The sequence below is a fragment of the Tasmannia lanceolata genome, unplaced genomic scaffold (genome assembly GCF_043159265.1).
Source record: "Tasmannia lanceolata isolate RefF3 unplaced genomic scaffold, GAP_Taslan_0.1 ptg000005l, whole genome shotgun sequence".
Taxonomy (NCBI): Eukaryota; Viridiplantae; Streptophyta; class Magnoliopsida; order Canellales; family Winteraceae; genus Tasmannia; species Tasmannia lanceolata.
Genome location: NW_027518682.1, coordinates 16,249,249 through 16,353,722, shown reverse-complemented (window position 1 = coordinate 16,353,722; position 104,474 = coordinate 16,249,249). Strand labels below are relative to the sequence as shown.

The 104,474-nt window shown below is 38.2% G+C and overlaps 5 protein-coding genes, 1 non-coding gene and 2 pseudogenes across 10 annotated transcripts; 3 read left to right on the top strand and 5 right to left on the bottom strand.

Moving 5' to 3' along the window:
- Positions 1-1,082: 1,082 nt before the first annotated feature.
- On the bottom strand, positions 1,083-20,163 carry LOC143877716 (protein VAC14 homolog). Of its 3 annotated transcripts, none has more exons than XM_077379917.1 (20): positions 19,704-20,157; positions 19,273-19,386; positions 19,065-19,130; positions 16,539-16,628; positions 16,303-16,422; positions 16,163-16,191; positions 15,915-16,057; positions 15,724-15,818; positions 15,351-15,437; positions 15,014-15,121; positions 14,722-14,813; positions 14,409-14,490; positions 11,414-11,479; positions 4,797-4,912; positions 4,575-4,689; positions 4,322-4,483; positions 4,104-4,232; positions 3,508-3,576; positions 2,203-2,508; positions 1,083-1,599 (listed from the first exon to the last, which is right to left on the bottom strand). In XM_077379917.1, the coding sequence occupies exons 1-20, from the start codon at positions 19,791-19,793 to the stop codon at positions 1,519-1,521; spliced, it is 2,160 nt and encodes a 719-aa protein (XP_077236032.1). In that variant the 5' UTR covers positions 19,794-20,157; the 3' UTR covers positions 1,083-1,518. The 3 variants fall into 3 exon arrangements, 2 of the variants coding, with proteins under 2 accessions (XP_077236032.1, XP_077236031.1); XM_077379916.1 differs by having other exon boundaries at positions 4,569-4,689; positions 19,704-20,156; XR_013250728.1 differs by lacking the exon at positions 1,083-1,599 and adding an exon at positions 2,583-2,722 and having other exon boundaries at positions 2,371-2,508; positions 4,569-4,689; positions 19,704-20,163.
- Positions 20,164-22,732: 2,569 nt separating this feature from the next.
- On the top strand, positions 22,733-55,220 carry LOC143877715 (Tetratricopeptide repeat (TPR)-like superfamily protein). 2 transcript variants are annotated; one of them, XM_077379915.1, is made up of 18 exons: positions 22,733-22,920; positions 24,798-24,896; positions 25,539-25,693; positions 25,865-25,969; positions 28,286-28,386; positions 29,250-29,328; positions 30,714-30,725; positions 31,010-31,075; positions 43,992-44,060; positions 44,174-44,230; positions 46,260-46,337; positions 47,632-47,729; positions 47,841-47,886; positions 49,699-49,826; positions 50,887-50,995; positions 52,077-52,139; positions 53,184-53,249; positions 54,837-55,220. In XM_077379915.1, exons 1-18 carry the CDS (start codon positions 22,815-22,817, stop codon positions 55,032-55,034), a joined length of 1,635 nt encoding a protein of 544 aa, XP_077236030.1. In that variant the 5' UTR covers positions 22,733-22,814; the 3' UTR covers positions 55,035-55,220. The 2 variants fall into 2 exon arrangements, with proteins under 2 accessions (XP_077236030.1, XP_077236029.1); XM_077379914.1 differs by having other exon boundaries at positions 22,735-22,920; positions 25,500-25,693.
- A 5,226-nt stretch (positions 55,221-60,446) lies between these two features.
- Positions 60,447-61,649, bottom strand: LOC143876711 (small ribosomal subunit protein cS23-like). 2 transcript variants are annotated; one of them, XM_077378403.1, is made up of 2 exons: positions 61,187-61,649; positions 60,447-60,942 (listed from the first exon to the last, which is right to left on the bottom strand). In XM_077378403.1, the coding sequence occupies exons 1-2, from the start codon at positions 61,469-61,471 to the stop codon at positions 60,664-60,666; spliced, it is 564 nt and encodes a 187-aa protein (XP_077234518.1). In that variant the 5' UTR covers positions 61,472-61,649; the 3' UTR covers positions 60,447-60,663. The 2 variants fall into 2 exon arrangements, with proteins under 2 accessions (XP_077234518.1, XP_077234517.1); XM_077378402.1 differs by having other exon boundaries at positions 60,447-60,945; positions 61,187-61,648.
- An 852-nt stretch (positions 61,650-62,501) lies between these two features.
- Positions 62,502-66,598, top strand: LOC143877714 (putative pentatricopeptide repeat-containing protein At3g13770, mitochondrial pseudogene; annotated as a pseudogene).
- Positions 66,599-67,210: 612 nt separating this feature from the next.
- LOC143877713 (nuclear pore complex protein NUP155-like) lies at positions 67,211-81,846 on the bottom strand. The gene is made up of 13 exons (XM_077379913.1): positions 81,339-81,846; positions 80,293-80,462; positions 75,431-75,557; positions 74,298-74,560; positions 72,308-73,973; positions 71,962-72,174; positions 71,553-71,800; positions 70,981-71,407; positions 70,309-70,496; positions 69,790-70,147; positions 68,377-68,595; positions 67,827-68,155; positions 67,211-67,564 (listed from the first exon to the last, which is right to left on the bottom strand). The coding sequence occupies exons 1-13, from the start codon at positions 81,495-81,497 to the stop codon at positions 67,447-67,449; spliced, it is 4,485 nt and encodes a 1,494-aa protein (XP_077236028.1). The 5' UTR covers positions 81,498-81,846; the 3' UTR covers positions 67,211-67,446.
- A 2,405-nt stretch (positions 81,847-84,251) lies between these two features.
- LOC143877709 (pentatricopeptide repeat-containing protein At5g48910 pseudogene) lies at positions 84,252-86,403 on the top strand (annotated as a pseudogene).
- Positions 86,404-90,863: 4,460 nt separating this feature from the next.
- LOC143877712 (E3 ubiquitin protein ligase RIE1-like) lies at positions 90,864-100,731 on the bottom strand. Its single transcript, XM_077379912.1, has 5 exons — positions 100,009-100,731; positions 97,650-97,769; positions 96,543-96,675; positions 96,266-96,427; positions 90,864-91,555 (listed from the first exon to the last, which is right to left on the bottom strand). Exons 1-5 carry the CDS (start codon positions 100,521-100,523, stop codon positions 91,394-91,396), a joined length of 1,092 nt encoding a protein of 363 aa, XP_077236027.1. The 5' UTR covers positions 100,524-100,731; the 3' UTR covers positions 90,864-91,393.
- On the bottom strand, positions 95,904-96,022 carry LOC143878017 (5S ribosomal RNA). Its single transcript, XR_013250848.1, has one exon. It is a non-coding gene; the product is annotated as a 5S ribosomal RNA (ribosomal RNA).
- Positions 100,732-104,474: the final 3,743 nt, after the last annotated feature.

The window sequence follows — 104,474 nt, the reverse complement described above, 5'->3', positions numbered from 1 at the left end:
GTAAGGAAGCAAATAGAAAATAGTTCTGACAATAATGTTCATGGAAGAATCTCAAAGAATAAGTGATCAGAACATTTCAAATGGTAGAAATAGAGGAAATCAGCCTGTCCAAAACCCGAAGATGAAAATTGATAAAATCATTAAAAGAAGAAATCCTAGACTAACCATGATCCATATATATCACATACTGATAGACAGAACCAGACCAAAAGGGGGTGGTGTTTGTGTAGCATAGAGTTATAAGTGAAGTCGAGGGCATTCTCAATGTGAAAAGGATAATTAGTTCTATTAATCATTTGCAAAAAGGGAGTGCTTTCTGCACACAGCATGGCTCATCACCCAATCTAAACAGCACCTTTACGGTGATCTTGATTTTAAGTGTGTAAACATGACTGTAGGACAAAAATTATCTCACTGATTAGATGGTCCTAGCTATATGATAATATGATCAGAGGAGGACTTGTTCCACTCATGGTGGATTGGCTATTGGAAATACTATTCTAGAAATTAGTAATTGCTTATTTTAAGGGAGAGATTTTACTTTTCTATTTAGGAAAAAGGAGAGATTGAGATCGAGTTTTGTTGCTTTTGGAAAGGGTCGTAGGATTGAACGCTGGATGGTGGAGCTGTCCACGTGGGCGTGGACAGTGAAACCCCCATCCTGCTATATTATAATAGATAACCAAACTAGACTATGTCGAAATTCTACTAAAAAACAGCTTTATCTAGTTAAAACTTTGTTAGAGTTTCTACAAATATTGTCTAAAGAAAATCCCATTTAATCCCAAAAAAAGGAATATTATATTGTTACAAAATTCAATTAAGGATCATCCCAAAAAAAGAATATTATATTTTTATAAAATTCAATTAAGGATCATCTTTTACAAGTAACGTCAGTGCAACATTTGGTTCCTTCCCAAAGATAGTTGGCAAATCTAAACAGGGTTTCCCGTTCATCACAGAATATTTCTAAGGCCCCAATAGACTAGATGGAAGTCATCAATCAATATTGAGTGATCCGAAAGTTGAATCAAACCCAACATAACAAATATGGGTACATAAGAAATGAATGGGAAACAGGGTAGAAACAAAAGCAATCACAATAAATATGCAAAAAAATATTTCCAAAGATTACAATGTACTGTTTTATTGAGATTGTAGAAACAGCTGAACTACAATATAACCAACAGGATCCCCTCATCAAAGTTCCCCTTTTGCTCATGTGGTTTCAGTGAAAAAAAAGATCAATCATATAAGCAGACCCTGTTTGACAAAGAAAAGGAATGGCCCAGCAACTACTCAAGCTTTATCTCATTCCACCCCAATTCCCACCATCCCAAACCTCTACAAAATTCAAATCAAACCAACCACTATGATATACATTTTTTACAGTCGCCAAATCCCTTTGCACATGAAAATAACAGATTTGCCAACGCTTCGGAGATGCTGAGATCAGTAGAGTGTGGCCCAAGAGCCAAGAATAAGCAAACAAGGTCAATGTTGTGATTGTACTGAGCCTCACGATGACGTTCTTGAAGGGATGCGGTTGAGGTCTGGCATTGTTGAAGGATGACGGGGTTCTTCTGGCCTCGGTGCCTCCTGCACATTAATATGCAAACCCCTCCGGTTTCATTAAGGTAACAAACAAGCAGTTATAGCCATGAAGAAATTATTTCAGTTGAAAGATCAGATGGTTAAAAAGTTTTTTTTTTTTTTTTTTTTGAAAGGCTCAGATGGTTAAAAAGTAGTAAAGAAAAAATGATAAATAAAATTATTTAAAATTATATAAATTAAAAAAATTAAAAAATCTTAAAACTAAAGCAAAAATATATAGATACTATCTTGATATTATTGCGGTAAATGAAAATATCGCTACATCTTTTAAATTCTCCGGATTTTTGGGATTTTGTCGTTTAATCAAAATATTACGATAAAATCTCTATATATTGAAAATAGAGGGAGTCTAGACTCACAGGCCCTTGCAAAAAAGAGGTCAAAGGGCGCCCTAATTGGTCTAATCCCATTTAAGATGGCACAAAAAATTAAAATCTTAAATGCCTTTAGTGGAATTTGACCAATAGGGGCGCCTTTGCTCCCTTTTGTACAAGGGCTCCTTTGAATCTAGCATTCTTCTTAAAAATATCGGAGATATTTGTTACATGGGACATGATAGTTGGGAAATAACATAGATTTTCACCAAACCTGTGATAAGTTAGAAGATGTAGAGTTACGGGACTGCGACAATGACTGTGATCTTGAATGCATTCGGTGTTGACGCTGCATGTGTTCAAACTGTTGAAGTCTCGAAGCAAAGTTGATGCCATTCTGTGCACTCCCCAAATCCTGATTCCTATCTCCATCCTCGGCAATGGGTGTTCCAGTTGGCAAGTGATGCAACATCTGTGAGTATGGGTTTCCTGAAGATGTTTTTTTCAATTGTTCCCCACTGAAAGTATATGAAGGTACGGTCCTCAAACGTGTTCGCAATATCTTGAAGGCCGCACTTTGCTGCAAAGTACATATGCAAATGAGAATATATGAAAAATAGAGAAAGTGGAGCAAATGTAAACAAGAATGACGACCAGTATTTCAGTTGGTTCACCGCACTCCAATGGGTCCCATCATTGGATGAGCCACTGGATGAGCCACTGCATGAAAGTCACTCTAAATGGACAATCTTAGCGCCGCAAGTAGTATGGAGTCTGGATGGTTCAAGCAAAAACTGGCCAAAAAATCACATTCAAGTATTCAAGCAGTAAAAATGCATTGATCAATTGGTTGCATACGTAGGCTTTGACAATATGTGCAAATTCAGGCCATGGTCTCTATCTAAAGTGGAGGAAATCAAATTGGGGCAAACCACCTGAAATTGTAGTAGGCTGGGCAAAGAATGCACTCCTCAACAAGAATTGTGCTAAATACATTTCTCAAAAACTTTAATATCAGGTTGACTCAAAAATGCAAAAATCATATATTAAGTAACCAATAAGCAGTTGCCTACGTGCATTTTCATCATTGGGATCATTTGGACAAAATGCCCTCATTATTCCTTCAAATACAGACGTGTGTTTGTATTTGCATCCAAGACATCTATTACATTCTATTTTATCAAGTTCATATTTGAACTAAGAATCATTGTCTTCTGTTGTCTTCTCATAAGATTCTTCCAAAGTTCACTTATATTGGGAATGTTGGGCAATGGAACATAGCAGAAATCATAATAATCCCTTCCATATATATCTGAGAAAAAAAATACTCCACAAACTGCATGTCCAAATTAGTGTACAATAGTTCTCATCAAATGTACCAAGTTTAATCACAACTCTAGGACCCTTTAAGTTGCTAGAATCCCTAATAAAGAGCTCTTAAAATCCTCCGGCACCATTCCCTTTATGAAGGGCCTTTAGAATCCTCCAGAAGATTAGAAACACAGACACTAGATGAACAAACCAATTAGTGAGAATATGGTAGGGAAGCAGCACTCTCAAGGCGACTCTCCAAACATACCTGGGGCAGCAACATCAGAAGACCATACAAAGACTTCAGCAACCATATATACTTTCCCGGTTCAAGAAGCTGCGATGTCCAAACGACAAATTAGATAGGAAATCAATATAATTTTGTTTGCATCAATGATCTGATTTTGTAGAAATGGACAGCGCAGCTGCCATGGTTTCAAATTTCGACCGATATACCGAAATTTCGGATTTCGGTTGGGACCGAAACCAAAATCACCCAAACCCGAAATTGCGGCCAGAGTACCAAATTTCGGCCGAAATTTACTCTGGCCGAAATTTCTGAAAAAGCCAAAATGGTGATTTTTTAAGTCTGTTTACAAAAATTTGCTTTGATTTTTTATTTTTTTTAACGATACGGTATTTCGGCTGAAATTTCGGTTTCGGGTATGTTCGAAACCAAAACCGAAATTTAAATCCATGGCGGCTGCTCAACATACAGCAATGAAGTTATCTAAAGATATTGAAACTTATAACAAAGAAAAACTTGTTAAAAACTGCCTACAATGCGACTTGCCTAGATGGGAGCAAGTCCAACTCAGAATCATGAGTTCCAGAAGTACAGATAAACTAGCAAAGAGTATGCACCTGCAACCTTAGGTAAGCAAAGATGGGAGTTTCCAACAGACGGATCAACTTGTCCAGCTGGACCAAGAATTTCACGTTTATGTCATCCTCTACCAATGACTGAATCACAGAACTTGCATGTTGGTATGCCTGTCAGCAAAGATCGCAAACCATCATATAAATGAAATAAAGTAAAAATTCATGCAGGATGCAACAGATGTCCATGAAAATACACCCACCTGAGCTAGTAGGCAAAGACTTATTGTGGCCATTGGTGAATGACACCAAGAAGCATATAAAGAAACAAACAAGTCCTTGCCAGCAGCAGTTAACAGTGATTGCTTTAGAAGTACTCGCAGCTCAGTTAATTCAGACGAAGTAAGTAAAATCAAATTCAGAGCCTAGAACAAAAAAAAGAACAATAAAAACCATGCTTCCACTTCAACGAAGATGTTATAATATATAAATAATAAAAATGGTGAAAACCTGAACCATGATGGATGCAAAATCAAGATCTGCTTCTCCCTCTAGGATTGTAGAAAGTTCCCGGTAAACCCTTTCAGCATCCAAAAGGACACAAAGTCTACGAATAATCAGCGCACCGCGCCTGAAGAAAACAAAAGCAAATTTATCACTTGAAGAAGTTCCAAGCTGCACATTTTCAATTTCTAAAACTGAAGAGTAGTGTTGCTCAAGTTTTCAAAGAAAACCCACTTCTCAAGAAGCGAGGGCTCAATACGGAAGTTGTGCACTAGAAAAACAACAAGATGGCGAAAGTTCGATGCATCTCTCGCTATGCATGCATGCACATCAAGCACCAACAGCACCACCTGAGAACATATCACAAGTGACAATATGTTTTGATAGTACAAAAGCATATCAGTACGATTAAAAAAAAAGGCAGATCAGTGGTCAACGCACAAAAATTTAGCATCATATACAGAGTAGTGCAAGTTTTTAAAAAAAGCTGAATGTGTTGTTAAATCCACTAGATGCAAGACATTTTGGGCACAACACCAACAAGAAAAATAAAAAATAGGCATGGAACATTTGAGCCGGCTATAATTGCAGTTCATGGAAGCCCTAAAAATAATGGCGAGCAACAACATAAGTACTAAGGAGAAAGGCAGAATGAACTATTCATATTTTGATCATCTCAAGCATTGACTCCACAGGCACACGAGAAGAAGAGATACTGAGGACTCATTAACTATCATTGAATTGGGCTAGCAGAACACCTCAGCCTGCAAACCGAGAGTTAGTTAGGCATTACAGGCTCACGCCTCTAGAACCCATTAAAGCGCTTTGCTTATAGATTCATGATACTCTCAGAAGTTCCAAAGCTTTATTTTACAGTGAGGTCCAACCTCGCATACAAGATTGGAAATTAGATCAAGACAAATAAGGCACTCTAAACAAACATTACATCATTCAATTGTGGAATCTAAAAAATAGAAGTGAGCTATTCAAATTTTATAATGAAAACGCTTTACAACATCTTTCTAAATGTCAGCTGATACCAACACGAAAATGTCAGCAGGTTTCTTTCCGTCTACTTCCCTCAACTCAACTCAACTAAGCCTCTGTCCCAAACTAGTTGGGCTCGGCAGGTTTCCGTCTACTTCCCTACCGAAACGAAAAATTCTGGGTTAACATGTATAGATTTTGGTAATGTTTCGGTCATGTCGACCGAAACACTACCACTTTAGTATGTAAATTACAGAACTTCGGTTGAAATGTTGAAATTTCGACCAAAGTGGATAAAGAAGCTTGGGTTTTCACATTTTTGCTTGGAAAGTACTTGTTTTATATTTTTTCATGTTTTGTTCCTTATGACACAAATTTATTAATTATTGGTTGATTTCATGCATTTGGATATGAATTAATGCATGAATTTTTATTTTTCATGGATTTATGGCTTTGAACTTCGGAAAAAATATCTTTTCAAATAAAAACTAATCATATAAACATGTTAGCTTTTAATTTTATTATTATGTGAGGTCTTTCCTGATCTACCGATTGACGGGACCCGAATTTTTATTTTAAAAAATAATTATTTTACTTATTTTTGTTAAAATCCTTTAAAATAGGAAAAACTAGATTTAAAAAAAAAAAAAAACTTTAAATATATGCATGTTAGCCTCTAATTTTTTTTATGTGAGTTATTATTTCTCAAACTACCGATTATAGGAGTTAGATTTTTTTCCAAAAAAATTATTTTATTATTTTTGTTAGAAAATCCTATAAATTTCCACCATTATATTGTACTCCTACTTTATGAAATTAATGAATGGAGTGGCTTTCTCTTGAATGGAGTGACTTTCTCTAATAATTTTTTAACGATTCCAGACATTAGCAACAACGCATGTAATTAGGTGTTTGGTCTTGTTAAACCGTTATGGATAGTTGTCTTGCTTGTGTGATGTATGTATTTGTGCTTAGTCTAACAATTCCTGCAGTTTCAGGAAAAAATTCCATTATTTACATGCATTTCCATAAAGTTCTGTGATTTTAAAGGATTTCCACTGCATCGCCAAGTATTTTTCTTCCACGGCTTGAATATAACCCTCTCGAGCAACAATCTCAGGAACAATGACAAATGAAGCATCGATACTCCTGTCAAAACATGATCCACGGCAAAGAACTCCATGAAATAGCCCAAGCATCAACACTGGCCACCTCCGTGCACCTAAACAAAAGCCAAGCAGAAGCCATCCGGCCCAAGAGCCCGATCCCCCTTGAGAAAACTAAGATACTCTTCTGGACTTCCTTAATAGTGAATGTCTTCTCTATATTCTCAGTACTCCTATCATCCAACAAATCGAACAAAATCCCCTCCATCTTAGGTTTAATGGCTCCCTTTGCCAAATAAAGATACATATAGAAGCAAACAACCTCAACATAAATAGAGGCAGGATTAGCACATCAAGATCCATAAATAAGCATGCCCTAGATTCGGGTAGCTCTTCCTCTAGCAGCGGCAATGGTCTGAAAGTATGACATGTTCTTTTGCCCATCTTGCAACCATTCAGTCCTAGCACATTAGCGCCACTTACTCTAATCATCAGGGTGCCTCCTGCCACTCGAACTCAAAATCGCATATAGGAGCATCCCGTTCTTTTTGTGTAGAAGAAAGATTTTCTCAAGGATCTCATCCTTCTTGTAACACGACAAGCTGAACAACTTCATTGACCACCCCTTCAACTTAGACTTCATGAAACAAAGCATTTGAGCAAGATATTGATTTCCTTCGTAACGAAGAATCTCACAAGGCAATCTTTGCCCCTTTCGTAATTTGTTTGTTCTTAATAAAATAACTCTTTGCCTCAAAAAAAAGGAAAGAAAAAGAAAAACCACACCTTCGTTTCGTATGCATTATGCCACTTCATAGAGAGCATCTGTGAATCTACAGAGCAAGGCCGCAATCATGTTACGAGAATCACCTTCTACAATCAACAACTTATAGGCACAACAACAATCATAACTTATACCAGCCTTAAAAGGCTGGACCTCCGCCTCATTGTAGAGTTTAAATCCAATTGCCCTAGAGAGAGATACTTCAACCATCAAAGTTGAGCTTGAAAGAACATGATGTGGGAGGTATCCAACGAGGCATCGGAGTATCATCACCAACAATATTTAGCCAATAAATATGACACAGCTGCCTGAAGTCGGAACTTAAGATGTGGGAAATAAAACTTAGAGGAAATTGGCCGCTGTAGAATATGACTAAACATCGTCGCACAACTCGATCTAACAGACTTAAAAGGACAATTGGAAAAATCTTCAATTCCATTCAGGGGTGCTCATTATTCGGTTATAACCTAAATAACCGACCGAACCGAATGTGTTCAGTTATTTCGATTCGGTTATTCGGTGCGGTTACGGTTCCGTTTTAACATACCTCAGTTCTTGGGTTTCAGGTTCGGTTTTGGTAAAAAAATGAATTGGTGTAACCGAAAAATTGAATAAACCGAATTTTGAGGGAGAAAATACCAAATAATTCCATAATAATGGTAAAAGTGCGTCTAAAAATTAAGCTTATTCGCTTTTCGGTTTAAAACAGTGTTGATCAGGCAAATCCTCATTTAATTCGGTTTTAACCGAAATAACCGAATAACCAAAATCATTATTCGGTTTCAATTTTTCCGGTTTTTAGAGAGTTTGGTTTTGGTTTCAGCTGCTTAAAATAGGTAACCGAAATGGGATCAGTTAGTTCGGTTCGGTTATAACCGAATGAACACCCCTAATGCTATCTTGGTCCATTCCCTTGGTAGTGAATCTCATGGATAGATATGATGCTTCATGTATTAGTTAGTTTTGAATGGACAGATGTTCATGGAAGTGGTGCTCCATGGGATCGTTCTTTGTTAGATCCTTTTAATTTCATCTCCACAACTGTCGCCTCCCCCCCCCCCGAATATGTCCCCAACCCCTATTGTGTCTAGGCCTTCTAATGGACGAGTTGGTTGGCTAAGATGTTGGTGCCAGATCATCTAATTCAGTGTTGGTAGTTTATCATCAACAGGGGCTCTGAATCTATTAATCGTCTTCTGATCTATGATCAGATTTCTTTGAGACTATGGAGCTTCATCCAATCCCTTTTTTATATCCCTTGGGTCTTTCCTAGATCGCTGCCTGATGTAGCAGTTTCATGGGCTCTCTTTCTGGGTACAACTAGGGGAAGATTTTTTATTTTTTATTTTTGAAATTCTGCCTCCTTGCTACACTATGAATTTTGGGGAAAAAAAATGAAATTAGGGGTATTCATTCGGCTATAACCAAACCGAATTAACCGATCCCATTTCAGTTTCCTATTTTAAGCAACTGAACTCTCTAAAAACCGAAAAAACCGAAACCGAATAATGATTTCGGTTATTCGGATATTTCGGTTAAAACCGAATTAAATGGGGATTTGCGTGATCAATACTGTTTTAAATTGAAAACCGAATAAGCCGAATTTCTAAATACACTTTCATCATTATTAAGAAATTATTTGGTATGTTCTCCTTCAAATTTTGGTTTAGTCGGTTTTTCAATTACACCGATTTTTTTTTACCAAAACCGAACCCGAAACTAGGGGTGTAAACGAGCCGAGCTGAGCCGAGCTTGGCTAGGCTCGGCTCGTTAAGCTCAAAGCTCGGCTCGGGCTCGAACCAGGCTCGGCTCGGCTCGGTCAGGCTCGGCCAGGCTCGCGAGCCTTACCGAGCTCGGGTTATATTAAGTTCACACCCCTCATCTTCCCTGGACAACCCTATCTAGTGTAATTTGAATACTTTTTTTACACTATGGGGGGTGGTCCAAGTAACAAATGGGGTTCCAAAAATGAAGTGACATATTTTGCCTCCCCCTTTCACTCCATGGACAACCCTTTTAGTGTATATATTAATATATAATATATATATATATATATTTAAATATATTAAATTCTTAACGAGCCGAGCCGAGCCGAGCCGAGCCTGGCCTAAATCGGGCTCGGCTCGTTAAGCTTAACGAGCCTGGCGAGCCGGCTCGGCTCGGCTCGTTAAGGATTCGAGCCGAGCTCGAGCGAGCTTCCGAGCCCGAGCCAAAATTGACACCCTTACCCGAAACCAAATAACACGAAGTTTGTAAAAAAAAACACAACCGAAACCGCACTGAATAACCGAACCGAAATAACCGAATGATAACTGAATGAATTCGGTTCAGTTGGTTATTTCGGTTATAACTAAACATCGTCGATGTTTAGGCTATGATGGAATTGAAGAATTTTGGAATTGAACCTAAACTATGACTAAACATCGTCGCACAACCGAAATAACCGGCTAATATCATAGCCTACCATCACTAGAAGGTAATAGAGTCAATAAACCAAGATAGCCTATTGTCACTGACAGCATAGGAGTCCATGATGCTTGCCTATTTATATATAGCGACTCTAAACAAACAATGGAGTGTATCTCTAAGAAGCGATCATACACCAAATGTTGTGGGCAAAGCCTCACTCTATCATGCACACAAATACTGAATCTGATAAGCTTCTTGAATTCTTCTGCAGTATGAACACTCCTGATAAAGAAGGCACTGAGGAGGCAGCTTTGACATTTGGTAAAGCATTGCCTCTTGGTGATGTTATACAAGTCTATGCCAAAAATTGCCAATAGAGAGGTATGTGTGTTTTTTTACCAGGTTTTCCTTCTCTGTTTCTGTAGTTGCTGCCCCTGTGTGGGGTCATCTAGTCTCCTTGCAATTTTTTCTGGTTTCTTTAACAATTTACTGTTACCATTCAAAGAAAACATATCTCCAATTCTTCATCAAGAAAAACGCCAAACTATTCAAGGAGTTTCATACTCAAAGTAGTTGTGAAGCACTGAAGCTTATGATTTATGAACTAATGAGCCCTAGTGAACAGAAAATGCAAAATCAGTCCATACATGTGATCAACATTCAAAATGCCAACCTTTGTGCATTAAAGCTAGATTCTGGGAAAAAGAAGACCTAATCACACCAACCTATTTCCTTTTTTCTTTAATCATGTGCTACTTAATTACAAAAGAAACAGAAGTTCCAAACATTGGATTCTTGATCATAAATCTACACTGACCGGATTTCAAGAATTAAAATTCTGTCTATTCAACCACAAAATGCCGTGATATTTTCACTAAATATTCATATTCACACTATGGTTTATTATCAAGATCGGTTCCATTGGCTGCATACGCAAGTAAAAGAAAACCCAAATTTTATGTGCAGATTGGATTCTTGTAGTCTAGGGACATAACTCAATCTCTTGATATAGAAAGTTCCATTAAAAACTAGCCAATTGGAGATCAGTTATCAAAGAACTAGCTGCTGCTGCATGTGCACATTAGCACATAGGTCATATACAAACTTCAAATAAATCATTGGACCAAATGCACAAATTGTGTAGGTGTTTTGTTCCAGGACACGCAAAAGAACTTGCCCGAGCAGAAGTTGCTCGGTTTTTACTGAAGTGTTCCCTAACTTAACATGTAAAAGAAAGGCAGAGCACAAGACAATCTTGAATTTTCAAAAAATAAAAGAGGCTCACAAAGAACAACGGCAGACTTCACTGAGATTTAAGGTTTTTTTTTTTTTTTTGAATGGTGAGATTTAAGTATTTCTACCAGAAATTGCAAATGATAAAACAATAAAACATGACAACAACTAAGCAATATTGAGCATTCTAGGTAATGAACACCAATTTTTTTGAAGCCAATAGCAAGCATCATGCTTAGTAGAGCTAAGAAAATACATTAAATGAAAGACAATATGAGAAGGGTTTGTGATGGAACTATCAATAAAGAAGAAAGCTTAGGGAAAGGAATTACATCATCAGAAGGATCAGATAGTGCTTTAAGAAGGGTGTCAAAGATGTCGTCCAAGAATGATATGACCTGTTCCAAACACAAGCATAACTTTAAAACATTCTACATAAAAAAAAAAAAACAGTAGCAGATTCAGAAAGGAATAATTACAACAATAACATAAAGAATAGTTAGTGGTCTTTATGAAGAACTCTCTTCAAAAACCAATGCCTCAATATGAATCTATAGTCGAGCTTTGGCCAAATGACTGCGTTTAGGAAATTTTCGAGCAACATTTTTTGTGAAGATGCAATACATTTTTCAATGGAATAATATAGCGTACATCAATATAATTTGAACCATGCGCAAGATACAAATTACAACAAGAAAAAGATCAACCAGGTAACATATGCCCAAATACCCTCTCTAGAGGTCACCACATGCAGTTGAGAACATTTGAGTGATATATTGATGGATGACCATATACGATCTGAAGAAGTCCGAATTGTTCACAATCAAGTGCGCCACGGCACCAGCCCCCAGGCCCCAGCGTGGCGAGGGGTGATCATGACAGACGGTGAGGTGGATGGTAGCTTTCAAAACTGGCTGGTTTAGTAGGATCTAGAATGACGGTGGCAGTTAGAGATGAAAGATGGCCTTCAGTATGGCTGACTTCTTATTAGACGTAGGTCCAGCAAATGGAAGAAGTTTGCCGTGGCATCTTCGGCCTAGAAAGATGGCACTGGGGAACAGAAGGAAAATTACACACTTCGATATTCAAAAATCCAATATGATCATCATCATAGCTGAAAAGGAAACTTCCACCCAAAATGACTTCTATTCCAGAATCTTGTTGCTGGTTCCACTTCTGAAGCTTTTTTTTTTTTTTTTGAAATGGACCACTTCTGAAGCTTTATTTCCTCCAACCAGCTAGGCAATTACCACAACCAAGACTCCCTCAACACATTTGTAACTAGATCAATCTTGTTGTTTTGTAATTTTCAAAAATGTAAAATCACAAGTTCTTATAAATAAAATCATTAAATAAGTTAATTTTAAATTTATCAAATATAAGTATACATTTTAAATTTGTCAACATAAATTTTCAATCCCTTCGTAGACACTTCCATTTCCTCATTTTTTGGAGGATAGTTGCTTCCAACCTTCCCACACAGCCCAACCATCCCCATGCAACTACGGTTAAGATGAAGCACCTGCCTATAAACTTCCAACCCCCCCCCCCCCCCCCAACCCACCACAAAAAGAAAAAGAAAAAGAAAATAAAAGAATCAAACCCTAGCAGCAATTAAGATTCCAAAATGTAGATAAAGGCATAATCAAATGTTTCAAGAATACATTCTTCCACAAGAGTAAGTATTAACTGATCAATATAAACCATTGATTAAACCAACCTCCGAACCAAGTTACAAATAGTATATAACTATTATAATGAGCCGTTTATTTTTCCAACCACCCAAATTCAAGCTGTTTATGGCTGGATTTGGAAGTGCATATGCATTGACCGACTAGTGTCCATTTGGAGCTGTCATTGCAACAATGGCTTCAACAAGATTAACAGTTAAATCAGATATTTCCATCCTCGGAAAATGAGAACAACTCTTTCCTAGAACACAATCAGGTTTGCGCATGAGTAATAATGTCCATAGTTCAATAAATACTCACACAAATGGTACCCTGTTTCATTGAGCTAAATTATCTAAATAAAGCAGAATAGGTTTCTATAATTGAAAAAGAAAGGTAGCAAGGGACGTGTGGAGTGGCATTTTGGATAGATTTGGAATGTCATGGGTGTATCCTGGACACCTAATCGAAGTGTTGGATTGTTAGCAATCAGTTCCAGGGAGGAAAAAGGGCAAAATTCTTTGGCAAACTTCTCTCTTAGCGATTTTATGGGTACTATGGAAAGAAAGGAATGCTAGGGTTTTCAAAGGATATGCCAAGAGTCCTTCCTACCTTTTGAACAAGGCAATCGCCCTCACAATCTTTTGGGTGAAATCCATCCCAAGCTTTAAGTTTGTTTCTGCATATGATCTTTGGTGTGGATGGAAAGAAGTGTGCGTAAGCTCAGAGCAAAGACCTGTAATAGTGCAAACTTGGAAACCGCCAAGCCCAAGGTTCTTCAAATTAAATTTTGATGGAGCTAGCTTGGAAAACCCGAGACCGGACGGAATAGGTGGGATTTTAAGAGATGATGTGGGCTCGGTCAAGTGGGCTTTTGCGCGCCCAATAGGAGAGACCGACTCTAATGAGGCGGAGATTCGCGCGGCTTACCAGGTAATCAAGTTGCTAGATGCGGAGGTTTTGGACAGAGTGGCGGTTGAAGGAGATTCCCTTAATGTCGTCCGGTGGCTTAGCGGTTCTCATGTATTTCCTTGGAGATTCGCCGAGCTTTTTGAGGTACAAGGTCCTCAAATATCTCCTTTCGCCATATAAGGAGATCAGCTAATGTGGAAGCGGATAAGTTAGCCAAGGAAGGGGTGTTTTTATCGTCGTTTGAACAATTTGACTTCTTACAACCGTGATTTTTTCTCCTCGTTGTTCTTTATTTTCTATTTTCTGTTCGTTCTTGTATCTTGACCATCTCGGTCTTTTTTCTTAATGAATCTCTTGACCATTAAAAAAAGATTTGAAAAAGAAACTCATGAATCAGCAGAGTGACGTACAGATCAAAGAACATCCCAAAGAAAGGGTTGTGTCCCACAAAAGGGAAAGCTAGCATATACAAACCCATCCACTCTGAATAGCAACCTCATCAACAGCAACAATTATCTCTTTCTTTCTTTCTTTCTTTTTTGAAGGGTAGCAACAACATTTTTCTTAACTACCAAAACATTTACCATTGTTCCATTATAAACTATAAAACCTCAAAAATGATATTAGCAAGCAGTGAACACAATACTAAAGACTAATTCTGAAAACTAATACGAAAGATCAACATGTATGCTACAACATGCGCATACATTAACATGATATGAAAAAAGAAATAAAAAATGATTACCTCAGTACGATGTCTCGCCAAAAGCGTAGCAATCCAATGCAAAGCCTCAATTCGAGTAGCTTCCCACTCACTAGATAATTGTCTGACAGAAAAAAAAACAACTACATAATCACCATCTAATCATATTATAAATGTTGCTAATTCATCCAGGATGAACAGTGTCTCATGCACCTAATTATGACATGAAATAAGGAACCTCTTATGTACAGTTTCCTATTGCTGCTCTTTTCGAAGCACGCAAGAGGTATACTAAGTTCTGGGGACACCAGTACCCTTTAAACCTAGCTGTTTTTCTAGGTGACAAAAACTATACCTCCTTGCAATTGAGAGGATGGCCCCCACATCAAATCCCTCAGCTGGATCAGCCCTAATTGCACGAAGCTCTTCATTGGTTTCACGGGCAACCTGAACAAATAAATAGGATAAAGTGTGCGGGACGGTCAATGCTCCAAAAAAAAAAAGCATGCAATTACATGTATTGTGATTACAATTTGAGATAAACAAATTCGAAATCAATTTACCACCCTTTTTTATTTTTTATTTTTTTTGGCTGATTGGTTATGTGCATGTGGTCGGACGTATGGGAAAAGGAAAAAAGAACTTACAACTCTTATTTTCTCTTCTTTATCAGATATGCAGGGCAAAATGGCTCCCAAAATGTCAGCATAATAAGGAACAAGCTGGTCTCCCCCGAGTTTTACAAATTCGTTTATCTGCACAGCAGAGTAAATGAGTTGTACTCGGTTACTGACTGAAATACAACATCCAATGGATATTCATTCTCTTCTAGAATAACTAGCAGTAGAACCAGTGAGAACACCCATCCTTTTCCAAGAGAAAGTCACTTCGACTGATAAGCTTGGAGAATGGAATGAAGAAAGAGGCATAAATATGAGAGAAATAGCTTCATGACTTCCTGTTGCAATGAGCTTATATCCTTACCCATGTGATAGCTGTCAGCCGGGTAAATTCATCAGAAGAAGCAGCCCTCTGTACCAATATTTCTGCCATGCGACCATAATCTACAGACTTCATAGTAGCACTGTTTGGGTCAGAAGATTAAAAGACAAATGAACCATTATAAACTTTTAAATTTGCTATTTTTAAAAATACTTGATCAAAACAGATACTGATTATTATCAGTAATTTCTTGTCAAAGCTATAAAATAAATATAAATCCATAATGCAAATTCCAAGGGAAAAAATGTGAATATTTGATAATATTCTTCTGGGAAACAAAGAAGAAGAAAATGGGCACAAACAATATTGTAAAAAGAGTCCAAAACGCTTTCACACCTAGAGAATAAAGTCTTACTGGAGAATTCTTTATCTCTTGGAGAAATTCAGAAAGTGCAGAATCAGCCTGTTGTCGTATTTCATGGCTGGAGTCACTTAGCATGTTGAATAAACCTGAAAGTGAGTCCATGTCAGCTAGAATGTATTTCCAGTAAAACAAAAATCCATGCAGCTCCAAGGAGGTGTAATTTGTAATCGGGGCATATTTACCATCAAGAAAATCTGGGAGAAAACCAAGCATATCAATATCAGGAACACTATCCAATACGGTGATCCATCCCACCAAAAATTGCCGGACATAAGGACTAAGAACATTCATGCGCTCCCTTAGCAGAGGTATAAATTCTTCAATGCTGAAAAAATAAATCATACCAACCATATCTTCCAATTTTATAATTTGTATACAAAATTTTGACATCTAAACCCAAAAAAAGATTGAACGAGGCAAGAAAAGGTACCTGAATTGATCACTTTCCGTCACAATATCCTGGCCTCAAATTTGAAAACAATTAAAATTTGCATGTATATTTCCATATGATGATTGACATTTGACACAACCCAACAGACGAGTCAACAAAAGATCAAGGTAACAGCTAACCTTTACAAGCCGGTCTAGAAGATGAGCAGCACTCTGAACATTGGAATCTGAGTCTGCTGAAAGCTTACAGAGTGCATCAAATATCTGATTAAAGAATACAATGAAATCTCCTCGTACAACCTGCTCAACAGCTAAAGAATACGTTAGGCCCCATATCATATTAAATAAACGGCATTAGTAACATCCAGGAAAATCAAAGGCATAAAATAAAATCCAAGTGATTACTTCACTCTTACCTTTGCTATGTTATACAGTGCTTCGCAAGCATAATAGCGAACCCTACTATCTTGGTCAGAAAATGAATTAAGCACGGGTGGTACGATTTGCTGAGAGATTACATCCAAAGGAAATAAATTATTTAAAGAATGTCTAGGAAAAGAAAGGAAGATAATAATCCAGCATAAAAAAACTACATGCGAAGATCGAAATTAGAAGAACGCTAAACATAAAAGCATGGATACTACTGTGGCTTTATCCATGCAATAACAATTTTAAATGGTTTTCAACCGATATGGACACTATAAATCCTAAATGCTCGAATCATGATCACATAATCAAGTCAAATTTACCCACACATGCAGTTCATGTATTGACCCCACTCAGACTCATCTAGGACACCTTTTTACAACAGATGGATTACATTAAAGCAACAGGTTCATCTAAGACCAACCAACCAATCTGAAATTCAGATGCACAAGCAAAGCATTAGCAGTTCTAAAATTTACACCGTCCCCTTTTTGTCCTTTTTCTTTGTTCTTTATGGCAACAAATCTTATTGATAAAGTCCTGTTTTTTCTTTTAAGTGAATCGGAGAAGTTAATAATAAGTTCAGTTATTGCCGCACAACCAGCTGAATCCAAGTTCTAAACAATTATATGAAATAGTTTCATGAAAAATAAGAAAAATGAAAAAGAGAAAGAAAGCAGTGTGCAACCTATGTTCCTCACTTAGAGTGAGGTGTTTAGATCTACAGGACAGGGAGGATTGCGTCTCCAGTCTCAGGTAGTTCAATAAGGCATGGACAATGTATGACATTCAAATTCATCTCAAAAAGCTATTAGACATGGGGGTCTTTAAGCCAGTTTCATTAGAGCTGATTCACTGCAGTTAGCATAGAGTGAGTTTGAAGATTATATCTGGTGTATTTTGATTTGTGACTCTACATTGGGAATAGACAAGAACCCTTTTCAGACACACTATGCTCCAGCGATGTCTACAAAACTAGGTGGTTCCTAAACTGCTCGACCTTGCAGCCAACCACAACACACAAGGATAGAGTTGCAAGCGGTTTAACATGAAGGAACAGAGATATAGACCCTGCACAGGAAGGCCACCACCAAGAGATGAGAACTGACATATTAGTTTGAGATGAAGGACCTATTGTATGCAATTTACATGGCAAGGCACAGGGCAATGGATGTTGCCTATAGGAATGAAAGAGCTATTAGAAGCATAGAGATCACAAGATAGATATTGTTCTCTGATTTTAAAAGGGAACTTTGGATATGGAAGTCCTTACCACGTAAGGCATATCATGGAGTAACAACAAGAATAAATCCCACATTTTGGCCTCGTGGAGGATAAAGGAGCTATGGAAAACATAGCTGACAGCCCGACACAAAGAAAAGTACGTTAAAATTGTCTCACGCGAAGAAGACAGAATGGTCAGTGTTTGAAATGGAAAGGGAAAATATGTAACCAAACCAGAGCAAAAAATTACAAAAAATAATAACAAAAGATAAAGATATCTAGGATTATTAGCCTTGAGCTATTCATTCTTTTTTTTTTTTGAAAGCACGCCTTGACCTATTCGTAAACAAAAGTATGAAAAAAAAAATGCAAAACGTCATCCATTGGGCCTCCAAATAACAGTCTAATTGTTTCATGGATGATTTTAGGGTTTAAGAATATAATATTGAGCCAAGAGTAGCTAAGAATACAAGGCTGAAGCATTCAGCAACATGATACGTTTCTAGCTTTTAATTTGGAAAAAACATTAATGAGCTGATATAGGTTCGATTTATAGCATCCAACTATCCAAGAACCAAAAGTAGCTGCATATTCATCATAGATAGAAGTTAGAGAGTGGAACTTTTTTTTTTTTTTGAATGGTGTTAGAGAGTAGAACTTTACAGACCAAGAAAAGTACGGGATCACTACAAAGCTGGTTTCAGCACGCAGCCCAAACATCCCATGGAGTCTGTGAAACAACCAGTTACTCCAAAATCTTAGGGGCCGTTTGGATACGCGGATTTTAGAAACCTGGTTTTTAGTTTGGAAACAATGGAAAAGAGGGTTCATGATCAAGCTGTTGTATGTTGTCCTGACAGCGTTTCTTGGATTTTAAGTGAGAAATTCAGGTTTTAAAAATCTCTGCCGCATCCTGCGATTTCTAAAACTTGGAAATATGGGAGGATCTGCTACCCTCTTGCTGACGGAAAGAAGGGCGAGAAGTCAAAAACGACGGTTGGTCCTCTTCTTCTCTTGTCTCTTAGCTACAATTTTGAAGAAATCCCGGATTCTAAAATCCGGATATCCAAACGGCCCCTTAAGCTATTGGAGAAGGCGTTATTTAATCTTTTATACATTAACAGAGTAAAAAGTACTAGTTTGATTGTGGGCCAATTCTAAGTTGCGAAACTAATGGATCTTCAGCTATACTTGGCTGTGTTATATTAATTGTAAGTTGCAAAACTAAGAGCAAATAAAAATCTACAGAGTGGAAAACTAAAAAAGCATAATTCGTTTCTTAAATTCCTTACCTCAAGATGCTGGGCAGCTCCTGATGTCAAACCAACCGTTGCTGCAGCAAGCCCTATCAATCCACCCTACCAAAAAAATAAATAAACACAAAACATTTTCATTGTTAAATTCAAATTCAAATTCAAATAGTAAATTTCTCTGCCTCAAGCAAAAATATATAATTCATATATTGCAAAAAGATGAGAGAAATTTAAAAGAACTATAAACCTTCCGATGATTCACTTGAGAGGAGTATGTGAACTCTGTAGTTAAGAGATTGATCACCGCTGTTATCTTGTCATGATCTCCTGCCGCCGCAAGCTGCTTCACAATCCCTTCAACCTGAGAGAAAAAAAAAGTAGAAATAACAAAACAAATTCAAAAGTTGAATAAGGCCAATTTGAATGCCCTAAGCCATTTCAAACCCTAGAAAAAGATAGGTGCATACCTCTAGGGCGGGAAATGGCCAATTTTAACGCCCTAAGCCATTTCAAACCCCAGATAAAGACAGGTGGATAACTCTAGGGCAGAAAATGGCCAATTTGAACGGTCAAAGCCATTTCAAACCCTAGATAAAGATAGGTGCATACCTCTAAGCGGAAAATGGCCAATTTGAACGCCCTAGCCATTTCAAACCCTAGATAAAGATAGGAGCATACCTCTAGGGCGGCATTCTTCCTCTTCTCGTAGAGCTTGTCGGCGAGATTACGAAGAACAGCTGCCGGAGTTATCGAAAGAGCTTCGGCCATGGATTTCGAGAATCGGAGAAGAATCAAAGGGCGAGGATCAGGAGTCGTTTTCGCAACTTCTTCTCTTCTTCGAATCGAAACATCGCACGAATCTCTTTCAGATCGAGCTTCGTGAATAGATTTAACGTGCCCTGATCGGCATTCTCCAGAGCTAGATGGCAAATTATGAACAGATCGAGAGGGACTGAGAGATGAAACCCTAACCCTAGGTTTTTAGAAATATAGATCAGACTGAGTGAGAGTCGTTCGAGGGTTTTGGGCACTCAACGCCTCTCCGTTCACCGTTGGTCGTCACGGCAAACGCGGTTAAAACGGTGGAGGAGCCAAACTTGGTAAATTTTCGGAAATACCACTGCACTATAAAATGAATGACGAATATATCCCTACACGACGAGGCGTATTTGGATATATAGATACGAAACGTTTTTGGATAGAAATTTCGAATACAGGGAAGGGGAACTTAGGGCTGCAACAGGGTCGGGTTTTTCAAAACCCTACCCCAACCTTGGAACCCATTATCTCGGCCCTGACCCGCCCTGACCCTGAGTCAGGGCAGAAAAACCTCAACCCATTGCCTGCCCTACAAGGCTCAGTGCTGGCCCTGGCCCACCCTGATTAGCCCTGATTGGGCCGGGCCTAATTGACCCTAGTGCAAATACCTGTTAAGAGTGCCAAAAAATGAAGCAACTACTTATCATATAGAACAAAATGATCAATATACAGAGAAAGGGAACAAAATAAGACAATATGAATTCAACAACATGACAGGCAACAGAGACAATTAATAATAATAATCTAAAAAAAACATCAATCCAAGATAATAGAAAACATTAGCAAAAGAAACATGCACAGATGGTTCAGTTCTATAATATATAAAACTGAGAACCGAGGCATTAACCGAGAACCCGACCCGACCCGACCTGAGTCAGGGTCTAAAAAAATGAACCCTGACCCGCTAATTGCCTGTATTTCCGCTTTGATATATTAAATTATAGAAGACTCCCTATTTAAGATTTGACTGACAAGGGGTCCCTGCACTTTTCGCAAGAAAAAGGATTCCCGATAAGCTCCAAAAAGGAGGCCCGGTGAGCTGAGCATCTGCCAATGTATGTTGTACACGTGGACGGTATCAAAGACTGTTGATTTGATGGGCCCACATGAGAATGGGACATAACTCATAATCAAGTGGTCAAATGATCTTAGTAATCCATTTAAAGTCCCTAAAAATAGAGGGTTATAAAATGGTTCATAAATAATAGTGAGCAACCATCCAATTCAATGAGACCAGACAATTGTGGATTTTCTAAAAATTGCCAACGGGGAACATACAAACATGTCCAAGTAATTCTCTCTATCACACCATAATGAAAATATGGTCAAACTATTAGAAATAAATCCATTGGAATTGATGGAAACCATAAAAGGCTCCTCTGACGATAAATAAATGTTAATTTTCTCAGCTAATGCCTTGTTGTTAGGTGAAATATCCCAAAGAAAGGCATATTTTCTACACTTGATATTATTTGGTTCAAACAAACAATTTGATGGGGTATAAAAACGGCAGCCTATTAGCTGTCGACACGTGGCCCAAGGATGGCCCACCGCAGACCCCGCGTCAGTAGGGGTAGTTTGGTAATTACAGCAGAGTAGGTGAGCTCGAACCTATAGCTGGCCGACACCTGTCCTGGAGTAATAACTCCCCAACTACCCCAGTTTTTCCTCTATAAAAGGGCTTCCAAAGCTCATAAAAAGGGTATGCAATAACTTCTCACCCACCACTCTTAAACTCGCTCTGCACTCCTGCTCATACTGACTTGAGTGTCGAAGGGCCTGTCCGGAGTAACACTCCGGGTTGGTCATTCTGACCTCGTTTGCTCTTTACGCAGGACTCAGCTACTCAGCTCTCTCACCTCGGTCTCTCAGGTCCTCCAGCTCGGCTCTTACGTCACTGTCATATCTGTTATCGATTTTAGGCCAAAGATAAGATAATGTAAATTTATACAGTGGCAAAGGCTTAACATTGTAAAACTTTACAAATCCATTAGTTTTAAGCCAATTTTATAGTGAAACAAGTGGGTCCGTACATACATTTTTTTCTCATTGTAGTCGAATGAAGCAAAGACATTAAAAAAGACCAAAACAGAAGGCTCACCTTGAAGGGTGCAACTACCACAAACTCAAGTGGGGATGACTTCACCTAGAGGAGGGCCCCATTTGAAAATTAATCATTGATCTACATGTTCGACTCATCTGAACTGATAGGATGCAACAGAACCTTGCTAAGTTTATACTGGATAAGTTAATAACCTCTTGATCTTAATAATAAATCACCAGTCACAACTTCGGACTTCATATTAAATTATTAACACTCTGCTTGATCTCGTTCTCTATTTATCATGTACGTGCTCAATATAAGCACACCTTGAGCTCTATTGTAAATTATCCAATAATTAGTGAAATTTTCTCCTAATTTAACATTCATCGTAGATAGGTCGTGCCCACAAAATGAGGACCCAGGATGGTATTAGATCCTTCGAGTTGTGGGGTTTTCATTATGTGTTGTGAAAAAATGGGGCCCCCAAATTGAAAGATCATCATCCATTCCGATAAAAATGGAACAGTGTATCAGCGTTTGTAGTCTTTTTGGTTTGGAAATTTTCCTCCTAGTTTGCTCTTTGAGCCGCATGTACTCTCCCCATTCTATCACTGATAGTCTGGTTGTTTAATATATCTGGTGGGGTCTTGCCTAACCCCAGCTTACTCATAAAAAAAAAAAAATGGGGCCCCCAAATCGAAAGTTTAGGATCATCCTATTGGCCCTATTTTTAAGCACAACCTATCTACTAAGGGGACCAAAAAATGAAAGGTTTAGATCATCCATTCTTGTGGGCCAACCATATAAAACTCCAAAGTTTAGAGGGTAGTGATAAAATCGCCCCCTAGGAGGATAAAATCGCCCCTCTTCGTGCGTCCTAAATTCTTCCTAGTTTGATTTTCAAGCAAGCTTTCCAGGGTTTTGCGATGTTTCTCCGGCAAGCAGTTTCTCTACTCAGCCGAGTTAGGTTTCCTTCTCGAACCCTCGCTAATCTCAGACAATCTACAATTTCCTCGTCTATCCCTTTATCTTGTAAGCTCTCTTTCCCTTTTCTCTAAGTATTTCTGGAATTCATGAATGATTTTTCTGTACGTTTCTATCTTCGGTTGTAAGATCTGAAACAATAAACGAAGGAATGATTTACCATAACTTTGGCAGCCTAAGGCTTTGGATGTTGAATTTTTTATCCTTCCTTCAAGTTCTCTATGCAATCAGATATTTTACGCATCCTTAGGCCATGTTTGTATTGGATTTTGAGTCCAAAACTGATTATTGAACTCAAATTTACATTTAGTTTTGAGTTTTATAAGCAGTTTTGGTCTCACATCAGTTCTTAAAATCCAGAACAAACATGGTGTTAGGGTTTCGAGAGCCCACTTGTCATTTATTGGGACGTTCGCAACACACAAAACAATAACAATCTCTGCAGCTCTTAAATTGAAACCCCAAGCAATCTCTTTTTACGACATTACCATGACACCATCTATATAGTGTCTAGACTTTGTATTTTGAACTGTCGATTACCTAGAAATGCTTCCTTCAAGTTCTCCATTTACTGGGAGTGTTGGCAACCCACTTCAATAACAATTTCATCAGCTCTTAAATTAAAGACCCAATAAAAAATGAACAAATTTTCTTTGAGAAGGCGAAATGAATCAATAAATGAGCTGATCTGTCCATAATCCAGACTCCAGACACAACTGCAAATAACGGGAAATGACTTGTGGAATTAGGGTCTTGTTGCAAAGACCAACAGATAACAGGCTAATATGCTTCTCTGAGTCTACTTTAAGTAACGCGAGGAATACCATGCGTAATTGAAGAAGAGAGGATGTAGAATAGATAAATCAGGAGAAGAATAAAGAAAGATAAATAGGGTTTTTACTCTAATTAATAATAGATTTGAAGCACTACACCCTTTATGGGGGTTCCAATGAAAATATGGTCAAATGCCTACAATATTTAGAGACCCGCCCCACTAATTTTTGGCAAGAGCTTTAGCTCTAAAAGTAGCTCCTAAGCTTAAACTTTCCACATTCTGAACTAGTTTCTAGACCCTTCCTAAAGATAATTTACTGTAAGAAACTTAAGATCTTTTTTTTTTTTGGAATGGAAGAAACTTAAGATCTTCAAATCGTAGTAACAAGCAAACTCTATTAAGACTTTCTTGAAGACTCTCAAATGCAAAAATAAACTAGCCTAAACTCCTCGTAGTCTTACTTCAAATCAAGAGGCTTCAATTTAAGAGGCCCCGAATTATGCGAGTAAAAAAAGAAGGGAAATGATATATCCACCCCTGTTGATCACCAGGAACACCCCCTGTCAGTGTATCAATGACTAAAGAGGGGCTGTTGTACTTTTGTCAGAAGAATTCAATGCCCCTGATTGCCACAAACACTGACAGGGGGTGTTCTTGGTGATCAAAAGGGGCGGATATATCACTTCCCAAAAAGAAGCAACATTCTATATTCACAGCCACAAATTGGAGCATGGAATCATCTGATGGGAGTGGATTTTGATGCATGAATCACCCATCCATCACAAGGTTTAAAAGATAAACGGTTTGGATTGTTGAACAAGTGGACCCCCCCCACCTTACTTCCATGTTCTACCCAAAACATTTGCATCCATCATATAAGAACCCTCCTGTCTCAAGTGCAAAGATACCGTGTTTACCTGCAACATAAGTTGCTTTTGGAATGTGATATCTAATGGTGGAGAAAACATCTTAAAATCTCCCATGAATGATTTTCATGCTTCTTCTGTTCTGTATAATATCATGCATGCCTGTAACATAAGTTTGTTTTTGAAATTTGACATCCAATTTCTCTGATGGAAAAAGCATCTTAAAATCTCTGTTAAATGATCTTCACGGTTCTTCTGTTATATACTGTCCATTGTCTATGTAGGTAACACAGAGTTTCACTATGAATGTGGATCTCGATTTTCCACATGGAGGAAGTATCGTGGGGACCTTGCTCTATGGATTATACTGTCTGGGCAAGCTGGTAAGAAACTAAGAATTGCCTTTCCTACAGTGATTCTCTTGTTGCTAGCATTACTGTCAGCTCATATTGATGCTTTCAAGTTTCCATCAAAAGTAGAAGTTATATAGTTCAGTTTTTCTTGATCAACTAAAAGGGAATTACATGGAAACGGAAAAGCTAAAGATACAAAAAGTTATACAGTTAATTGGGAAATGATCCCAAATCAATGAATAATTATAGTTTAATTCCAAAATTTGCTAATTTATCAGCTTAATGATTAACTTCACAGTGGATGTGAGACATCTGTCCCACTGTTAGTAGCGACATCAATTGATGGACATCCAGAAATATTGAGAAATGGCATGAGGAATTTTTTTTTTTTTTTTGGATGTTTCCTTGTCACCTGGTGCTTGTGTCAGGGAACTGGTGCACACTAACATCAGCACTTGTTTTTTCAATCCCATCTTATCTACCAAAAAAAAATAAAAAATAGCACTCGTGACTAAGATAGTTTACAATTCTTTTTTGAATGATAATAGATTTAAAATAACACCAGTAACATTCATTCATGAACATGTATCTGGTCAGTGTACATGGTTTAATCTTGGTTGTATGGTTTTGCAGCAATTATTCTTGGGATTAATGGAAATCTTGCCATGGCAGAAAGTGTTTCTGTTGAAGAATTTGGCATCCGAAATGATTCCGGAGAGGCTTCTGTAACTGGTTTGCGCAGAATCGAAGATGGATCTGTGATATCAAATGAACATACATCTAAGTGGAGGATTTTCACAGACAATGGGAGGGATCTATTTCTGAAAGCACGTATATTTTCCCTTGTTTTCTTCTTATTTCAACTCTATTTCTCGAACTCCTGTATTTGAAGACATAATTGGTGTAGAATGAATGTGTAATTTTCCTAAGGAGATCTTTTAATCTTGATCTTTTCTATAGATTCTTTCTTGAATAGCTGTCCATTTTTTTCCTTCCAGGGGAAACTAGATGAAGCTGAACGCTTCTTTGTCTCAGCACTACAAGAAGCTAAAGAAGGATTCGGTGAGAGGGATCCACATGTTGCATCCTCATGCAACAATCTGGTATTTTAGACATTAACTTTTTAAAAAATAAAAAATAAAATAATTTCTTTATCCGGATGAAAGTTAGTTGAGTTGAGTTACCCGGATGAATGTTAGATTGGTGAAATTGGTTCTGGAATGCCTGTTGCATAGTATAAATATAACGCGTTCATGTTGGATCATGGCACTTTCAAGGAAGGAGTTTTGGAGTTTTTCATTGTAAGATATTCTTAGAAATTGGAAAGTTATCTCCTTTAGTTGGTCTTCCTTGGAGAGGTCGCAGTTAGAGATGGGTTTCACGACCACAAGCTGCCTTCAAACTTAACTTTGACGGTCGCTTCCAGCCTTCCATGGTAATGTTGGGCCGGTCGATGTTGATGGTCACTTCTATAACACTGTGTTATAGTGAAGGGATTCTTGGGTCCTATCAGTGCAAAGTACTCAAATGAAGTGGAAGTTTCATCTCTTCCTGTTGGTTTTCACATATCAAAGTCGATTTGATTGGGTCTTAAGTGTGAAGGACTACTCTTATGTGTTATAGTATGGACGCTGAGATCAAGATCAGGACCTTGGCAGATATCTAACTTTATAGTGAAGTTTGGAATTTATGTAGAGGCATTTTCTCCTTCACCAACCATATCGCAAGGAGTGCTAATGAGGTGGAGGACTCCCTTGCTAAAGAGGGGGTGGATAAGGCAATCATATTGGCGATGGATACATCCATTAGAATTTGTTTTTGTTCGGCACTGTTTCAAGTGCTTTTAGCTTGCCATTCTGCTTTGTGGGTCACCTATGCCTACAAAATAAGGGGCGAAGGGCGCCCCTGTTGGTCAAAAACCGTTAAAGACAGTTATGATTGCAATTTTCTGTGCCATCGTTAATGGTATTTGACCAATGGGGGTGCCCTTTGCCCCTTATTTTGCAAGGGTGCCTGTGAATCTAGCATTCCTCTTATATTTATATTCATATATTTTGATCCTTAAACAAAACCTGAACTATAAGTACAACACTCGAGATTAGGCTTGCTGTTTGTCGACTCTGTCCTTCCCAACTACACTTCTTTGTCCGTAAACCCTCTCACCAAGTACTCCATGATCTCTCTTTTTTTTCCTGTTATCTCGAATATTGACCGCTATGGGCCTATGGCAGTGGCGGCAACATACCTCTTACTATCATCTTAACTATAATGGTTTGGGAACCCATATCCCGTCATCTAGCATTTCCTACCGCTATGGCACTGCCAACTACATCCTATCAACACCCCGGTAGGGGCATTATTACCTAGAGCTACTCATCTAAGTAAAATAAAAATTGCATTCAATTTACAGTCCCTAATAGGTTTTATTGTGTGGAATTTGTTTTTTTTTTCCCCAGCAGTTCTAGCTGCTTACTTTTGATCATGGTTTTAAATTTCGGTTTCGGTCCCAATTTCAGCCTTGGCCAAAACTGAAATTTCAGCCGAAATCCGGTAATAGAAAAAAGTAATATTTTATTATATCCGAAATTTCCGAAATTTCGGAATAATACTATATTTTTAAAAAAAATTCATTTTCTCGAAATTTAGACCGAAATTTTAAACCATGCGCATGATCAAGGTTTCAGGTTACGCTTTCCGTATGCATTTCGGTCATGATGGAAATGGAAACATGTCGATTTTGGATGGAAATTTCTTTGGAAATTCTTCAAAATTACGGAAACAGATGGAAACATAAGTAATTGAGATTTAAGATGAAATTTCAGGAAGAGCTAGAATAAGCACAAATACACACCACAAAACCATCACATAAGTAAAAAACCACCCATAATGGTTTAACAGCATCGAACACCTAGTGCATACCACATTTCACATGTAATTCATATAAATATTTATACATAATACGTACACCATATTTTTTTCGAATGCTCAATGCATACACTATATTTTACTTGTAATTCATATAAATATAATTATGTAATACATACTATTATAGCATGGGTGGGTTTCACATCTGCTGTGACTAAGTGTGTTGCCCGAAATCAGCCCATTCACTTTCCTGTGAATGACTGAGATTAAAAAACCCGTTTTCAATTAGACGAATCGCAGCCATTCACAGGAAAGTGAATGGGCTGATTTCGGACGACACACTTAGTCGCGTCGGAGGTGAAACAACCTCTAATAGTATACCACTAATACACTTACGGTTTTGGCTTCGATATGCGTTTCAGTTAAGTATGTGTTCAATAGGGATAGAAACGAAAACATTTCTATCATTTTGTGTTTTTCAGTGGAAATTTGTAACTATGCTTTTGATTGTATTGTTCTTGCTCATTCATTATTATATATCATCAAAATTGCAGGCCGAGCTCTACAGGGTAAGAAAGGTATTTGAGAAAGCGGAGCCATTGTATTTAGAGGCTATCAATATCTTGGAGGAATCATATAATCCTGAGGATATACGGTACAACATGATATCTCAATTTTCTTTCCTCAGTTAGAACATTCAGCCCAGTCGTTTTGGTTTTCAGTTTTGACTTCCATACGATTGTTCAACTTTCAGCTGATTCTCAAAAAGTAAGATTTTATTTAGAAGGAAAAAAAGAATACCAGAAATGGTACAATGAATAGAAGACAGGAAACACACACCTTATAATTCGGTCATTAAACCTTTTATTCACGAAAATTTACACTATAGTTAGTCAACGTGTTGACCCAAGTATTTCCTTCATGATGAATATGAGAAGAGGACGCTATATGTCCAAAGGGACATATAGTGTCCAAAGGGACAATTGATGCTTGTAGTTGTAAGCATGGTTTTAAAGTTCGACGAAATTCGAAATTTCCGATTTCGGTCGGGACCGAAACTGAAATTTTATGAAATCTGAAATTTCGGATTTCCTTGATGTTTCGAAATTTCGTTAAATTTTTTCTTTTAAAAAATAAAAATAAAAATTTCCGTAATTTCGGCCAAAATTACCGAAATATTAAAATAATACTTTTTACCGGATTTTGGCCGAAATTTCAGGATTTCAGCCGAAATGTAAATCAATGGCTGTAAGAAGTAGTCATATTTGAACTGCATGTGCATGTATTTATGTGTATTTGTATGCAGGTGCATATTCAGAATTTTATCATTCATTCTTCATACATATCATGTTTTCAACTCATCCGCCCATTTGATTGTGTATATGTGTTCATATTTTTTTGTGTTGGTGTGCCGTTCAAATGAGTGCTTGTTGTGTTGACCTTCTGATATTAGTTACAAACTATTTGACATGGTGAACTATCTGCTGGCCTTAGAAACACTAATGGTGTTGAATGCAGTGTAGGTGCTGCTTTCCACAACCTTGGGCAATTTTATCTTGTACAACGAAAACTCGAACAAGCTCGTAAATGCTATGAGGTAGCACGACCTTATCATTTGGATGCCTTATCATTTGGATCTACTCGTTCTTGTTTCTCATCTACTGAGTTGGTGTAGCACATCAGCGAAACTATGCCATACTAAGCTAATTTAGCAACTAAGGGAGATTTTCATGATATCTTTTTTGGTTATGGTCAACTATGCAAGAGTGTTGAACTATATTTTTTTAGTGTTAGTTATGTTCTTTTGGAGTCAATGAGTCTTGCAATTGAAGAAATACACAAGGAGGGTGATGGGGATCAGCATTCATGAAAAGCTAAATCTGATAGTTGGTCCTATTAGGAGTCCCTTAGGGTTTTATTTTATTCGTAACGGTATAGTTGTCCTTTATTTTTGAGAGGATATTGATGGGGACCATCCTAGGGCCCATATTCTAATTTTAAAGTGTTCTTTAGGTGTCTTTTAAATTTCTTTAGTTATAGGGAGGGGTACTGCAATCTTTTCCCACTAATATCACTTGTTCTTTTTAAGTTGTGTGTGTTTAAAATGTGACTCACTAATTTTTTTTAATAGGGGCATTTAAGTCATTTGTAATCAATCTCTTAAGTTTTTAAGTGATCATAATGGCCCACATTGCAACATAAGGGAGTCCTTGTATTTGTGGGACTTGAAGTGGGTTAGTTTCCATGATGAGTTATGTCTCCTAGTGGGTTTCAAGAATCCTAGTTTACTTGTAGGGAGATTCCATGTAACATGAGTTTTATTTCAATGAGGAGTTAGTAGTTAAGTATAGGACTCCCTAGAGATGCCACTCCAATGGTTTCCTAGACTTTTGGTATGTGTTCATTGTGCTAAACATATCCAAATACCCAGTTTTATTTTCTGATTCTATGTAATGCAAGTTGGGACCTCTGGTCCCCAATGTATCTTTCATAGTATCAATGAAATTATCACTTTTCAAAAAAATAAATAAATTTCCCAACAAGTTGCATTCAGGCCTTTTCAAAGATTTATAGTATTCTTGCATGTTCTAATCACATAAATGAGAAATGTATAGAGAAAGACCCTCAATATTTTTTTTGCCTCAGTTAATTTCTTGATGCACTCATGTGTTAGACTATTGTATAATACATTTTTGTTCCTATTAACAGCCTTTGGTTTCATCCATCGTAGATGTACTCCCCCACATTATAGAATGGGGTGGATCTGAATTCAATGAAGTGGGATCTATTTAATCTATTCTACATTTACCTGATTTCTATATGCATCTTCTGGACACTTGATCTGTGCCTACCAATAATCATTACTCTGTTTCCTTCTCATTTAGTAGGTGCATTTATGATGATATTTTGGTTAAACCTTTAGAACCACTAATTCCTTTTCACTGACAACTTGCTTTTTTGCTGTTTTGCTTTCTTTGGCAGCGGGCTCTAAAGGTATGAAACCTGTACTGCATTTACTACTTTTTTGTACGTAGTTTATATTTGTCATCGGCCCAGGCCCTCATGTGCATGTACCCCATGACGCACCCTTCCTGGTATGGTCACCTTAAGAACTCTTGTTGCCTAAGAGGCGTCCCAACCATGACATTGTCTCCTTTATGTTGTTCCTAGCACCGCATGCCATATCACTTTTCAAACTCAAATATTTAGTTTACTCTTTGTTTCGGATATTATTGCTCAGATACCTCAATTCTGAATTTTTAGCTACAATTTTGTAGATAAAGGGACGCGTTCTGGGTCATGGCCATCCAGACTATGCAAATACAATGTATCATCTTGGAACGGTAATAGCTTAAACCCATACACACACACACACACATATATCAATTGTTTAGTTTGTTTCTTGCTTTTTTCTTAGATATTGTGTTCTATCAGGATGCACCATCCACTGCTTTGAACTAGGGATGTCATTTTGAAGTTATTAATGTCCTAGTTCCTGATGTGATTGGTAGATGGTTCGGACTTTTGACACATCTATCTCAAAGTCAGACATGGATAGGACATAGGACACATCTAACTTGGATTTCCCATGTGGATAGATGAGGTTTACTATAAATGATAAGATAATAAGATATCATTATTAGTTATGGTACACTTCTTGTTGCATTTACTTCATATGTGATGCTACTTTTCTGTGTCTAGGGTATATAGTACTTGTTATGTTGATCTATTACATAATGGATGCTAGACTATGTGAATCATGTAGAACATTGTATTGTATTGTATTACGTGGTATTATGGCATTGTAATTTATGGCAATCTTTTTACATATGATGCAATATAGTCTATTACATACAGGGGCGGAGGGCACATATAGCCTGGGCGTGGCCACGGCCTCCCCAATGACTTGCAAAATCCCTTTTAAGTGTATTGCAAAATCCCTTTTATTACATAAAGTTAGTAAGCGCCGCCACTCTCTCCCCCCCGCCCCCCCCAAACTACAACAACAACACCACACACACACACAAGAAGTATGATGCACTACAAATTGAAGTTTGTTCTCCATTATGCAATTGTTCGTTATTCACATACTATATGTTTCTGCTATTTGTTTGGATTATTATGTGCAAAATGTTATAAATATTCCAGACCTTATCACACCGTATTATATATATAGTAGAGTGCACTATTTATTACTTCCATTATGCTTCTTATATAAAGGCACTGGAAATGATAAAACAGAAAGAAGCCCATAATCCCCTCAAAGTCTGTATGAAATGCTTTCCAGAATTTATTTTTTCACTTCAACGACTTTTTACCTGAGTCTATATGATGGGTCCATGGATTCTGTGGTAATAATCAATGGAACGGATACAGGTTTTTCATTTGGCATGCCTTTACTAGTTTGTTCTCCCTTGAATCTCACCACCACCACCATTTTTCTTACCATGTTCGTAACCATGTAGGATATGTCATGCTATGTTACTAGGACATGGATATGTGTCTCAGTGTCAGATGTGGATTTAAAGTTGCTCTGTTATGTAGTGGTTGGATGGATATACAATAGAGCATTACTTAGTAATTCTTTTTAATGTTATAATGCATATGAACAATGTATTCATTTTTCTGTAAGTCTGTGCAAGTTGTTAATATTCATTTGTAATATGTGCATATTGAGCCACTCCAGAAGTATTTTTTCCATGCCAAAGTAACATAGCCTTTTAAGCTCCTTTTTGTTCATGGAGAGACTCCACTTGAGGGTTTCTATTTCTTTTCTCATTTCTTAACTTTAAAAGATTATGCCGTAGGACTCCACTTAATCAGGCTCTTCAAATAACATTTGTTTGTGCTGGATTTGTTAGATTCGTTCAGTCCAGGACTTTGTTTAGCTGAGGATGTTTATTAGGGCTGCACATGGTTCGGTCCGGTTCGGTTTGGTTTTTTCCCAAACCGTAACCGAACCAATAGGTAGTCTAACCGAACTTAACCAAACCGTTATTGACCGGTTCGGTTTGGTTCGGTTCATGGTTTATCCGTATTTGAGCGGTAACTAGTTAACCAGGGAGACTATTGTATTTTGAATCTGCATGATTTGACCAAACATCATGAGTGTAAAAAATGAAATGGAGGCAACAAACTTGCCCCAAATATATCAGCAGCATACCCTGCATTTTTCTACTTTGCTCAGTGGCAAGAATCGAGGAGACGTAAAGAAAGGTGTCATTGGGTCATAAAACTGAAATTTTGGAGGCTGCATAAAAACTAAAACATTCAGGAGTTTGAAAAAAGTCAGCCCTGTATTCCAGAAGGAAATCCAACCTTGCCCCAAAGAATCATGGAACTAAATACAAGTTAATGGCATTATATGAAAAGTTTTCTCATGCCTTAGATGAAATGTGAAATACCAGTGAGAAAAGGAGTATCTGGATTGATTTCATTGAGATATACACATAAATATCTGGATTGAAAAAAGTCAATTGTTTTCAATTAGAAAAATGGAAATGATATTGATATCAGCAGAACCATACTTTAATAATTGTAAAAATGCAGCTTGTCCAGGCATAATCTGTTCTAAAGACATATACTCCCATAGATGCAATGTAGAGTGGTGTCAACTTTCTGCAAACCATCAATCAAGATTTCTCGTTAGATAAAAAGCAATTCAACAACAGATAGAATTAGACAATAAGAATATTTATTATCCACCACAACAGATAAAACCAAGCTATTGATGATTTACTTGCGTAAGGCAGAAGCCAAGTGACTGACAATAGATTCAACTGAAAATCATGTTTTGAATGGGAAGATCACCTAGGCTCACAAGTCACAAGTCACAAGGATACATTATGGGTACATGCATAATCTGATAGTAAAACTCTATGTAATTATAACACGGCAATATGATAAAATCAGATAGTAAACCATAAAAACTAAAAAGATCTTAATGATGGAACAGTTACATTAAAACAATTATAGTTCAACTCTCTTCAGTCCATGAGATGACAATTAAAACAGTTATAAATAACTAAATCCAAGACCATTGCCCAATCCATTTTAGAACACATCCATTATCCAAAATTCCAAATCAAGTCATCAACAGAAATAAAGTAACTCAATCCAGCCATCCAGCCATCAACTTGCATCCTTTCTCCTCAAATCCAATATCCATAGGTATTTTCTGAAAAATAAACATAAGAGATTAAGAGTAAGTAACTCAATTAATTATTTATCATGAATCAAATCTTGCACCCCTTTTCCTCTAATCTTACAAGAAAATAATTTGTTACCATGAATCAAGTAACTCAAGAGTTATGTTATTCATGAGTCAAGATCAAAAGCTTCAAAATCCGTAGCTATGCCTACAAAAAAGAAAAATAATTATATATGTATTAGAATCGACATCTACACAAATTGGAATTAATTAAAATTGCCAAGAAGAAGTTAAAAAAGAAAACAAAGAAAAAAAATACCTGACTCAAAATCTTCTAAGTCATGTAAGTTCTCTTCAATATCTATAGGAATTGGTGAAGCTCGCAACCAATCCTGTGTACAAATCAAGCATTCTACTAACTTAGGAGTTAGAGAACTACGAAATTTATCAAGTACTCGACCTTCTGTACTAAAAGCTGACTCCGAGGCAACGGTAGAAACATGAATAGCTAGAACATCACTTGCAATGAGTGAGAGAACATGAAACCTAGAACAATTTAACTTCCACCATTATAATATTTCAAATGTCGACCCCCCTCAACATCTTCCTCCAAATATCTATCTAATTCCGTCTTGCATTCCAAACCCTTGTCTTGTCTCAATTTCTTTCTAAAATCCGACATGAAATCTAACTTTGCTTGCTCACATCCCTCAACACTTGGTTGATCAACATCCATGTCACTTGCTACTTTTGGTGTGCTACTTGAAGATGATGAGAGTGAGTCCACCCTTTGGTAATACTCAAAAAGACGATGCAATGTGTTCCTCACTCTCTTTTCAAGTAAATTAACCTTTTCAGAACTATAAAGTCTTGAATAACAAAATGTCACATACTCTAATTTGTAGCGAGGATCCAACATTACCGCCTACCTCAACCAACAACATTATGTTGACTTTTTCTATATCTCCCCAATATTTATCGAACTTCTCCTTCATCTTCATTGCCATTAATTTCAAGGATGGGTCTACATTTTTTGACCAATCAAATAGAATTTTTTCAATTGCACACACTTCATGAAAATATATATTAGAAGTCACATACAAAGTTCCAGACAAAATCTATGCAATAATCGAGCATTATCCCAATCAAATTCAGTAGGAACCGCATCCTTCAAATCAATCAAGTATGATGAATCTTCCTCTTTCATCCGTTCAAACGCTTTTTGGAATTTCAATGCAGCATCTAACATTAGGTATGTTGAGTTCCTTCTTGTTTGAATGTCTAGGCAAAGAAGACTCTTACATGTGATTTTCTCCTTCTCCACACATTCCTTAAATCTTTGGCTTCTAGCAGGAGAACTCCTAATATACCTAACTGCCCCACGAATATTATTGATTGACATCTTCGCCTCATTTAAACCATCCTTCACAATTAAATTCAATATGTGTGCACAACACCTCACGTGCAAAAAATCACCATCCAACATCAAACAATTTTGTGAACTAGCATTTGTCTTAACAATTCTTCTTCTCAAAGATGCAATAGCCGTATCGTTGGAACTAGCATTATCTACAGTTATTGTGCACAATTTTTCAATACCCCAATCAAGCATGCACGACTCTATTGCCCCTCTAATGGCATCACCTTTGTGACTAGCAATTAGACAAAAATTGATTATTCTCTTATGAAGCTTCCAATTTTTATCAATAAAGTGAGCGGTGAGACACATGTAAGACATGTTTTGCAAAGAGGTCCATGTATCCGTAGTGAGGCAAATTCTTTCATTAGACAACAAACCCTTTAATTTTTTCTTCTCCACAGCATACAAAGCTAAGCAATCTCTAGCTACAGTCAAACGAGAGATCAACTTGAACCTGGGTTGCAAAACACTACAAAAATACCTAAAACCTTCATGCTCTACAAATTTAAAGGGCAACTCATCTACTATTATCATCTTCGCAAGTGCATCCCTACATACATCTTGGTCAAATTTCCAAGAGACAAGACTATTATCTCCTTCTTTTTGTGTCACTGATTGCCAGGATAAAAGCTTTTGTCTCTTGTCATTATTGTAAGGATACTTCTCACATTTTTGTAAGTGTGCGCGCATTGTACTAGTCCCATTAGCACTACTATGTACATATTCAACACGACAATAATTGCACTTTCCTTGTCCTTAGAAGACTTTGCTCTTTCCACTTTTGCAATTTTAGTGTAATGATCCCACACATCAGATTTGTAAGGCTTTTTTTTCACCTTTGACTTTGATGCATAGGTTTCTTGTGCAGCATCGAGGCTCAGCTCGACAGTTGGATTAGAGCCGGAGGTATCTTCCATGCTTGACATCTAATAAGAAAATGAAGAATTCCCAAAGATGTTGTTAGGGAATGAGGTTTTGATGAAGGTGATGAGTAACAAATGAATTCAAGAAAATTGACTAGAAAAACATGGGCAATTAGGAATGTAACAACTAATCAGCCGTGAAATTGGCAAGCAAATCCCATTTATGCTATGATCACATCCAATTAAATCAGCTCAAGATAAAAAAAATTGAAAATAAAAGAAGCAGTGAACCCTAGTTGAAAAAAAAGAAGAAAAAGAGAGGTGAAGAATAAAGGTACCTGGTGGGATAAAAATATACAAAGTCTGTTTGGTCCAAAAGAAAACTGAGAAAGTAATCTAGAATTAAAACACAAGAGACAGTGAAATCACCCTTTGATGGCTTTGCAAGGAGATAACCACTATAGCTGATTGGGATTTTGAAATCAAATTTTCATAAAGAAGGCCGTGCTTGAGAAAATGCAAGATCAGATCCTAGAATCGAACAAAATAATCTGTTTTTAACCAAGCCAAATCATGTTCTAAATAAAGATAAAAAAGCCCATGCCATTGAATTAAGCATCATCGAAGAAGAACAACCAATCAAGAAAAATCTGCCGAAATGGAAAGAAAAGAACAGAGTCTAGGTTTGAAAGTCCAACATCTCTTCTTTGGTTTTTCCCAATGCCTCCAGCTCTGACGTTTTGATAAACAAGCCCCCTTTATCGTGTGGAGATCAAGCGAGTGGGCCAAAAGCACTTCAATCAAATTTCTCTCTTCCAGCCTTTTCCCTTGGGCCTTCGTGCTGGGCTGACTCGGAAGTCGATATGGGCCCAGGCTGTCAGCCTCCCTTCCCATTAAGTTCTGAGGGGCTTTTTAACAAGTCTATCCCTTTCTATTTTGAGTGGAAATTGTTAGGTTGTTCTCCTGGACAATTCCCCATTCTCGAAATCTCAGGAAGTGTTAACCATGGATTCCTCTCTGCGTCCTTATGCAGCTACTCTCACTCTCAGGTAAGCTATCGCGATAAGATACTTGCGTGCGGGATCAGTGCCCGCTTGGTTTTTGAACAGGACCGGGCAAAGGAGAAGGTTTTTGAGGATGCTGAAGGGTTAAATGGTGCAAATTTGGTGAAAGGGGACTGGAAAGAAGTTTTGACTGAACAAGGAGATGCAGAGGAAATCGGTTCTTTGATTTCTAAGAAAGAATATTGTCTACCTTGGATCCGTGGACGGAAGATTTTTTTGCTTGACCTCAGTGGGATGAGTGGCTTGGGGAATCGTTTTTTTAGCCTTCAAAGGGAGTCTCCTTTTCGATTCTTAGTTAAGTTTTCTGCTTCAGGAGCCAACTTTGAATTCAACCCAAGCTTCCGTTGGAGTTTCGACTCATCTTCTCTGGTGAGAATACCCTCATACTTTGAAGAGAATTGTGGGATGATCCCTGTGATGAATATTCGAAACGATCTGGTTGAGTATATGGTTGACCACACCTTGACCATTAGTAAGAAATTGGGTTTGGTCTATGCGGGCCCTGAGGATCAGTACCGAGATGCAATTCAGGTAGCAGAACAAAGGGATGAAGGTAGAATTCCTGTCTCTAACGGGTCTACAGTTTTCAGTTCGAGTCGATTGAAAAGGGAATTACTTCGCTTAAAGTCGAACATTAATTATGAATCGGGTTCTAGTGGGAAGAGCTTTCTCTCTCGAAGAAAGGTAGAAATTCAGATGCTCGATTGGGGAAGATGCCTTCTATTTAAGTGATATTATGAAGATTCTATCTTGGAATATTAATGGTTTGGGATCCCAGGAGAAAAGATCTCAGGTTAAAGAACTGCTAAAAGTCTGGAAGCCAGAGGTAGTCTGCATTCAGGAAACTAAAGTGATCTCCCTTAGTCGTTTAGATTTCAAAAGGCTGGGTTTTAATAAGGAGTGGGATTTTGTTTTTTTAGCTTCTAAAGGGGCATTGGGAGGTTTACTGTTAGCATGGGATAGCATCTCTTGGTCTAGTCAGGAGGTGTGGTATGGAGACTTTTCCATTTCAGTTTCTCTCCAAAAGAAAGTGGATAAGTCTGATTGGCTCTTCTCTGGAGTCTATGGTCCATTCACATCTACCGAAAAAGGTCTTTTTTGGGAAGAATTGGTAAAGGTTAGAGAATGTTGCTCTCACCCATGGTGCATTGGGGGTGATTTCAATGAAATCCAGGCAGTAGGGGAGAGGTTGGGGTGTACTAGAATCACTAATAACATGAAGGTATTCTCCGATTTTATAGCAGATAATGAGTTAGTTGATCTTCCCTTGAGTGGTGCTTCTTTCTCTTGGGCCAGAGGGCAGTGTAGAAGTAGACTGGACAGATTCTTGATTTCTGGGAAATGGTTAGAACTCGTTCCCGAGGTTTCTCAGAAAGCGCTTCCTCATTTGGTGTCGGATCATTGTCCAATTCTTTTAGATCCTCGAATGGAATCATGGGGTCCATCTCCTTTTAGGTTTGAAATTGCTTGGTTGGAATTTCCCCAGATGGTGGAGAGGTTAGGGGGCTGGTGGTCTTCTTGTAAGATGGCAGGCCCGGCTGACAAAGTTATTGGAAACAAACTGAGAGTTGTTAAGGCAAACTTGAAGGAGTGGGTTAAGGAGAGAAAGCTATGTGATCACGGGCGAAAGCGGTGGCTGGAGAATAGAATGGTGGAATTAAATGCACTGGGGGAGTGTGGTCTTGATTCGGAAAAAGAGAGGGAGGAGATGGGCAGGGTTAGTATCGAGCATAATCGTTTGCTGCTTCAGGAAGAAATAACCTGGCGTCAAAAATCTAGAGTTAAGTGGATCGTGGAGGGTGACAAAAACACTGCCTATTTCCACGCAATGGCTAGTGTTCATAGGAGAAAGAATAGAATTGAATCTTTGATTGTGGAGAGGGAAAGAGTTTCTAACAAAGAGGTGATTACAGCAGAAATTCTCAGATTCTTCAAGGATCTGTATTCTTCTGATGGTATCCTCCGCCCTATCCCGCAAGAGGTGCAGTTTGACAGCTTATGTTTGGGGGAAGCTGCATCTTTGGAAGTTCCTTTTACTGAAGAAGAAGTAAAGAAATGTTTATTTTCCTTGGCGAAAGATAAAGCTCCTGGCCCGGACGGATTCTGTTTGGCTTTCTTCCAAGTTTGTTGGGATTTTGTTAAATCGGATATGATGAGCTTTTTTCAAGAATTTTTTGACGGGACTGCTCTAGATAAAGGCACTGGGGCAACCTTCATTACCCTCATTCCCAAGATAGAAGGGGCTTCAAAGGTGGCGGATTTTCGTCCGATTAGCTTAGTCGGTTGTTTATATAAAGTATTGGCCAAAGTTTTGGCGGATCGTCTCAAATTAGTTCTTCCCTCCATAATATCAGATAGTCAAAGCGCTTTTGTTAATAAGCGTCAAATTTTGGATTGTTCACTCATTGCAAACGAAGCTATTGACGCATACAGGCGTAGTGGTCAAGGAGGAGTCTTGTGCAAACTTGATATGGAAAAGCCTTATGATCGGGTCGAGTGGGAGTCTCTGGACTATAGTCTTGGAAAAATGGGTTTTGGATCTCGGTGGAGAGGCTGGATTAGAGCCTGTGTATCCTCAGCTTGGTTTTCTGTCCTCATTAATGGTTCTTCCAAAGGCTTTTTCAAATCATCTAGGGGGTTAAGGCAAGGGGATCCTCTCTCCCCCTTTCTCTTTGTGATTGTTGTGGAGTCTCTTAGCCGGCTTTTGAGGAAAGGTAGTGAGTTAAGTCTTTTCGAAGGCTTTTTAATTGGGTCTAATAAAGTGGAGGTTTCGCTTCTTCAATTTGCAGATGATACGCTGCTATTCTGTGCCCCAGTGATCTCTCAGGTATTGAATCTTAAAGCCATCTTAAGGTGTTATGAGATGGTTACAGGCCAAAGAACTAACTTCTCGAAATCTGGGTTATATGTTTTAAATGTTTCTTCTTCCAAAGCTTCAGTTTTTGCTAGGATTCTGGGGTGCTCTTTGAAGCCTTTGCCCGCATCTTATCTCGGCCTTCCTTTGGGGGTGGGAAGACCGAATAAACTATTCTGGAACCCCATCATTCACAGAGTTGAGAGGCGTCTCGACTCCTGGAAGCGTAATCTCATTTCTAAAGGTGGGCGCTTAGTTCTTATCAAAGCAGTTCTATCATGCATCCCCATTTATTTTCTTTCCTTGTTCAAATGCCCAGTGAGTGTCGCCCTAAGAATTGAACAGATCCAAAGAAGGTTTTTGTGGGGGGGCTCTCTTTCCTCTGGTGGAATTCCCTTGGTTAAATGGAGTTCTGTATGCCTCCCTTTGAAAAATGGAGGGTTAGGGATTCGGAGAATAAGAGGCTTTAATATGGCTCTATTGGGTAAATGGCTGTGGAGGTTTGGGTCAGAACCGTCTGCTTTATGGGTAAGAGTAGTAGGAAGCAAATATGGGGTGAGGGAAGGAAATTGGTGCTCTGCGGATAACTATAAGTTCAAAGGTGTCACTGTTTGGCGGGACATTTTGAAGGTTGAGGTTCCTTTCTCCAAAGGTATTCGATTTAAAGTCTATGTAGGGGATAGAATCCGATTCTGGTCAGATCCGTGGTGCTCAGCAGTTCCTCTCAAGGAAATGTTCCCTGATCTGTATCTAGTGTCTACTCAAAAGATAGGATGGGTGGCGGATTTTTTTGAAAGGCTGAACTCAGGAGTGGTTTGGCAGCCACAGTTCAGACGAAATTTTTTTGATCGGGAGTTGAATTCTGTTCTTGAACTAATGGCCTTGATAGAAGGGTGTTACATCAAAAGGAGTGGGAGTGATTCCCGTGTTTGGTTTCAGTGTACATCCGGACTTTTCTCTGTTAAATCTTTCTATCATCAGTTGGTGTATTGCGAAGCGGAGGCTCCTTTTGCGTCGATATGGAAGTCTCATTGCCCGCCGAGGATCTCATTTTTCGCTTGGGCTGTATGTTGTGGTCGAATTCAAACAATAGACTTCCTGCGGAAGAGAGGGATGATTATCGTCAACCATTGTCCTTTATGTTCTTCAGATGGTGAATCGATTGATCATCTTTTCATTCACTGTAAATTTGCCCGAGAAATATGGGGTTATATTCTATCTCGCTTTGGGGTATCTTGGGTTCTCTCAAACACCATCTCTGATTTCATTAAAAGCTGGGATTGGTGCCCCTGGAAAAGAAAGGGTAAGACGCTATGGAAGATGTGTATGGTGGCTTCTTGGTTGTTCATTTGGAAGGAAAGAAACTCCCGAGTTTTTGAAGGTGTGGCAAAATCGTCTTATAGGATTTTTATCAGTATCATTTCCGAGGTGATATTTTGGGCTAGAAGCCTTTCTATGTTTCATTTCGTATCTGCGTATGATCTTTGGGAAGGTTGGGAGACTATTTGCAAGGAGGGGATTAGTAAAGTTAAAATATTACAACCCTGGATCCCTCCTCCTGAGGGAATGATAAAGTTAAACTTCGATGGCTCCTCTCTTGGTAATCCTGGTGACGCAGGGATTGGGGGTCTATGTAGAAATTCAAAGGGGGATGTTCTCTGGGCTTTCTCGGGCCCCATTGGAGTGGCGGATTCAAATGAAGCGGAAGTGAGAGCTGTTCATTGCGGGATTAAATCTTTGGATATGGCTGTGATAGATAAGGTGATAGTGGAAGGGGACTCTTCTAATGTTATTCTATGGCTTCAGGGTGCAGCCTCTCCTCCGTGGCGCTTTTTATCTCTCTTTGAGGAATTAGATGATTTAGTTTCTCTCTCGTCTATATCCGTTAGGCATGTAAGGAGATCAGCTAATTCAGAGGCTGATTCCCTAGCGCGGAGTGGCGTATTTAGGTCTAGTTTGGAGCGATTTGACTATCTCCCTCCTTGATTTTGTATTTTCTCTTTCTTCTTTTATGTACTTTGCTGTGAACTATCTCGGTTCTTAATATATTCCTTTTCTACCGTCTCAAAAAAAAAAGTCCAACATCTGAATTTTTCATTTCCTTTGAAGCTTCGGATTCCTTCGAATGGGAAAACCCTCGATTTTTTCTTTGAATGAAAAAACCCTAAAATGGAAAAACTCGGGCTTTTTTTAATGGAAAAACCCTAGCTTTTTTTAATGGAAAAACCTAAGCTTTTATTTTGAATGGAAAAACCCTAGTCAATATAACTTATTGAATCAGAAAAAAAAATATATTTTCTTCTAGTCTGGAAAAGAAGAATCACTGGTTTTTTAAGGAGCTGAAAAAGAAGAGAATCATCGACTTTTCCGCAGAAATTCTACAACACATTAAATGCTTTATTACCTCTTTCGCTCTTTTCTCTGATACTTGGGAATCACCGGAGCCAAAGGATCGACGTTGGGCGCTTTGAGATGCGAGTCAAGCCTCCATCTTCTTCGTTCAATTGGCTGAGGGGTTTATGGTTCAAAAAAAAATGGTTTAGGTCACTGGAAATGGGCGAAAATGGTGGATATGATGTTTGGTGAAGAACTAAAGAATGAAGATGGAAATCAAGGGCAGAAATGAATGGTGTCTGATGGAGTGATGGTGGTTGATTTGGGCAAAAAATAAAAATGGAAATGGAAACAAAGAGAGGCAGAGAGCTAGGGTTGGCGGAGACAAACAGAGAAGGGAGACTTGCGTTGAAAAATAAAACTTGAAAGAGAGCTAGGGTTTCAACTTTACTTTTCTTATTTTTCTTCCCCCCTTGGGCCCACTTTCATGGACCAATAAGAAATAAAAAACGACCTTTAAGCTTATACCTCCAGCGTGGTTTTTTACGTTTGTAACAATTGCCGGTTCGGTTTGGATTTTTCGGATCAAAATTCTTTGAACCGTAAACCGAACTGATGGGATCGGTTTTGTGAATTTAGAAACTGTAACCGAACCGAGGGGCCAAAAAACCGAACCAAACCGAACCGAAAGGTCCGGTCCGGTTCGGTTTATCGGTTTGAGCGGTTTTTTGTGCAGCCCTAATGTTTATTTCTCTGTTTTGCCCATTATCTTTTAAAAGATGCATGGAGAATTTCCTGGAAATCCTTGGCCGGATGCAAAGTTGGGTTAGGGTTGTGTTTCTATTTATATATTTTGAACATTTTAGGTAATTCTTTTTACCTTTAATTTTTTTTAGGTAACTCTTTTAATTATAGGTGCATTCACAACATGTATCCCGCTTTACTCTGGGATACTGTGCAAATGGCAGATCATGGGGTCCTTCTATCCAATGTAGAAACTTGGCATTTTCTTCAACGCCATTTTGTCAGTAGTCAGTTCTTTGATTCTTTGTATCCTTATTGTCTTAACTCAACTCAACTCAACTCAACTCAACTCAACTAAGCCTTTGTCCCAAACTAGTTGGGGTCGGCTTGTATCCTTATTATCTATAAAATGTAAATAAATATCAAGTAGCTAATATGTACTTCAGATATTTTTTCTTCATTCAATGGGATCAATGGTTACCGTGGGCACTAGGTGCCTCCTTTCACTCAAGTCTCCATGATCACTTTTTTCCTCCAACACTCCTCAATTTCTTCGGCATCCATCTTTTGTATGTTCTTTGTATGATTTTCTTATGTATTCCATGTTGTTTTCTTGACTGTTTCTGGTTCATTTTTGCGCTTCACCATTAACAAAAAAAGGCTCACATGTGACATGTCACTTTTCCAGAAAAAGACAGTTGAGCAGAAGTTCTGGGGATATTTTCTTACTTGTTTCTTACATTGAATTGGATCCCTTTTAGCTTATCCTGTGTTTCCTTTAAACACATAGTTGTTTCATATTTCAAAGGGGCTTGAATGTTCTTTTCTAGGTGCTCAATCTTCAAGGAAAAGAGAAGGATGCTGAGGCTCTTATTCAGGATTCTATCAGGATATTAGAGGTCCTTTCACGTGCTATTAATACATGTAATTCTGAGTGTATCTGCAAAGTTATAGTTGCTACCTTCCTGCATATTATTTTCCTGATTGCTTATGTTCTGTGGGAGCCTATTAGGAAGGTGGCTTGGGGGAATCATTGACATGCATACGGAGAATGAGGTATCTTTGTCAGGTAAATACACTTTTTAATTGTCCTGTTTCACACTTTCTTGCCCATGTTATTGATGGTTTTAGTATTGACCTTTAAATGCCAACATTAGTCAAGTTTGCTGTCAGTTGTACTGTATTTTAAAGCGTGCATGAGACTCGAGGCTCATACAAGTCTCAGTATATTGATTTACTTTACCCAAATAAAGCTCTAGAACAGCAATAAACAAAAGAAGCAGTCAGTTTAGAACTAACCGATACAACTAGAGACGGGGAAAAAAGCTTAGATCAAACCTACATGTTAGAAGGTCCAAACAGATTTGAGATTTGAGTGCTATTAGAGTTCAATGAGCCATCACATATACGATCACTAATCATAAAGACTTATCTTCGGCCCCTAATATGTGATAACCAAGATGCCCGTTGGATTAAAAGAACAGAATCTAAAATGAGACAGACATGTATAGAATATAGAAAGGGAAAAATATATGCATATTTTCCTATCAAGGCTCTCCTCAAACTGATGTTGCATAGGAAAGAATTATAAAGGGGATTCAAGTGTCTAGGGACAGCCAATTGTGTCACATCTTCAATTTGTGAGTGACACAATTGTTCTGAGAGAAGTGTTAGAAACGGAAGTTGGGGATGGTTAATTTCCTATCAGTTTCGCAGAAGAAAAAACAGGTCAGTGCATTATCCCCAACAAGAGTTCTGTCTGTGGCGTAAATATTGAGGGCTCTAGCTTATCAGGTCTAGTTGTAATTATGTACGACGAGGCAGGGAAATTCGTATTAAATACCTAGGTCCCTCTAACAGCAGGGGCACTGTTGGAGCAAGATTGGGATTCTGCGGTGGAAATATTTGGATGTCCACGAGAATCTTGGAATGGAGATGCTCTACTCCAGGTTGCTTTAAATCCTTACCTGCAAATTTGCCATTCTATTTTTTTGGGTAGCAAATATCGACGTTGGTGATGAATAATCTAGATCATAGTTTTAAAACTCTCCAACATCCGCGTCGACTCGGGGAGTCGACCCCCTTTTAACTTGGCCGCGTTCTGCGTTGCGCCGTATCCGCGTTCCACGTTTTGCCCTACATAGTCAATAAAAACTCCTTTGGCTCTCTTGAATTATGACCGCGTCAACCGAGTACTCAACCACATCAACTGAGTATTCGACCGCGTGTGACGAGTCGACTAGGATTTTCTTCGGCCACGTTCTGCGCCGCATCCGTGTTTTTTAAACACTGATCTAGATACACTGCAAACGGTGTTGGTATGGAAATGTGAGAGAGATGGTGGTCATGCAATCCGGGATCTCAGAACTCTCAACTCTTGGCAAAGTATGAGGCAATTCTATGCGACATTTATTTATCTATTTGCAAGTCTTTCTTGGCGGCTCATGATTTGGAGAGAATTGGAGCACTCGGTGACTTTTGATCATATAGGATCAATTTGGTTTATTTAATCTCTTTGTAACATTTTTCTTGTGTATTCTGATGAATTTATTTGTGGATTTACTTCTCAATTTCGCAAATTTGTTGCTTTTGAACTGTTTTGGAAGCGCCAAATCATGTGAAAAAAGGATTTTTCAAAGTGCATTTGACACACTTCTACAGCTAGGTTAAATTCACAAAAAGTACTCAGGCAATTGATTTTTTTTTTTTTTGATTGATAGGCCTTTTTGTGCTAATCTCATAGCACATGTCTCATCTTGACTTCATTAGGTAATTTACAGCTATCTTAAGGTGTTACTTAGTTCCACAGTATTCTTGCGACAGTAAATTCAGACTTAGTTTTGCTTGTTTGAGACAGGATTGTGAGGCTTAAACTCGAAGTCATGATTCTAGCAACCTCTGGTTGTTATTCTTTTTCGGATTCCTGATTTTGGTCTTTGTTTTATACTATAGCAAGCTATAAGTTTACCAAGTCAATGTTTTGGATTTCCCTATATGTGTTTGTTTGAACATATTATGCTTGATAATTGAATTTCATTTTCTGCCGTTGATATACTGACAAGGACTGAGAATCAAGCTCCAATTTTTCTCTCTTGTAGATCTTACTGAATTCCAATAGACTTCCAGAGGCTGAGAATTTGCAAAGAAAGATTCTGCACGTTCTGGAGCTTTCCAAGGTTTACATTTCTACAATTGGATATATTTGTTTTTCGTTATCTGAATCCTCCGTGCATAATTTATTTGTGCTTCTTTGGTGATGCTATGATGTAGTCAGATATGTTGGATAAATTGACTGATAACACTTCATTACATTCTGGAGCACTACTTTCGAAGACAAAACCTGATCCAATTTTTACGTGTTATTGAATTTTAGACTATCAGGAAAACTAGAAAATGTAATTCATCACCCTTTTAACGCGTGGTCTTTATGTTGTCCCCTGTTCTGCAATGGATTTCCTCATATTTTCTAGCTGCTACATAACTCCATTTTTACCTATTGGGATCTAAGTTACTAACCTTTCAAACTTTATGAACACATATCATCCTTCTAGGACTACAGACACTCTCTGAAGCCACCTAAGGAACCTTCTGCTCATTTTCGACCTTTTGTCTCAATCCCTGAGAAAAGTACTCATGGCTTAGATTGCTTGTAAGTAGAAGTTGCTAGCATCTTGAAAGGCAACACCAAACAGATGTGACATTTTTCCAGTGGTAATTGAGAAAATATCATCTTGAAAACATTTTGGCTTGCTTTAGCACTATGAGTGTACGCCAGCTGTATTGGGTGCTGGGCTGGAAATAACTAAACGTAAAAGCTATTCATATTCTATTGATTTATCCTACGTAAAACCAACACAAACTCATTCTTTAAATTCAATTAATATTCAGTAAACTCTTTTGAAATAATAATAACCATCCATAGTTTATTTTTTTATATGTGGGTTTTGGTTGTGTCTCTATATGTGCAACATGTACGTCTTATAAAGCCAATGAGCATATGTTAACTTCAGAAGGTGCACCTAGGTATGACTGTTGCAATGGGAAATCTCTTCCACTTGTATAGTAGCACCATTTAGTGCTCTCAACAGCCACCATATCATTAGCTTGTATATGCTCATATACATGAGGTGTTCAACAACTATCATCTTTTAGCCCTTTTGAGAGCATTTATTAGAAGGATAAAATAAACTTCTTACATCTCGCTGTGAAGGATGATTTGCTTGTTTCTAATCCTAGTGATAAATGTGCACAAATGGATGAGGTGCATATGACTACAGTATCCTTGATTGACTTTTTTTGGGCTTTTATGAGAGCCTTGAGGTGTTTGTGTTGAGCGGTCTAGCCATGAAGGCTTACATTAAATGCGTTTTGTTGCGATGGCATCATGTAATCACAAACTCATTTCCATATTTCTCAGTTGCATATTTTTTTACCAATGTATACCACACCAATATTTTGTGTTTCCCTTAGGGATGGGATTCACTAGACACTGTAATTGCAGCTGAAGGCCTGGCCTTGACTCTCCAATCTGTTGGCAATTTAAGGGAAGCACAGGATCTTCTGGAACGGTAAATCAGTCCTTTGATTCAAGTGCCATTGATGTTTTTCTCTAATATGAATGTTATCGTTGGTTCATGATTGCTTGATGTGGTGGATATTTCTTTTGTATATATCCACAGGTGCCTTGATGTCAGAAAGACCATACTTGGTGAAGACCATATCCAGGTGTTCTATTTTCACTTGCCCTAGTGGTCAGATGCTTTTGTAATCTTGTGCTTCTTTGAAATATGATACTTGAATAGTTCAAGAAAATTTCTCAAAAATATTATCATAATGAAATATTGGCACATCATTCATAGTAAGAATGATATGTGACACTGAAATCCCGTTATTTTCCACATGATTTTTTTTTTGAAATGGCAAATATTATAAAAGAATCAGAAGGGACACCTGAAAGGGAATTCCCGAAGTTACAGAACAAAAAATAAAAAACTAATTACACAATGAATAGAACATCAAATAGGAAATTGATCAGACCAATTCATCGAGTTGCATACCACGCCTCTTCTAGCCAACGCATCCGCCTTCTCGTTAGCAGACCTTCTAACATGGATCAACTCAATATCTAATTCTGCTAATAATGGATCAACTCACCTTTTTTATGCCATTGAAAGCCGCTTGGACTTCCGCCTCCGTAGCGTCAGTCACACCTAAAGGGCCCCCAAAAGTCCAAAGAACCTTCCCCGGCATCATCACGACATAAACCCTGCCGGCATCATCACGACATAAACCTTCTCAAGAAGTGTTAAAATAAACTTTGATTTTCCACGTGACTTCGTTTGTTGTTTTTCTTCATCTCTTTTTTTAATATCAATGCTTTTGGAATGGAATTTGGTAATGTCCATATTTTTGCAGTTTGGCATCCCTTATGTGTGTCTGTGCTTGATGGGGGACAATTTGCAAGATATTCCAGCATGTTGTAGCAGTTTACACAGAAAAATCCTTAAAATGAACGCTTACTGCCCCAATTTGAGGAAAACTAAAAGCATGGTTTTAAATTTCGGCCGAAACATAAGAAATTACATTACTGAGGGAGGTCTTGAGAAGAAAATAAAAAACAAGAAACACCACAACATCACGGCATTTTTAATCTTGGTGTTTTATCAAAATGTTGCAGGAAAAAAATCACATTATTTTTAAGTAGTCAATAATATTGGTTTCTATGCCCCACGGGTGCATACTATCACAAAAACAAGAGAAAGCCCTTCCCTCTCTTTTGTTTCTTGTAGCCCTCATATCATCCTAGAGGAGGTCCTAGTAATGTCCCATCTTTCGGTAATACGGTCAACTTTTAGTCATTGTTTTGATATCTAAAATTTCAACACCATTAAGAAAAAACATCTCAATATTCGAAGAGGACATGGTTTGGGGGCATTATTCGTAAACCGTCATCCATGATGGCAAGTGTTTGATCTTCTGTTGGTACATAAGATTGGAGTAAGTCATGAAGACAGAACCCCCTAAGGATTTTTTGGTGTTACTTCATCATTGGGCAAGTTTCTATGTGCATTTTTTGGTGGGTTGGGGGTTGGGGTCTATGCAAATTGGTTAACTTGGCATTCGGAGCAAGGATCTAGTAGTCGAAATCCGATTTCTTTCATGCTTGCCAAAATATGATAAGCATCTTACCATATCATTCAACACACATTGTTTTGGGCAATACAATCTATTTTTTTGGATCAATAATTTATGTATCGAATGAGGAACTCACTGATTGGGCACTATTAAAAAAAAAATGATACATAAATTATTTTCTTTGTATCACTTACTAGAAAGGCGATGTGTGTCAGTATTAGTTGATGCTCAAAATTTTGATATGGAAGAATGCCTTATACAATGCTACAATGCTTTAGTTTTGTTTTGTGGTTTTTTGTTCTTGGGTTTGGCACAAGTCGTCTTTTCCAATTATTGAATTAATGACTATGGAAATGCTATTTTGCTTGTCCGACAAATAACATTTCCTTTCTTTGAGTGTAGGTGGCTGCCAATATGCTTCATTTGGCAAGAGTAGAGATGTTTAGTTCTAATCGGCTAAGGAAATTTGACATTTCTAAAGCAAATGCTGAACTTGATAAGGCTAAGCTTCTTTTAGATAATTCAATAAGGTTTGATATTGTTCTTGCTATTTATTTTTATCATTATTGGATGCTTGATTGTAACTTTCAAATCTAAAAGAACTTTCCAAAGGAAAACTCTTATCTTTATTGCATGTGCTTTGGATAGAACTGAAAGGAGGCATGACCTAATTGTTGCATATCTTATCTACGACTACATTAGCTTCTCAAAGGTGAAGATTTCCAAAAATAGTGTTGACCTTGTTATGGAAAAAATTTCTTCTAGGCTCTGTTTTGATGTGAAATTATATGAAACTGAAACTACCAATAATTGCAAAAATCCATTTGTACTATCCATAAAATTTGGGATTTTAGAAAATTGTGTCAATGAATTGTTTTGGAAACATTCTATAGAATCGCATAAGTATTTAATTTTTTATTCCTGTCCCTTTTTTATTGGGCTTCTTGTTTTTTTTTTTTTTTTAAAGATATTTGATTGGTCTAATATATGATATATGACAAAACATTAAAAAGAAACATGCTAAGAAGCACTGATTGGCTATGCTAGACGACTGTGGGTCCAACTCATTGACTTTTGTCAAACCGTGATTATATGTTCCTAAGCCATTGATAATAGTTCTAACAAAACGGTATCTTTTATTTCAAAATCATCATTCTCTAATTTGAAGAGTGGCTAGACCTTTCTAATTGAACAATAGTTTTAGTTTAGGAGGAGCTCATATATTGTCTGACGAATAGTTACATAGAAGATCTATGTTAGAATTCATAGTGGGGATTTTTCTTCAAATTCAAATAAATGAATGGCTTGTATTGTTGTGAGTCATAGTAGATTTTTTTCAAATGCACAAAAAAAAAAATAATGTCCTTTTCCACCACCTCTTTTATGATCACCTTCAAAAAAAGCTTAATATGTTCTGCAAAAGTTGGAATCTTCTACTGAATACTTATTTGTAGAACATAACAATTAAACCAATCTGCAGTTGGGGTAACAAACTCTTGAACTTTTGATGGCCAGATGACAGACTCTTTGAACTTTAGAGACAAAATTCCGCCCAAGCAATTATGCCAATTATTTTCTTTTCCTTGACAGGATAGCACGCTTAGTTTTGGACAGTCCAAAAGAAAATATAAGCAACCTCCAGAATGGTGTAGAGGCAAGACACACCGAGAAGGATGGTCATGCAGCACTCCTCATACTGGTTAGTTTATGTTAATTTACAAGTATTTGAAATTCAGGAAAGAGTTATTTCTGGTTGGGTGATGATTTTGCTTTTAACCACTGTTCAAGTTTTCATGTGACACTCGTAGTCTGGTCGATTCTATTCTCATTAAATCATTAACCATCACCAACGCCCATGCTTTATCTTAAGACCAATTATTAGTTAACAATTTGAGTGGTCTTTTAAGTATCAGCACAATGTAAATATAGTGATATTCATAGGAAACTTCCCCAAGCTTTTCTAGTTATTCTCCTTCCCTATTCTGACCTTTAGAAGCTACGTTTTTCAATAAATGTTTATTATACCTGAAATTCGTATAGGTATTATTGTTTCTTCTTTTTCCTAAGTGTGTTTCTTAGCCAGAGCTGTCCCAACTAATATCGTCATTCGCCTTTCTATCCTTCAACGCACAAAATCATCCTTCCATCCTCATGAGACCTTTATTCTATTGGTCTCACATAAATTAAATCTCCAATACTGGTCGAAGAGAAGGCAGCAACACACATTTATAGATTGATTGAATTTTACTCGACCAAGAAGGCGCCTCGAGTTTTCTGGTGAACTTTGTGGGGGGACTAATATTGTTGCTCCTACAAGATTTGTTGGAATTCAATACAATAGACTGGAGCAATAGTAGGGAAATGAAGACACTGAACTGAACACTTCCCCAGAAAATCATCGTGGTTATGTCTGGAAAGGTTTCTTAATTGAAGGAGGATCCTTGGTGAAGATCTCAACATGCATCGACTAAGTGGTTCTTTCTATCGCAGTTAGTACACTAAAATCTGACAAGAGTTCCCCAGATAGAAGCAATGCATCATGCAGAAAGTAACATGTTTTTCCAAGATTTTGCAATTTTTCCATTAGTAATCTATTCTCAAATTATAGAGGTGGAATTATCTAGCTTTATGGGGTATCTAATTGTAGAAGGGAATTAGCTCTCATATTCTTACCATGTTTTCATGTTGTTGCATATGATGATGGGTAAACTGTTATCACTATATTCATGATGATCATAATTCTGCTTTTGAAGTTTGATGGATTACAGTTGTGTACACAGTTGCAATCACTAGATGAGCTTGGACTTTTGGAAATCACAAAACACGAATTGCAAGAATTAAAGGTCAGTTATTTGTACCCTCAAAGTATTTATCTCTAAAAGACCATTCGGATATTTTTAGATGTGCATCTAAACTCCCGTTTGAGATTATATTATTTTATTATCGATCTTATGACTTCTTGCATAGGTTCAGTTCTCAATGGTTGATCCCATTATCTTTATTAAGGTTGGGTATGGTTTCGGAGAAATCGTTGCATGATGCATCTCACTGGCACAATTTATCTTGGTCATTAGTCATTGCTGAAATATCCTGTTGTAACAGCTATGAATATCTTTTCAGCTACCAGATGTCTATTTATAAAGGGAAGGGAGAGAAATGAAGGAGGACGGTGGCAATCATGGGAGAAGGAATGAGAAAGAAATAAAGAAGGGAGGAGGATGGTGACTGCAAGATCGGCCAATTGGGAAAGGAGAAGAAAGGAAGAAAAGAGGGAGAGAGGGGTCTTTACATCGGTCGGGCGGAGAGGGGATGGTTAAGAAGAAAGAAAGGAGGGGGGAGGGAAAGGGCTGTGTCCAAGAGAAGAAGGGAAGGGGTTTCTTTCAATCCATTAACAAAGTTAAGGGGTTTTGGGTTTAATAGAGAGGGGTGTATGGGTTTAAGTGGAGGGCCAAAGAGGGTAGTCAACAGAAAATAAGGAGGGCTTTTAATGTTTTAAGTGGTTGGCCATAGTGGAGGACCAATGAGTTTATGAGGCTAGGTTAGGATTTTTAGTGCTAGCCAGGTAGGGGAACCAATAGGATATAAGGTATCATTAAGTGGGTTTGGGCTTGGGTTTAAGATGGTGTGCCATGGGTGATAGAGTAGTAGGTGGGCCATAGGTTGATGTGTACATCCCCCACATGTACGACTTATAAAACGTGAATTAAAATACAAAATAAAGCTCCAAATAAATTTAAAAAAAGGTCCACATAACTATAAATCTAAGAGTAAATCACATCATATTTTACTGTTAGTGCTCATCTTTGTGTCTTCCCTAGCTTGCTTACTTACTAAACGACTACTGAGGTTATTTGTGTTGGCTAATTCAAGTGATAATTGACAATCAGGAACCGGATGCAACTCCAATTGAAGCTGAGCATGCTCTTCGTCAGTGTATTTCAATCTTCAAAGAGGTATTTACATTGAGATGCACAAAAAATGTATTTGATTCTCAGTTCCATTTTGTGCGTCACCTCTATTATTATTTTTTGTCCAAGTCAACAAAGATCATATGATCACAGACTAGTCGGATTTCAATCTGTTTGCTAAGTTGTTGAGAAGTGTCCTTACAATTTGAGGGCATTTGAGTCATTTTTATTTATGTTATATTAATTGCCTTTCCTTTATACTTTTGTATGTTCATTGCACTATAAAAACACTTAGTCAATTCCTTTAGCAAATTAATGCCCCCCCCCCCCCCTTTCTCTCAATAATGGCACTCTTCCCATTACTAACACTCTCTAATGACTTGCGGGAGGCTGACACAGTTCCCAAGAAGCTATCAACTAATAAAAAAATGTGTTTAATAACGAGAGGAGTGCCATTATCAAAGCAAAGGAACGTGGTTATCATTTCCCATCTTTCTTTTTTTCTGTATCATCAATGTGAAAGACATCTCATGAACTTTCATTTTCTTCATCACTCTTTTTAAGATTGCTAGACAATTACCTACTTGTTTCCTAAAGATTTTTCAGTCGTCTGGTACTTCATGGGTGTTCTCCTAATTTTGGGAAAGAGGCTTTTCGTGTGGCGGTCAAAGGCCACTTGGAAGGAAAGGAAAATCACAACGGCAAATTTTCCATGTGCTCTCACTTGGGGAACTTGGGATGAAAGAAATAAACGAACTTTTGAGAGGGGGGGGACAACCAAATCTGTGCATTCTTAAATTTGGATATCAAGCTCTATATCGTCGAGGTTTTGAAGAAAAGACTCCTATGGGTTTATAAATTATTGATGTATTTCTGGACTGGAAAGTGATTCTAATTAACAGCATTGTGGAGGGGTTTTAGTAACTCATAAAGAAGGGAAGTGGAGTGGTTTTAGGAACCCATAATGTATTACCTTGATCAATTGGTACCATTGATTCTAGTGAACAGGATTGGTCCTACTCATTGGACTGATCATTCTTTCAGAGAACTCCAGCTGCCTTTTAGAGGTGGTGACATCCAATGTGATGGCATGGACGAAATGGTTTGAGTCTGGGACCAAGGAAGTGGGCTGTTTTGGTGCTTCAAATTAATACTAGTACAGGATTGTGTCATACTTTTTAAACACATCCTTACAGGTGCCAACAACATTGCGGATACTTTACCTAGAGAAGAGGGGGATTGAGCTGAGTGTATAATGCGAGACAGATTCACTTTTGTCGTGTTTCACAATGCACTTGTATTATTCATCTCTACTTTTCTTCTTTTTTGTTTCTTTTTTTTTTGCTGCACCTATAGACCATCTCAGTCTTTGGGTTTTGCCTTATCTCTTTTAATAAATGATTTTCCATTAAAAAACAAAGGTTTAAATTCTAGATGCATTTAGAATTTCCCTCGGCAAACTTATAATTTGTTTGGTTACTGTTGACCAGCGATCCTTTGGGATTCAACTCAATTAACATGTTTATTTAGCATGAAATTTCAGTTCCATTTACCAATGGAAGACTTGAACAATGTAAAAGAAATGGTCAATGAATTGGACTGTTATTCTTAATGAAAAGGTTTGCTGTGCAGCCTGGTATTCGGCGCTCTGTATTAAATTCAGCAGAAGTAAAAGCAGAGTATTTGTCATGCTTGAAGCATCTTGTGAGCCTCTTAAGTGGAACCACGAGCAAGGAAGTGCATCAATCAAGGCCAACGCTCCAAGAACTGAAAGATGAAATCCGACTCTTGGAAGCCGAACTCACACCCAACAGGAAGCGCAGAAACTAATGTCCGCACAAACCAGACAAGTTCAGATCATCTTTTGAAAATCATGTTCTACTTTAATCTGTTTCTTTCATTTCTTGGAAGAAACAAACGGCTGGGTTTTCTTTTGTTTAAAATCAATGAAGCAGAGGTGGGGCCTAATAAGTGTCTTTTGGAAATAAATGGTAGGCACTATGGTAATTTATGAAGTTGGCCAAACTCTCTGATGATATTTCATTAACTGTTAGATGAATGGTTGTAAATGATGAGATTGCCGATCCTTGTGTTGCAAGTGACACCCCTATTCAACAAACTCTCTTTATATTTCATGTTTCAAGAGGGTTTTCTTTATATTACATTTGTGTTTGAGAAGAACATAACCTCCCAAAGTTTTTTTTTTTTTTTTTTTATGTTGCCAAAATAAATATTGTTCCAGATACCAATATTATTCTCCCCTTTGTCAAAGAACTTAAGAATTGCTTGCTTCAGAACTAAGAAATATTAGCAATTGATCTGGGATTCGTTAATCTGGGTTTTAAGAAACTCGCATCAGGTGTCATTGCAACGTTGCAGGAATGGATCATAAAACATAGGGGTGATTGTGAAGAAAGATGGATCATAAAACATAGGGGTGTCACTTGAAACACAGCTGTGCGTCGCGGCAATTAGGGATACGCTTCGTCTTTGTTCCATGACAGGGAGAATCTCTTCACACGCAATATTTCAATATCTTTGTTCCATGACAGATTCAGAAATGACATGAGCAGTGTTTGGTCCTATTGCAAACATGGTCAGAGCTGTAATTCACAGTATATTTTTTTCACTTAGGCCTAGGAGTGCTAAAACATGGAACAGAAAGGCACCATTTTCAACACCCAAAAAATACTCTTCAAACTGTACCCATGGAAACTTGCAGCTTCCGATCTCTGAGATCAATAAGTCGATGCATTGACAATGAAAACAAGGAACAAAATTGCAATCAACAAGGTGGGCTACAGGCGTATGGAGATGGTAATTTCCAAAAAAACACATTTGTATTTGAGGAACAATGAGTAAAGTCTGCACATAAATGCCTCCATAACCCATATCGCATCCAGCCTTCGTTATTGTTGTTATCAAAGTATAGCTTGGTGGAGTAAGAAGAGGAAAAACTGAAGTTAGGGCTCACAATACCAGGAAGAATATTATACTACTTGAGTTAATGTTTCATGCTAATTTTTTTTTTTAAAGTGTTTGTTTCATGTTAATTTGATAGTGCCTATCATTAGGATGTTCCTAGTGGCACTTACTCTAATTATGCTTAAGTGAATTTTTTAAAATATAACATTTCATGGTGTTGGAGTGTCATCAATCTGAAAGTGGCATCAGATCTAGATCAAGAGGCGGCATGTTATCAATATGAAATCCTAAACTATCTCCTTCAATTTCTAGACCATAATCTCATTCATTAGTGTATCTTGAAACCCTGGCGTTCTTCCCTCATATTTTTAAAACCATACTTCTCTACTTTCTATCCTCCAACCATACATCTACTTAAAACCCAAGATTTTGCTTGAAGTTTCTAAATCCTAGTTCAAAACCCTAGTCTCCAATCTATTCCAAATTCCAGCCCTATAAAAAACCTTTGTGTGGGCTGGGATACAGCCTTCATGTGGACTGCTCTGTAGTCTTGTGGATCTTCATGCAGTCTTTGTTAACTGTTGAGAAGTGTGATATACTATTGACCTGTAGCTGCTTCGTGTGGACTCCAGTGCAGTATTGGAGTAGATTAGTAACTTTGATTGTTGTGTTCTTATGGGGACATCTGCATATCCATGTGAATTGTTGTGCCACCTTGTCGGATGTTTTGCCTTCTTGTGGGTTGTGCTGCATTTTTGGGGATTGTTTTGTCGTTTGGTCCTATTATTTCATAGGATGATTTCAATGGTTGCCAGAGGAAGCGCCAGTGTGTCAAGGGGAGACCTGGGCAGTGATAGAAGATGTGCATAATTTCATGTGCTGACTCACATGTAAGCGTGGACATGTTTCACTTTTAGTGGAATGTGATCCAAAGGAAGCAAAAGAAATAAAGATGGTGAGTATTACAGCTTCCAGAGATCAAATAAAGATCACGCCGAGTTGCATAATAAACTTCACAAGGTCTTACAACAAAAGTTGGTGGGCTACAAGCAGATGGAAAACATAATTTCCAAAAACACACTTGTACTTGAGGAACAATTAATAAAATATGCTCATAAATGCCTCCATAACCCACATTTCATTTGACTTCCGTTGTTATTGTTATTAAAGTAAAGGTTAGTGGAGTAAGAAGAGGAAGGGCAATAGATACCACACACCCAAAGAAAACGGCTGATGCTCGTGGAATATTTGATGCCAATTAGCACACAGTTACATGAGACAAACCCCACCCCAAAGTCCCAAACCCAAACACCCTAAAGCTCCTTTCGGGCAAGACACCCTAACATTCGAAAAGAAACCGAATATCAAATAGAGCTCGAGGATCCTCTCATTCATTCTCATTTGAGGTATCCACCTTCTCTCCAAAGATCCAAAAGTAATGAAAAGCAATCCAATCATTGATTGATAAGACATTGAAGGACCACACCTGATGGGCACAAGGTCAATTGAGATGACATTGTCACACTGACGGTGATTGCCTAAATCAAGCAGCAACAAATATCTCTTGTGATAAATCTTAAATTGAAAATAAAAGAAATCCATCTAAAGAAAAGTTGTTAGCACTGATGACAGGCACCAAATTCACATCACTTTGCAACTAAATCCCCACCAACCAAGTGCCAACAAAGGGAGATGGCAGAAATGACACTGAATAATTCCATCATCAAATTATGAATCCAAGACACCAAACCACCGTTTATAAACCTGTCTCAATAGCTCCTACAACTAACAAAATTCAAATAGAATCTATCACCAACAGGCCAACAATGTGTGACAGAGAGGCCACCATGATTAGAAATTCCTCTCCTTGTCCAAAACCATAATCACAATGATTAGAGAATCAGCGTGACATCAATGTGAATTAATATGTGTACACTCGTTTCTTCAACAAAGATTCCATGTGGTACACCGCTATGGGACCAGTTAGCATCACAAATTGATAGAGACGAATGTATGTTCCCTAAACCAAATCGAATTCTCTCATGATGCCTTCCTCAAAAAATCCTACTCAAGCTTATTCTTCCCTCGACTAACGAAGACTAACGAAGAGATCTTAGAACAACTTTCCCAAGAAATACCCCACTTGTTTCTTGAGAAGAGATAGGAAACATGGGCAATACCATTTGACTATAGTTGCTTCAGCTCCTTGTTTGAAGAATTTATTACGAAAATAGAGATGAGATAACAAATCAAGTGTTTCACCAAGATTTCGAACAGCTGTAGTGAATTCAAGTTGATTTGTGTTTCGCTTCTTCCTCTGGAAACAAGATCAAAGAATTCTCAATCATGATCCTTGCGGGATGAATAAGCTATATAGGATACAAAAAAGCTATGATTTGTGGACACAGACACGATTGTCGCGTGTCGACACTGACACGGAGTGTTTGACACCGCAAACCCCCAAAATTTAGAAACGGGGACACAGCTAAAATAGAAAGTATACATAATCATAATTTGTCGATATGGATTCGTGTGTCGAGTTTCGACATGGATATGATTTGTCTCACATGGCAACATCTAAAAATCTAGAAATTGTGACATGTGCGTACACATAAAATTATTGATTATTACTCAATTATGTGTCCACACACCCGCATTAACTCTAACACTCCGAGCAATATATTTAAACATGTTCAATGGAGTGTTGACACGTGTGGACACGCTTGTCGTGTCGAACACGGCAGGACACGTGTGTCAGCAATAAAATCAAAGTGTCGGCTAAATCATAGCAAAAAAGAAACTCCAGATATTTGATACTTTTCTCCAAAGGAATTAGGCTCCTTGCTGATATGCTAATCATGGTTATGTGGATCTAGGATTGCTCAAAAAGGAAATCAGGTTGGATATAGGGAGAGTCTCCTCGCTAGCTAACCAAAGTTCTAGTAATTGGATCACTACCTCCATTCAGTCACAGTCAAAAGGATTTCACATGGTCTACAGGGAGACAAATGGCAAATCACAAAATTATATGTATATTTCATTTAAAACTTGACATTTTATGTCAAACATATAGGAGGTGTGCTATTCTCCTTCATAAATGGACAATCATAATGCTTCAGCTTCCATTAATAAAAATTATTACTTCTTTTACAAATAGAAACGTGTTTTGCTACACTCAAGCACGGGCATAATTATCAAATGAGCACAGATATTGATGTGTACATCTTCATTCCCATTTACGTCTCTGCATCTGCTTTTGTTTTTTGTAACACCATCTATATTTGGAGTACCCATTACATGTATAATACCTTCTGGAGCACACACACTGAAATGTAAATATTTGTGTACACCTACTCCCTGAATTTCCATGTTAACAGTTTTACGTCTCTGCATCTGCTTTTGTTTTTTGTAACACCATTTATATTTGGAGTACCCATTACATGTATAATACCTTCTGGAGCACACACACTGAAATGTAAATATTTGTGTACACCTACTCCCTGAATTTCCATGTTAACAGTTTCACAAAAGCAGTTCTAAACATCTACACGAGATCAACCAATGATGATTGTGTACACACAAGGATCGGTCATCTCCAAGGATTCTCTGCTTAATGAAGTCAAAAGAAAAGGAAATACAAAATTAACTTCATCAGCTGTTACTACTATGCTTACAACATTTTTCATGGTCTCATTAACATTGTCATTCATTCATGACAAGTAAAACAGGGTAAGGTCAACATTTATTCAACTAGGCAATGATACCCATGGGTGGAAAGAAACACTAAAACCTAAATATGACTAAATAAAAATATTTATGCTGCATGCAATGCTAGCTTATATTTGCAACAAAAGCAATAATTACACCATACGTTCATATGAATACCAAAACATGAAGTGTTTGGTAATCAGATCAATTTAAGGTTTTGCACAGAAATCTCAAATTAATAAATACAACAATAATCAGCCCCAAGCCTCACCCAGCAGAGAAGGAGAAACAAATAGGCAGTCATAGAAGTAAATACAAAAGGTAACATATGCTAAGATCAAAGGCAAAACTTCCTACATGTACTTGTAGCAAGATGAACAAAAACATAGCAACATCAATCTCAAAACAGTTAACGATAAAATTCAATTGAAACCCAATCAAACTAGCAGAGTAATTTCCTAATACACTTGCTAGTTCCACAAAGCCAATGTAATATGCATCCTTTCTTAAAATAAAATAGAGCAACAAAGCAGCTGCAAATACATTACAGGGACCTGTTCATACTAGATACATAGACACACATGGAGGAAATCGGTAGTCAGTTGAGAATGCATAACAAAAGGTTCTACCCATGGGTGTATCATTGAACCCATAAAATATTACAGAGAAAAACAATGTTCAGCACAACTGGGAAACAAAGAAAATCAAGATTTCATTGAGATAGAAATACAAAAAAGACCTAAAAGCACCCCTACTGTTTACAACATCAACGAGTAAACCATTACTCAAACAAGAAAACTTCTATAAATTAGAACAAAATAATAGTTTACGACAAATTGCCACCACTCTGCTGCCACAAATTGATGATGTCAGTGGCCTGATTTAGAAGGATAATCATTCTCTTCTGAGAAATCCAGGGCTTGCTCTCCAGCTTGGACTTGAGCTCTTCCCAAGCGTCCTTCCTCGGCCAAAAGTAGTAAGGGCTGAGAGGGATAGTGCCATGACCAGGTATGACCTGATCAAGAGCAAGACCAATGTTTTTCTCCAGCCAAATAAATTTCAAAACAAGCCTAGGTTTTTCCACCGGCTTCACAAGTACCCCAATCTTCTGCGAATTCAAAAGGACAAAAACTAAATGAAAAAACCCACATGAACAATGGTGTCAAAACCAACTGAAATGACAGAAAGAACAACCTGTGTAGGACTGAATTATGCAAAGACACAATGAAACTGACAAAAAGGGAATCTGAATGAAAGAACTAAAGGAACCCAGATGGAAAATGATACTCAAAACCAATTAAAATAGAGAAAAAGATGGAATACGTGACAGGTTATAAGAAGACAAAGACCTCTTTCCCTTCTAATTTGGATTCTTGTAAAGCTGATGAATCCTCAGCAGCTTCAACTGTAGCTGCTTCTGCTGCTACTGTTGCTGAAATCACTCCCCTTGTGTTGTTGGGTCTCTTATTTTTAACTCCAACGGTCGAGAAATTCAAATAAGAGGACACCTTGGGGTTGATGGAGGTTGAGGTTCTGAAGGGGGTTTTGAGAATAAGCTTTTGAGAAGGAAAATCGGAGTGCTTCAGAGCGCATACACTGTTTGCAGGGGCAGCCATGGATATCATCATCATCATAATAAAGATGGTTATTGGATAAATATGGAGGATTGAAGGGGGAGTAGGAAGAGGGTAAGGTAGATTGAGAAAAAAAGATTACTCAATTTTCCTTCTCTGATTTGGATAAGGGGGCTGGCTCAATTTTGAAGGTTACTTCCTCCAACTTGATTGATTGTAATGTAGAAGAGAAAAAAGGGTCCATTTTAAGGAGGATTGAAAGTTGTACGGTGATAGGGATAGGGTTGTCAATGGACTCGGAAGGTCCAGTGGATCCGAAGGTAGTGAATAGGATTTCGGTACAACAAGTGGATCGGATGATGTCTATTGGATCCATCCCCTAAATTCCGAAATTGGACCGCGCAACCCAGACATGGTTAACCCCAAGACCCAATGGGCGTCCCTTTTGTATTTATATATGGACTAAAGCATGACTCCCGTCAGTGAGAATAGAAGGTACCAATGTGGAAAAATACCCTTTGTATTTCATTCATTTATGTTTACTTTTGAGGGCATTTTCGTAACATTAAAAATACCCTGACAACCCCCTCTTTAGTTTCTTCCTTCTCCTCTCCTTCCCTATATTAAGCCCCAAATTGTGTACTTGCATAAGTAGGACCTAGATACTCTGATGGACGGTCCTATTCGAATTGAAATGTGACCGAGACTCAAAAAGTAGAGATCCGTGGACCTATTTCTAACCAATTTCATTGCCATTGATTAGGTATAGTTTATCTACAAATGAGAGGATTAGGATCATCCAATGGAGATTATTTTTGGGTTGCACATGGTGGGCCCATCATGGCCACAATTAAAAAATCCACACAAATCCGATGATCCAAATAAAAAATCATACAATTTATGAAGGAGAAAAAACTTTCCAAGGAAAAAAAGCTGGCTGTTAAGATTCTTAATCCCTTGATTTCTGCATGCCGCAATCTAACATTTCAACTTGAACTTACTAGATCAACAGCTGCGATCAACGGCCCACAAACACCAAGCACGGATGTCACTGTGTCCACTGAGTCATGATCCTTTTCATACATGGACTAATAGTCCTATTTGACCTTAAAATCACATCAAAAACATATAAACTCTTTGGAGAAGAACCGAACCCAAAGGGTGTGGCTCAACACTTAAAATCTTAAATGAGCCAACCCATTAAATGCTTCCACCAAACCCTTCCCTTCTTTCAAAACCTCCATGTAAGCAGCCACCACAAAAACACCAGCAACAGTAACCATCAAAGCCTTCCCTCACTCCCTCCAAATCAAAAACCCAAATCCATTTCAGCCAAACTCAGCAAATCACATGGGGAATTCTCTCCAAACACCCTTCAAACTCAACTCCAAATCCCCTCCAAAATCCACCCATCATCTTACTCTTCCCTCATCCAATCCTGCATTGATTCAAACTCCTTCGAAATCGGAAAATCCATCCACACCCAGATGCTATCTGATGGGTTTAGACCAGACACATTCCTTCAGACCAAAATCCTTATGCTCTATACTAAGACCCATGATCCTTTCGATTTATCAACTGCACGCCATTTGTTCGATGAAATGCTTGAACGAAACGCAACTTCTTGGAACATCATGATCCTTGCATACGCACAATCCGATGATCATAAAGAAGTCTTTAAGTTCTTTTCTAAGATGCAAGGATCAGGAATTCTACCAGATAAGTTCACCTTCCCTAGTATAGTCAAGGCTTGTGTAGCTCTAGAAGATAGAACTGGAGTTCAGCAGCTCCATGGTCTAATTCTAAAGAGTGGCTTGAACTATAATATGGTTGTTGGCAGTTCTCTAGTTGATGGGTATGCAAGATTGGGTTCAATGGATGATGCGGTTACTGCTCTTGATGAGCTTGATGGGAAAAATGTGATTGCTTGGAATGCAGTTACCAGTGGATATGTGAGGTTGATGAGGTGGGAAGAGGCTTGGGGAGCTTTTCATAGATTGCAAGGACTTGGTGTGGGCCCTGATCACTTCACTTTCGCGGTCGCAGTAAAGGTCGCTGGTGCGGTTAGATCACTCAGTAAAGGGAAGCAACTGCATGCTAACTTGATCACCTGTGGATTTGAGAGCGACATTTTTGTGAGCAATTCTCTTATTGATATGTATGCAAAATGCGGAGACACAGATGGTTGTTTGCAAGTTTTCGATTTGATGAGAGATAGGGATCAGGTGACATGGAATTCAATGATTTCTGCTCAATCCCAACTTGGGCATTTTGATGAGGCTGTGTTGCTGTTTAAGAGAATGCAGGATTTAGGCTTAAAGAGTGATCACTTCAACTTGGGTAGTGTTCTCATGGCTTGTGCTGGTTTAGCTGATGTTGAAACCGGTAAAGAGTTGCACGGTTACATGATTCGGAATTCACTTGATACAGATGTTGTTCTTGGTAGTGCGTTGGTAGATATGTACTCGAAGAGTGGCCATGTAGAACAAGCTCACAGAGCCTTCAACAAGTTGGTGCAAAAGAATGAGGTGTCTTGGAATGCACTAATTGCAGGGTATGTCCAGGAAGGGCAAGCAGACGAAGCTCTTGATATTTTCTGTAAAATGAAACTAGCAAACATTCGACCTGATCAATTTACACTTGTTAGCCTTCTAAGTCTCTCTGCCGATGAAATGAACGAGGACTGGGGGAAGCAAATTCATGCCCATATTATCAGAACTGTTAGTAGACAACATATAATCCTTGAAACTGAATTGGTTCATATGTACGGTAAATGCAGGAGATTGAACTATGCTCAAGAAGTTTTTGTTAGGATGCCAAAGAGGAATGCCTACACATGGAATTCATTAATTGTAGGATGTGAGCTAAATGAGCAAGCTGAGGAGGCATTAGAATTTTTCAATCAAATGCAGCTCAATGGGACAAAACCAGATTGCTTTTCTCTAGCTAGCGTGCTCTCTGCGTGCACTAGTCTTTCCAGCCCTAAAAAAGGGAAGCAAATTCATGGTTTCATAGTAAGAAATGGGTATGAAGAGGAGGTGGTTCTGAGGAGCACACTTGTTGATATGTACTCCAAGTGTGGACTCATGGACTATGCATGCAAGGCCTACGCAAAGATACATATAAAGGATGTCATCCTCCATAATGTGATGATTTCTGCATTTGTTAGTTGCGGTAGAGTTGATGATGCAAAATTAGTATTCAACCAGATGGAAGAAAGAAGCACAGTCTCATGGAATTCTATGCTTACAGGGTATGTGAAAGGTGGGTTTTTAAAGGAAACATTCAAATTCTTCCAAAGGATGATGGAAGGAAGCATAGAGCCCGATGACTTGACATTGGTCACCATGCTCGATTTATGCACAGACCTACCAGCTTTGGAGCAAGGAAAACAGCTACATGGTTATGTGATTAAGAAGGATTTTACACATAGTTCAGTAGTTTTGGACAGTTCATTAGTTGATATGTATGCAAAAGGGGGTAGCATTGAAGAAGCAAGGATATATTTTGATGGAATGACCGAGAGAAATGTTGTCTCATGGAATGCAATGATCAGTGGTTATGCAAAGCACGGGTATACTGGAGAAGTCCTCTCCCTCTTTGATAAAATGAAGGAGAGGGTAGACCCAAATGAGGTCACCTTTCTTTCTGTACTTTCTGCTTGTAGCCACACAGGACTGATAGAAGAAGGCCTAAAAATATTCATCTCCATGTTAGAAGTTGGGGTTGAGGCGAGAGCTGAGCATTACACCTGCATGGTTGATCTTCTTGGCCGCGCCGGGCATCTGGAAAATGCGGTAGAAGTCATTAAGAAGATGCCAGTCAAGCCAGAGGTGTCAACATGGGGAGCTCTATTAGGGGCCTGCAGAGTTCATCAGAATGTTGATTTGGGAAAATTTGCGGCCGAGCGCCTCTTTGAGTTAGACCCGAAAAATCCTGGACACTATGTTCTGATGTCCAACATTTTTGCTGCTGCAGGTAGATGGCAGGAGGCTGAACAAATGAGGAAATTAATGAAAACAAGGGGCGTAACAAAGGACCCAGGAATTAGCTGGATTGAGATTGATAATGAGATCCAGACTTTCCACGCTGGGGATCAGTCACATTCCCAAACCAAAGAGATCCATGCTATCTTGAAGCGTTTATCTAAACCTATGAAGTTAATGGGTTATGTTCCAGACACTAATTTCATTCTTCGCGACATCAAAAAACACAAGGAGAGTCATTTGCTTCAGCATAGTGAAAGATTAGCACTTGCTTTGGGACTTATTCGCTTGCCAGAGAAAGCCACGATCCGAGTTTTTAAGAACCTCCGCATTTGCGGTGATTGCCACACTGCAGTAAAGCTCATTTCCAAGATCACATGCCGAAAAATTATCATCAGGGATACCAACAGATTCCACCATTTTGAAAATGGGTTGTGTTCTTGTGGCGATTATTGGTAGATGGTGCTGCACTGATGTAACAGTCAACGGGTGACAAACAACATTTGATTAACTTATATAATGTGAGTTTATTCATCATTTTTTATCAAGGAAACAGTTAGCAAAGAAGTGCTTCACCAACAGTGTTTCAATAGCTGGTATGATGTTGAGCTCCTTCAACTCAAAAGCAATGAGATTTATAAACTAGGTGGTAAAAAAGATCCTCAAAAAATGATCAAGCTTAACATTGATGCTGGACTATTTCTAGGAAAGATTTTTGTGGGGGTGAGCAGTCAATGCTTTTTTAGATATTGGAAAGAAATTATCAAGGAATCAAAGATAAAGGCGAAGAAGATAAGTTTTGAGTCCATCTACCCCACCAAGTGATCAAGCTTAACTTTGATGGCTCGTCTTTTGGGAATTCAGGTCCAGTGAGCATTGGAGGTATTTTCAGAGATAGACGAGGTGCGATCCTATTGGCTTATGTGAGCCAGATTGGCATTACAATATCAAATAATGCAAGATTGGACACCTAGTAACAAGGATTATATTATAGAAAAGGTTATTGAGAGGGAAACTTTGTGTGGCAGGTGATTCAAAGAAAGTTATTTTATGGGCCTAAGAAATGGAGGGACGAGGAGACCTTTTCATTTTTTTTAATGCAATTGTTGACAGTGGTAAAGAGGTGGATGTGTCATTCATGTTCCTGAGACATCTACTGATGTAAGGATTGCCAAAGAGGGGCAATTAGTGATAATTTGCATGTGGCGCACGCTCTATCTAGTATATCTTCCTCTTTCTTTTAGCGAGTATTTCATTATTAAAAGAAAAAATCCTACTGAAAAGCCAGACCCAGTTTCGGACTTCTTGCTATATCAATATCACCTAATGTTTTGGAGCTACATTTTGCTGACATAGTTTTCAGGCTCAAAAATACTTACTCAGCAAGACTCAATGGGTTTTAGTCTTTGGTAGTGGCGCCGCAATTAAGACTTGGTGGGTTGTTGACTTTGGTAGCGGCGCCGCTATCAAAGGAGATTGTGTCAAGCTCACTAGATCTATTGGGGATATTCCTGCGGAAAAGGCCACGTTGGCCCGTGTGTGAGGCTCCACGTAGGGGTGCAACACAGGTCATTTTTTGGGAATTTGGTTTGAGCATTTAGCATAAAATCAGGTCAGGTTCGGGTTGATTCAATTTCATTTCTCACAAAAGCTTTAACATTACACGACCAGAATTGAAAGGATTTGGAAAGATATCAAGCGAAGTTTAGATAGATTTAAAAAATTATGCAAAAAAGCTGTTTTTCATATAAATTGCACTTACTAAATATGTTTGCCAAATTTCCAGGAAGGCGTAAGTCAGTAAGACCCTCAATCGCAATGCAATAGAGCTACGTTGCTTTTTTGGCAAATTTGACTGCAAACAAGAAGGTAAATTCACTTTCTTCCCGTACATATTTCCTAAACCCCAAGTGCGAACGAAAGTATGGAATTTAATTGCAGATCCCAAAAGAAAACATAAAAATACAACTTTATTAGTTCATGCAATAGACACTAGCTGAGATAATTTACACGAAAATTTGCACATGATACACTCATGAATTAGAACTGTCAAAATGGCTCAAATGAATTGGGACTCAACAGTGTTTCCTCAAGTTCTCGAAAGCCTCGGCAAACAGGCTCAGTTTGGCTTTGGGGAAGGGACAGCCGCTGCACCTCAGTCATATACCTGACATTGAAAAATCAAACATAAAACTGGCCATGTCAATTAACTTCAATGAAAATAAGAACCAGATGATATGAAACACAACGGCAAAATAAACTAGCCATGTTTTTCAAGTATAATTGGACACTGCAGAAAAACGAAGGAAAAATTCACTTGAAATACCAAATAAACTTTAAGGGTGTCACAAAATCAACGATAATTTGGTCATGTCTTGAATAAAAGGCATAATAAAGTGGAAAAAATAAAAGAAGGGGAAGAAAATGACCTATTTGCCGCACTTGCGATTTTGTCTCGAATCCCTTGGCTCATGACAGCGGGTTCCCCCAGTCTCAATGTTCCACCAAGAATGAGGGAAGTCCCAGTGGCACTCGTACCCATTTTTTGTGCAAGTACAGACATTGCCTGCTCACGAAGGACCATAAGCACTGACCGGAGAAGGCGCAACCTGAGATTTGGCGATGGCAAAATAGCTCCATTTGATAGCATTTGGTTATATGAGCTTGATACAGGTTCCGCTGCGCCCTTGCAAGCTGCAACAAGAGCCCTCACGACATCCTCATCCCCAACAAGTTCGACCCCTGAAACTGATCGTTCCTGCAAAAAGGTAGTCACTTAAAAAAAAAGGAATCCAAAAAGTGGTGGTACCATGGTAGTAGTGGTAGTATTTTTAACAAGAAGCTATAGTAACCTATAACATCAATTTCCATTAAGAGTGTAACTATTTAACAACTATTACTCTTGAAAAGATAGCTAACCTTGCAAAAAAAGAAAAGTAAAAATAAAAAAAGGAGCAGAGATTATATAATATAATGTACCAGTGCTGCTTTCTCAAGATGAAGACATAATGTATCTAAAGGGAAGCAAGCCCCGTCTCCAGGATAAAGCTGAGATCCAACCCTCCTCAGTACAGAACAAGCTTCTGCAACACCACCTTTTGAAAGAGCTTGATCAAGAAGTCTAGTCCAGGTTTCTCGGACAATACTGCTATCAATGTCTCCAGAATAGTTTGCAAAGTGGAGCATTTCCAGGCAAACCTGAGCGGAACAGCAAGTGCATGGAAAATATTACTTTAACATTTTTTTTGGAAAGCAACTAAAATTTTATTAGAAAAACAATAATCTCCAGGATGGGATGACCCCAGAGCCCGAAGTTATAAGACAAAGCAGCTATTTAGGTAATGAGAAGTAACTATTCCATACTGACATCCAGAGTCAAGAAAATTAGAAACGGAATTCTATATCCAAATCTAGTGGCTTAGAAAATTGTGAAGATCTGTTAGAGTTCTGGAAATGTCATAGCTTAAAATTGAAAAATAAAAGATACCCATGCTTAGCGTGGTAGGAAACCAATGATTGATTCTCAAAAGGCATAATGAACTGTTCAAGCTCAATAGTAACCAAAATAATTACTGAACTGCCTGATGTGTGGCTAAGTTGGGTCAATTTACATATTCCTTTTTTCGGAGAATGTGAAATATTGAATTTCTATATGTGATAATTTCTCCCCCTCCCAGGCTCCCAGCACCCCTATGATATTTGGGTCACTCTGCGAAATGAATGGTTAAGTAACATTCTGATGGAAATTTAGATTTTATCCATGGTTAACACCTGCAACAAAAGTTTTGCAAACCTAGGTGAATTCCACTTTCTACTGGACGAAGATCAAGTACTAAAGGATGAGTGTCCTCATTGACGGTGGAGAAATATCTTCAAGGACATAAAAAACTCTTATCCGAATGCTCGGATGCCAATACGGCCCATATCAACCATGTGCCATCTGTGTTTTCAATGATGACCCATGACCTGCAGAAAAAGAATTCAAGACTTCAATGTTCTGCTGCCTGCCTCTTTTGGCAGTTTGTATCTGTTTTTTTCTTTCCTAGTTGGGATTTGGGATGCAGGGATCTATTTATGAGTTTTTTAGCTAACTTTCAGATATGTCCATAGTATCAAACAAGACATATTTGGATCCTTTGCAAAAATCCAAATGTCTTCACTTGATGAATCTCCCTGAACTCTGACACCACGACAAATCCATGGTTTTAAATTTCGGCAGAAACATTTCATTTCAGATGACAATTTTCATTTCCAATAAAATGAATTTATCAAACATAACCGATAAATAGGTTCTAAGTGACAAATTGTCACTGGTGTAAATTCAAAATCCAATTATTCAATGTAAATAATCATATCAATGCTTATCTGGATACCCTATCGTCAAAAACATACCTCCCAAAGCTCAAATGGAACTGCATATTCATTGTATAATTGGGTAATACTCTTCAAATCTATTGATATCTCCTTGGCTTTGTCTTTGGCAGCTTGTGCAAGACTTCCATCAGCAACAAGATCCCTTTGCGGAAGTGGGTTGTTTGGAAGTGATTCACTTGTTCCAGAAGAATCTTCTAACATCGATGCTATAGCTTCCAGCTGTTCTTTAATGTTCATTTGAAATCGAAGAACAGAAAGCTTCCCTTCCACCAAATCCAACAATCCATTATCAAAAGTACCCCCTGTTGAACTTATTGGACCACCACTGTTGCTGGCACTTTTTGCCTGCAGAACTGCACTACTGAGGTACTGACGCCTGGTTCAGCCAAGACAACATATGTCATAAATCATAACAGACACCTAGCATATTTTCAGTTAGAACTTGGAAATCACAAAGTTCAACGAAAGTTTTACAAAATAAAAACGATCCACCACTAGAAAAAAATATATATTAAAAACAGTTTTTCCTCAACATACCTTTGTTCTAGGGTAGGGCCATCCCTTGCATTAGCACAGCGCCTTTCTGCTAACCTTAAGAGGACGTGAGCTGCTAGTATATGCTGTCTCTTCAAGACATAATATTGTGCTAGCAGTTCAAGATACTTCGTATGACTTGGAGTAGATTCCTTCAAATGACCTACCGAAGAAGCAGAAACAGCCCAAACCTACAGGAAAAAAAGAAAAAAAGAACAAAATGATATAAGACTGCGAAGATAGTAAGCCCATCAGATATTATTCACAAAGCTTTGAAAACATTGCAATCTGAGACTTATTTCAGAGGTGTTAATTTTAAGAGCATCGAGAAATTTCAAGGGAACCACAATAAATTCATCTTGGCAAACATGGTTTAAAATTTCAGCAGAAATTTCGGATTTCGGCCAGGCCGACACCAAAAGTACATGACTTCAGGGTTGGCCCAGATTTCGGCCATTTCTATATTTTTTTATTTTTTCTAATATTTTTGGGTTGTTACGAAATGTTGGCCGAAATTACTGAAATTTTGGAACACGGCCAAAAAAAAATTTTAATTACCGAATTTTGACCGAAATTTCAGTTTCGGCCACTGCTGAAACCAACACCGAAACTGAAATTTTAAACATTGTTGACAAACAATCTCAGGGCTTAAAGCTGAAGTACAAGCAGCCCAACCTCTTGTATCGGCTCTCGGCCAGCACTCTGCAGAAAAGGAACCAAATCGGATCCTCCATACTCCAGCAATTCACTTTCAAGGCCCAGTACAATCATTGTCCTGTACAAATGCTCATGAAAAGCTCTGTCGGATGACTGAACACTAAGTTGAACAATCTGACGTATGTATCTGTCCCGAGAAGCCTGGTCAAGGGCAGGTCGCCCGGCAGTAAATTTAACAGGAATGCCAAATTCCCTTTGTGCCCCTCGGTTCACAACTTCACCCTTCAGAGAACGAAGGGCATTGGTGATTATCTCATAGCATTGCTCACGTTGAGCAAGGGCATTTTCACGGCGGCTTACATCAATTTGTTCATTGAGAGAATCACCCATGGGATCAAGAGCATGAGCCTTCTGAAGAGGCAATCGGACCACGGCTTCATAAAATCTACAATACTTGAAACAATTCAGTATTAGTTTGTCGCAATTAACATCTTGATTATAAGGAAAAACAGGCTACAAAAAAATGCCAAATAAAAAATACAGTGATAAACAATACAAATAAAACCCTTGTCATAATAAGCAAAGCTGACCTTAAGTTTTCAAATCGTTTGCATACAGTGCTCAAATCAGCAGATTCTGGGACTTTCGTTAAGAAATTTAAAGCATCTCTAGCGAGCTTTTCCTTCTCCTCAGGGTCGGGAGTGACAACAGCTCTCTCAAGACACTCTACCGCTAGGAAAAATTTGTAGTCAGACTCATTGTAATAACTCGGGCAACCCTCCCTTAGTTTTCCGCTGATATCATCTACTGTCCCCCTGCCATCCGGACCAACATAGTACTGGAAAAAAATGAGAACGGTAAGTTTTATATTTTGTAAATAGCAATCAAGTTCTGAATGCAAATTACAACACATTCGCAGACTGAAATGGCCGATAAATCCAATATTGTAGAGGGGTCTCAGGAATTTGCTATGGAATTTATTTAACTGGTCAGAATTACCTCCATAAGTCCAGCTATAAGCCTCGTCGCAAGCTGGTCACCCTCCTCAGAACATACTAGTTGATGGAAAGTCAATTGAATTAGTTGCTGGCGTAAACTAGTATCGAATGCTTGAACCAAGCGCGTAAGATGATGATGTGAAAGAAGTTGAAGTAAAAAAAGTGCTTCACCGGATCTTCGAAGCAATCGTCTAATACATTCCATTGCCCTCACCTATATGACACACAATAGAAGTTAGTAAAAGAGAGGGAATGGCCTTACACAGGACAATATGGAACCAAGCAACCATTAAAATATATATATATATATATATATATATATATGAACCAAGCAACAATTGATTTACCTCCATGGCAGCCAGTTCTGCAGGACTATATGGAAGTCGTTGCCTTTTATTAGATGGCATCCCATTACCTGATTCAATGTTCCCTGAATAAGTGCCGAACATATTCCTTGCCATGGTTCGTTCACCAGCGACTAAATCTGAAGCAGCTCCATACAGAATAGAACCAGTTAAATCTCCTAGTCCGGCAACACAACCATAGAGCCCCCTTCTCTGATTTCTTCTAAACCGTAAAAACTGCTCTAAGGAGCGAATTTTGTTCTCAGCAATTTGCATTGCACCAACAGAAAGTCTACAAATAATAACCCCTCTTTCAAACCCAACATCAGAACCAACTTCTCCCCTAACGACCATCACGGGAAGCTCCCACATTGGGAGAAGCAACCGGGATGAGCACAAACAAAGTCCTTCATGGGCCCCAGAAAATACCGGCTCGGCTTCCTGAACAACCTGCCCCATGCTGAAGCTTCCAGTAGGAGTTCTAGTGTTTGACAATGCACTACTACCTCCAAGTTGTGGAATTCCAACGACTCTTGGATCCTCAAATACTTCAGCCGCTTTTTCAGCAATTGTGTTACTTATTAGGTTGTCTTCAACATAGACTAGCTTTGCCGCCAACATTAAACACATGGCCGCAGCTTCTCCAGCTCCAAATCGATTGAAGAAGTCCTCTAATATTGATCTTGGAGCATTGGACTCTAACAAACTTTGCAGAATGTCCACCGGCCTATTGAAAACTACTTCGATCATGCCCATGCTGCTCAAGACAACAATCCTCCTTCTAGGTAAGATGTGTTGAGTTGCCAGGTCTCCTCTAGCCCAAAGTTTTCCAGATGCATTCTCATGTGATTCCCCTAAGACTTCGAAACCACAAGAGTCTGCATCTGAGTACAACGACTGGACTGTGGCTGCAGTATCTGGGTGAGGTAAAATATCGGCCACAAAAAGCATTCGACCTTCAATGGCTAGGGATGATACTGATTCACGCAGGGCCCGAGAACTTCTTGCACTCACTCCAAAGTTACCAGAGAGAGATAATTGTGTACTTGAATCCCTGTTCACGATCAGAAGGGAGGACATGGTTGCGGGCGATGAATCAGAAAGGACAAGAGTGCCAGTGGAATAATAAGCCGCTTCTACCTTCAACACAAGATCCTCAGACGGGGCTCTACCAGCTACGGATGTGGTTCCAAAAGTAAGCCCACCACCAACACCCAAAGGAGGTGAAGGCCTGGTTGTCACAACTTTCAAGCAGCATGGTCTCGGACGAGAATTGCTTAATCCGGTTAAACCTCCAACAGAACCACTATGTCCACTAGATGGAGCAGTGGAGAGGTACATTCTTCTACCATCCGACAAAACAGCAACAAGGTGTAGCCATTTTGATTCCACGGTTGATAAAGGAGCAATGCAAACTATAGATGGTTTTGCTGGATGATTTACTCTTGATCCTGCAGACCGACGACCTCCAAACTGTGCATCCCTTCGATCAATCAAGTTCCTCTCTTCTGCAATTTTCTTAAGTGGGCCATCACCATTTACCCCCAGATCAAACACCTGAAGTTTCATCTCTTCCGTTCTTGAATATAGAATATGCCTTTCATTATCAATAACCATATCAACAATTGGATCAATGGATCCAAATTTAAGAACATTTGGTACAACCCATCTGAAGGACAAAATAGCATGTTTGAGCTGAGAAACTTAACTGCAAGGATAACAAGAGTCTGATGATATTGTGAAATAGACACTAGCATATGATGCTATAACATATCTTGAACGCCATGGTACATTATTTTGTTCCCAACAGGTGAAATAAAGATTTTAATATAAACCACTAAAACATAAACTAGGATTACTGTCCATGAAAATAAAAATTGCCAGCAATACCATGACATATATAGAGGAAATGTAACAGCACACAGCATATAAAAAACTACAGAAGAAGAAACCCCTAAAATTTGCCTAAGAGGTTAAGATAAATGTAATGTACCTTGAAATAAGACTACCCACACCTGCTGTGAGACAAACTTTACGACAACGCTTATGCCATCCTGACCCAGTTGTATACTGTATCTCATAAATGTGTCCATCGCGGCCTGCCAAAAAAATATGACCATTATCCGTGCATGTAATGCACGTCATAGTGACTCCATCAGATGATATAGTATACTCAGGTAAAGACTGTAAGGATAGCTCTGCATATGGATCTCCTCCATCACCGCTAGCGGAGCAGCATACTCCTACAAGAATCAACTAACCACAACACAAAAGGGGTGCATGAGTATTCAGTAAACACCACATTCATTACTAAAGAAATCAAATAAACAAGTCTGTGAAGTGACTAATTTTATCAGTGCCAAATACCAATACAATTCCCATATACAAACATAAATAAACATGTATGTATCTATAGCGTATAGTATGCAACAAGAATTGCATCCACATTTCCTTTGATATTGGAATTCTGCTTGTCGGTTGTTGAAAGCTTTTTTTGAATTGCAACAGATAAATAAGTCCTAAATAAAAATAGGACTAGAGGTGTGCCAATATCAAAACATGGGAGTGTTCATATTATAACAAAAAAAATAAAAAAACTACTACTTCAGTGTGAGATTAGAATCTTCATAAACTAAAACGAACCAAAGCGGTCATGCATTTGTGTTTGGGATTAAGAAAAAGATGAATAACTGTTAAAGTATAAAAGATTAAATACTGCCCTTCTCCAACAGCTTAAGCTTTTGGAGAAGTCAGTAAGTTTCTAACATGGTATTAGAGCCAAAGGTCTCAAGTTCAAACCTCCCCGATGTAAAAAAAAAAAAAAATCCACATGTAATGGTCGGTCCAAGGTGGGACCCCATGTGCCACGTGTTTGCCAAGTGGGCCACATGTGAGGAAGAGTGTTAAAGTATAAAAGATTAAATACTGCCCTTCTCCAACAGCTTAAGCTTTTGGAGAAGTCGGTAAGTTTCTAACAATAACTATTCTAACATTAATATCCATCAAGCAAAGGATAGCTGAAACTTTAATCCACTATGGATAACGTAAAGAATAAAACAAGAATAGCTGCCATAGTTGAATTAACTTAATTAAAAAAAGAAGTAAAGAAAATAACAATACTCCTACCTCAACAGGAGTGGCTAACACCAAAAGGTATTTGATGGCTTCCACAAAAATGTTGGGTTTGCATTTGGCAAGTCCAACAGCGCAAATTGCATGTTCCTCGCCACTATATTCAGGGCAATGACCATCCCTAAGCAAAAAGAGACGTTAGAAACAATAAATACCTAAGTAACCTACCATATAAAGTTCACAATCAATCCAACAAACTTTCATTCAGAAAAGTGGCACCAGAAACTAAATGTGCAAGAAAGAAGACCTCAACAAAGTTCCTAGAATAAAGTATCAACACAATTGTCTAGGAAAGCTATTGATATTTCTAGAATTTCCATGAAATGAAATTTCTTCTTTCCTCTTTATCATTCCACAAGAGATTCCTTTGGAGTTGATTGGGTGTCGAAATGAGAGACATGTAGCATGGAGTAAGATTTGCAAGGACAGGTTTGATAAAGGTGATCTGGGCCCTCCGAAAAAGGTACTTTTCTTCTAAGGAAAGAGCCTTCTCTCCACTCTCTCAATGACAGGATCCCAAAGACCTTCCGGAGGCCAACTTGCAATGGAAACCCTAAGTAAGAGTTCGGGATAGGGCCCTCCCTGCAACCAAGGATTATAACAATAGTCTTGGGATACAAGACGAGTCGCATCCCTAACTCTTAATTAGGCCTTTCTCTTTGCGTGGGTAGACCTGCAAAAAGCCTTTGGGATCCAATGGTCAAGTAGGGGGAATGGAAATTATCCCCTTGGAAAAAAAGAGAGTTATTTCTTAGCGGTATAATTACTCTGATTAAAGCAGTATTGGCTAATCTACAGCTACATTATATGTCGCTTTTTCATTGTCCGATGTCTGTCATCAATAGAATCGAACAATATCAAAGAAACTTCTTATGGAATGATAAAGAAGTGTAGAAAATATTATCTAGTAAATTGGAATGATGTTTGTAAGACCTGCAAAGAGGGAGGACTAGGCATTAGAAGGCTAAAAGCTGTGAATAAAGCCCTTTTTGGGAATGGCTCTGGAAATTTTGCAAAGACCAAGAATTTCTATGGAGATCTATGATAAATGCCAAATATGGTTCTACCTTCAGAAAATAAAATGGTCACTGGTGGATGAGCACAGGATCTAGAGTCATTATGAAGCTACAAAGAAGGCTAGTGTGTGTAATCAATCTAGATCTAGTAGACAAAAAACTATGGGACACCCGGATACATATTTAGCAATTGATGTTAAAATAACCAAGACTAAAATTGTATTACAAAAAGAATGGTAAAAAAAGTAGTTACCAGTCTTTCTTTTGAAGTAGAAAATTGTATCAAAACAAAATGAAAAATCTAATATACAAAGATCATGGAGCACAAGGAAAGAGTTCACATAGGGAAAAAACACAAAATCCAAAAAAAAGAAGCAAGAAGAGCCCCCTAAGGAGGTACATTTGTTTTGGACCCCATGTGCAGCATGTTGCATCAATTTTGTTGAATTAAGTGATGTGGCATCAGTGATTGAAAAATGAAAGAGACAGCCTCCTTCATTTACAAACATTTGGATTGGTAGATCTTTTGAAGAAATAGACTAATAATCATGGATTATTACCCATTTCAAAAAAAAAAAACATGGATTACTATAATCGGGAATGCTCAAACAACCCACTATTTGGCTCTTGAGAGCCTATGTAGGTATAAGATGGGATTGAGGTAGATTTATACTTCAAATGCTGGGGCGGGGTCATATTTTGAAACGCAAAGAGCAGTAATGCAGAGGAAGTTGTGAAAATTGTGCTTATAGATGAGGAATTGTGGAGCAAGGCTGACAAGATAATAAAGAGCCTAGAGCCTCTTGTAGGTCTTGAAATTGGATAGATGGTGATAAGAAACCTACCATAGATCATATATATGAGGTGATGGATCAAGCAAAACTTGCAATTCAGCAATATTTAGATATCACAAGAAATTTGAAATGTTACTGAAAAAAATGGGAGAGCAGCTCCACCATGATTTACACTGAGCAAATATTAATACATAATAGTATATTTATTATTTATATTACAAAATGCAAACTTAACATGCTTACTTCGATCAATGCTTTTCATTGTTCATTTAAATGTTGCAGCCTGCCTCTTTAGTCAAGTATTCTAACATAGTTGGAAGTTGGAACTTCTCCGAAGTCCAAAGTTCAAACAACGAGACGTGAAAAAGATTATAGGCAGACTTGGAGCCAGATATGAACTTCTCTGAAGTCCAAAATTTGTGTGCAAGATCTACATCTAAAATCTCAATAACAATTAAATATATTTTACTATTTTTGCATGCGTGGGTTGTGACATGCTTAATTTGGTCAACCCATTTCATTGTTCTTTTAAAATTTGCAGCCTACCTCTTTAATCCAGTATTCTAATATAGTTGGAAGTGGGAACTTCTCCAAAGTCCAAACATCCAGAAGTGATGGCTCAACCCAAAAAGATTATAGGCAGACTTGAGCCAGATATGAACTTGCCTGAAGTCCATGTGTGGGTTGTGACATGTCACAAACTAGGATTTTAAAGAAAGCCTACAAAAACTTGATGCTTTATTTATAAAGATTGCCTGTACAAACAGTGTTTGAAAACTTGTTGACTCGACTCAGAACTCGCCCGAGCCGATTCCCTTTTACCTTGGCCAGGTTCCGAGTTGCACCGCTTCCACATTCCACGATTTGCCCTATAGAATCAATAAAAACTCCTTTGACTCTCCCAATTTATGACCGCGTCAGCCGCATAAACCGCATTCTTGGCAGTGTTTGTAAACACTAGTATGAACTGACTCAAGTATTGATATTTGTTAATTGTTTCTTCTTCTCTCTCTTCTTTTTTTTTTTGAAATGATGAAAAATTTATTGAATGAATGGGAAAGCACCCTGATGACCGAGCTAGTCAATACAAGAAAGAAAAAAGAAAGACAGAAAGTACAACAGAAAAAGCCCTCAATGGGGGAGAAAGTTAAATATCTCTAGCCTTTCCTTGGCAACCAGAGCTCCGGCTAGCCTATGAGCCTCAGAATTTGCAGCTCGTCTGAAATGTTGACAAGAAATAGACAATCCCAGCACTTGATTTTGGATCTCATCGATCCAATGCGTGAATCTCCAAGGATGAGACAGACTACCCTTCAGCAATCTGATCACATTTTGGGAGTCCTCCTATACTATCAAACGGTCTAAGGAGCTGCTATCTGATCTCTGCCTCATTTGAGTCCACCATCCGTCCATCCCTATAGGGACCAAGAAGGCTAATGTTGTCACCCCCTGATAATCTCTATGGAGACCCCCAACTCCAGTTAGGCCAGGGTCAAGCTCGAAGTTCAATTTCAACATAGCCGACTCAAGTGATTCCCACATACTGGAGGATCAACGAGACCTTACTTGTTAGTTAATAGGAAACAAATATTGGATAGCAAGTAGGGTCCTTACTCCTCAGACTTTACTCTTTAGTAAAACTAATATGCCAATGTTTAGCTCTTTAACTAATTGCAGGATGAACCACGGAGGAAGTGCCTCTAAAATACGGAAGTTATAAATTTAGATCCTCAGGCAAGCATGCTCGTTGTCTGGTTGTGAGAGGAACTAGAGAATGTGGACATTTAAACGCATGAAACGAAAATGAAGAATACGATGAAAATATAGAAATTGGAGAAGCTTGTGTATGCATGTTATAATATGTGTTCATGACTTGCAAATAAGAAGAGGCTAAACGAAGTAGAAAGATATTGTGATCCAATTAACTTAATAGTATATTTTTTATGATGGTGATCTGGCAAATCCATTGATAGCAAAAACTGAACCTGCTTCCCTTAGCCAAGAGCACAATAATAATTGGACGGAATGGAGGTTGTGCAAGTTAGTAAAGGGCAAGGAAGACAAGAACACGAGATAGGTATCACAGATGACGATGATAAAGATACTTGTTGGAAGTATAAATGATTAAATAACACCAACTGCAATAGTTTAAGCTTTTGGAGTAATTGGTTGTTTCACATGGTATCAGAGCAACAGGTTCTGGGTTCAAAACTCACAACTCCTCGACATTACAAGTCCACGTGTAAGGCCAACCCCCCCCCCCAAAAAAAAGAAAAAAAAAAAGAGGAGCCACATGTGAGGGGGAGTGTTGAAGTATAAATGATTAAATAACACCAACTCCAACAGCTTAAGCTTTTGGAGTGATTGGTTGTTTCACAATACTCATGGTAGTGGTCATGTTTGTATCAATGAAGGTGGCGACATCGATTTTGGTCGTGCTGAGGAAGTCCACATGGAGGCTTGTTATGATGAGTGTGGTGAGCGTGATACTGACCATATCATGTATATGATCGATTGAATAACTTGGTCTCCCCCGCGACATTGGGGGCAGGGGGTGGATAACTATGAAAACCCAATTATGTACTCAGCCCCAGCCTTCTTGCGATGATGATATTGGGGTGTCGAATATTGTTGATCTACAACCCCACCATGTAAATTTTTATGGACATTTTCCATTAGGGGGTGGGGGTGATGATGCTCATGTATATGGGCAATTTTTTTTCAAGAATGGACAAATTATTACATTTTTCCACATGGATATTACCCTTGTAGAGATGGAGATGATGACAACTTCCACTTGACTCCTAATTATCTTGTGTGGCATTGAGAGGTATGCATTATGTAGTATGCACATCATGTACCATAACTCATAATTCATAGATTATGATATTTTATCTTATATTAATGGTAGGTAGCATGTATTTAGTATGCACGTCATGTGCGCAAATATATGTAGTATGCACATCATGTGCACAAAAATATATATAATCATAAAGTCAAAAAATCAATATTTCCCTGCTATTCTTTTTCTATTAACAAATCTCACCACTTATCAAAGCGCCAAAGAAACAATGAATTGTCCACTGATGCCCAAGCTCGGCGTATCTCTGGAAAAATTCCACACAGAGCAGTTCCTTCTCCACCAGCTTTATTATATCTTTCAACCAGTACAGGAGGCAGATCCCGAGTATCCACCACTTCAGCCAAGGGAGGCCACTGCAACACAGTAGCCAAGGAAATGTAACATCTAATATATCTACCCATGGGTTTCTTATAATTTCTAAACAATTATATCCAGAAATAAAAAGCATTCACCAATGCAGACAAATGTGGATATCATGATATGTATAAAAAGGAATAAAAAAATCAGTTCTGAAAAATAATTGGGATGTACACGCACAGCCTATCCATGTGAGCATGTTCTAATATGCACAGCCTATCCGTGGGAGCATATTCTGACATCAATCCACACTTAAAAGGGTTTGGATAAGGATAGTGTTGCTTAATCCTGGATTTAACAAGCTAAAAGCTGGATTTTATAAGCTAGAACCAGAATATTATAAGCTAAAACCTGGATCGTACATTTTCAAGATTGTAAAATCCAGGTTTTAGCATATAAAAATCATGTTTTAACTTATAAAATCCAGGTTTTAGTTTGTAAATCCTAGAATCCAGGATTTTATAATCCTCATTATATAATCCGTGCATCCAAATGGCTAGAAAAAAGTTCCTAAAGGACTAAATGCTGCATTAAAGCAGCTCCCATTTTTCAATTGTTTTAAGTGGGTGCCCTGTGATCAAATTTGTAAGCTCAACATTTGGATTCAAATGTCCCAATCGCTATAAATCATAGACAATTAGCTAAATCTGTTAAAACCCCATTTTTTCTTAGACCATATCTACCTTCTCAATAGACTGTATCAACAAGATGATAAAGACATAAAAATACATCAAGAAGAAGCCAAAAAAGGCAGACACCTACATCACAAAACTATATATTCAATGCAAAGAATTCCCAAAATTCCATTGCAAGAACAGAAATTAAAGAAAAATGACAGAAATCTGAATTTATTTTTCAGAGATCAAGATTACCTCTTTGGGATGTGACGAGTAGGGGTGACTAGCGTATCTCGAAGCCTCTAGTGATTCTTCCAAATCGATCTGCGTGGCAACATCTCTACCAATACGATCGCTGATGAGACGCCCTGCAATGGCAACATCTGGACCGATTGTCTCGTCTTCCCACGACATTAATTGTATCACAGAAAGATAGAAACCCTAGAACACGAAACTAAAACCTGGAGGCAGAGAAACCCTAGAACAAGAAACTAAAACCTGGAGAGATACAAACCCTAGAACAAGAAGTTAAAATCCTGCAAGTTAGGGTGTGAAATTGTAGATCGGTGGAGAGGGGAGATTCAGCTACAATCAGGTTAGAAAGGAGAGGGTGAGATCCGAAGAGGGTTTTGAGAGGGTTTTGGTGTGGTTGTATTGGCGGGGTTTGGGGTTTTTTTTCAAAAAAAGCAAACCGCGTTATGTGAGGTCTGAGGAGATGAATGTTTAGGGCACGAAATGAAAACGAATGTTAGCGGCACGGATGGGTCAAGTGCTTAGCTCATTTGGCCCACCACCTAAAATTGTACACGTCGGTATGAATGGTTGCTAAACTTGGTCCGATTGTCTGCTCCCTGCCGATTATCTGACTAAAAAATAATTAAAATTATTGCAATTTTGACTCCAAAATTCAGTTGGAGTCTCACAATCGATGATCATAATCTCACACGAACAGGGCCTTAGATTATCTCAATCATACAATCAGTTACCTATGAAGAAGTGATAGAGACATCAACATTGGGCCTGAATTCAAGGTTTACAACGTAAATGTGGACGAGACGGGTGGTGGAGACTCTGCTATAGACATGGGTGTCTTTTTTTATTTTTTGTCATTTTATTTGTAGCTAATTTTTTAGGCATCAAAATCTCATCTGTTTGACTTATTTTTGGTATTATTAGAAAGGTTTTTCAATTGCTTATCTAATGAGTCCAATATCCCATGATTTCGATGTGATTTGAACAAATCATGAATGTTTTTAGTAAGTGTTACAATTCTACTACGGGATTACTGTTTTAGATAGGTTTTTTAACTTTATTTGATTTACTTTGGATGAATGGTTGAGATTAGTTGCTTAAGTTTTAAGTTATTTTTTAGAATTTCTTTTCTTATAGATGTAAGAGACTTTTGGAATATTGAATAGAATTGCGTTTTCCCATCTATTCTCTTATATTTCTTTAATCAAATCAGCACAAACAAGTTAGTAAATTAGATTTTTTATTTTCTTTGTTCATAAACCAAAGCTAGAAAAATCCAAAATTCATAGATCTCCCTTATTCTTCAATATCTTATTTTGAGATTTTGAGAGATTGTTTTAGTGATTAAACCTCACATAAAACTCACAAGAATCTCAACTTTCAAACCTCTATAAACCCTATTGGAAGTTCTCACCATTTTCAAGCCTGAAAAACCCTTTTAAAGATCCATAGCCTAAACCTCCGATCAAATCATAACCTAATCGACCAGGTGAATAACCAAAATACTAAGATAATTGAACAAAGTTTTAAATTTTGGCTTCGATATGAAATTATAGTCGAAATATTATAAAATTTTGGAAATATTTTTGTACGAAATTCAGATAAGATTGTTCGCTATTGATTTTTTTTTTGTCATTTTTTAGAAATATCTGTAAACAAATCTCTTTGTTCTTCTCATTTCTACAAGTGCCATCAGGGTCTCTGTCGAAAATTCAGAGTTTTCGAGCGAAATATATATATATTTTTTAATTCAGGTGGATTTCATTTCGGTAGCACCAGAAATTGAAATATTTTCAACGGAAATGAGATGTTTTTGCCAAAATTTATAACTATGCCTATAAATGGCTACATTTGTGATTTGGACCATGGATCCACCACCTAGATAGATCACAGAAGCAGCTGAGCATGATCCTGTCATTTTGTTCGTGGCTACCTAGTGATTTGTAGGGCTGCAACTCAGGTTGGGCGGGGTCGGGTTTTGAAGAACCCAACCCTACCCGATAAATATCTCGGGTCGGGTCGGGTTTTTTTCCGAAAAACCCATGATTCCCAAACCCGGTCCTACCCATGATAAATCTTGGGTCGGGTCAGGGTTTTTTTTTACTTTGACGCAATTTTTTAAGGAAAACTCTTGTATGGCAAGGCAACTCGACTGAAGTTGAAAAACTCAAGCATGACAAACTCTTTAATGCATTAACTAATAACTAGTCCAAAGATAATAAATTGATGCATTACCAAATGAAAATGATTATACTCATATGAGATAAACAACAAACTATTTAGTGCATTAACTATTTAGTTGAAACTTGAAACCCTAGAGCTAAGGGGGGAAACGAATAGAAGATGGAAAGAGTCCATGTGATTGCGTGGATGTGTGGGTTTAACTTTTAAGTTTTCACTTTTAAAGTAACAAAGTTTTAGAAAAAAAAAATACATACTATAACTTAAGTAACTTAGGTCGGGTCGGGTCGGGTCGAGTCGAGCCCCTTCAAATCCGGCTCGACTCAAGATTCATATGGGCTTTTGGATCGTAGACCTGGCTCGACATGAAACCCAAGAAACATGAACCCAAACCAAGCTATTTTTGGGTCGGGTCGATGCAGGTCTGGTTTTACCCAACCCAAGTTGCAGCCCTAGTGATTTGGACCATTAATGAAGTGGGCCATGCATTGGAAGAGACTAAGTAGCCGTCCCCGTCCTCCAGTGCCCCTGTCAGTTCAGCTATAGTTGATAGTCAGACAGGGGTGGCCCTAGGAAGAAAAGGGGGAATATATAATTTGCCTTATAATAGCACTTAAAAAATGTAAAAGCAATGACATTGACCAATGAGGCACCCTTGAGGCTGATTTTTCCAGGGTGCCCTTCAGTTTAGCATCTCTTACGGCTACGGGCCCGTTATGCTGTCCGTACAGTTTTCGTATCAATTTCAAGCTCTCTTGTCTATTTTTTTTCTTCTTCTGAAGCACTACCGTTGATGAATTCTATTCTTAGAAATGTCTCCCCTCTCTCTGATAATCTTCTCCTCCATCTCCAGAATTGTATACTAAATCTCAGACAATTACAACAAGCGCACGCTCAGTTACTCACAAACAAAGACCTCCAAACGAATTCTCTCATTACCACTTTCCTCTCTTCCTGTGCTCGATCTCACAGACTCGATTACGCATCACAGTTTTTACGAAATATACCACAACCCAACTCGGCTTTATGGAATTCGATGATTCGACTGTCTCTAGAATCTGGCTTTGGCCTAGAATTTATGTGTTTTTATAACAAAATGCTCTTTGAAAACGTTACTCCGGACGAAACAACTTTTTCTGTAATTCTACGCGCGTGTGCTACTTGCCCTGCAATTAAAGCCGGGGAAGCTGTTCACTGCCAAATTCTGAAAATGGGTTTTGAATTTGATATGTTTTTACAAACTGGGTTGTTGGATTTTTATGCAAAGGTTGGGTCTTTGAGCTCTGCCAAGCAAGTGTTTGTGGAAATGCCTGAAAGAGATGTTGTTGTACATAATGCAATGATTGCGGCATTGAGTAAGCATGGTCATGTATTCGATGCGCGGAAACTTTTCGATGAAATGCCTGACAGAAATTCGGCGTCATGGAATTCCATGATTACTTGCTATTGCAAGTCGGATGATATTGGTTCTGCACGTGAGATCTTTGACAAAAATCCTGTCAAAGATGTGGTCTCGTGGAATGCAATGATTGATGGTTATTGCAAGTCGGGCCAATTGGTGTCGGCTCGGCAATTGTTTGATTGGATGGGGTCTGCTAAGAACTCAGTGACATGGAATACTATGATCTCAGGGTATGTTCACTGTAGGGAGTTTGGTAGAGCACTTTCAATGTTTCAACAGATGCAAGTGGTGAATGTCAAGCCTACTGGGGTAACCATGGTTAGCTTGTTATCTGCCAGTGCTCATCTCGGTGCTTTGGATATGGGTAAATGGATTCATGCTTATATTAGACACCACAAGTTTAAAATTGATGTTGTTTTGGGTAATGCTCTTATAGACATGTACTACAAGTGTGGGAGTATAGAAACTGCTTTTGAAGTGTTTCATGGGCTGTCCATAAAAAATGTATATTGTTGGAACTCTATCATTGTAGGATTAGGAATGCATGGCCATGGGAAGGAAGCCATAAATGTTTTTCTTGAGATGGAGAAGGAGAGAACAAGGCCAGATGGAGTGACCTTTGTTGGGCTTTTATGTGGATGTAGCCATTCAGGTTTGGTCTCCGAGGGTAGGCATTATTTCTCTCAAATGATCGGGGTTTATGGTATTGAGCCGGGGATTGAGCATTATGGGTGCATGGTTGACCTTCTTGGTCGTGCTGGGTTCCTCGAAGAAGCATTAGAGCTCATAGGGACCATGCCCATGAAGCCAAACTCCATTGTTTGGGGAAGCTTGCTCCGTGCATGTAGGATTCACAAGAACACCAATATAAGTGAGCAAGTGACTCAGCGTCTATTAGAGTTAGACCCCCATGATGGAGGGAACTATGTTTTTTTGTCGAATGTATATGCATCATTGGATCGTTGGGATGATGTGGAGATGTGTAGGAGGAGGATGATAGAGAAGGGGGTGCGTAAAACCCCGGGATGTAGTTCAATCGAGGTGAATAATGTTGTTCATGAATTTGTGGTTGGTGACACATCCCACCCACAATTCGCACAAATTAACACATTCTTAGATGAGGTTGCTAGGGAACTGAGGGATTTGGGGCATGAACCAGATACAGGCTCTGTGCTTCATGACATAGAGGAGGAGGAGAAAGAGAATGCAGTTAAATATCATAGCGAGAAGATTGCTATTGCTTTTGGGCTTATGAATACAGTGCAGGGGAAGCCAATTCGGATAGTGAAGAACCTCCGTGTGTGTAGTGATTGCCATGCTGCTACCAAACTTATAGCTAAGTTGTTCAATAGGGAGATAATTGTAAGGGATCGTAATCGTTTTCATCATTTTAGAGATGGCTTTTGTTCTTGTAAGGATTATTGGTAATGTAGATACTCTGAATTCTTGTAGGTTATTTAAAATGGAATTCAATTCTTACCAAAATTACCTGATTTGTTGTTTGGCTATCCAATCTATACTTTGTTGCCTGCTTGCTAAATTAAAAGGGTTTCTTCTTTATTTTTTTGTTTTTATGTGTTTATGATCGTTGGGAGGTGTTGGTTAGAGGAGACAAATAGACTTGTACCTATAAAGTTGATGGACCATTTTTTGAGGGATCAATTACCAATGGGGAACAAAAATTAGGTGGAATTATCAACAGGACCCATGCTTTTCAGAAATTATCAACGAGAGACAAAAGAGGTCTTGTCAATAAAAGCTGGACGAAAATGCCCTTTTCTTAAGCAACACGTTTTGCTTTTCCACTTTTCCCTCTTCTCTCTTCTTTCCCTCTTTTTTTTTTACTTTTTCATTTTCAACTTTGTTTTTTTTTACCTTACCAGTCATCTTCTTCATCATCATTTAGCCACCATTGGAGGCGGGAAAACTTGAAAATTTGAGACGTGAGTTCATTCCCATCTCTCTCTCTCTCAATATCTAGGTTTTGTTTTTCATTTGTTTTAGGGTTTTGCATTTCTCTTTCTCCCTTTCAATGGAGGATGCGAAAGATGAATCGTACGGTAGAAAGAAAAAAAAACATGAAAATGAACGAGTGAAAAAAAACAGGAAGTAAAAACGTGTTCATAAGGGACTTGATAAGCCCATTCGGAATTTGGTAACCCCATTTTGATACTGGATAACCCCAACCCCAGAGACTTGAAAACCCCCTTCCAAAACTCCAATACCCTTGGGCAATTTTAAGGGACTTGATAAGCGCATTCGTAAATTAGTAACCCAATGTTGATACTAGATAACCCCAATCCCAAATACTTGAAAACCCCCTTCCAAAACTCTAGTACCCTCGGCCAATTTTCAGGGACTTGATAAGCCCATTCAGAAATTGGTAACCTCATTTTGATACTTGACCCCCTTCCAAAACTCTAGTACCCTCGGCCAATTTTCAAGGACTTGATAAGCCCATTCAGAAATTGGTAACCCCATTTTTTTTACTAGATAACCCCAATCCCAGAGACTTGAAAACCCCCTTCCAAAACTCTAGTACCCTTGGCCAATTTTTAGGGACTTGATCACTCCATTCGGAAATTGGTGACCCCATTTTTATACTAGATAACCCCAATCCTAGAGACTTGAAAACCCTCTTCCAAAACTCCAGTACCCTTGGCCAATTTTCAAGCACTTGATAAGCCCGTTCTAAAATTGGGAACCCTACTTTTGAGAGTTACTAACCCCCTTCCAGAGAGTTGATAAACCCCTTCTGCTACAAAACCCCCTGCCTATAGCAACTCTTCTAATGGCATTATAATTCTGCTCATGATAGAAATAACAAAAGAAATGGATGTTGTTTTCATTAAATGTGCTTCATGTATTACATCCCAATTTGTGTATTACAAAAAATAATAATTAAGTAAATAAAAAAATGTGTAGCCATCCATTCATGTATTACATCAACTTTTTCTTATACAACCACTTGTCTTCCAAAAAAGTGAGTGAAGCCATCCATGCATTATCTCCAGAACTCACCCTAAAAAACAAATCACTTAAACTCTAAACAAGATAAATTAGAAACAAAGGAATGAAAAATAGTGCAAAACCCTAAAAAAGAAAAGAAAAACAAAACATAAATACAAAGAAATAGATGGTAAGAACTCAGCATTCAAGTTTTCAAGATTTGCCAGCAACAATGGTGGCTGAACAAGGAGGAAGATGACTAGTAGGGTAAAAAATAAAAAAGGTGATAATGGAAAAGTAAAAGAAGAGGGAAGAAGGAGAAAACAAGGTCAAAACGTGTTGTAAATGCCAAAGGGTATTTTCGTCCAGCTTTTACTAACAAGACCTCTTTTGTCCCCCGTTGATAATTTTTGAAAAAGCATGGGTCCTATTGATAATTTTGCCTAATGTTTGTCCCCCATTGGTAATTGGTCCTTTTTTGAGTGATAAAAAATGGGAAATGTTATCAGCACTACTGTATTTTGATGAGGGCACTCCTCACTTTATTAAAAGTACGGTATGGCCCACACCATTGGATGATCGACCTATGGGAATAATTTTTGGGGCACAGCCTATTTAGGCTGTGGCCCATCTAATGGACGGTTTGGATAATCTTATGGTGCGGGCCATACCGTATTTTTAATAAAGTGAGGAGTGCCCCCATCAAAATACAGTAGTGCTGATAACATTTCCCTAAAAAAATTGCACTTGTCTTTTTCTTTCCTCAGCAAAAAATTATATAAAGAATAATTGACATTTTCCAAGAGTCCTTTATAATCCTTACCATGTTTTCTGTCTTGGAATGTCGAAAATATACATATTTTAGTCAAAAAGTTCCATCTTGGCAATTTTACGCTTGCCAGTTAATTGCTGAGAGCTATTCTTCCAAATCATGTCGCACGTTTCTATTCTATTTCATAGGTTGGTAAGTTCAGTCCACTGATATTGGGATTGTTAAGACTTGAGAGGTTTCATCGTAGCATTTTTCGAGAGTGGCTTCTTGTACTTAATTATCATATCCTCTTGTTCTTCTCATTGGCTCAATTAAAATGGTAGGTAGTATTTCAACTTCTCCTTCTTATTGGATTCCACAATAATTTTAAAAAAAGTATCATCTGATTTCATGTTTTGGTTGAGAATTTGAGATTTGATATTTCTTAAAGGGTCTAGCCTTAGTGTTTCACTAGGAGCGTCGAATCCACCGAGATCATAATCACTGCATTTGTCTTAAGAACCAGGGATGAACAAGTTTCTACTATAGCACCATACCCAAGCACGATGAAACAGAAGACTAGTAGCATATGATTTGATACGCCTCTCAAGAGAAAGGAAAATGGAATTGATTTTGTTTTATGTGTTCATGTCTGCTCGATTTGTAACATTCGGTTTGCCATCTGCTCCCGATTCTATTATCAAACTGATTGAAATGTTGTGTTTGTGACAGACATACATGGCACGTTTGGCTGCCAAGAATTTTATTTCATGATAAATCAGTGTCTCCAAAGTGGAGATGAGAGTGAAGTGGCTAAAAATCAGGAAACAAAAAACAGGAAACTAATGTCTCGAGTGATGAGAAGTGACAAAAAATAAGGAAACAGTCGATCAGATTTTGAGTCGAATTTTTTGGTTCCTGATTTTTAGTCCATTCTCACCACTTGGAGACACTAGTTTTGGTAGATTGATAAGAATAAAGAAAAAAGAAACAAGCTACAATAGCCGGTTTTTTGCTTCCAGCTGCTTTTGGTCACTAGGCCACCAGCCCACCACTCCAACATTGTCCATGTGCTAAACCAGTTTGTTTATTTTCTAGAGAAAAAACTTTCAGCAAAATTCTAAAAAAATGAATCAAATAGATTGAAGATTAAGATCTTGGTGGATTTGAAGTACCATCCACTTGAGAAACATTGGTGCTAAACTCATTTCCCTAGTGTTGTACCTAATTTGAACAAAAGACTCCATAAAAAATTACTTGTGTTCGACTTATAAAGAAACCCGATCAAGCAAAAACTGCACCCTATACTTATATTTACTAGATGGTTTTTCCTGCATCAACATCACAAATAGATCCTTACTAGGTGGTGCAGTTGGGTCCAAATATGATTATTGGACCTTTCACCAAAAAAAAAAAAAAGAATTATTGGACTCAAAATTGTAGAGCCTTCCTTACGAGGGCTGAAAGCAGTGAGGATTCTAATGAATCCAAGGACAGAACTCAATAATCAGTTGTAATATGTTTTGGATTCCACATCTATTCTCAAAATCCAAAACAAACAGGGCTTCTGCAGTAAGGATTCTAACGAATCCAAAGACAGAGCCCACCTTATGGGGCTGCATACTGTTTGAATGGAGCTTAAGGGGAGGCTTTGGATTGGAGGGGACACCTCAAAGACAATTGCTTGGGCCGTCTGTGGTAGTGTGTAGAATCATGCCTTCATCTTCGGTCATGGCATGGCTCCTTATTGCCATTGTTTGTACCAGAATTTGAGTATTGAGACAGTAGCTACAAAATTCTCTGAACTATTGAAATTTTTTTTGAAAAATTCCTGAATTTTCTATGTACCGTTTTGGAATTAAAAGAATCCCGAATAATTAAAAAATCTTGCATTTTCTGAATGAAGGGAAATGATATTTCTACCCACCATTGTTTATCATCTCTTGAAATGATTTTATTTTCAGAAAAGACTTACAGAAGAAAGTGGAAATGCAGCCATTTTAGGATACAAGAGGATAATGATATCTCCAACCGTGTAAGAAGATGACACTTTCAATGTGTAAATCATTTATGAATCTAAGATATCATTTAAATGTAAAGTTGTGGGTACTTTTAAAAAATACAACTACCCATGCATGGCTGAAGACCCAAGAGAATTGGGGGAATTAAAATAATAAATGAAGAAATCAGTAGTGTCTATAAAAAAAATAAAAATAAAAAAGAATAAATGAAACATACTAAAAGGTAGATACAAGAAAATCTGGATTATTAGGACGGATTAGGCAATCTGGATTACCATTCAAACCCACCAAGAATATACAGTGTTACAAGAGCTTTGGTAATCTGGTAAAAATGGCTGCCATGTATTGCATACATGTGCTGGGTGATGGAACATTGCAATCTGATAGCTGTAGGTCCCCCAACCATTAGCCAAAAAAAAATGTAGAGCACATATAACTACTAAACAGATACAAATAATGTGATACTCCTCTATAATGCAGCCATGTATTCTGCAAATTTTTGGGGTCCTTTGCTTCTACAAAAAGTACAAGAAAAAATCTGCATGTCGCAATTCTGTATTGGACCCTATTCTCACACTAGAACTTGATCATGGCATGAACACAACAGCTTTGACTAAACAGCAATTCTCAGGAATGAAACTCACATGACCAAATGTTGTGCCTATGCAAATATAATGAGATGCTTCATTTCTTCATTGCCGCTGTCTTCTTATGTACATAGGATGATCAAAGGGATGGTGTTTTACTTGTTTCTTCAGACCTGTTCGCTGCCCTTGAGGATGTTATACTTACAGAGTGGGCACGTTGCATTGAGTCGAAGCCATTTGCTGATGCATGTTGAATGAAAATGATGGTTGCAAGGAAGAGAATGAAGTTCTGCACCATCCTCATACGCCGTGAGACAGATACAGCATTCCTAGACCAAAAAGGCAGTTAGGCAGAGGAAACAACTACCTCAAAATGTATGAAAGAAAAGACTATCACGGATTCAAGAAAGAAGAAGAAGAAAAGGATAAAATTGACAAATGTCCTATCCAAATTAAATCCAGATGGTGTTTTACTGAATCCTACAAGAACAAAAGACAATTACACAGCATATGAAGGAGAGCTCTCCTTCCAACATGCAAGTCAACTTACAAGCAGATCAGAAACTAATCACTCTAACTGTATTGAATTTTCCTCATGGTGCCCAAAACCAGCTGGTGTTGCCCTGTGAGGAATGAGTATACAAGACTTCCCATCGACCATTTACAGCATTTGCAAGGAGAGGATCATGACAGTTTTCTCCAATCTCTCCAGCCAGTGGAAGGAGATTAACAGAGACATTTTTATCATTACATCAAAAGGGACCTCTATTCTTTTTGGAGAAGATAAGAGGAATTCATTAAAAAACTATGAAGATTGCAGCAGGGATTGCCCCATAGAAAGCAAAGCACTTTTTACACCCTCTTGAAAATCTATCAACAATTCCATTTGCCTCTCTTAACAATATGAACAAAAGAAACATCCAATTCTTTACTGATATAAATTGTTTCACCTGAGATAGTCACAACTCACAAGTACACAAGGCCCTACTGTATGATGAGAAGCCCGAGTAAACCTGTTGGACGGATGGCCTCCACCACGAGTGGCGGGCAATCGAGCGCTTCTTTACTTCAATCAGCCAGTTTCTAACAGTGATTTTCAAGGACTTGGATGGATATATGCCAAACTCTCTCCACACAAAGCACCAATTAAATATGGTCTCTTTAATGTTTCTAATGATATTATCAATAGTGTCCCCCTCTCCCTTCAACACTCATCTATTTCTTCCACTCCAAAAGGATTACAGACAGTGTTGTGACCCGAAGAATGGGTGCCTTGTCACTCAAGTGGTTGACTCTCCAACCAATGAGAATGTGAAGACTTCAAAAACACAATGAATGCTAGACCAACAAAAAACCACTTTCCACCTCTTTTTTTTTTGAAAGTTAAATCCATGCTCAAGCATAGCATATCAGGCAGCTTACTTGCTTTTGTTGTACTCGAACTCAATGTGTGGGCAATCTTCAATCCCAACTTCCATCTGCGTAAGAAGTCATACGTTTCATGGTAGAGAATTTTCAGTCTACGTATTGGACTACCTTGTAATTGATAATGATGTGGCTGCATGATTTCTCTTTTCTTTTCTCTTCTTTTTTTTTTTTTTTTTTTTTTGCAATTGAAAACACTTTTATTAATTTAAAGCTTTCCTTTGTCAGTATCTCTGGCCGTATAATTTCTCTTCAATGTGCACATATTCAGTGGCGGAGCCAGGATTTATGCATAAGGGGGGCAAGCTTATACATGCTTATACATAAGGGGGGCAGGCCTTAAAAGTTTAAAGGAGGCTGGACCCAATTGAGTTGGGCCTGTTAAGGATTTGGCCCAACTCAACAGGGGCAACTGTCCCCCTTATGCTACATGTAGCTCGACCCCTGCACACCTGTTTCAGGTTTAGGAGGAATTGGATCCTTTTCAAGCTCCTTTTTTTTTTTCTGAATAGCGATTCTTTTCAAACTCTAGCCCCATATAGAATTCAAAAAAGACTGGAATCTACCATCAGAATCCTACGACCTATCCATGCAATAGAAATGAAAACCTCTACTAACAATGATTTTTTTTTTTTTTTGGGTAGGTAAGCTGGGATTGAACCCCCGACCTCCAGGTCAAAGAACAAAGCCTTGACCATCTAGGTAAAGGCTCAATCCCGAACAAAGATTAACTCAAAAGACTTTTAAGCTCATCACCCTTGAATTTAATCCTAAAGACGCATCCTACTTTTCCTCTCCCATACTAAAATGCCACTCACCAGAGACTGCCTGTTTTTGTCAACCTCAAATTACTACTTCCTTTTTTGGTCAATTCGCGCTTAGTTAGAATCTTCAACATCGACATGCAGTGCATCCAAAGATTTGGCCAGGAATCCTTGATAATAGTTATAGTCCTCCAGATGTTAGGTAGTTTCTCTCCAAGGAGAAAGCTTCTTTTTATTTTTGAATGGTACTCCCTTACTCTCAACTCTTTCTATAAATTGACCCCAAACTTACTTTGTTGGGATTCCCAAAACTAGTGCTAGAGGTAGAACAAAATAAGAAATCGGTAAGTTATCGACCTTGCAACCCAAACTCCCCTCTAACGAGGAAAGTCTCTTTCCCTCCATACACCCACCACAGGTCCACAATGGTGAACTTGGGGCTTGACATCCCTTCAAACCAACTAGGCATCTTTCATCGTTTCCTCCCGTGTGTCGCCACACAAAAATAAATGTGGCCATCAAGTGGAGGTCAATGACAAGTGGGATTGAATTTTCCACCAAAAGACTTCCATTGATCGCCTTTCTCTGTATTATCAGAGGAGTTAAAGAAGTCCGTAAGAGAGCTCCTCACACACATTGATTTAATTCAAAGCGTGTCTCAATAGTGTTTTTTTTCTCAAGATTTTTTTTTTTTGGGCGGGGGGGGGGGGGGGGGTAATCCATCTAGCGCTTCTCCTTACTTAGATAAGCCAGATTCTGATAATGATTTTCAAGGACCTGGGTGGATATACGCCAAACTCTCTCCTTACACAAGGCCCATTTAAGGGAAATGATAAATGTGCCCCTTTTCATTACTTGGGACACCCAGGTGCACTTTATCTGACTGCAAAGAGGCAGTTGTACATCACATGGGAAGGGTTGAAGGGACCTGATTACCATCGTACACTGCACCTGGGTGTCCCAAGTAATGAAAAGGGGCGCATTTATCATTTCCCAATAAAAATTATCTCTTTAATGTTTGTAATAATATTAACACTAGTCGCCTCCTTGCACTCTAACACTCGTCTACTACCTCCATTCCAAACAAATCTCCAAAATGATTCCGAACAGTGTCTGTGACCCGAAGAGTTAAGTTCCTTGTCAACCAAGGCAACCAATGAGAGTGTGAAGACTCCAAGTGACCAATGAGAATGTGAAGGAAGAGGAGACTTGGAGAATGTGGAGTGATATAGAGAAAAGGGATAAACGTGATAACACCGGAAACAAGGGGGAATCAAAGGGTTCAAGAGAGTTAAGAAATTTAGCCCAGTGCTAGATAAGGTTATTATCTCAAACAATCAACCAAATGAGAGCTGTTTTCAGGTATATAAGAGGCTAGGAGCCTACGAAAATGGGGTAGCAGCGAAGGATATCATCCAAAATAGGGGGGTTAACATAATGATGTTACTGGCATTAAAGGCATTGACAATTACAGATAGACTGGTCATCGACTGGGTAGAAGATATGGAAGATGGGCAGCGCCATACGCAAGGGGTACATCAGGAGGCATCATTATCATAAGGAGAAAAGATAAATTAGTGATGGAAGAATCAGGTGATCGCAATCTCTGTCGCGTGATCAAAGGTTAATCATATGAAACGGTCAGCTGATTCTATGGCAGATAGATTAGTGAAAGGGACGATGGGTAGCTCTTAAGGATGCAATGGTGTAATCCGTATTAGAGAAGACTACAAAAACAAGAAGAATGTGAAGACTCCAAAAACACAAAGAATACTAGACCAACAAAAAACCACTTTCCACCTCTTCTGCACAACCTTGAAATGGATAAAGATGTGGTTGTAAAACACATTCACTAATTTAAAGCTTTCCTTTTTTCAGTTTCTCTGGCCGTATGATTTCTCTGACATGTGCACATATTCACGAATCTAAAGCTTTTCTTTTTCAGTTTCCGTTTCAGTTTCTCTAGTGTAGTGATCTTTTCCATCGTCAGCAAGCAACAAATGTCTCAGCTTTAGGAGGAATTGGACCCTTTTCAAACTCTAGCCCCAAACAGAACTCAAAAAAGACTAGATTTTTTTAAAGGTAATAAGAATTTTATTAATATGACATCAACTGAAATACATCAGCAGAGACGAGGCATCCCACCGATATTAACAGTTACACCATAACACTACAAGGGAAAAACAACATGCAACCCAGCCCATAGCCCCACATCCGATGGCTGGGCCCATAAACATTGAAATATGGAGTATGGACATGGTGAATTTGCAAGTCACTATGCAGGGCATTGATGCAAGTGTCTAAAAAAATTAATAATTATACTACAACTCAAAAATATTGTCTCTAAATAAGCATTAAGGTTCCAGGAATTGTGTTTGGAAAGAGCTGTAACATTTTGAACATATTTCTTATCTCAATATCATTTTCGTAGAATGTTTTCAGAATAATATGGTTAAAAGCTTGAAATATGGTTTTTTTTTAAAGGTAACGGGTGCAACACGAGGACTTCCCAAGAGGTCACCTGTCCTAGTACTATTCGCGCCCAAGCACGCTTAACTTCGGAGTTCTAATGGGATCCTGTGCATTTGTGCTGGTATGATCGCACCCAGCTTAAAATATGTTTGTTTTTTAATTACTGATGGGATCCCGTGCATTTGTGCTAGTATGATCACACCCAGCTTGAAATATGTTTGTTTTTTAATTACTAGTCGAAGGGTACGGGTCATAGTTCTTGAAATCCATATAGATTCATTCATACTGAGGAAATCTAATTGAAGTGAAGGAGATTCACACAAAAATACTACAGTTACGGAAATAAATTTGATTCTCCAAAGTGAAATAAATATTTACCGCATCCTCAGGTAAAAGAACACGTTCATCTGCTAAGTCTCCAGAGCTTGGTTCTATGGGTATCATCGTCCCTGCTCCCTCAGTAGCTTTTTCCCCACTGCAGGAGGTTTGCCCAAATCTATATCTTGGAAGGATACTGATATCTGCATCCGATGCGCCTTCCTGTTCATTCATGTCAGAAGCAAACGAAATGATGAACCATTATCAGGCTTCTCAAATCTCAAGTGATAAAAGTTATGTTGAAGTTATGGACAGTTCTAATTCTTGCAAATGATACCTGGCCTGCCACAGCATAAAGAATTGCAATAACACAGGGCAAGCAACAGCAGAGCGCAATCCCAATGATACATGCCAAAGCAACACAAAAGATAGCAAAGAACACATCGAATGCCAGAAATACTAAAGCCAACCTGCATAAACTCATTACAAAGAAACATATATGGAGTTAGCAAAATAAAGTGTACGTGCACACATTGACGAGACGCAGGCACAAGAAAATTTAGCATCAGCCTGATACTTATGACAGCTGATAGGGGCCACTAGAAAAAAGTGGGAAAATTAGTATTTTGGTGGTACAAGAAATTGATTGAAATTGACAGATGTTGAGATCACATGAAATGACTTTTTGGGCTGTAATCATAGGGAGATAATCTAAGTTGAAAATATCAGAGAACCCAGAAAATGTTGTTGTGACTAGGTGGTTTTTTTTTTGAATGATGTTGTTCTGAAAAGTTATGAACTAAGGAAATATAGTTTAGTCAATTCAGAGAAAAGCAGAGCGGGGGCATCATTCATTCGAATCATTCCTATCATATCAATGCATCACCGAAATTTGGAAATGATGTAATTTATGTTACACCTTTATTTTGAGAAATCAACAATATCATCATTAATTTTGGAAAAGAATAAGCATGTGACCATCCCATAAGATCAAAAGTATTATTTCCATGTAAAGAAAGTAGGTTTAAGTCTTCATCGTTTTTCTAAAATGAGATGCTTTAGTCATCCCTGAAAATACAGACATTTATGGCTGATCAGAAGACTTGAAACATCAGTGAAAATCTGAGAAATTTAGCCCATTAGAGAAAAAATTGTCACTTTTGGAAATACTAGTCTTTTTGTTATTCAAAGAAATTATGAGGTAGTTGAATCCTTCAAAAAAGACATATATTTAGAGAAGACAGTTGAATCCTTCAAAAAAGATATATATTTAGAGAAGACAGTTGAAACCTTCAAAGAACACACACATACATAGAAATCTCATGAAAATGTAGGGCCATTTTTTAACACAACAAGCCTTGTGAAAATTCACCACAGGACTTAGTTGTGCTCACTCATATTAGTCATTGATTCCATTTTGAATAGGAATGGTTGATAGCCTGACCAGTAGAGCCGAGGAGCACTATGCACAAGAATTTCACCACCAGAGACCACCCAGTAAAAGCCAACTATCCACCAGAGGAAGGACGCCATTGTATTAACAGATTCACATCGTTTGGCAACACTGAACACACAATGATCATCACTTAAATTAGAAATGCAACCACACGATGCAAATTTATAAATCACAAAATATAAACCATTTACAGATTTCAGACATTGAACATACGCATGAAGCACAAAAGTTGAATTCACTCTCCATTGAATTTAATTTATATTTAAAAAAATATCAACCAAAAATTGAGCGAGAATATCACATTGGATAAAGGTTTGAACATGATAGCTCTGGCTTGAATGGGAGTAAAATAGGGGTTCACTAGTTTTCAAACAAATCATAATACATTAAGTATACCATGTAAGCAGAAAAATAGACTTCAAATATCACCATAGTCGAATTACAAAAGAGTCCCAAACTCGGTATGGATTAAGCTGATTCGAGAGAACCAATTGTTCACAAATTTCATGCACTTGATTAATTATTAAGTACATAACCTAGAAAAATGAAGACTTACTGTTCTTTCCACAAAATTGATGTCTATAAGAAGATTTTAATATGGCATGGTTGGTGTTATCAGCCTATATAATAAAACTGATGCTTTTATTTCAAGGCTTCAATTTAGCCGTTGACTGACAGGATACATGTACACCATGATTATCAGATATAAGATTGCCCCCCTGATTTATGGTGCTCACTACCATTGAGAAGCACTAACTTGATGGTGGTGACAGGGTAAATAGAAGTTGATTCCCAAAAAAAGTTGGTCCCATGAGGATTATGGGTCAACATGCATCGAGGCAAAGGCCTCAGGTTTTTGAAATGTTTGACTTGGGCTACTTTTTTATGAGTGGTGGTTGAGCATCACTCCCTTAATGGGTTCTTTGTAATGTGGATAAGAATTCGGGAGTAAAATTCACCCTCGAAGATGGAGTGAAGATTCCCTCCCGCTATGAGTTAAACTCGAAAATGTGTGGATAAGCGGATCAATGGGGATGATCAGAATCTGCATTCCCACCTTCAATGCACAAACAAAAAACACATGAGAGGGAAATCAGGGAATGAGATTCATTCTCGGACTCTTATCAGCATAAATTGCATTCAAAACAGTCAGGGTTTTATATTTCGGTTTCGGTCGGCACGGAAATGGAAGCATTTTAGTTTCGGTAGAAATTTCGGTGGAAATCTTGTAAAATAACATAAGCGTATGGAAATCTATGCAAATGATGAAATTTTAAGATGAAACTCTGGAAAACGCTAGAATAAGGACAAATACATACTTAGAAACCATCATATAAGTAAGAAAGACATCCAAAATGGCTTAATCATATCAAGCATCAAGTAAGCACCAAGTAACATGTGTTGTCGCACATGTCTGGAATAGTAAAGTCAATATATAAAGAAGTACAATGTAAGGAAGTATAAGAAGGTGCAATGACCAGTCTCCCCTCCAAGGACTCCAATGAACAGTAAAGTCAACAATGTCTACAGTGTTCTTTTTTTTGGATATTGAGAAAAAAAATAGCTTTTTACAATATAAAGCATAATATCTTTCTATTTTTATTTTTATTTTTATTTTTTGTCGTTCTGACCATTTCGGTCAAATTTCAGAATTTTCAGTCTAATTTCGAGAATATAAGTAGAATTTCGGTCGACGAATTTCGGCCGAAAATAATGACATGGAAGGAATTCATTGAGATTTCGTTTTGGGGAAATTTAAAACTATGGTTATTAGATGGAAATCAGTAAGCCACACAGGTGATCCAAATGGAAGATTGCAATATAATGTAGCACACGTTATGCAGCCGGATTGACTTCTATTATCTAATTGAAAAGAAATCCGTACTACTGTACTAGAACAACCATGACGGGTTATCAGTGAGTTGCCGAAACACCTCTGATACTTTAAACTTTAAAGTATGAAGAATCTCATGCTATTCAAATGGAGATAAACAAATTAATCTGTTGTTGCACTAATTCTCATGGGAGACTGCCACTATGTCTCCAAATCATAAAAAATGGCACAACCTTCCAACAACAACACACATGTGAAAGACTCCAATTCAAAATTCAATTTCATAAAAAATCCAAGTTAAAAAATTCCCCACTAAAGATAGCAATCCACACAACATAACCACTAAAAAAGAGCCTCCACAAAATTCCACGAAGATCAATAGTCTATGAACCCTAACCCTAGACCGAATCCGTGGATGAACTTGTAAAACTCTCCAAACCCTAACCCTAAACCGAATCCATGAAAATAAAAAACTATAACAAAATCAGAAAGAGAAGTAAAAAATAAGCTCACCTGGAACTCAACCCACTCCGAAACCCTTCGATTTCCCCATCCTCATCATAATCCTCACTATCACTCCCATGATCCGAATCAGACGCCGCCGTCGCGGCCGCGGCAGCCCTTCCTCCACCGTCTTCGAAACTCCGGCGCCGGACATTCCTCCGGCGGTATTCAAGCCAGACCAAAACAACATGAACCAAACACTGAAAAGAATAACCACAGATCCAAACCCTAATTGGAGTATTAGGTCGTTCTTTCATGGAAGATAAGAGCATAACAACAGAGACAAGTGCAAAGGATAGATTCCACACGATGTCTAGGGCAACAACAGGCTTTGAGTAGCCCCAGTCAGTCCTACGCTCCTCCAGCTGGATCGCGGCTGTTTCTCGGACCCTCATCGATGGGCCGCGGCGGCCCGAAGCCCGGCCTAGGAGCAAAGCGAGGGTGTTGGTGTTGGGCCGAGCCGGGTCGGATGGGTTTCGGCCCGGCCGGAGTAAAGGGGTGTTTGTTGATGATGTTTCTTCCATTTTTTTTTGTTTGGATTTCAGTTCTGATTGGTTGAGAGAAGGGGAAATGAAGGAAAGGGTTTTATCATTTTATTTGACGTTTCGATAGGGTTTTTTTCTTCTTTCTCTGCTTCTTATCTTCCCGTCTCTGTTTCTCCCTCTTTTTGCAGCGTTGAACGGTAGATGAGTCTGCCTGAAAAGCCGAGATTTGGTATGGTGTATGCCCGTATATTGCAGTATTTTATTAAGTACTGTACGGAACCAAACCGAGTGTAAATATGTTTGTACCCATAAAATCATTTCCATGATCCTACCCCTAATCGGAGGTTTAGGATCACCCTCTGCAGATGATTTTTGTTGTACAAACGTAATTACAACGGGGGCCCATCAAATGGACGGTTTTGGATCATACTGTGGTGTAACCGGTGCACATCAAATGGATGGTTTGGATCATTTTGAGAAACACTGGACATACACGGGGCTTACACCGTATTAAAACTCGTGAAATCCCATCCGTTAGATAATGTGCTGTGAAAATCAACGGGTTAGCTTTTCTTGGCAGAACCATCAAGGGCCTACAGTCATCTATCAAAATTAGGGAAGTGATATATTCGCCCACATTTCTTCTCCAGGCCAACCCCCCGGAGAATAAAATGGGGCATATATATATCATTTCCCTCACGATTTTATAATGACATTTGGCCGAACACATTGATATGATCAAGTGCACAAGACAAGAGTGGGGCCCAATAAGTGTCCTTTAGGAAGGGGCGTAAGCATAAATAACAGCTCCACCTCTTCTTTTTGGCATTTTCCACGTCTTCGCGAGCGAAACGTTGTCTGCACCTTTCGTTCTATTTACGGCAGCTAGATATAGATGGGCCCTTCCTATGATCATCGATTCGGTGGGCCCTAGTATGGATGTGCCTTGCTTCCGATTCAATCCTCTAATTGGATTATCGTGGCCGTTCGATCACTTGAGTTTTTCTATATTATCCACTTTAATTGGTCATCTGTGAGATACCAATCATATATAGCTAGAAGTGTGTACAGTGGATGAGGGTTTTGGGGCACGGCCAGCCATCATAGGGCCTACCAGATGAATTTTTTAAACTGATAAATACCGAAATGATATTCCCACCCCAAATCGTAGCATTTCCACTCTTTTTGAGAAAAAAAGACAAACCTCCCTCAATCCATCCTGCCTTGTTTCCGAGTTCCGACTGTCCGCATATAAAAGGAAACTCATTGATTTTCTCTAGTCGATGTCCTTTCACTGTGGGATCAAGATCACGTGGGTTTCCTTTATGGTGTTCTACAAGATCAACGGCCTTGTTTGCACATGCATGTCCCTGTGTGGGACCCAAAAGTAATTGTTGACATCGACCCCAAAGCTGGCTTTGTGGTCGTTTCCAACAAGAAAGGTGTAAATTGAAGAGACGTGTGCAATTATCAAACATGGGTTAGGATAGGCAAATAACATGACTACACATCTTCCTAAACCCTGTTGGATTCCTAAGGTCCTGTTTGTTTAAGATTTTGAGAATCGATTTGTAGTCCAAAACTGATTATTATACACAAATTAAATGCAGACTTGTGATAAGAATCAATTTTGGACTGAATCGGTTATCAAATTCAAAACAAGACCAAAACTGATTTTTGTACAATAATCAATTTTGGACTCCCAATCGATACGTAAAATCCAAAACAAACATGGCCTACACGTATTTTTTTAGTCCAATAATCAATTTTGGGCTTCCAAGTGAAACAAGACAAGATACCTTTCTCTCAACAAAAGACAAAATTTTAATGGTAAAAGAATACCAACTACATATCATCAATTGTCTTCATATTTGAAGTTCTTTAAACACTTTAAATCCTCATTTCTAACCATTCGGGTTTTTTCTCCTCCCTATTTCAGTTCTCCCAAACTCCATCCTTCAAAACCCAGTTCAATGGAGAAAAGGCGGCCGAGGTCAAGCGTAGACGAACTACCGCTCGTAAAAGCCGCGGCATGGGCATGGTACCAACACGGGTCAGGGTCTGAGGGGAAACCGATCCGCGAATTCGACCTCACGAGGACGTGTAGAACCCCGGGACCTTCGCGGTACAAGCTCAAAGTTATGAGGGAGTACGATGGTGATCGGCTCAGGGAGGCGTCCGAGCCGGTGACATCCGAGTCACGTAGCTCGATTCTAAGCCCGAGTCATACCGACTCGTCTCTTCTTGATTCATATGAGATTGAGGGCATCTCTAGACAATTGAATTATATATTAGAGTCTACTAGCGGCTCTAGTCAGGATCACTATGCCGGAGTCCGGCGAGAACGCAGGAGGAATAGGCGTCCGGTGAAAAATGGCACAAGTGGGACGAATATGGTCATGAAAATGAATGTGTTTTGGGTGAGACACGCCATAGGGATATGTAGTTCTAGGGGGGACGTGGTGGAAACGAGTTTACTGAGTCGGAGACGGAATGGCTGAGTCAGAATGTCGATTCACGAGCCCATGCCGAGCAGTAAAGGAAGGTGTTTGGTTTGGATTTGGTTGCAGTCTAGATATGTATTTAATTTTGAGATAAGGCAAATGGATGTCATGAAATAATAACTGACTATCGACTCAAATTTTGAGAGTACACCCGTGTGTATATTTGTGCATATCTTCTCCTTTTTTTCTGGGTTGGGTTGAGTTGGTGGGGGTATAAGCATCAATTAAAATATGAGATTTCTTATGTATTTCTTTTTTTGTCTTGGTCAACAGAGTTTGAACTCATATATTGGCCATTTCAGAATTCATGGAGATTTCTTTCTTGCTAGCGCTTTTTACTCCATTCACGAGGTGGCTGGTCTGACATGGAACAGACCAGCCGCGAAATGCCTTCTGAGGTGGCTTGTCTGACATGGAACATACCAGCCGCGAAATGCCTTCTGCGATGGACACGCTTAGCAATTCCCTATGTCCCATCAATTTAGGAGATGACACAGTGACACACTTCGATCAAGCTTAGGTGGTGGTGATAATCACTTGTTTTGGAATTTGAGAATTGATTATTGGGCATAAAATTGTGTTTAATTTTAAGTTGAGCAATTAACTTTGGAGACTCAAATCAATTCTCAAAATCTAAAATGAACAGGACTTAAACAATGACTATAAATTGAGTTTAATTTTACGTCATACAAATCCATCTTTGGACTCAAAATCCAATATGAATGGGGCTTAAACATTCATTGTATGCGATTACAACAAAATTCCTTGTTTGGGTCTTTGTTTTGTTAAACAATATCCGGGTTTTGCAGGGTTTTTGTGTGTTTTTAAGCTGCCACATCAACATAAACAAAAGAGAAGTCATTTGGTAATCGAGATGAGTTGTCAACACAAGATTGGTGAAACGAAGAAATAAGAGAGGGTGGCGTGGAAGAAGATGGGACGAGCATTGGTCGTGAGGTTAAGAGAGTTCTCCAAGTACGTCTCTGCAGTGTTTATTGGGACGTTGATTGCCCGACGTTTACAACCTAAAAGGCTAAAACCATACCTTTTTATTAACTACTATGTGGGGCTGTCTGTATGTAGATAAAAAAAAATTTGGATTTTTTTTGGTAAACTCATTTTCCATGGATATTTTATCCATTTTTTCCCTTTTTTTTTCAAGTAAAATTGCAAACCTAATAGACCTTGAAATTTTATTTTCCATAAAAATATCATTTTTTGTTTAGATTACAAGAAAAACATTTATAGTGGAATTATTTTACTTGGAAAAATATTTTCTTTCTAGAATTTAGAAGGAAATAATATGCTTATAGTCAATTTAGAGGGATATCATCATAAATTGAATGCCCGTCTAGATTAAAAATTGAACAGGGTTGGTTCAAGTTATCTTTTTTGTGTGTGTAAAATTTTTTAGAGATATTTTTCCTTTCCAAACTTTTCTAAAAACGTCCTTGGGCCTAATTTCCTTTTCCCCATATCCAAACTC

Coding starts and splice junctions, on each gene's coding strand:
- LOC143877716 (XM_077379916.1), bottom strand. CDS start 19,793: ATGGCCGAAGCTCTTTCGATAACTCCGGCAGCTGTTCTTCGTAATCTC. Junction 16,423..16,538: donor CACTGTATAACATAGCAAAG/GTAAGAGTGAAG, acceptor GCTGTTGAGCAG/GTTGTACGAGGAGATTTCAT. Junction 16,058..16,162: donor ACGGAAAGTGATCAATTCAG/GTACCTTTTCTT, acceptor TTATTTTTTCAG/CATTGAAGAATTTATACCTC.
- LOC143877715 (XM_077379914.1), top strand. CDS start 22,815: ATGTTTCTCCGGCAAGCAGTTTCTCTACTCAGCCGAGTTAGGTTTCCT. Junction 31,076..43,991: donor CAATGTATCATCTTGGAACG/GTAATAGCTTAA, acceptor GTTCTTTTCTAG/GTGCTCAATCTTCAAGGAAA. Junction 44,061..44,173: donor ATTCTATCAGGATATTAGAG/GTCCTTTCACGT, acceptor GGAGCCTATTAG/GAAGGTGGCTTGGGGGAATC.
- LOC143877712 (XM_077379912.1), bottom strand. CDS start 100,523: ATGGAAGAAACATCATCAACAAACACCCCTTTACTCCGGCCGGGCCGA. Junction 97,770..100,008: donor CGGAGTGGGTTGAGTTCCAG/GTGAGCTTATTT, acceptor TTGTGTGTTCAG/TGTTGCCAAACGATGTGAAT. Junction 96,676..97,649: donor AGTGCTCCTCGGCTCTACTG/GTCAGGCTATCA, acceptor GAGTTTATGCAG/GTTGGCTTTAGTATTTCTGG.
- LOC143877713 (XM_077379913.1), bottom strand. CDS start 81,497: ATGTCGTGGGAAGACGAGACAATCGGTCCAGATGTTGCCATTGCAGGG. Junction 68,156..68,376: donor ATCTTGAGAAAGCAGCACTG/GTACATTATATT, acceptor ACCTTTTTGCAG/GAACGATCAGTTTCAGGGGT. Junction 67,565..67,826: donor ATCGCAAGTGCGGCAAATAG/GTCATTTTCTTC, acceptor TTTCAATGTCAG/GTATATGACTGAGGTGCAGC.
- LOC143876711 (XM_077378402.1), bottom strand. CDS start 61,471: ATGATGATGATGATATCCATGGCTGCCCCTGCAAACAGTGTATGCGCT. Junction 60,946..61,186: donor CCAAATTAGAAGGGAAAGAG/GTCTTTGTCTTC, acceptor TTGAATTCGCAG/AAGATTGGGGTACTTGTGAA.